This window comes from Salvelinus alpinus, chromosome 14 (assembly GCF_045679555.1).
Source record: "Salvelinus alpinus chromosome 14, SLU_Salpinus.1, whole genome shotgun sequence".
NCBI lineage: Eukaryota > Metazoa > Chordata > Actinopteri > Salmoniformes > Salmonidae > Salvelinus > Salvelinus alpinus.
The window spans coordinates 48,023,084-48,144,979 of NC_092099.1; the positions used below are offsets into that span (position 1 = coordinate 48,023,084).

At 46.1% G+C, this 121,896-nt stretch overlaps 1 protein-coding gene across 1 annotated transcript; it reads right to left on the bottom strand.

The window, feature by feature from the left end:
- Window positions 1–7,302: 7,302 nt before the first annotated feature.
- Window positions 7,303–120,860, bottom strand: LOC139539006 (aryl hydrocarbon receptor-like). The gene is made up of 11 exons (XM_071341654.1): window positions 120,174–120,860; window positions 118,405–118,592; window positions 98,175–98,275; window positions 30,426–30,515; window positions 27,848–27,974; window positions 25,845–25,975; window positions 25,368–25,570; window positions 25,068–25,177; window positions 18,055–18,196; window positions 14,152–16,246; window positions 7,303–11,693 (listed from the first exon to the last, which is right to left on the bottom strand). The coding sequence occupies exons 1-11, from the start codon at window positions 120,212–120,214 to the stop codon at window positions 11,619–11,621; spliced, it is 3,303 nt and encodes a 1,100-aa protein (XP_071197755.1). The 5' UTR covers window positions 120,215–120,860; the 3' UTR covers window positions 7,303–11,618.
- Window positions 120,861–121,896: the final 1,036 nt, after the last annotated feature.

A 121,896-nucleotide genomic window follows, 5' to 3' on the forward strand; every position in this document is an offset into this window, starting at 1 on the left:
TAGGAGTATTATGGAATGTTGTTTAGCCACTAACCTGGGGGTAGGAGTATTATGGAATGTTGCTTAGCCACTGACCTGGGGGTAAGAGTATTATGGAATGTTGTTTAGCCATTAACCTGGGGGAAAATAGTATTATGGAATGTTGCTTAGTCACTAACCTGGGGGAAGGAGTATTATGGAATGTTGCTTAGTCACTAACCTGGGGGAAGGAGTAATATGGAATGTTGTTTAGCCACTAACCTGGGGGTAGGAGTATTATGGAGTGTTGCTTAGCCACTAACCTGGGGGTAGATGTATTATGGAATGTTGTTTAGCCACTAACCTGGGGGAAGGAGTATTATGGAATGTTGTTTAGCCACTAACCTGGGGGTAGGAGTATTATGGAATGTTGCTTAGTCACTAACCTGGGAGTAGGAGTATTATGGAATGTTGCTTAGTCACTAACCTGGGGGTAGGTGTATTATGGAATGTTGTTTAGTCACTAACCTGGGGGTAGGAGTATTATTGAATGTTGTTTAGCCACTAACCTGGGGGTAGGAGTATTATGGAATGTTGTTTAGCCACTAACCTGGGGGTAGGAGTATTATGGAATGTTGCTTAGCCACTGACCTGGGGGTAAGAGTATTATGGAATGTTGTTTAGCCATTAACCTGGGGGAAAAGAGTATTATGGAATGTTGCTTAGTCACTAACCTGGGGGAAGGAGTATTATGGAATGTTGCTTAGTCACTAACCTGGGGGAAGGAGTAATATGGAAAGTTGTTTAGCCACTAACCTGGGGGTAGGTGTATTATGGAATGTTGCTTAGTCACTAACCTGGGGGAAGGAGTATTATGGAATGTTGCTTAGTCACTAACCTGGGGGAAGGAGTAATATGGAATGTTGTTTAGCCACTAACCTGGGGGTAGGTGTATTATGGAATGTTGTTTAGCCACTAACCTGGGGGTAGGAGTATTATGGAATGTTGCTTAGTCACTAACCTGGGGGAAGGAGTATTATGGAATGTTGCTTAGTCACTAACCTGGGGGAAGGAGTAATATGGAATGTTGTTTAGCCACTAACCTGGGGGTAGGTGTATTATGGAATGTTGCTTAGTCACTAACCTGGGGGTAGGTGTATTATGGAATGTTGTTTAGTCACTAACCTGGGGGTAGGAGTATTATGGAATGTTGTTTAGCCACTAACCTGGGGGTAGGAGTATTATGGAATGTTGTTTAGCCACTAACCTGGGGGTAGGAGTATTATGGAATGTTGCTTAGCCACTGACCTGGGGGTAAGAGTATTATGGAATGTTGTTTAGCCATTAACCTGGGGGAAAAGAGTATTATGGAATGTTGCTTAGTCACTAACCTGGGGGAAGGAGTATTATGGAATGTTGCTTAGTCACTAACCTGGGGGAAGGAGTAATATGGAATGTTGTTTAGCCACTAACCTGGGGGTAGGTGTATTATGGAATGTTGTTTAGCCACTAACCTGGGGGTAGGAGTATTATGGAATGCTGTTTAGCTACTAACCTGGGGGTAGAGGTATTATGGAATGTTGCTTAGCCACTAACCTGGGGGTAGGAGTATTATGGAATGTTGTTTAGTCACTAACCTGGGGGTAGGTGTATTATGGAATGTTGTTTAGTCACTAACCTGGGGGAAGGAGTATTATGGAATGTTGCTTAGTCACTAACCTGGGGGTAGGAGTATTATGGAGTGTTGCTTAGCCACTAACCTGGGGGTAGATGTATTATGGAATGTTGTTTAGCCACTAACCTGGGGGAAGGAGTATTATGGAATGTTGTTTAGCCACTAACCTGGGGGTAGGAGTATTATGGAATGTTGCTTAGCCACTAACCTGGGGGTAGGAGTATTATGGAGTGTTGCTTAGCCACTAACCTGGGGGTAGATGTATTATGGAATGTTGTTTAGCCACTAACCTGGGGGAAGGAGTATTATGGAATGTTGTTTAGCCACTAACCTGGGGGTAGGAGTATTATGGAATGTTGCTTAGTCACTAACCTGGGAGTAGGAGTATTATGGAATGTTGCTTAGTCACTAACCTGGGGGTAGGTGTATTATGGAATGTTGTTTAGTCACTAACCTGGGGGTAGGAGTATTATTGAATGTTGTTTAGCCACTAACCTGGGGGTAGGAGTATTATGGAATGTTGTTTAGCCACTAACCTGGGGGTAGGAGTATTATGGAATGTTGCTTAGCCACTGACCTGGGGGTAAGAGTATTATGGAATGTTGTTTAGCCATTAACCTGGGGGAAAAGAGTATTATGGAATGTTGCTTAGTCACTAACCTGGGGGAAGGAGTATTATGGAATGTTGCTTAGTCACTAACCTGGGGGAAGGAGTAATATGGAATGTTGTTTAGCCACTAACCTGGGGGTAGGTGTATTATGGAATGTTGCTTAGTCACTAACCTGGGGGAAGGAGTATTATGGAATGTTGCTTAGTCACTAACCTGGGGGAAGGAGTAATATGGAATGTTGTTTAGCCACTAACCTGGGGGTAGGTGTATTATGGAATGTTGTTTAGCCACTAACCTGGGGGTAGGAGTATTATGGAATGTTGCTTAGTCACTAACCTGGGGGAAGGAGTATTATGGAATGTTGCTTAGTCACTAACCTGGGGGAAGGAGTAATATGGAATGTTGTTTAGCCACTAACCTGGGGGTAGGTGTATTATGGAATGTTGCTTAGTCACTAACCTGGGGGTAGGTGTATTATGGAATGTTGTTTAGTCACTAACCTGGGGGTAGGAGTATTATGGAATGTTGTTTAGCCACTAACCTGGGGGTAGGAGTATTATGGAATGTTGTTTAGCCACTAACCTGGGGGTAGGAGTATTATGGAATGTTGCTTAGCCACTGACCTGGGGGTAAGAGTATTATGGAATGTTGTTTAGCCATTAACCTGGGGGAAAAGAGTATTATGGAATGTTGCTTAGTCACTAACCTGGGGGAAGGAGTATTATGGAATGTTGCTTAGTCACTAACCTGGGGGAAGGAGTAATATGGAATGTTGTTTAGCCACTAACCTGGGGGTAGGTGTATTATGGAATGTTGTTTAGCCACTAACCTGGGGGTAGGAGTATTATGGAATGTTGCTTAGTCACTAACCTGGGGGAAGGAGTATTATGGAATGTTGCTTAGTCACTAACCTGGGGGAAGGAGTAATATGGAATGTTGTTTAGCCACTAACCTGGGGGTAGGTGTATTATGGAATGTTATTTAGTCACTAACCTGGGGGTAGGTGTATTATGGAATGTTGTTTAGTCACTAACCTGGGGGTAGGAGTATTATGGAATGTTGCTTAGTCACTAATCTGGGGGTAGGTGTAATATGGAATGTTGTTTAGCCACTAACCTGGGGGAAGGAGTATTATGGAATGTTGTTTAGTCACTAACCTGGGGGTAGGAGTATTATGGAATGTTGCTTAGTCACTAACCTGGGGGAAGGAGTATTATGGAATGTTGCTTAGTCACTAACCTGGGGGAAGGAGTATTATGGAATGTTGCTTAGTCACTAACCTGGGGGTAGGTGTATTATGGAATGTTGTTTAGCCACTAACCTGGGGGAAGGAGTATTATGGAATGCTGTTTAGCTACTAACCTGGGGGTAGGAGTATTATGGAATGTTGCTTAGCCACTAACCTGGGGGTAGGAGTATTATGGAATGTTGTTTAGTCACTAACCTGGGGGTAGGTGTATTATGGAATGCTGTTTAGTCACTAACCTGGGGGTAGGAGTGTTATGGAATGTTGCTTAGCCACTAACCTCGGGGTAGGTGTATTATGGAATGTTGTTTAGCCACTAACCTGGGGGTAGGAGTATTATGGAATGTTGTTTAGTCACTAACCTGGGGGTAGGAGTATTATGGAATGTTGTTTAGTCACTAACCTCGGGGTAGGTGTATTATGGAATGTTGTTTAGCCACTAACCTGGGGGAAGGAGTATTATGGAATGTTGCTTAGTCACTAACCTGGGGGTAGGAGTTTTATGGAATGTTGTTTAGTCACTAACCTGGGGGTAGGAGTATTATGGAATGTTGTTTAGTCACTAACCTGGGGGGGGGTAGGAGTATTATGGAATGTTGTTTAGCCACTAACCTGGGGGTAGGAGTATTATGGAATGTTGTTTAGTCACTAACCTCGGGGTAGGTGTATTATGGAATGTTGTTTAGCCACTAACCTGGGGGAAGGAGTATTATGGAATGTTGCTTAGCCACTAACCTCGGGGTAGGTGTATTATGGAATGTTGTTTAGCCACTAACCTGGGGGAAGGAGTATTATGGAATGTTGTTTAGCCACTAACCTGGGGGTAGGAGTATTATGGAATGTTGCTTAGTCACTAACCTGGGGGTAGGAGTTTTATGGAATGTTGTTTAGTCACTAACCTGGGGGTAGGAGTATTATGGAATGTTGTTTAGTCACTAACCTGGGGGTAGGAGTATTATGGAATGTTGTTTAGTCACTAACCTGGGGGTAGGAGTATTATGGAATGTTGTTTAGTCACTAACCTGGGGGTAGGAGTATTATGGAATGTTGTTTAGTCACTAACCTGGGGGTAGGAGTATTATGGAATGTTGTTTAGTCACTAACCTGGGGGTAGGAGTATTATGGAATGTTGCTTAGTCACTAACCTGGGGGTAGGAGTATTATGGAATGTTGCTTAGCCACTAACCTGGGGGTAGGAGTATTATGGAATGTTGTTTAGCCATTAACCTGGGGGAAAAGTGTATTATGGAATGTTGCTTTGTCACTAACCTGGGGGAAGGAGTATTATGGAATGTTGCTTAGCCACTAACCTGGGGGTAGGAGTATTATGGAATGTTGTTTAGCCATTAACCTGGGGGAAAAGAGTATTATGGAATGTTGCTTTGTCACTAACCTGGGGGAAGGAGTATTATGGAATGTTGCTTAGTCACTAACCTGGGGGTAGGAGTATTATGGAATGTTGTTTAGTCACTAACCTGGGAGTAGGAGTATTATGGAATGTTGTTTAGCCACTAACCTGGGGGAAGGAGTATTATGGAATGTTGTTTATCCACTAACCTGGGGGTAGGAGTATTATGGAATGTTGTTTAGCCATTAACCTGGGGGAAAAGAGTATTATGGAATGTTCCTTTGTCACTAACCTGGGGGTAGGAGTATTATGGAATGTTGTTTAGTCACTAACCTGGGGGTAGGAGTATTATGGAATGTTGTTTATCCACTAACCTGGGGGTAGGAGTATTATGGAATGTTGTTTAGCCATTAACCTGGGGGAAAAGAGTATTATGGAATGTTGTTTAGTCACTAACCTGGGGGAAGGAGTATTATGGAATGTTGCTTAGTCACTAACCTGGGGGTAGGAGTATTATGGAATGTTGTTTAGTCACTAACCTGGGGGAAGGAGTATTATGAAATGTTGCTTAGTCACTAACCTGGGGGTAGGTGTATTATGGAATGTTGCTTAGTCACTAACCTGGGGGTAGGAGTATTATGGAATGTTGTTTAGTCACTAACCTGGGGGTAGGAGTATTATGGAATGTTGTTTAGTCACTAACCTGGGGGAAGGAGTATTATGGAATGTTGTTTAGCCACTAACCTGGGGGTAGGAGTATTATGGAATGTTGTTTAGCCATTAACCTGGGGGAAAAGAGTATTATGGAATGTTGCTTTGTCACTAACCTGGGGGAAGGAGTATTATGGAATGTTGCTTAGTCACTAACCTGGGGGTAGGAGTATTATGGAATGCTGTTTAGCTACTAACCTGGGGGTAGGAGTATTATGGAATGTTGCTTAGCCACTAACCTGGGGGTAGGAGTATTATGGAATGTTGTTTAGTCACTAACCTGGGGGTAGGAGTATTATGGAATGTTGTTTAGTTACTAACCTGGGGGTAGGAGTATTATGGAGATAGCCAGAAGCGTAACCATGGTGTATGGACCATCACAATATTGTGACTGCTCTTCCTCCCCCTTCTTGTCGCAGGAAGGCAATAAGATCATCAGGAACCCCAGCAACCCGATCCATGGCCTGTTCTCCCCGCCTCCATCACTCAGACGGGGGCAGTATAGGAGCATCATGGCAAAAACTGTCAGACCAATAGCTTCTTCCCCCAGACCATCAGGCTGCTGAATAGCCACCACTAGTCAGCAATCTGTTCCCCGTCTCCCTCCGGCTCCCCAAACTACCTGACGCTGCTCCCCATATGGACATTTTACTCCCGTCCCCCTCAGCGGACATTTACCCTGCTCCCACCCCCCAATGAACATTTATCATTGTTACAGTTGTAAATATGTATATATTATTGTATTATTGTCCCATTCACTTCTCTTGACCTGCACAGGTGGAGCTCGGAGCGTAAGAATTTCACTGTACCCTGCAATTACATCTGTGACTCTGTGCATGTGACTAATAAACTCTAAACTAAAAGTCCTTCCCACTCCACCCACATGGCCTTTGTTCCCCTCTGGCGGCCCGCTGATCACAACGCATCATGGTGAGTACTGTGGGCCGACACGAGGCTCCTCAGTCTGGGTCACTATTAAAGCTGAAACGACAACGACAAAAGAAGCCTCGTCAGCGAAACCAAATGTATCTTTTGTCTTTTGAAAAGCCCCGACCAAGCCAAGGGCTGTAGAGGCTACTGGGCACAGAAAGATGCAACAAACACACAACAGAAAGCAGCATGCTCAAATACTGCAGTCAGTTTTCCCTCTGTCGGTGACATCTAGTAAAAACTCTTATTTTACCAAAATAATTAAAGAGGACTAGAGCCGTCCTTCTCAAATAAGAAGGGGTTTACTCAGCCTTACCATGTCTGGTTTTAGGCGGGGATATGACGGGGGAAAAAGCAGCCCTGGCCAACTCTGAAATCCCAAATAGCAGTATGAGTATGGAGGGAAGAGGACAGTGAACAGGCCATGCCTTTAAAAGCCTGTCTGAATACTTCTAAAGTACTGCTGCAGTAGAGCAAGGGCCAAAGTTCAAACCATCATAAAGAGCTATTTTAGTCTGCCTCTTTCATGTGATTCATGCTTTTCATATTTGTCTCCATTGGACACAGTAGTTATCTTTCAGATGACTCACTGAATATTATAATAATACATGGGATTTATATAGCGCTTTTCATGGACCCAAAGACACCTACCATGCAAACTTGTATTCAAACTTTAAAATGTCAGACTTGATTTGGCCTAACAAAAAATGTATCAACCCCTACAAAAATCTGCATTAATTATAATCCACAATAATTAACATTTCCTGTTGCTGCAGGAATATTTTTCTGCTGTGAGTAACTGGTCAAATGAAGATCCTATATCTGTATGCCAAAAACCTTTATTAAAGACAAAACTCGCTTGAACACATTTGTCAAATAATATTAAAGTATCAATGTGATTTAAAAAATCCTTTATTTCAAAGGACCAAAATAATACATTTGAAACAAGTAGTCAAAGGCCATGGGTCAAAATGTATCTCATAACAACTACATCTGTTCCTGTTAGCATGTTAAAATAAATTCTAAGTAAGTACATTAAAGATTCAAAATAAAGTTCTCAGTATGTTAAATGAGTTGAGTTTCAGTAGTATGGCACCAATTTGGAATATCAGAAGAGTCCAACGTTTTTTTGTGACAGAGAGTACATGTACAGTGTATTCGGAAAGTTTTCAGACCCCATGACTTTTCCCACACTTTTCCCACATACTGTACAGCCTTATTCTAAAATGGATTAAAATGTTATTTTTCCTCATCAATCTACACACAATACCTCATAATGACACAGTAAAAACCTTTACAGTAATCACCTTTACACACAGTACCAGTCAAAAGTTTGGACGCACCTAATCATTCCAGGGTTTTTCTTTATGTTTACTATTTTCTACCTTGTAGAATAATAGTGAAGACATCAAAACTATGAAATAACACATATGGAATCATGTAGTAACCAAAAAAAGTATTGAACAAATCAAAATATATTTTATATTTGAGATTCTTCAAAGTAGCCACTCTTTGCCTGATGATAGATTTGCACACTCATCATCCATTTAAGAATGTGTTCTTGGGGACCTTCAATGCTGCATAAATGTGCCTCGACACAATCCTTTCTCTGAGCTCTACAGACAATTCCTTAGACCTCATGGCCTGGTTTTTGCTCTGACATGCCACAGTCAACTGTGGGACCTTATATATAGACAATTGAATTTACATCAGGTGGACTCCAATCAAGTTGTAGAAACATCTCAAGGATGACCAATGGAAACAGGATGTACCTGAGCTCAATTTCGAGTCTCATAGCAAAGGGTCTGAATACTTATGTAAATAAGGTTTGTTTTTTTTGCAAACATTTTCACTTTGTCATTATGGGGTATTATGTGTAGATTGATGAGGGGGAAAAATTATGTAATCCATTTTACAATAAGGCTGTAATTTAACAAAATGTGGAAGAAGTCAAGGGGTCTGAATACTTTCCGAATGCCCTGTACAATGCAAATGGAGTCAACACAAGAGTTTGATAAGCAGATAAGTGAAATGACGCAGGACTTATTTACAATTTTTTTTACAAAAAAGTATTTAGTCAGCCACCAATTGTGAAAGTTCTCCCACTTAAAAAGATGAGAGAGGCCTGTAATTTTCATCATAGGTACACTTCAAACAGACAGACAAAATGAGAAAAAAAAATCCAGAAAATCACATTGTAGGATTTTTTATGAATTTATTTGCAAATTATGGTGGAAAATAAATATTTGGTCACCTACAAACAAGCAAGATTTCTGGCTCTCACAGACCTGTAACTTCTTCTTTAAGAGGCTCCTCTGTCCTCCACTCGTTACCTGTATTAATGGCACCTGTTTGAACTTGTTATCAGTATAAAAGACACCTGTCCACAACCTCAAACAGTCACACTCCAAACTCCACTATGGCCAAGACCAAAGAGCTGTCAAAGGACACCAGAAACAAAATTGTAGACCTGCACCAGGCTGGGAAGACTGAATCTGCAATAGGTAAGCAGCTTGGTTTGAAGAAATCAACTGTGGGAGCAATTATTAGGAAATGGAAGACATACAAGACCACTGATAATCTCCCTCGATCTGGGGCTCCACGCAAGATCTCACCCCGTGGGGTCAAAATGATCACAAGAACGGTGAGCAAAAATCCCAGAACCACACGGGGGGACCTAGTGAATGACCTGCAGAGAGCTGGGACCAAAGTAACAAAGCCTACCATAGTAACACACTACGCCGCCAGGGACTCAAATCCTGCAGTGCCAGACGTGTCCCCCTGCTTAAGCCAGTACATGTCCAGGCCCGCCTGAAGTTTGCTAGAGAGCATATGGATGATCCAGAAGAAGATTGAGAGAATGTCAATTGGTCACATGAAACCAAAATAGAACTTTTTGGTAAAAACTCAACTCGTTGTGTTTGGAGGACAAAGAATGCTGAGTTGCATCCAAAGAACACCATACCTACTGTGAAGCATGGGGGTGGAAACATCATGCTTTGGGGCTGTTTTTCTGCAAAGGGACCATGACGACTGATCCGTGTAAAGGACAGAATGAATGGGGCCATGTATCGTGCGATTTTGAGTGAAAACTTCCTTCCATCAGCAAGGGCATTGAAGATGAAACGTGGCTGGGTCTTTCAGCATGACAATGATCCCAAACACACCGCCCGGGCAACGAAGGAGTGTCTTCGTAAGAAGCATTTCAAGGTCCTGGAGTGGCCTAGACAGTCTCCAGATCTCAACCCTATAGAAAATCTTTGGAGGGAGTTGAAAGTCCGTGTTGCCCAGCAACAGCCCTAAAACATCACTGCTCTAGAGGAGATCTGCATGGAGGAATGGGCCAAAATACCAGCAACAGTGTGTGAAAACCTTGTGAAGACTTACAGAAAACGTTTGACCTCTGTCATTGCCAACAAAGGGTATATAACAAAGTATTGAGATAAACTTTTGTTATTGACCAAATACTTATTTTCCACCATAATTTGCAAATAAATTCATAAAAAATCCTACAATGTGATTTTCTGGATTTTTTCCCCTCATTTTGTCTGTCATAGTTGAAGTGTACCTATGATGAACATTACAGGCCTCTCTCATCTTTTTAAGTGGGAGAACTTGCACAATTGGTGACTGACTAAATACTTGTTTGCCCCACTGTATATGTATTTCTCAAAACCATTGTTTACACTTTTTTTTTTTTTTTTTTAATCATATTGTTAATAGGCCACATCAATCATATTAAATATATCCAACATTTTCATAGTACAAAAATAATGGGGAAAGAAACAAGTTGATTCTGAAACCACTTGTATCACATTTCAACTTAAAACACAATAAATGACAATAATGGTAATAATAACAATAATAATGATGATAATTATTGTAACTACAAGGAAATCTCTTTTCAGCATCTCCATGATGAAATAATTATATTTAGCATTACTGCCTAATCATGTAGTATTTACATTCAACATGGTATCCTTCCAGAAGAGACCGTTATAAAACTTGTTTGGTTTTCAGATTTGTCAGTAAACTGTCATTAGATCAACATCATAAGACTGGAATAGTTGCTGGCAACGTTTCGAATCTGACAATATACAGTACTTCCCATCTCACCAAGATGGTATCTTGTAATGTATGTTAGAGGACTTGAATCACAAATGAATGAATACTGAATTCAAAGCAGCCTTCAGCTAGATGAGTCACAGTTGACCTTAGTATTGGACAAACACTCTCACAGAGGTACAAGATGTCAACGACAACAACAAGATAATAATTCAAGTGAACAAAAATATGACAATTGTACAGAAGTGTGAGGACATCAACCTGAAATATAATACCACAAAAATAGAACAAAAAAGACAACAATTGTTACAGATTTCCCAACCTCAAATATTAAAATGTAAAAGAAGGTCCATCTCTGTATCATTTTTTGGGGACCTAAATAATCCTAGTTTCCCTGACCGACTACCGTATCTGCATCACTGGGTGCTTGAAATAAAGTGCAGGATATTCCAAACCGGTTTTTCCTTCTTCAAAGCTTTACATGACTTAATCTAATATTCTGAAACAAGTCATTAATGTTACCCAATAGAGGAAACTCATGAGCACTGGACTTTGAAGGTTCCATTTGAAGGTTCCATTCCTGTGTGTCACAACAATGTGTCACAACAACTCATAAAGATGATGGTGCCATAAGCATGTATACATGCAGGGTTAGGTGGTGTCTCCATGACTACCAATGACTATGTTATACTTCCACCAGGACTAAAAATATATATTTTTTTACATAAAAAAACACAGAAACAATGCTTCTAAGACTCTTATTTTCTTCTGAGTTCTTTCAAAAACAGAATAAAACTCAACTTTATCGCTCCGACGTCATACTGTAAACAAAGGACTCAAATGATAATTATGTTATTATGAAACATCAAACCCAACCAAACAAAAGTACCAAAAATATTTAGGCCTAAGTGTTGCTTTTGTTTCCATGTTGTCAACTAGAGTAACAAGCTGGTCCAGTGGTAGGGTGGGTGGCTGGGAGCCTCCAGTCAGTTAGTGTCCCCTGGAGGTCCCCAGTCAGAGGTAAAAGCCTGAGGTCTGGGAGGCTGGAGAGTGTCAGGGCAGGGGAGCTGGCCGTTAGAGGGCACCACTCCTATTGGGCAGAACACAGCCTCCTGAGTAGGTCCCGTTTAGAATGCAGCCATTTTCCATCTGAGAAAAGAGGAAGAAGAAGACATGGAGACAATGAAGGGAACCTGTCTTTCAGCTTGTGAATGGTATGACGTTGATGTTTGACTACCAGCAGCAGATTGACACACGTGAAACACCAATGACTGTATTGTCAGCAATATTGGCAATTTAATAAAGAGCTGTTGAAAGATACATTCTCAATATCAAACATCATCAATCTAAAAAAAGATTTTAACTTAAGCTTCCCCATTTTGTGATTTGCAGTATTAATTATGGAAGTTATTTGTGAATGAATGGTGATTGTAATGATTTATCTAAACACATTGCGGCCCTGAGTAGCACCTCCTGTCCTGGTGTGAACTATGGAACCTTACTGTGTCTACAGAAACCCGTTGTCTTAAATCTGCAATTAAGTGCTTGTCAGTTCCCTTTAAATAGTGGCCATTAATTAAATGCTACAGTCTTAGAAAAAAATGGTTCCAAAAGGGTTCCTCAGCTGTCCCCATAGGACCACTCTTTTTGGTTCCAGGTAGAACCCTGTTGAGTTCCATGTAGAACCCTCTGTGGAAAGGGTTCAACATGGAACCCAAAAAGGTTATACCTGGAACCAAAAAGGTTCTACCTGGAACCAAAAAGGGTTCTACCTGGAACCAAAAAGGGTTCTACCTGGAACCAAAAAGGGTTCTACCTGGAACCAAAAATGGTTCTTCAAAGGGTTATCCATATGGGGGGACAGCCGAAGAACCCTTTAAAGGTTCTAGATAGCAACTTTTTTTCTAAAAGTGTACTGACCCTGAACAAGTGCCACAAAAGGGGTGCAAAAATAACAGTATACAAACTTTATTGTTGAATAATCATGAGGAGGGGAGGAATAATGATGCTACTGTTGACAGGAGGAGGAGTGAAAGTAGGAATCTGTCAAGGAACAGTTAGCACCAGATGTCAGTGTTGAAGTTAGAGGGCTTCTACTGTGTGTTGTGTCTTACTGTATGAGTGGCCATTTACGTAAACTCCATTATGTTCACTGAAGACACTGTCCAGCTTGCAAGGCCTCTGAGGCCCTCTGTTAGGGACCATTGTCCCAGCTTTGTTGTATCCGCCACTGTTCCTCAATCAATATGAAGATTTTGGGAAGAGGTGTACATATGTAGAATCTTAATTTGATCACCCTGTTGCAAGATAACAGGACATTTAAAATGTTTAGTGTATTTGAGGTTTAAAAGGACCTCTGATTGTCCCTTACACAAAATGTATCAACCCCTTCAAAAATGTCTATTAATTATAATCCACATAAGAATGTACAATTCCTGCTGTAGCAAACTGGCTCAAATTAAGATCCTACATGTATAAAAATTGATGAACCCGTGTGCAAATAATCTAGTTCTTAGGCAGTGCATATTCAACTAGCAGACCCAAACCCTAACCCTTACCTCAGCCCTAACCTTAACCCTACCATTAATCATAGCCTTACCTCAGCCCTAACCTTAACCCTACCATTAATCGTAGCCTAACCTTAACCCTACCATTAATCGTAGCCTAACCTTAACCCTAACCTTAACCCTACCATTAATCGTAGCCTAACCTTAACCCTACCATTAATCGTAAACCAGCCCTAACCTTAACCCTACCATTAATCGTAAACCAGCCCTAACCTTAACCCTACCATTAATCGTAGCCTAACCTTAACCCTAACCTTAACCCTACCATTAATCGTAGCCTAACCTTAACCCTACCATTAATCGTAGCCTTAACCCTAACCTTAACCCTACCATTAATCGTAGCCTAACCTTAACCCTTACCTTAACCTCCGCCCTAACCTAACCATAACTTAACCAATTTCTAATCCTATCCATAACGTCCACCCTAATGCCAGTGTCAGGAGCCCTCACCCAAAGGAATAGAATTAGAAGACTGAGTGTACATAACTTTAGGAACACCTTCCTAATATTGAGTTGCAGCCCCCTCTTTTGCCCTCAGAACAGCCTCAATTCCTCAGGGCATGGACTCTACAAGGTGTCGAAAGCGTTCCACAGGGATGCTGGCCCATTTTGACCTTAATGCTTTGCACAGTTGTGTTAAGTTGGCTGGACGTCCTTTGGGTGGTGGACCATTCTTGATACACACGGGAAACTGTTGAGCGTGAAAAACCCAGCAGCATTGCAGAACTTGACACAAATCAGTGTGCCTGGCACCTACTACCATACCCCCATTCAATGGCACTTAAATATTTTGTGTTGCTCATTCACCCTCTGAATGGCACACACACAATCCATGTCTTAATTGTCTCAAGGCTTAACATTCCTTATTTAACCTGTCTCCTCCCCTTCATCTACACTGATTGAAGTGGATTTAACAAGTGACATCAATAAGGGTTCATAGCTTTCACCTGGATTCACCTGTTCAGTCTGTCATGGAAAGAGCAGGTGTTCTTAATGTTTTGTATACTCAATGTATGAATATATAATCCCTGTGGTCTCACCTTACTGTGGTTGGGGTGGTGAGGGATGTCAGAGGTCACCATGCCATTGGCCTCCAGTGAAGAGTGTCCAATCACAAGGATCTGCTCTACTCTAGCAGAGGGAGGAGGGCACTGCACCTGAGCCAAGAGAGGGGGCAGCTTCTCCTGCTGCAGCTGCTGCTGCTTGTGGTTCATCCTCTGGTAGGACGAAACGGCAGCCCCGGTCCCGTAGTGCTGCCCGTTCCCCCCATATGTACATCCGTTGATGGTATAATCCATGCCGGGAACATCAGCCATAGTGTAATTCATACAAGCGTCTACGGTGGTGTGTGTGAGGAGAGGTACCTGGCCATTGTTAAGGCAGGGGTTGCTGTTCAGGGTGGTTTCCCCAGGGGGGTTGCTGTTCAGGGTGGTTTCCCCAGAAGGGTTATTGTTCAGGGTGGTTTCCCCAGGGGGGCTGCTGTTCAGGGTGGTTTCCCCAGGGTGGTTGCTGTTCAAGGTGGTTTCCCCAGGGGGGTTGCTGTTCAGTGTGGTTTCCCCAGGGGGGTTGCTGTTCAGTGTGGTTTCCCCAGAGGGGTTGCTGTTCAGGGTGGTTTCTCCAGGGGGGTTGCTGTTCAGGGTGGTTTCCCCAGGGGGGTTGCTGTTCAGGGTGGTTTCCCCAGGGGGGTTGCTGTTCAGTGTGGTTTCTCCAGGGTGGTTGCTGTTCAGGGTGGTTTCCCCAGAGGGGTTGCTGTTCAGGGTGGTTTCTCCAGGGTGCTTGCTGTTCAGGGTGGTTTCCCCAGAGGGGTTGCTGTTCAGGGTGGTTTCCCCAGGGGGGTTGCTGTTCAGGGTGGTTTCTCCAGGGGGGCAGTAGCTATAGTCCTGCCATTGCTGTTTGCCAGCTGGGCGATGCTTTGTGTGTGTGTTTGGAATGCCACATACTCCGTTGAGATTAGCGCCTGGATGTTTGGCATGGCTGTGAGGGAGCTGTCTCTGGACCCTGGCCTGCTGCTGCTGGAGGTAGTGTTGACATTGGTGGGCTTGCCGCCAGTGATGGTCGCCATCCGGCTCTGACGCCTTTCCATTTAACAAAGTCTGGGGGTTGTGACAGTCGTCAACCGGGACCCCTGTACTGGCTAGAATGTGCTGGGATGTCCATTGTCCGTTGTGTATTTGCTGACCCTGCCCCTGCAGTCCATTCACCACTGGATGGGGTAAGTGGTTGCTATGCTGGGCCCAGTCTTGGACCACCCTCCCTGGCCGCATGCTGAGGTGCTTCTGCATCTTCTGGGAGAGCTGAACTATGGGAGCCTTATGGGGAACGTACTGAGAGTACACATTGGTGGCAGAAGTGGGATTACTTTCAACAGGAGCCTTTGTTGTTTTTGGGGTGGTTTTTGGGGCATTTGTTCCTGGGATAGTGGAGGATACCCGGTCCCCGTCCTCTGCCCCGTCTGTCTTTGCCTCCAGGGAGTCGTGGATGTAGGACAGGATTTCATCATTGGTCAGCAGGTCATCCAGGGTGGGAACCTGCTCAGGGTCCATCTCCACCCGGATCATCCTCTCGTCCAGCAGCAGCAGCTCCAGGTCCTCAGCGCTCAGCCCCAGGCCCTCCAAAGCCCCAAACAGTTCCCCGTTGGAACAGTTCTCCCCATTGCCTCCATCCCCATCCCGGTCCACCCCACCCCCCAGAACCCCCGGGGACAGGGAGTCCAGAGTCGCCAGCATAGGGTCGAAGCTCCAAGCCGGCTCTGGAAGCCTCGGACCCGCCACTCCGTTGGACGACTCATTCCAGCCCTGGAGCAGGGCGGTGGGGTCGGAGTCAGAGAAGCCGACCCGGTCTCCGAACAGACTGCTGTGGAAGGACAGCTGGGGCTCCAAGGCCGGCTGGCAGACATATACAGACTCGTCCTGACTCATCAGCGCCCCCAAGAGGGAGCCCGGGTCCAGGCCATCCCTGGACACCCTGTCAATCCGTCCCTTCTTGGACTTGTCGCCGTTCTTCTCGGAGCCCTGGGTGCTGTGGTTGAAGCGTCCAATTGGATGGTTAGACTGATAGAGCAGGGCCTCTCCCGTGGCAAAGGTAAAGGGGAGGTGCATGGAACGTTTACGTAGGTGTTCGCCTCCTTCCTCCTCCCTAAAAGGATAGAAAACAAACAGCACCTGTGAGATCTCGGTCTCGAACCCACTACCCTGGCATTACAAGGACCATGTTCTACTAACTGAACTACAGAGGACCATGTTCTACTAACTGAACTATAGAGGACCATGTTCTACTAACTGAACTACAGAGGACCATGTTCTACTAACTGAACTATAGAGGACCATGTTCTACTAACTGAGCTACAGAGGACCATGTTCTACTAACTGAGCTACAGAGGACCATGTTCTACTAACTGAGCTACAGAGGACCATGTTCTACTAACTGAACTACAGAGGACCATGTTCTACTAACTGAGCTACAGAGGACCATGTTCTACTAACTGAACTACAGAGGACCATGTTCTACTAACTGAGCTACAGAGGACCATGTTCTACTAACTGAACTACAGAGGACCATGTTCTACTAACTGAACTACAGAGGACCATGTTCTACTAACTGAACTACAGAGGACCATATTCTACTAACTGAACTACAGAGGACCATGTTCTACTAACTGAACTACAGAGGACCATGTTCTACTAACTGAGCTACAGAGGACCATGTTCTACTAACTGAACTACAGAGGACCATGTTCTACTAACTGAACTACAGAGGACCATGTTCTACTAACGGAACTACAGAGGACCATGTTCTACTAACTGAACTACAGAGGACCATGTTCTACTAACTGAACTACAGAGGACCATGTTCTACTAACTGAGCTACAGAGGACCATGTTCTACTAACTGAGCTACAGAGGACCATGTTCTACTAACTGAACTACAGAGAACCATGTTCTACTAACTGAACTACAGAGGACCGTGTTCTACTAACTGAGCTACAGAGGACCATGTTCTACTAACTGAACTACAGAGAACCATGTTCTACTAACTGAACTACAGAGGACCGTGTTCTACTAACTGAGCTACAGAGGACCGTGTTCTACTAACTGAACTACAGAGGACCGTGTTCTACTAACTGAGCTACAGAGGACCATGTTCTACTAACTGAGCTACAGAGGACCATGTTCTACTAACTGAGCTACAGAGGACCATGTTCTACTAACTGAGCTACAGAGGACCATGTTCTACTAACTGAACTACAGAGGACCATGTTCTACTAACTGAACTACAGAGGACCATGTTCTACTAACTGAACTACAGAGGACCATGTTCTACTAACTGAACTACAGAGGACCATGTTCTACTAACTGAACTACAGAGGACCATGTTCTACTAACTGAGCTACAGAGGACCATGTTCTACTAACTGAGCTACAGAGGACCATGTTCTACTAACTGAACTACAGAGGACCATGTTCTACTAACTGAACTACAGAGGACCATGTTCTACTAACTGAGCTACAGAGGACCATGTTCTACTAACTGAGCTACAGAGGACCATGTTCTACTAACTGAGCTACAGAGGACCATGTTCTACTAACTGAACTACAGGGGACCATGTTCTACTAACTGAGCTACAGAGGACCATGTTCTACTAACTGAACTACAGAGGACCATGTTCTACTAACTGAGCTACAGAGGACCATGTTCTACGAACTGAGCTACAGAGGACCATGTTCTACTAACTGAACTACAGAGGACCATGTTCTACTAACTGAGCTACAGAGGACCACATAATCCTTTCCTCCATCTGTGTTGTCTGGTGTTCTATTCACATCAGAAGAACAGTGTCATAACTGTGGCCCTACGTCTATGAGGACTGAGTATTTTCTGGCCAGGTGAACTGACTAGGAAAACGACTGTTCCTAGACAGTGACAGGGCCCAGGGGAGTGCACGTACATCAGAGGCCTCTGTGTGGCGATGATGTAGTCTGGTTTGCCCTTCTTGTACACCAGCCTGGCGTTGGCCTGGACCCACTTCCAGAGGTTGTCCTTGGTGAGGAGCCTGAACACTGTCAAACCGCTCTCCCCTGTCTTCATCACTGGAACCACAGGACACAGTCGTTTAGGATGAGAGGGTACACATTCACATTCAATTCAAGCTACAGCACTCGTAGGCAGATGTGGCAACGGGTACAGTAGATTAGGAATCAGGTTCATGGTTCAACTCTGAAGATATCTAGCTATGTACCATTGCCTGTTATATTTACTCTGGACTCTGGCAAGGAGTATAAGGCAATGGTAGCTAGAAATCTCGAATCTCGAGCAAATTCCATTAGGCAGAGGGGGTAACTAGATGTACCCTGTAATATTAATTATGTGTTGGTAGCTACACTATATATACAAAAATATGTGGTCATCCCTTCTTCAAATTAGTGCATTTGGCTATTTCAGCCACACCTGTTGCTGACAGGTGTATAAAAACCGAGCACACAACCATGCAATCTCCATAGACAAACATTGGCAGTAGAATGGCCTTACTGAAGAGCTCAGTGACTTTCAACGTGGCACCGTCATAGGATGCCACCTTTCCAACAAGTCAGTTCGTCAAATATTCTGCCCTGCTAGAGCTACCCCGGTCAACTGTAAGTGCTGTTATTGTGAAGTGGAAATGTCTAGGAGCAACAACGGCTCAGCCGCGAAGCAGTAGGCCACACATCTGGCTAAAAGATTACCGTAGCTCTGTTGGAATCACTTTTATAGATACATTTGACACCTTCTGGAAACAGAAGACAGGAATGACGGAGTCCACCCAAATGGACTTATCAATGACCCAAGACCAGCTCAGTTAATTCCTACCATTGTGACAATGACTCGTCATAATGCTGCAGAAAATGTACATTATCCCAGGGGCGTTGGCAGACACAATGTAAGTAACTTAATTTATGTCCCCCTAATTGCCCTGAATACTTGTTTATCCTACAGCTATTGAAGGCATTAACCATGTGCCTATGAATCAGAGTTACACTGTTAGCACTGAGACGGTGTGCTGTAGTAGGAAGTCCCGTTTGCAGCTCACTGTGCACTATCAGCTCCAATATAAATAACATGAGCAAGTCTACTTCTGATAAGCTTCTCAGTAAAAAATTAAAAACAAATCAAGCAACCCAGAAAAGTGCTAAAAATAACCCATATTAACATATGCAGCCTAAGAAACAAGGTTCATGAAGTTAATAACTCATTTGTAACAGATGACATCCATATTCTGACTATCTCTGAAACTCACTTAGATAATACCTTTGATGATACAGTGGTAGCAATACATGGTTATAACATCTACAGAAATGCCAACGGAGGCAGTGTTGCAGTCTATATTCAGAACCACATTCCTGTAAAGCTTAGAGAGGATCTCATGTTAACTACTGTTGAAGTAATATGGCTACAAGTTCATCTGCCTCACCTAAAGCCCATTCTGGTGGGAAGCTGCTATACACCACCAAGTGCTAACAGTCAGTATCTGGATAATGTGTGAGAAATGCTTGATAATGTATGTGATATCAACAGAGAGTCATACAATAAGTTTTGTAGTGATTCTTATGTTGATGATGTAAATAATATTTGCTGCTCTGTGGTGTGTAATTAGGAGCAACCAGATCCTGCACTTGACACATTTATGAAATTGCTTATTCCAGTTACTAATAAGCACGCGCCCATTAAGAACATGACTGTAAAAAGGAATTGAAAAATGTTATGGTTGAGAGGGATGAGACAAAAGGTATGGCAAATAATAAATTGTCAAACGTACTGCAAATGAATAAATTATGTGACTAAACTAAATAAAAAGAAACTAAACTATGAAACAAAAATAAATTATATAAAGAATGATAGTTAAAAGCTTTGGAGCACCTTAAATAACATTTTGGGGAAAAAAGCCAACTCGGCTCCATCATTGATTGAATCAGGTGGCTCATTCATCACAAAACCCACTGATTTTGCCAACCACTTTAATTACTTTTTCATTGGCAAGATAACTTAGGCATGACATGCCAGCAACAAACGCTGACACTACACATCCAAGTATATCTGACCAAATTATGAAAGACAAGCATTGTACTTTTGAATTCTGTTAAGTGAGTGTGGACGAGGTGAATTTTTTGTTGTTGTCTATCAACAATGACAAGCCACCGGGGTCTGACAATCTAGATGGAAAATTACTGAGGATAATAGCAGACGATATTGCCACTCCTATTTGCCACATCTTCAATTTAAGCCTACTAGAGAGTGTGTGCCTTCAGGCCTGGAGGAAAGCTAAAGTCATTCCGCTACCAAAGAATAGTAAAGCCCCCTTTACTGGCTCAAATAGCCGACGTATCAGCCTTTTACCAACCCTTAGTAAAATTCTGGAAAACGTTGTGTTTGACCAGATACAATGCTATTTCACAGTAAACCAATTGACAACAGAATTTCAGCATGTTTTAGGGAAGGACATTCAACAAGCACAGCACTTACACAAATGGCTGATGATTGGCTGAGAGAAGTTGATGATAAAAAGATTGTGGGGGCTGTTTTGTTGGACTTCAGTGTAGCTTTTGTCACGTTCCTGACCGGTTTTCTGTTATTTTGTATGTGTTAGTCGGTCAGGGCGTGAGTTTGGGTGGGTAGTCTATGTTATGTGTTTCTATGTTGGTAAAGGGTGACCTGATATGGTTCTCAATTAGAGGCAGGTGGTTTTCATTTCCTCTGATTGAGAGCCATATTAAGGTAGGTGTTTTTACATTGATTGTTGTGGGTGGTTGTCTCCTGTGTCTGTGTTTGTCGCGCCACACGGGACTGTCTCGGTTTGTTTGTACGTTCGTTCTTTTGTGTAGTCATTTTCCTGTTCGTGAGTTCTTCGTTGTATGTAAGTTCGCATGTCCAGGTCTGTCTACGTCGTTTGTTATTTTGTTAGTTATTCAAGTATAGTTAGTTTTTGTCTTGTTCAATAAATTCATTATGTCCTATGACAACGCTGCGTTTTGGTTCAATCCATGCTCCTCCTCGTCCGAGGAGGAGGAAGATGAAGAAGATCGTTACAGCTTTTGACATTATTGATCATAATCTGCTACTGGAAAAACGTAGATGTGTTACTGCTTTACACCCTCTGCTACAATATGGATAAAGAGTTAGTGGCAAGAAAAAGTATGTGAACCCTTTGGAATTACCTGGATTTCTGCATAAATTGGTCATAAAATTTGATCTGATCTTCATCTAAGTCACAACAATAGACAAACACAGTCTGCTTAAACTAATAACACACAAACAATTATACGTTTTCATGTCTTTATTGAACACTCTGTGTAAACATTCACAGTGCAGGGTGGGAAAAGTATGTGAACCCTTGGATTTACTAACTGGTTGACTCTCCTTTAGCAGCAATAACCCTAACCAAACATTTCTGTAGTTGCATATCAGACTTTTACAACGGTCAGGAGGAATTTTGGACCATTCCTCTTTACAAAACTGTTTCAGTTCAGCAATATTCTTGGGATGTCTGGTGTGAACTGTTCGAGGTCATGCCACAGCATCCCAAATCAGGTTGAGGTCAGGACTCTGACTGGGCCACTCCAGAAGGCGTATTTTCTTCTGTTAAAGCCATTCTGTTGTTGATTTACTTCTGTGTTTTGGGTCATTGTCCTGTTGCATCACCCAACTTCTGTTGAGCTTCAATTGGCGGATAAATAGCCTTACATTCTCCTGCAAAATGTCTTGATAAACATGGGAATTCATTTTTCCGTCGATGAGAGCAAGCTGTCCAGGCCCTGAGGCAGCAAAGCAGCCCCAAACCATGATGCTCGCTCCACCATATTTTACAGTTGGGATGAGGTTTTGATGTTGGTGTGCTGTGTCTTTTTCCTCCACACATAGTGTTGTGTGTTCCTTCCAAACAACTCAACTTTAGTTCAATCTGTCCACAGAATATTTTACCAGTAGCGCTGTGGAACATCCAGGTGCTTTTTGCAAACTTCAGACGTGCAGCAATGTTTTTTTAGGACAGCAGTGGCTTCTTCCGTGGTGTCCTCCCATGAACACCATTCTTGTTTAGTGTTTTACGTATCGTAGACTCATCAACAGAGATGTTAGCATGTTAGCTGACTCCTGACTTCAATTAACTTTTGGAGAAGTCATTAGCCTAGGGGTTCACATACTTTTTCCAACCTACACTGTGAATGTTGAGTAAAGCCAGTGTGTCTATGTATGCAGATCACTCAACACGTCAGCGACTACAGCGACTGAAATGACTGCAACACTCAACACGTCAGCTACTACAGCGACTGAAATGACTGCAACACTCAACACGTCAGCTACTACAGCGACTGAAATGACTACAACACTCAACACGTCAGCTACTACAGCGACTGAAATGACTGCAACACTCAACACGTTAGCTACTACAGCGACTGAAATGACTGCAACACTCAACACGTCAGCTACTACAGTGACTGAAATGACTGCAACACTCAACACGTCAGCTACTACAGCGACTGAAATGACTGCAACACTCAACACGTCAGCTACTACAGTGACTGAAATGACTGCAACACTCAACACGTCAGCTACTACAGCGACTGAAATGACTGCAACACTCAACACGTCAGCTACTACAGTGACTGAAATGACTGCAACACTCAACACGTCAGCTACTACAGCGACTGAAATGACTGCAACACTCAACAAAGAGCTGCAGTTAGTTTCAGAATAGGTGACAACAAATAAATTAGTCCTAAATATATCCTAAGCTAAAAGCATTGTATTTGGGACAAATCATTCACTAAACCCTAAACCTCAACTACATCTCGTAACGAATAATGTGGAAATTGAGCAAGTTGAGGTGACTAAACTGCTTGGAGTAACCCTGGATTGTAAACTGTCATGGTCAAAACATGTTGATACAACAGTATTAAAAAAAATTAAAAATGTTAACCTTTATTTAACTAGGCAAGTCAGTTAAGAACATTCTTATTGACAATGATGGCCTACACCGGCCAAACTTAGACGATGCTGGGCCCATTGTGCGCCTCCCTATGGGCCTCCCAATCACGGCCGGTTGTGATACAGCCTGGATTCAAACCAGGGTGTTTGTAGTGACGCCTCCAGCACTGAGATGCAGTGCCGTAGTCCTCTGCACCATTAGGGAGCCCAAAAGTGGAGAGAAGCTAAGATGGGGAGAAGTCTGTCCATAATAAAGCACTGCTCTGCCTTCTTAACAACACTATCAACAAGGCAGGTCTTACAGGCCCTAGTTTTGTCACACCTGGACTACTGTTCATTCATGTGGTCAGGTGCCACAAAGAGGGACTTGGGAAAATTGCAGTTGGCTCAGAACAGGGCAGCACGGCTGGCCCTTAAAAGTACACGGAGAGCTAACATTAATGACATGCATGTCAATCTCTCATGGCTCAAAGTGGAAGAGAGATTGACTTCATCACTACTTGTTTTTGTAAGAAGTGGTGACAAGCTGAATGTACTGAGCTGTCTGTTTAAAATACAAGCACACAGCTCGGACACCCATGCATACCCCACAAGACATGCCACCAGAGGTCGCTTCACAGTCCCCAAGTCCAGAACAGACCATGGGAGGCGCACAGTACTACATACAGCCATGAATACATGGAACTCTCTTCCACATCAGGTAACTGATGCAAGCAGTAGAATCAGATCAAAAATAAATACAAAAAACAGGTAAAATACACCTTATGGAACAACGGAGACTGTGAAGAGACACACACAAAGGTACAGACACACACATTGTAATATTGTAGTATGATAGTATTATACATTTTGTATTGTAGATATGTAGTGGTGTAATAATTTTATATGATGTACTGTTTTATATGTAATGTAAGTGCTTTAATGTGTTTGGACCCCAGGAAGAGTAGCTGCTTTGGCAGCAGCTAATGGGGATCCTTAATCAATACAAATACACAAGCTAAGAAACGGGACAGCGGAGTGCCGAAGCACGTAAAAAATCATCTGTCATCTCGGTTGCAACACCAAACTGCCTCTGGAAGCAACGTCAGCACAAGAACTGTTCGTCGGGAGCTTCATGAAATGGGTTTCCATGGCCGAGCAGCCGCACACAAGACTAAGATCACCATGAGCAATGCTAAGAGTCAGCTAGAGTGGTGTAAAGCTCACTGCCATTGGACTCTGGAGCAGTGGAAACGCGTTCTCTGGAGTGATGAATCACGCTTCACCATCTGGCAGTCCGACGGAAGAATCTGGGTTTGGCGGATGTCAGGAGAACGCTACCTGGCCCAATGCATAGTGCCAACTGTAAAGTTTGGTGGAGGAGGAATAATGGTCTGAGGCTGTTTTCATGGTTCAGGCCCCTTAACTCTGTAGCATACAATGACATTCTAGACGATTCTGTGCTTCCAACTTTGTGGAAACAGTTTGGGGAAGGCCCTCTCCTGTTTCAGCATGATAACCCCACCGAACACCTTTGGGATGAATTGGAACGCCGACTGCGAGCCAGGCCTAAACGCCCAACAACGCCCGACCTCACAAACGCTCGTGATTGAATGGAAGCAAGTCCCTGTAGCAATGTTCCAACATCTAGTGGAAAGCCTGTGGAAGGCTGTTACAGCAGCAAAAGGGGGACCAACTCCATATTAATGCCCATGATTTTTGAATGAGATGTTCGACGAGCAGCTGTCCACATACTATTTGTTGTAGTGTATATAGATTATTGCTGCTGCTCTGCTCATGTAGTGTATCTGTGGCCTATCCTATCCTCTAGCAGCTCTGCGGCTTTGCTCAATCTGCGCCGTAATCCACTGGGATTACTTGGGAAAACTGTCCGAACTCTGTGACCACCATCTTTGACCTGGTCAGACCTGGCCTCACCAATGTTTTGAGGACAAACCAATTCAACCCAATCCAAATAAATACTCCCATGTTTTTGTATTTTTAGGTAATGGAGGTGAGGCTTACTTCGGACATGGTTCTCAGCGCAGTACAACATATCCGCCGCATGGATAAACTGATACCCAGAGCCTCGCACCCGAAGTTCAGCTTCAGTATACCCAAGCACAATTTTCCCCCTGCAAAAAGGGATGATGTCAATAAACAATTATTTCACATCATATAATAACCAGTACTACATAACAATAGCAGTATGACTGACAAACGGCAGTCTATTCAATACTATTGTAATAGTAGTCTATTTATTTGGATGATTGCAACTGTCACCACAACATTATCATAATAACGAGGAAGTCGAAGTGTGCGTACTTTGCGTCGCAGGCCATGGGGGTGAAGTCCAGCTTGTGTTTGGTTCTGAAGATCATGTTCTTGGTCCTGATCTCCAGGATGGAGGGGGGCTGGAGGGGCGTAGCGATGGCAAACAGGGCCAGCTGGGGCGGCGCCTTGACCCTGTTTTCCTGCCGCTGGTTCTGACCACGCAGGAACTTCAGCCTGCCCTGCAGACTCAGGGCCTGGCGGGGGGGACGGGGACGGGGACGGGGATGCAAACATTTTGTTTTAGACATGTATCTATTTGTCTTCGATTGTCCATGTGTTTGAATATCTGTCCAAATTCTATCCGACAACAATCTGATTTTCATCCATCAAAATTGTATTTCAACGTGTTAACACATCACCCTATGTCAATGTGTGAGCTTTCCTCTGAGTGAGCTTAAAATACTAATAGACAAACACTATTGGGAGGTTGTAGGCATTCGGTCGGGGTGAGGTGTCAATAACACCTACCAGGAAGCCAGAGGAGTTGTCCAGGAGGCAGCGGAAGCGACACACAAAGTTCCTCTCCAGGAAGGAGGAGTTCTCTGGTGGGAGCTGCTCAGGGTTATAGGTCACAGTGGTGCTACTCTCCGGCTCCACATCTATGGATCAGAAGATATGACATGTTCAGACCAGGCTTTACCATCAATATCATCTAACCACCTATTGCACTATATTTGGAAACGATCCTCAAGATTACAGTATACAGTTCAGTCACACTGTAGAACCAGAACAAAATGTGTGCAACTTCTCTAAGGTGGTCATACAAACGGGTAATCAGTGATCACCTGATTATGTAATCTCATGAAATAATTATTATTTTTATGATCGTACAGGAATTCATCAACACAAAAAGCTAACAAATGAATAACAACATTGTTGACTGTGTGTTGACATGAATGTTTGGGTTTGAAAGAAAAGCTGACGTGAGGTGTCTGGCTTGGGTGTCTGCTGAGAGATGTGTCATGACACTTTAAACAAAGCCTTATTCAATATCCCTCAGCAGTGTGTGTTCTGTTTTGACCCGACTGTGTGTCCTGTCCTCAATGGCCGTGGTCTCCTAGCTCTGTTGAAAATACACTTGTGTAATTAGCCCCAGAGGCTAATGTAGTCTTAGCACGACATGTGACGGCTTCCTCTCTAGCAGGGGAAGAACAAATGTGCAACACCACCCACTAGTGGAGAGGTAAGTCAGTGCAGAGGCCTGAGCCTCTTTCTTGAATGTTTATGAGCATTTATTAAGTATAGATGTTAATATAATGCATAATAATGAGTTATTATATACTTATGTAATGCATTACGCATACTTCATAAGGTATTATAACTGCATTTGTAATGCATTATGCAGAGGGTATTCGTAGGAAATGCTATCGAAAGTTCTGCATTCATTTCTATGATTGAATCTCTTTTAATGTTTTTTCATTGACGGAGGTGGTGTTTCAGGGTCTAACACGGAGGTGGTGTTTCAGGGTCTAACACAGAGGTGGTGTTTCAGGGTCTAACACAGAGGTGGTGTTTCAGGGTCTAACACAGAGGTGGTGTTTCAGGGTCTAACACAGAGGTGGTGTTTCAGGGTCTAACACAGAGTTGGTGTTTCAGGGTCTAACGAGGAGGGGTGTTTCAGGGTCTAACACAGAGGTGGTGTTTCAGGGTCTAACACAGAGGTGGTGTTTCAGGGTCTAACACAGAGGTGGTGTTTCAGGGTCTAACACAGAGGTGGTGTTTCAGGGTCTAACACAGAGGTGGTGTTTCAGGGTCTAACACAGAGGTGGTGTTTCAGGGTCTAACAAAGAGGTGGTGTTTCAGGGTCTAACAAAGAGGTGGTGTTTCAAGGTCTAACGAGGGGTGTTTCAGGGTCTAACACAGAGGTGGTGTTTCAGGGTCTAACACAGAGGTGGTGTTTCAGGGTCTAACACGGAGGTGGTGTTTCAGGGTCTAACACGGAGGTGGTGTTTCAGGGTCTAACACAGAGGTGGTGTTTCAGGGTCTAACACGGAGGTGGTGTTTCAGGGTCTAACACGGAGGTGGTGTTTCAGGGTCTAACACAGAGGTGGTGTTTCAGGGTCTAACACAGAGGTGGTGTTTCAGGGTCTAACACAGAGGTGGTGTTTCAGGGTCTAACACAGAGGTGGTGTTTCAGGGTCTAACACAGAGGTGGTGTTTCAGGGTCTAACACAGAGGTGGTGTTTCAGGGTCTAACACAGAGGTGGTGTTTCAGGGTCTAACACAGAGGTGGTGTTTCAGGGTCTAACACAGAGGTGGTGTTTCAGGGTCTAACACAGAGGTGGTGTTTCAGGGTCTAACACAGAGGTGGTGTTTCAGGGTCTAACACAGAGGTGGTGTTTCAAGGTCTAACGAGGGGTGTTTCAGTGTCTAACACGGAGGTGGTGTTTCAGGGTCTAACACGGAGGTGGTGTTTCAGGGTCTAACACAGAGGTGGTGTTTCAGGGTCTAACACAGAGGTAGGAAGTCACCTGAGGAGGACTCTCCCAGTGGGTCCACGATGGCAGGTGGGCTGAGGGCCCAGTGGAGGTTCCTCCTCAGCTCCTGCTGGTCCTCAGTGTGGACCAACTCATACACACTCTGATGCATAATATCAGTCTGAGTAAGGAAAGAGAGAGAGAAGAAGAGGGGGGGGAGAGAGAGGGGGAGGGGGGGGACAGAGGGTGTAGAGAGAGGGAGAGAAGGAGAGCGAGGGAGTACGAAGGGAAGGAGGGATTATATAGAGACAAACAAAATAAAGATGGAAATATCCATCACATGGAGGCAGTTAAAATAAAGATGGGAAGCATGCACAATACAGACACAAACAACGTCTAAATGATAGATCCTTATGTAAATGACATTATGGGAACTTCAGACACTATACTGCTACAGTGCTACACTGCTACAGACCCCTTCACTTTTTCCACATTTTGTTATGTTACAGCCTTATTCTGAAATGGATTTTAAAAATCCTCATCAATCTACACATAATACCCCATAATGACAAAGCGAAAACAGGTTTTTAGAAAACAGAAATAAAACAGAAATACCTTATTTAAGTATTCAGACCCTTTGTATGAGACTCAAAATTGAGCTCAGGTGCATCCTGTTTCCATTGATCATCCTTGAGATGTTTCTACAACTTGAATGGATTCCACCTGTGGAATCCACCGGTCTATATAAGGTCCCATAGTTGACAGTGCAGTCAGAGAAAAGGTATGAGGTTGAAGGAATTGTCCGTAGAGCTCCGAGACAGGATTGTGTCGAGGCACAGATCTGGGGAAGGGTACCAAAAAATGTCTGCAGCATTGAAAGTCCCCAAGAACACAGTGGCCTCCATCATGATTTAATTGGTTGAAGTCTGGAAACCACAAGACTCTTCCTAGAGCTGGCCGGCCAGCCAAACGAGGGAGAAGGGCCTTGGTCAGGGAGGTGACCAAGAACCTGATGGTCATTGACAGAGCTCCAGAGTTCCTCTGTGGAGATGGGAGAACCTTCCAGAAGGACAACCATCTCTGCAGCACTCCACCAATCAGGCCTTTATGGTAGAGTGGCGAGACGGAAGCCACTCCTCTGTAAAAGGCACATGACAGTCGCTTGGATTTTTCCAAAAGGCACCTAAAGGACTCTCAGACCATGAGAAACAAGATTCTCTTTGGCCTAAATGCCAAGCGTCACGTCTGGAGGAAACCTGGCACCATCCCTACGGTGAAGCATGGTGGTGGCAGCATCATGCTGTGGGGATGTTCGAGGGAAAGATGAACAGAGCAAAGTACAGAGAGATCCTTGATGAAAACCTGTTCCAAAGCGCTCAGGACCTCAAACTGGGGCGAAGGTTCGGAACAAATCTCTGAATGTCCTTGGGTGGCCCAGTCAGAGCCCGGACTTGAACCCGATCGAACATCTCTGGAGAGACCTGAAAATAGCGACGCCCCCCCATCCAACCCGACAGAGCTCGAGAGGATCTGCAAAGAAGAAGAATGGGGGAAACTCCCCAAATGCAGGTGTGCCAAGCTTGTAGTGTCATACCCAAGAAGACTCAAGGCTGTAATCGCTGCCAAAGGTGCTTCAACAAAGGACTGAGTAAAGGGTCTGAAAAACGTATGTAAATGATGATATTTTTATTTTTATAAATTCGCAAAAATTTCTAAAAACGAAACTAAATGTGGAAAAAGTCAAGTGGTCTGAATACTCCGAATGCACTGTTTACTGAAGGAGTGACGTTATAGGAACATCGCTATACTGAAGGGGTCTGTGATATCTCTCCAAGAGTGTGTTGAATTACCAGTGTCTCAGTGTGTGCTGAACTTCTCCAGAACCTGAATGTCATACAGTAGACTGCATAATGTGAGAAGTGCTTCAATCCTTTGTGCCTCTTCACCATCCCCCCATATTCCCATCCATCTCTGCAGGGTCTGTGATGCTGTGGTGCTGGTTAGGGCTGCTGCCCACTGCCCACTACCACGGCTGGTGGTCTCTTTCCACTAAAGGCCAAGCTATTAATAGACTGGTCTCACCCAGTCTCTCTCTGTGGACCTGCTGAGCAGAATCAGACTCCTCACCAAGCAGGTAGGGCCCAGACAACGGCCCCTGACAGTTCGCAGCAGACACCACACGCAACCCTCAAACCCAACCATAACTCCAATGAATATTATTTTCATTTAAATCAGGTTTATACAGATCAGTCTCATTGAGATCAAATCTAACCAATTATTTGATGCCATAGCATCTATAGGCAACCGTCTCTACATTGACCTCTACAGGGTATCATTCTATGCTTGTATTGCATGCAAATCATTTATAAAAACCTCAAGCAGAGATGACCATGTGTCGATGGAGGATTATGCTTTAATGTTTGCAAACATGCATGTGAATGCTGCACCAGGCTGACCCAGCAGTAGAATTAATGCTATTAGTCAGCCAAGATCCCAGAGACGATCCAGCTGCCTCACCAGATGCCTGCTTGTCTATTATGAATGAGCTGAGGCACAGAACACCATGGTCATGCTTTAGGAATAGAACCTTCACTGGGGTACGGAAAGGGAGGAGGGACAATCTGTACGGTACCTGGTGGAAGCCCAGGTAATCCTGGATGGTGTGAGAGGAGTAGAAAATGGTCCCATCATTCGTGACCACCAGGACGAAGCCGTTCAGAGCCTGTATGTCAAACATGCACAAGATAACAAAAGATTGTTATACAACACAATGCAACTCACTGATGACATCGAGTCAGGAAAAAGCAGCTTTTAGTTTGTATTCTATGATTGTGTTTTGCTTTTCGTGTATTGATGTGTATATTGATGTATACTGATGTGTACATTGATGCATATAGTGATGTATACTAATGTGTATATTGATGTGTACTGATGTGTATACAGGGCTCATCGGTAAAAGAGACCTTGGTCTCAGCATGACTCCCTATCAAAATAAAGGGGGGGAATACATTTCGGTTAGGCTTAGTCCTTCCATTAGGCTTAGTCCTTCCATTAGGCTTAGTCCTTCCATTAGGCTTAGTCCTACTACTGCATCTCACTGTAGTAGTCTGCATCTCACTGTAGTAGGACGCATCTCACTGTAGTAGGCTGTATCTCACTGTAGTAGGCTGTATCTCACTGTAGTAGGATGCATCTCACTGTAGTAGGCTGTATCTCACTGTAGGAGACTGCATCTCACTGTAGCAGACTGCATCTCACTGTAGTAGACTGTAGGCTGCATCTCACTGTAGTAGACTGTAGGATGCATCTCACTAGTAGGCTGTATCTCACTGTAGTAGACTGCATCTCACTGTAGTAGACTGTAGGCTGCATCTCACTGTAGTAGACTGTAGGATGCATCTCACTGTAGTAGGCTGTAGCTCAGTGTAGTAGGCTGCATCTCACTGTAGTAAGCTGTATCTCACTGTAGTAGACTGCATCTCACTGTAGTAGACTGTAGGCTGCATCTCACTGTAGGAGACTGCATCTCACTGTAGTAGGCTGCATCTCACTGTAGTAAGCTGTATCTCACTGTAGTAGACTGCATCTCACTGTAGTAGACTGTAGGCTGCATCTCACTGTAGGAGACTGCATCTCACTGTAGTAAGCTGTAGACTGCACCTCACTGTAGTAGACTGTAGGCTGCATCTCACTGTAGTAGACTGCATCTCACTGTAGTAGGCTGTAGACTGCACCTCACTGTAGTAGGCTGTAGGCTGCATCTCACTGTAGGAGACTGTATCTCACTGTAGTAGGCTGCATCTCACTGTAGTAAGCTGTATCTCACTGTAGTAGGATGCATCTCACTGTAGTAGGCTGTATCTCACTGTAGTAGGCTGCATCTCACTGTAGTAGGCTGCATCTCACTGTAGTAGGCTGCATCTCACTGTAGGAGACTGCATCTCACTGTAGTAAGCTGCATCTCACTGTAGTATGCTGCATCTCACTGTAGGAGACTGCATCTCACTATAGTAAGCTGCATCTCACTGTAGTAAGCTGTAGACTGCACCTCACTGTAGTAGACTGTAGGCTGCATCTCACTGTAGTAGACTGCATCTCACTGTAGTAGGCTGTAGACTGCATCTCACTGTAGGAGACTGCATCTCACTGTAGGAGACTGCATCTCACTGTAGTAAGCTGTAGACTGCACCTCACTGTAGTAGACTGTAGGCTGCATCTCACTGTAGTAGACTGCATCTCACTGTAGTAGGCTGTAGACTGCACCTCACTGTAGTAGGCTGTAGGCTGCATCTCACTGTAGGAGACTGTATCTCACTGTAGTAGGCTGCATCTCACTGTAGTAAGCTGTATCTCACTGTAGTAGGATGCATCTCACTGTAGTAGGCTGTATCTCACTGTAGTAGGCTGCATCTCACTGTAGTAGGCTGCATCTCACTGTAGTAGGCTGCATCTCACTGTAGGAGACTGCATCTCACTGTAGTAAGCTGCATCTCACTGTAGTATGCTGCATCTCACTGTAGGAGACTGCATCTCACTGTAGTAAGCTGCATCTCACTGTAGTAGACTGCATCTCACTGTAGTAGACTGTAGGCTGCATCTCAATGTAGGAGACTGTAGGCTGCATCTCACTGTAGTAGGCTGTAGACTGCATCTCACTGTAGTAGGCTGTATCTCACTGTAGTAGGCTGCATCTCACTGTAGTAGGCTGTAGGCTGCATCTCACTGTAGTAGGCTGTATCTCACTGTAGTAGGCTGTAGGCTGCATCTCAATGTAGGAGACTGTAGGCTGCATCTCACTGTAGTAGGCTGTAGACTGCATCTCACTGTAGTAGGCTGTATCTCACTGTAGTAGGCTGCATCTCACTGTAGTAGGCTGTAGACTGCATCTCACTATAGTAGGCTGTATCTCACTGTAGTAGACTGCATCTCACTGTAGTAGGCTGTAGGCTGCATCTCACTGTAGTAGGCTGTAGGCTGCATCTCACTTTAGTATGCTGTATCTCACTGTAGTAGGCTGTATCTCACTGTAGTAGGCTGCATCTCACTGTAGGAGACTGTAGGCTGCATCTCACTGTAGTAGGCTGTAGGCTGTAGGCTGCATCTCACTTTAGTATGCTGTATCTCACTGTAGTAGGCTGTATCTCACTGTAGTAGACTGTAGGCTGCATCTCACTGTAGGAGACTGTAGGCTGCATCTCACTGTAGGAGACTGTATCTCACTGTAGTAGATTGTAGGCTGCATCTCACTGTAGTAGGCTGTAGGCTGCATCTCACTGTAGGAGACTGTATCTCACTGTAGTAGATTGTAGGCTGCATCTCACTGTAGTAGGCTGTAGGCTGCATCTCACTGTAGGAGACTGTATCTCACTGTAGTAGGCTGTAGGCTGCATCTCACTGTAGTAGGCTGTAGGCTGCATCTCACTGTAGTAGACTGCATCTCACTGTAGTAGGCTGCATCTCACTGTAGTAGGCTGCATCTCACTGTAGTAGACTGTAGGCTGCATCTCACTGTAGTAGGATGCATCGCACTGTAGTAGGCTGCATCTCACTGTAGTAGGCTGTAGGCTGCATCTCACTGTAGTAGGCTGTATCTCACTGTAGTAGGCTGCATCTCACTGTAGTAGGCTGCATCTCACTGTAGGAGACTGTAGGCTGCATTTCACTGTAGTAGGCTGCATCTCACTGTAGTAGGCTGCATCTCACTGTAGTATGCTGCATCTCACTGTAGTAGGCTGCATCTCACTGTAGTATGCTGCATCTCACTGTAGTAGGCGGCATCTCACTGTAGTAGGCGGCATCTCACTGTAGTAGGCTGCATCTCACTGTAGTATGCTGCATCTCACTGTAGTAGGCTGTAGGCTGCATCTCACTGTAGGAGACTGTAGGCTGTATCTCACTGTAGTAGGCTGCATCTCACTGTAGTAAGCTGTATCTCACTGTAGTAGGATGCATCTCACTGTAGTAGGCTGTATCTCACTGTAGTAGGCTGCATCTCACTGTAGTAAGCTGTATCTCACTGTAGTAGGATGCATCTCACTGTAGTAGGCTGTATCTCACTGTAGTAGGCTGCATCTCACTGTAGTAGGCTGCATCTCACTGTAGTAGGCTGCATCTCACTGTAGGAGACTGCATCTCACTGTAGTAAGCTGCATCTCACTGTAGTATGCTGCATCTCACTGTAGGAGACTGCATCTCACTGTAGTAAGCTGCATCTCACTGTAGTAGACTGCATCTCACTGTAGTAGACTGTAGGCTGCATCTCAATGTAGGAGACTGTAGGCTGCATCTCACTGTAGTAGGCTGTAGACTGCATCTCACTGTAGTAGGCTGTATCTCACTGTAGTAGGCTGCATCTCACTGTAGTAGGCTGTAGGCTGCATCTCACTGTAGTAGGCTGTATCTCACTGTAGTAGGCTGTAGGCTGCATCTCAATGTAGGAGACTGTAGGCTGCATCTCACTGTAGTAGGCTGTAGACTGCATCTCACTGTAGTAGGCTGTATCTCACTGTAGTAGGCTGCATCTCACTGTAGTAGGCTGTAGACTGCATCTCACTATAGTAGGCTGTATCTTACTGTAGTAGACTGCATCTCACTGTAGTAGGCTGTAGCCTGCATCTCACTGTAGTAGGCTGTAGGCTGCATCTCACTTTAGTATGCTGTATCTCACTGTAGTAGGCTGTATCTCACTGTAGTAGGCTGCATCTCACTGTAGGAGACTGTAGGCTGCATCTCACTGTAGTAGGCTGTAGGCTGTAGGCTGCATCTCACTTTAGTATGCTGTATCTCACTGTAGTAGGCTGTATCTCACTGTAGTAGACTGTAGGCTGCATCTCACTGTAGTAGACTGTAGGCTGCATCTCACTGTAGTAGGCTGCATCTCACTGTAGAAGACTGTAGACTGTATCTCACTGTAGGAGACTGTAGGCTGCATCTCACTGTAGGAGACTGTATCTCACTGTAGTAGATTGTAGGCTGCATCTCACTGTAGTAGGCTGTAGGCTGCATCTCACTGTAGGAGACTGTATCTCACTGTAGTAGATTGTAGGCTGCATCTCACTGTAGTAGGCTGTAGGCTGCATCTCACTGTAGTAGGCTGTAGGCTGCATCTCACTGTAGTAGACTGCATCTCACTGTAGTAGGCTGCATCTCACTGTAGTAGGCTGCATCTCACTGTAGTAGACTGTAGGCTGCATCTCACTGTAGTAGGATGCATCGCACTGTAGTAGGCTGCATCTCACTGTAGTAGGCTGCATCTCACTGTAGTAGGCTGTATCTCACTGTAGTAGGCTGCATCTCACTGTAGTAGGCTGCATCTCACTGTAGGAGACTGTAGGCTGCATTTCACTGTAGTAGGCTGCATCTCACTGTAGTAGGCTGCATCTCACTGTAGTATGCTGCATCTCACTGTAGTAGGCTGCATCTCACTGTAGTATGCTGCATCTCACTGTAGTAGGCGGCATCTCACTGTAGTAGGCGGCATCTCACTGTAGTAGGCTGCATCTCACTGTAGTATGCTGCATCTCACTGTAGTAGGCTGTAGGCTGCATCTCACTGTAGGAGACTGTAGGCTGTATCTCACTGTAGTAGGCTGTAGGCTGCATCTCACTGTAGTAGGCTGTAGGCTGCATCTCACTGTAGTAGGCTGCATCTCACTGTAGTAGGCTGTAGGCTGCATCTCACTGTAGTAGGCTGCATCTCACTGTAGTAGACTGTATCTCACTGTAGTAGACTGTAGGCTGCATCTCACTGTAGTATGCTGCATCTCACTGTAGTAGGCTGCATCTCACTGTAGTAGGCTGTATCTCACTGTAGTAGGCTGCATCTCACTGTAGTAGACTGTATCTCACTGTAGTAGACTGTAGGCTGCATCTCACTGTAGTATGCTGCATCTCACTGTAGTAGGCTGAATCTCACTGTAGTAAGCTGTATCTCACTGTAGTAGACTGCATCTCACTGTAGTAGACTGTAGGCTGCATCTCACTGTAGGAGACTGCATCTCACTGTAGTAAGCTGTAGACTGCACCTCACTGTAGTAGACTGTAGGCTGCATCTCACTGTAGTAGACTGCATCTCACTGTAGTAGGCTGTAGACTGCACCTCACTGTAGTAGGCTGTAGGCTGCATCTCACTGTAGGAGACTGTATCTCACTGTAGTAGGCTGCATCTCACTGTAGTAAGCTGTATCTCACTGTAGTAGGATGCATCTCACTGTAGTAGGCTGTATCTCACTGTAGTAGGCTGCATCTCACTGTAGTAGGCTGCATCTCACTGTAGGAGACTGCATCTCACTGTAGTAAGCTGCATCTCACTGTAGTATGCTGCATCTCACTGTAGGAGACTGCATCTCACTATAGTAAGCTGCATCTCACTGTAGTAAGCTGTAGACTGCACCTCACTGTAGTAGACTGTAGGCTGCATCTCACTGTAGTAGACTGCATCTCACTGTAGTAGGCTGTAGACTGCATCTCACTGTAGGAGACTGCATCTCACTGTAGGAGACTGCATCTCACTGTAGTAAGCTGTAGACTGCACCTCACTGTAGTAGACTGTAGGCTGCATCTCACTGTAGTAGACTGCATCTCACTGTAGTAGGCTGTAGACTGCACCTCACTGTAGTAGGCTGTAGGCTGCATCTCACTGTAGGAGACTGTATCTCACTGTAGTAGGCGGCATCTCACTGTAGTAGGCTGCATCTCACTGTAGTATGCTGCATCTCACTGTAGTAGGCTGTAGGCTGCATCTCACTGTAGGAGACTGTAGGCTGTATCTCACTGTAGTAGGCTGCATCTCACTGTAGTAAGCTGTATCTCACTGTAGTAGGATGCATCTCACTGTAGTAGGCTGTATCTCACTGTAGTAGGCTGCATCTCACTGTAGTAAGCTGTATCTCACTGTAGTAGGATGCATCTCACTGTAGTAGGCTGTATCTCACTGTAGTAGGCTGCATCTCACTGTAGTAGGCTGCATCTCACTGTAGTAGGCTGCATCTCACTGTAGGAGACTGCATCTCACTGTAGTAAGCTGCATCTCACTGTAGTATGCTGCATCTCACTGTAGGAGACTGCATCTCACTGTAGTAAGCTGCATCTCACTGTAGTAGACTGCATCTCACTGTAGTAGACTGTAGGCTGCATCTCAATGTAGGAGACTGTAGGCTGCATCTCACTGTAGTAGGCTGTAGACTGCATCTCACTGTAGTAGGCTGTATCTCACTGTAGTAGGCTGCATCTCACTGTAGTAGGCTGTAGGCTGCATCTCACTGTAGTAGGCTGTATCTCACTGTAGTAGGCTGTAGGCTGCATCTCAATGTAGGAGACTGTAGGCTGCATCTCACTGTAGTAGGCTGTAGACTGCATCTCACTGTAGTAGGCTGTATCTCACTGTAGTAGGCTGCATCTCACTGTAGTAGGCTGTAGACTGCATCTCACTATAGTAGGCTGTATCTCACTGTAGTAGACTGCATCTCACTGTAGTAGGCTGTAGGCTGCATCTCACTGTAGTAGGCTGTAGGCTGCATCTCACTTTAGTATGCTGTATCTCACTGTAGTAGGCTGTATCTCACTGTAGTAGGCTGCATCTCACTGTAGGAGACTGTAGGCTGCATCTCACTGTAGTAGGCTGTAGGCTGTAGGCTGCATCTCACTGTAGTAGGCTGTATCTCACTGTAGTAGACTGTAGGCTGCATCTCACTGTAGTAGACTGTAGGCTGCATCTCACTGTAGTAGGCTGCATCTCACTGTAGAAGACTGTAGACTGTATCTCACTGTAGGAGACTGTAGGCTGCATCTCACTGTAGGAGACTGTATCTCACTGTAGTAGATTGTAGGCTGCATCTCACTGTAGTAGGCTGTAGGCTGCATCTCACTGTAGGAGACTGTATCTCACTGTAGTAGATTGTAGGCTGCATCTCACTGTAGTAGGCTGTAGGCTGCATCTCACTGTAGTAGGCTGTAGGCTGCATCTCACTGTAGTAGACTGCATCTCACTGTAGTAGGCTGCATCTCACTGTAGTAGGCTGCATCTCACTGTAGTAGACTGTAGGCTGCATCTCACTGTAGTAGGATGCATCGCACTGTAGTAGGCTGCATCTCACTGTAGTAGGCTGTAGGCTGCATCTCACTGTAGTAGGCTGTATCTCACTGTAGTAGGCTGCATCTCACTGTAGTAGGCTGCATCTCACTGTAGGAGACTGTAGGCTGCATTTCACTGTAGTAGGCTGCATCTCACTGTAGTAGGCTGCATCTCACTGTAGTATGCTGCATCTCACTGTAGTAGGCTGCATCTCACTGTAGTATGCTGCATCTCACTGTAGTAGGCGGCATCTCACTGTAGTAGGCGGCATCTCACTGTAGTAGGCTGCATCTCACTGTAGTATGCTGCATCTCACTGTAGTAGGCTGTAGGCTGCATCTCACTGTAGGAGACTGTAGGCTGTATCTCACTGTAGTAGGCTGTAGGCTGCATCTCACTGTAGTAGGCTGTAGGCTGCATCTCACTGTAGTAGGCTGCATCTCACTGTAGTAGGCTGTAGGCTGCATCTCACTGTAGTAGGCTGCATCTCACTGTAGTAGACTGTATCTCACTGTAGTAGACTGTAGGCTGCATCTCACTGTAGTATGCTGCATCTCACTGTAGTAGGCTGCATCTCACTGTAGTAGGCTGTATCTCACTGTAGTAGGCTGCATCTCACTGTAGTAGACTGTATCTCACTGTAGTAGACTGTAGGCTGCATCTCACTGTAGTATGCTGCATCTCACTGTAGTAGGCTGAATCTCACTGTAGTAAGCTGTATCTCACTGTAGTAGACTGCATCTCACTGTAGTAGACTGTAGGCTGCATCTCACTGTAGGAGACTGCATCTCACTGTAGTAAGCTGTAGACTGCACCTCACTGTAGTAGACTGTAGGCTGCATCTCACTGTAGTAGACTGCATCTCACTGTAGTAGGCTGTAGACTGCATCTCACTGTAGGAGACTGCATCTCACTGTAGGAGACTGCATCTCACTGTAGTAAGCTGTAGACTGCACCTCACTGTAGTAGACTGTAGGCTGCATCTCACTGTAGTAGACTGCATCTCACTGTAGTAGGCTGTAGACTGCACCTCACTGTAGTAGGCTGTAGGCTGCATCTCACTGTAGGAGACTGTATCTCACTGTAGTAGGCTGCATCTCACTGTAGTAAGCTGTATCTCACTGTAGTAGGATGCATCTCACTGTAGTAGGCTGTATCTCACTGTAGTAGGCTGCATCTCACTGTAGCATCTCTAGGCTGCATCTCACTGTAGTAGGCTGCATCTCACTGTAGGAGACTGCATCTCACTGTAGTAAGCTGCATCTCACTGTAGTATGCTGCATCTCACTGTAGGAGACTGCATCTCACTATAGTAAGCTGCATCTCACTGTAGTAAGCTGTAGACTGCACCTCACTGTAGTAGACTGTAGGCTGCATCTCACTGTAGTAGACTGCATCTCACTGTAGTAGGCTGTAGACTGCATCTCACTGTAGGAGACTGCATCTCACTGTAGGAGACTGCATCTCACTGTAGTAAGCTGTAGACTGCACCTCACTGTAGTAGACTGTAGGCTGCATCTCACTGTAGTAGACTGCATCTCACTGTAGTAGGCTGTAGACTGCACCTCACTGTAGTAGGCTGTAGGCTGCATCTCACTGTAGGAGACTGTATCTCACTGTAGTAGGCTGCATCTCACTGTAGTAAGCTGTATCTCACTGTAGTAGGATGCATCTCACTGTAGTAGGCTGTATCTCACTGTAGTAGGCTGCATCTCACTGTAGTAGGCTGTATCTCACTGTAGTAGGCTGCATCTCACTGTAGGAGACTGCATCTCACTGTAGTAAGCTGCATCTCACTGTAGTATGCTGCATCTCACTGTAGGAGACTGCATCTCACTGTAGTAAGCTGCATCTCACTGTAGTAGACTGCATCTCACTGTAGTAGACTGTAGGCTGCATCTCAATGTAGGAGACTGTAGGCTGCATCTCACTGTAGTAGGCTGTAGACTGCATCTCACTGTAGTAGGCTGTATCTCACTGTAGTAGGCTGCATCTCACTGTAGTAGGCTGTAGGCTGCATCTCACTGTAGTAGGCTGTATCTCACTGTAGTAGGCTGTAGGCTGCATCTCAATGTAGGAGACTGTAGGCTGCATCTCACTGTAGTAGGCTGTAGACTGCATCTCACTGTAGTAGGCTGTATCTCACTGTAGTAGGCTGCATCTCACTGTAGTAGGCTGTAGACTGCATCTCACTATAGTAGGCTGTATCTCACTGTAGTAGACTGCATCTCACTGTAGTAGGCTGTAGGCTGCATCTCACTGTAGTAGGCTGTAGGCTGCATCTCACTTTAGTATGCTGTATCTCACTGTAGTAGGCTGTATCTCACTGTAGTAGGCTGCATCTCACTGTAGGAGACTGTAGGCTGCATCTCACTGTAGTAGGCTGTAGGCTGTAGGCTGCATCTCACTTTAGTATGCTGTATCTCACTGTAGTAGGCTGTATCTCACTGTAGTAGACTGTAGGCTGCATCTCACTGTAGTAGACTGTAGGCTGCATCTCACTGTAGTAGGCTGCATCTCACTGTAGAAGACTGTAGACTGTATCTCACTGTAGGAGACTGTAGGCTGCATCTCACTGTAGGAGACTGTATCTCACTGTAGTAGATTGTAGGCTGCATCTCACTGTAGTAGGCTGTAGGCTGCATCTCACTGTAGGAGACTGTATCTCACTGTAGTAGATTGTAGGCTGCATCTCACTGTAGTAGGCTGTAGGCTGCATCTCACTGTAGGAGACTGTATCTCACTGTAGTAGGCTGTAGGCTGCATCTCACTGTAGTAGGCTGTAGGCTGCATCTCACTGTAGTAGACTGCATCTCACTGTAGTAGGCTGCATCTCACTGTAGTAGGCTGCATCTCACTGTAGTAGACTGTAGGCTGCATCTCACTGTAGTAGGATGCATCGCACTGTAGTAGGCTGCATCTCACTGTAGTAGGCTGTAGGCTGCATCTCACTGTAGTAGGCTGTATCTCACTGTAGTAGGCTGCATCTCACTGTAGTAGGCTGCATCTCACTGTAGGAGACTGTAGGCTGCATTTCACTGTAGTAGGCTGCATCTCACTGTAGTAGGCTGCATCTCACTGTAGTATGCTGCATCTCACTGTAGTAGGCTGCATCTCACTGTAGTATGCTGCATCTCACTGTAGTAGGCGGCATCTCACTGTAGTAGGCGGCATCTCACTGTAGTAGGCTGCATCTCACTGTAGTATGCTGCATCTCACTGTAGGAGACTGTAGGCTGTATCTCACTGTAGTAGGCTGCATCTCACTGTAGTAAGCTGTATCTCACTGTAGTAGGATGCATCTCACTGTAGTAGGCTGTATCTCACTGTAGTAGGCTGCATCTCACTGTAGTAAGCTGTATCTCACTGTAGTAGGATGCATCTCACTGTAGTAGGCTGTATCTCACTGTAGTAGGCTGCATCTCACTGTAGTAGGCTGCATCTCACTGTAGTAGGCTGCATCTCACTGTAGGAGACTGCATCTCACTGTAGTAAGCTGCATCTCACTGTAGTATGCTGCATCTCACTGTAGGAGACTGCATCTCACTGTAGTAAGCTGCATCTCACTGTAGTAGACTGCATCTCACTGTAGTAGACTGTAGGCTGCATCTCAATGTAGGAGACTGTAGGCTGCATCTCACTGTAGTAGGCTGTAGACTGCATCTCACTGTAGTAGGCTGTATCTCACTGTAGTAGGCTGCATCTCACTGTAGTAGGCTGTAGGCTGCATCTCACTGTAGTAGGCTGTATCTCACTGTAGTAGGCTGTAGGCTGCATCTCAATGTAGGAGACTGTAGGCTGCATCTCACTGTAGTAGGCTGTAGACTGCATCTCACTGTAGTAGGCTGTATCTCACTGTAGTAGGCTGCATCTCACTGTAGTAGGCTGTAGACTGCATCTCACTATAGTAGGCTGTATCTCACTGTAGTAGACTGCATCTCACTGTAGTAGGCTGTAGGCTGCATCTCACTGTAGTAGGCTGTAGGCTGCATCTCACTTTAGTATGCTGTATCTCACTGTAGTAGGCTGTATCTCACTGTAGTAGGCTGCATCTCACTGTAGGAGACTGTAGGCTGCATCTCACTGTAGTAGGCTGTAGGCTGTAGGCTGCATCTCACTTTAGTATGCTGTATCTCACTGTAGTAGGCTGTATCTCACTGTAGTAGACTGTAGGCTGCATCTCACTGTAGTAGACTGTAGGCTGCATCTCACTGTAGTAGGCTGCATCTCACTGTAGAAGACTGTAGACTGTATCTCACTGTAGGAGACTGTAGGCTGCATCTCACTGTAGGAGACTGTATCTCACTGTAGTAGATTGTAGGCTGCATCTCACTGTAGTAGGCTGTAGGCTGCATCTCACTGTAGGAGACTGTATCTCACTGTAGTAGATTGTAGGCTGCATCTCACTGTAGTAGGCTGTAGGCTGCATCTCACTGTAGTAGGCTGTAGGCTGCATCTCACTGTAGTAGACTGCATCTCACTGTAGTAGGCTGCATCTCACTGTAGTAGGCTGCATCTCACTGTAGTAGACTGTAGGCTGCATCGCACTGTAGTAGGCTGCATCTCACTGTAGTAGACTGTAGGCTGCATCTCAATGTAGGAGACTGTAGGCTGCATCTCACTGTAGTAGGCTGTAGACTGCATCTCACTGTAGTAGGCTGTATCTCACTGTAGTAGGCTGCATCTCACTGTAGTAGGCTGTAGGCTGCATCTCACTGTAGTAGGCTGTATCTCACTGTAGTAGGCTGTAGGCTGCATCTCAATGTAGGAGACTGTAGGCTGCATCTCACTGTAGTAGGCTGTAGACTGCATCTCACTGTAGTAGGCTGTATCTCACTGTAGTAGGCTGCATCTCACTGTAGTAGGCTGTAGACTGCATCTCACTATAGTAGGCTGTATCTCACTGTAGTAGACTGCATCTCACTGTAGTAGGCTGTAGGCTGCATCTCACTGTAGTAGGCTGTAGGCTGCATCTCACTTTAGTATGCTGTATCTCACTGTAGTAGGCTGTATCTCACTGTAGTAGGCTGCATCTCACTGTAGGAGACTGTAGGCTGCATCTCACTGTAGTAGGCTGTAGGCTGTAGGCTGCATCTCACTTTAGTATGCTGTATCTCACTGTAGTAGGCTGTATCTCACTGTAGTAGACTGTAGGCTGCATCTCACTGTAGTAGACTGTAGGCTGCATCTCACTGTAGTAGGCTGCATCTCACTGTAGAAGACTGTAGACTGTATCTCACTGTAGGAGACTGTAGGCTGCATCTCACTGTAGGAGACTGTATCTCACTGTAGTAGATTGTAGGCTGCATCTCACTGTAGTAGGCTGTAGGCTGCATCTCACTGTAGGAGACTGTATCTCACTGTAGTAGATTGTAGGCTGCATCTCACTGTAGTAGGCTGTAGGCTGCATCTCACTGTAGGAGACTGTATCTCACTGTAGTAGGCTGTAGGCTGCATCTCACTGTAGTAGGCTGTAGGCTGCATCTCACTGTAGTAGACTGCATCTCACTGTAGTAGGCTGCATCTCACTGTAGTAGGCTGCATCTCACTGTAGTAGACTGTAGGCTGCATCTCACTGTAGTAGGATGCATCGCACTGTAGTAGGCTGCATCTCACTGTAGTAGGCTGTAGGCTGCATCTCACTGTAGTAGGCTGTATCTCACTGTAGTAGGCTGCATCTCACTGTAGTAGGCTGCATCTCACTGTAGGAGACTGTAGGCTGCATTTCACTGTAGTAGGCTGCATCTCACTGTAGTAGGCTGCATCTCACTGTAGTATGCTGCATCTCACTGTAGTAGGCTGCATCTCACTGTAGTATGCTGCATCTCACTGTAGTAGGCGGCATCTCACTGTAGTAGGCGGCATCTCACTGTAGTAGGCTGCATCTCACTGTAGTATGCTGCATCTCACTGTAGTAGGCTGTAGGCTGCATCTCACTGTAGGAGACTGTAGGCTGTATCTCACTGTAGTAGGCTGCATCTCACTGTAGTAAGCTGTATCTCACTGTAGTAGGATGCATCTCACTGTAGTAGGCTGTATCTCACTGTAGTAGGCTGCATCTCACTGTAGTAAGCTGTATCTCACTGTAGTAGGATGCATCTCACTGTAGTAGGCTGTATCTCACTGTAGTAGGCTGCATCTCACTGTAGTAGGCTGCATCTCACTGTAGTAGGCTGCATCTCACTGTAGGAGACTGCATCTCACTGTAGTAAGCTGCATCTCACTGTAGTATGCTGCATCTCACTGTAGGAGACTGCATCTCACTGTAGTAAGCTGCATCTCACTGTAGTAGACTGCATCTCACTGTAGTAGACTGTAGGCTGCATCTCAATGTAGGAGACTGTAGGCTGCATCTCACTGTAGTAGGCTGTAGACTGCATCTCACTGTAGTAGGCTGTATCTCACTGTAGTAGGCTGCATCTCACTGTAGTAGGCTGTAGGCTGCATCTCACTGTAGTAGGCTGTATCTCACTGTAGTAGGCTGTAGGCTGCATCTCAATGTAGGAGACTGTAGGCTGCATCTCACTGTAGTAGGCTGTAGACTGCATCTCACTGTAGTAGGCTGTATCTCACTGTAGTAGGCTGCATCTCACTGTAGTAGGCTGTAGACTGCATCTCACTATAGTAGGCTGTATCTCACTGTAGTAGACTGCATCTCACTGTAGTAGGCTGTAGGCTGCATCTCACTGTAGTAGGCTGTAGGCTGCATCTCACTTTAGTATGCTGTATCTCACTGTAGTAGGCTGTATCTCACTGTAGTAGGCTGCATCTCACTGTAGGAGACTGTAGGCTGCATCTCACTGTAGTAGGCTGTAGGCTGTAGGCTGCATCTCACTTTAGTATGCTGTATCTCACTGTAGTAGGCTGTATCTCACTGTAGTAGACTGTAGGCTGCATCTCACTGTAGTAGACTGTAGGCTGCATCTCACTGTAGTAGGCTGCATCTCACTGTAGAAGACTGTAGACTGTATCTCACTGTAGGAGACTGTAGGCTGCATCTCACTGTAGGAGACTGTATCTCACTGTAGTAGATTGTAGGCTGCATCTCACTGTAGTAGGCTGTAGGCTGCATCTCACTGTAGGAGACTGTATCTCACTGTAGTAGATTGTAGGCTGCATCTCACTGTAGTAGGCTGTAGGCTGCATCTCACTGTAGTAGGCTGTAGGCTGCATCTCACTGTAGTAGACTGCATCTCACTGTAGTAGGCTGCATCTCACTGTAGTAGGCTGCATCTCACTGTAGTAGACTGTAGGCTGCATCGCACTGTAGTAGGCTGCATCTCACTGTAGTAGGCTGTAGGCTGCATCTCACTGTAGTAGGCTGTATCTCACTGTAGTAGGCTGCATCTCACTGTAGTAGGCTGCATCTCACTGTAGTATGCTGCATCTCACTGTAGTAGGCTGCATCTCACTGTAGTATGCTGCATCTCACTGTAGTAGGCGGCATCTCACTGTAGTAGGCGGCATCTCACTGTAGTAGGCTGCATCTCACTGTAGTATGCTGCATCTCACTGTAGTAGGCTGTAGGCTGCATCTCACTGTAGGAGACTGTAGGCTGTATCTCACTGTAGTAGGCTGTAGGCTGCATCTCACTGTAGTAGGCTGTAGGCTGCATCTCACTGTAGTAGGCTGCATCTCACTGTAGTAGGCTGTAGGCTGCATCTCACTGTAGTAGGCTGCATCTCACTGTAGTAGACTGTATCTCACTGTAGTAGACTGTAGGCTGCATCTCACTGTAGTATGCTGCATCTCACTGTAGTAGGCTGCATCTCACTGTAGTAGGCTGTATCTCACTGTAGTAGGCTGCATCTCACTGTAGTAGACTGTATCTCACTGTAGTAGACTGTAGGCTGCATCTCACTGTAGTATGCTGCATCTCACTGTAGTAGGCTGAATCTCACTGTAGTAAGCTGTATCTCACTGTAGTAGACTGCATCTCACTGTAGTAGACTGTAGGCTGCATCTCACTGTAGGAGACTGCATCTCACTGTAGTAAGCTGTAGACTGCACCTCACTGTAGTAGACTGTAGGCTGCATCTCACTGTAGTAGACTGCATCTCACTGTAGTAGGCTGTAGACTGCACCTCACTGTAGTAGGCTGTAGGCTGCATCTCACTGTAGGAGACTGTATCTCACTGTAGTAGGCTGCATCTCACTGTAGTAAGCTGTATCTCACTGTAGTAGGATGCATCTCACTGTAGTAGGCTGTATCTCACTGTAGTAGGCTGCATCTCACTGTAGTAGGCTGCATCTCACTGTAGTAGGCTGCATCTCACTGTAGGAGACTGCATCTCACTGTAGTAAGCTGCATCTCACTGTAGTATGCTGCATCTCACTGTAGGAGACTCCATCTCACTATAGTAAGCTGCATCTCACTGTAGTAAGCTGTAGACTGCACCTCACTGTAGTAGACTGTAGGCTGCATCTCACTGTAGTAGACTGCATCTCACTGTAGTAGGCTGTAGACTGCATCTCACTGTAGGAGACTGCATCTCACTGTAGGAGACTGCATCTCACTGTAGTAAGCTGTAGACTGCACCTCACTGTAGTAGACTGTAGGCTGCATCTCACTGTAGTAGACTGCATCTCACTGTAGTAGGCTGTAGACTGCACCTCACTGTAGTAGGCTGTAGGCTGCATCTCACTGTAGGAGACTGTATCTCACTGTAGTAGGCTGCATCTCACTGTAGTAAGCTGTATCTCACTGTAGTAGGATGCATCTCACTGTAGTAGGCTGTATCTCACTGTAGTAGGCTGCATCTCACTGTAGTAGGCTGCATCTCACTGTAGTAGGCTGCATCTCACTGTAGGAGACTGCATCTCACTGTAGTAAGCTGCATCTCACTGTAGTATGCTGCATCTCACTGTAGGAGACTGCATCTCACTGTAGTAAGCTGCATCTCACTGTAGTAGACTGCATCTCACTGTAGTAGACTGTAGGCTGCATCTCAATGTAGGAGACTGTAGGCTGCATCTCACTGTAGTAGGCTGTAGACTGCATCTCACTGTAGTAGGCTGTATCTCACTGTAGTAGGCTGCATCTCACTGTAGTAGGCTGTAGGCTGCATCTCACTGTAGTAGGCTGTATCTCACTGTAGTAGGCTGTAGGCTGCATCTCAATGTAGGAGACTGTAGGCTGCATCTCACTGTAGTAGGCTGTAGACTGCATCTCACTGTAGTAGGCTGTATCTCACTGTAGTAGGCTGCATCTCACTGTAGTAGGCTGTAGACTGCATCTCACTATAGTAGGCTGTATCTCACTGTAGTAGACTGCATCTCACTGTAGTAGGCTGTAGGCTGCATCTCACTGTAGTAGGCTGTAGGCTGCATCTCACTTTAGTATGCTGTATCTCACTGTAGTAGGCTGTATCTCACTGTAGTAGGCTGCATCTCACTGTAGGAGACTGTAGGCTGCATCTCACTGTAGTAGGCTGTAGGCTGTAGGCTGCATCTCACTTTAGTATGCTGTATCTCACTGTAGTAGGCTGTATCTCACTGTAGTAGACTGTAGGCTGCATCTCACTGTAGTAGACTGTAGGCTGCATCTCACTGTAGTAGGCTGCATCTCACTGTAGAAGACTGTAGACTGTATCTCACTGTAGGAGACTGTAGGCTGCATCTCACTGTAGGAGACTGTATCTCACTGTAGTAGATTGTAGGCTGCATCTCACTGTAGTAGGCTGTAGGCTGCATCTCACTGTAGGAGACTGTATCTCACTGTAGTAGATTGTAGGCTGCATCTCACTGTAGTAGGCTGTAGGCTGCATCTCACCGTAGTAGGCTGTAGGCTGCATCTCACTGTAGTAGACTGCATCTCACTGTAGTAGGCTGCATCTCACTGTAGTAGGCTGCATCTCACTGTAGTAGACTGTAGGCTGCATCTCACTGTAGTAGGATGCATCGCACTGTAGTAGGCTGCATCTCACTGTAGTAGGCTGTAGGCTGCATCTCACTGTAGTAGGCTGTATCTCACTGTAGTAGGCTGCATCTCACTGTAGTAGGCTGCATCTCACTGTAGGAGACTGTAGGCTGCATTTCACTGTAGTAGGCTGCATCTCACTGTAGTAGGCTGCATCTCACTGTAGTATGCTGCGTCTCACTGTAGTAGGCTGCATCTCACTGTAGTATGCTGCATCTCACTGTAGTAGGCGGCATCTCACTGTAGTAGGCGGCATCTCACTGTAGTAGGCTGCATCTCACTGTAGTATGCTGCATCTCACTGTAGTAGGCTGTAGGCTGCATCTCACTGTAGGAGACTGTAGGCTGTATCTCACTGTAGTAGGCTGTAGGCTGCATCTCACTGTAGTAGGCTGTAGGCTGCATCTCACTGTAGTAGGCTGCATCTCACTGTAGTAGGCTGTAGGCTGCATCTCACTGTAGTAGGCTGCATCTCACTGTAGTAGACTGTATCTCACTGTAGTAGACTGTAGGCTGCATCTCACTGTAGTATGCTGCATCTCACTGTAGTAGGCTGCATCTCACTGTAGTAGGCTGTATCTCACTGTAGTAGGCTGCATCTCACTGTAGTAGACTGTATCTCACTGTAGTAGACTGTAGGCTGCATCTCACTGTAGTATGCTGCATCTCACTGTAGTAGGCTGAATCTCACTGTAGTAAGCTGTATCTCACTGTAGTAGACTGCATCTCACTGTAGTAGACTGTAGGCTGCATCTCACTGTAGGAGACTGCATCTCACTGTAGTAAGCTGTAGACTGCACCTCACTGTAGTAGACTGTAGGCTGCTTCTCACTGTAGTAGACTGCATATCACTGTAGTAGGCTGTAGACTGCACCTCACTGTAGTAGGCTGTAGGCTGCATCTCACTGTAGGAGACTGTATCTCACTGTAGTAGGCTGCATCTCACTGTAGTAAGCTGTATCTCACTGTAGTAGGATGCATCTCACTGTAGTAGGCTGTATCTCACTGTAGTAGGCTGCATCTCACTGTAGTAGGCTGCATCTCACTGTAGGAGACTGCATCTCACTGTAGTAAGCTGCATCTCACTGTAGTAAGCTGCATCTCACTGTAGTATGCTGCATCTCACTGTAGGAGACTGCATCTCACTATAGTAAGCTGCATCTCACTGTAGTAAGCTGTAGACTGCACCTCACTGTAGTAGACTGTAGGCTGCATCTCACTGTAGTAGACTGCATCTCACTGTAGTAGGCTGTAGACTGCATCTCACTGTAGGAGACTGCATCTCACTGTAGGAGACTGCATCTCACTGTAGTAAGCTGTAGACTGCACCTCACTGTAGTAGACTGTAGGCTGCATCTCACTGTAGTAGACTGCATCTCACTGTAGTAGGCTGTAGACTGCACCTCACTGTAGTAGGCTGTAGGCTGCATCTCACTGTAGGAGACTGTATCTCACTGTAGTAGGCGGCATCTCACTGTAGTAGGCTGCATCTCACTGTAGTATGCTGCATCTCACTGTAGTAGGCTGTAGGCTGCATCTCACTGTAGGAGACTGTAGGCTGTATCTCACTGTAGTAGGCTGCATCTCACTGTAGTAAGCTGTATCTCACTGTAGTAGGATGCATCTCACTGTAGTAGGCTGTATCTCACTGTAGTAGGCTGCATCTCACTGTAGTAAGCTGTATCTCACTGTAGTAGGATGCATCTCACTGTAGTAGGCTGTATCTCACTGTAGTAGGCTGCATCTCACTGTAGTAGGCTGCATCTCACTGTAGTAGGCTGCATCTCACTGTAGGAGACTGCATCTCACTGTAGTAAGCTGCATCTCACTGTAGTATGCTGCATCTCACTGTAGGAGACTGCATCTCACTGTAGTAAGCTGCATCTCACTGTAGTAGACTGCATCTCACTGTAGTAGACTGTAGGCTGCATCTCAATGTAGGAGACTGTAGGCTGCATCTCACTGTAGTAGGCTGTAGACTGCATCTCACTGTAGTAGGCTGTATCTCACTGTAGTAGGCTGCATCTCACTGTAGTAGGCTGTAGGCTGCATCTCACTGTAGTAGGCTGTATCTCACTGTAGTAGGCTGTAGGCTGCATCTCAATGTAGGAGACTGTAGGCTGCATCTCACTGTAGTAGGCTGTAGACTGCATCTCACTGTAGTAGGCTGTATCTCACTGTAGTAGGCTGCATCTCACTGTAGTAGGCTGTAGACTGCATCTCACTATAGTAGGCTGTATCTCACTGTAGTAGACTGCATCTCACTGTAGTAGGCTGTAGGCTGCATCTCACTGTAGTAGGCTGTAGGCTGCATCTCACTTTAGTATGCTGTATCTCACTGTAGTAGGCTGTATCTCACTGTAGTAGGCTGCATCTCACTGTAGGAGACTGTAGGCTGCATCTCACTGTAGTAGGCTGTAGGCTGTAGGCTGCATCTCACTTTAGTATGCTGTATCTCACTGTAGTAGGCTGTATCTCACTGTAGTAGACTGTAGGCTGCATCTCACTGTAGTAGACTGTAGGCTGCATCTCACTGTAGTAGGCTGCATCTCACTGTAGAAGACTGTAGACTGTATCTCACTGTAGGAGACTGTAGGCTGCATCTCACTGTAGGAGACTGTATCTCACTGTAGTAGATTGTAGGCTGCATCTCACTGTAGTAGGCTGTAGGCTGCATCTCACTGTAGGAGACTGTATCTCACTGTAGTAGATTGTAGGCTGCATCTCACTGTAGTAGGCTGTAGGCTGCATCTCACTGTAGTAGGCTGTAGGCTGCATCTCACTGTAGTAGACTGCATCTCACTGTAGTAGGCTGCATCTCACTGTAGTAGGCTGCATCTCACTGTAGTAGACTGTAGGCTGCATCTCACTGTAGTAGGATGCATCGCACTGTAGTAGGCTGCATCTCACTGTAGTAGGCTGTAGGCTGCATCTCACTGTAGTAGGCTGTATCTCACTGTAGTAGGCTGCATCTCACTGTAGTAGGCTGCATCTCACTGTAGGAGACTGTAGGCTGCATTTCACTGTAGTAGGCTGCATCTCACTGTAGTAGGCTGCATCTCACTGTAGTATGCTGCATCTCACTGTAGTAGGCTGCATCTCACTGTAGTAGGCGGCATCTCACTGTAGTAGGCGGCATCTCACTGTAGTAGGCTGCATCTCACTGTAGTATGCTGCATCTCACTGTAGTAGGCTGTAGGCTGCATCTCACTGTAGGAGACTGTAGGCTGTATCTCACTGTAGTAGGCTGTAGGCTGCATCTCACTGTAGTAGGCTGTAGGCTGCATCTCACTGTAGTAGGCTGCATCTCACTGTAGTAGGCTGTAGGCTGCATCTCACTGTAGTAGGCTGCATCTCACTGTAGTAGACTGTATCTCACTGTAGTAGACTGTAGGCTGCATCTCACTGTAGTATGCTGCATCTCACTGTAGTAGGCTGCATCTCACTGTAGTAGGCTGTATCTCACTGTAGTAGGCTGCATCTCACTGTAGTAGACTGTATCTCACTGTAGTAGACTGTAGGCTGCATCTCACTGTAGTATGCTGCATCTCACTGTAGTAGGCTGAATCTCACTGTAGTAAGCTGTATCTCACTGTAGTAGACTGCATCTCACTGTAGTAGACTGTAGGCTGCATCTCACTGTAGGAGACTGCATCTCACTGTAGTAAGCTGTAGACTGCACCTCACTGTAGTAGACTGTAGGCTGCATCTCACTGTAGTAGACTGCATCTCACTGTAGTAGGCTGTAGACTGCACCTCACTGTAGTAGGCTGTAGGCTGCATCTCACTGTAGGAGACTGTATCTCACTGTAGTAGGCTGCATCTCACTGTAGTAAGCTGTATCTCACTGTAGTAGGATGCATCTCACTGTAGTAGGCTGTATCTCACTGTAGTAGGCTGCATCTCACTGTAGTAGGCTGCATCTCACTGTAGTAGGCTGCATCTCACTGTAGGAGACTGCATCTCACTGTAGTAAGCTGCATCTCACTGTAGTATGCTGCATCTCACTGTAGGAGACTGCATCTCACTATAGTAAGCTGCATCTCACTGTAGTAAGCTGTAGACTGCACCTCACTGTAGTAGACTGTAGGCTGCATCTCACTGTAGTAGACTGCATCTCACTGTAGTAGGCTGTAGACTGCATCTCACTGTAGGAGACTGCATCTCACTGTAGGAGACTGCATCTCACTGTAGTAAGCTGTAGACTGCACCTCACTGTAGTAGACTGTAGGCTGCATCTCACTGTAGTAGACTGCATCTCACTGTAGTAGGCTGTAGACTGCACCTCACTGTAGTAGGCTGTAGGCTGCATCTCACTGTAGGAGACTGTATCTCACTGTAGTAGGCTGCATCTCACTGTAGTAAGCTGTATCTCACTGTAGTAGGCTGTATCTCACTGTAGTAGGCTGCATCTCACTGTAGTAGGCTGCATCTCACTGTAGTAGGCTGCATCTCACTGTAGGAGACTGCATCTCACTGTAGTAAGCTGCATCTCACTGTAGTATGCTGCATCTCACTGTAGGAGACTGCATCTCACTGTAGTAAGCTGCATCTCACTGTAGTAGACTGCATCTCACTGTAGTAGACTGTAGGCTGCATCTCAATGTAGGAGACTGTAGGCTGCATCTCACTGTAGTAGGCTGTAGACTGCATCTCACTGTAGTAGGCTGTATCTCACTGTAGTAGGCTGCATCTCACTGTAGTAGGCTGTAGGCTGCATCTCACTGTAGTAGGCTGTATCTCACTGTAGTAGGCTGTAGGCTGCATCTCAATGTAGGAGACTGTAGGCTGCATCTCACTGTAGTAGGCTGTAGACTGCATCTCACTGTAGTAGGCTGTATCTCACTGTAGTAGGCTGCATCTCACTGTAGTAGGCTGTAGACTGCATCTCACTATAGTAGGCTGTATCTCACTGTAGTAGACTGCATCTCACTGTAGTAGGCTGTAGGCTGCATCTCACTGTAGTAGGCTGTAGGCTGCATCTCACTTTAGTATGCTGTATCTCACTGTAGTAGGCTGTATCTCACTGTAGTAGGCTGCATCTCACTGTAGGAGACTGTAGGCTGCATCTCACTGTAGTAGGCTGTAGGCTGTAGGCTGCATCTCACTTTAGTATGCTGTATCTCACTGTAGTAGGCTGTATCTCACTGTAGTAGACTGTAGGCTGCATCTCACTGTAGTAGACTGTAGGCTGCATCTCACTGTAGTAGGCTGCATCTCACTGTAGAAGACTGTAGACTGTATCTCACTGTAGGAGACTGTAGGCTGCATCTCACTGTAGGAGACTGTATCTCACTGTAGTAGATTGTAGGCTGCATCTCACTGTAGTAGGCTGTAGGCTGCATCTCACTGTAGGAGACTGTATCTCACTGTAGTAGATTGTAGGCTGCATCTCACTGTAGTAGGCTGTAGGCTGCATCTCACTGTAGGAGACTGTATCTCACTGTAGTAGGCTGTAGGCTGCATCTCACTGTAGTAGGCTGTAGGCTGCATCTCACTGTAGTAGACTGCATCTCACTGTAGTAGGCTGCATCTCACTGTAGTAGGCTGCATCTCACTGTAGTAGACTGTAGGCTGCATCTCACTGTAGTAGGATGCATCGCACTGTAGTAGGCTGCATCTCACTGTAGTAGGCTGTAGGCTGCATCTCACTGTAGTAGGCTGTATCTCACTGTAGTAGGCTGCATCTCACTGTAGTAGGCTGCATCTCACTGTAGGAGACTGTAGGCTGCATTTCACTGTAGTAGGCTGCATCTCACTGTAGTAGGCTGCATCTCACTGTAGTATGCTGCATCTCACTGTAGTAGGCTGCATCTCACTGTAGTATGCTGCATCTCACTGTAGTAGGCGGCATCTCACTGTAGTAGGCTGCATCTCACTGTAGTATGCTGCATCTCACTGTAGTAGGCTGTAGGCTGCATCTCACTGTAGGAGACTGTAGGCTGTATCTCACTGTAGTAGGCTGCATCTCACTGTAGTAAGCTGTATCTCACTGTAGTAGGATGCATCTCACTGTAGTAGGCTGTATCTCACTGTAGTAGGCTGCATCTCACTGTAGTAAGCTGTATCTCACTGTAGTAGGATGCATCTCACTGTAGTAGGCTGTATCTCACTGTAGTAGGCTGCATCTCACTGTAGTAGGCTGCATCTCACTGTAGTAGGCTGCATCTCACTGTAGGAGACTGCATCTCACTGTAGTAAGCTGCATCTCACTGTAGTATGCTGCATCTCACTGTAGGAGACTGCATCTCACTGTAGTAAGCTGCATCTCACTGTAGTAGACTGCATCTCACTGTAGTAGACTGTAGGCTGCATCTCAATGTAGGAGACTGTAGGCTGCATCTCACTGTAGTAGGCTGTAGACTGCATCTCACTGTAGTAGGCTGTATCTCACTGTAGTAGGCTGCATCTCACTGTAGTAGGCTGTAGACTGCATCTCACTGTAGTAGGCTGTATCTCACTGTAGTAGGCTGCATCTCACTGTAGTAGGCTGTAGGCTGCATCTCACTGTAGTAGGCTGTATCTCACTGTAGTAGGCTGTAGGCTGCATCTCAATGTAGGAGACTGTAGGCTGCATCTCACTGTAGTAGGCTGTAGACTGCATCTCACTGTAGTAGGCTGTATCTCACTGTAGTAGGCTGCATCTCACTGTAGTAGGCTGTAGACTGCATCTCACTATAGTAGGCTGTATCTCACTGTAGTAGACTGCATCTCACTGTAGTAGGCTGTAGGCTGCATCTCACTGTAGTAGGCTGTAGGCTGCATCTCACTTTAGTATGCTGTATCTCACTGTAGTAGGCTGTATCTAACTGTAGTAGGCTGCATCTCACTGTAGGAGACTGTAGGCTGCATCTCACTGTAGTAGGCTGTAGGCTGTAGGCTGCATCTCACTTTAGTATGCTGTATCTCACTGTAGTAGGCTGTATCTCACTGTAGTAGACTGTAGGCTGCATCTCACTGTAGTAGACTGTAGGCTGCATCTCACTGTAGTAGGCTGCATCTCACTGTAGAAGACTGTAGACTGTATCTCACTGTAGGAGACTGTAGGCTGCATCTCACTGTAGGAGACTGTATCTCACTGTAGTAGATTGTAGGCTGCATCTCACTGTAGTAGGCTGTAGGCTGCATCTCACTGTAGGAGACTGTATCTCACTGTAGTAGATTGTAGGCTGCATCTCACTGTAGTAGGCTGTAGGCTGCATCTCACTGTAGTAGGCTGTAGGCTGCATCTCACTGTAGTAGGCTGCATCTCACTGTAGTAGGCTGTAGGCTGCATCTCACTGTAGTAGGCTGCATCTCACTGTAGTAGACTGTATCTCACTGTAGTAGACTGTAGGCTGCATCTCACTGTAGTATGCTGCATCTCACTGTAGTAGGCTGCATCTCACTGTAGTAGGCTGTATCTCACTGTAGTAGGCTGCATCTCACTGTAGTAGACTGTATCTCACTGTAGTAGACTGTAGGCTGCATCTCACTGTAGTATGCTGCATCTCACTGTAGTAGGCTGAATCTCACTGTAGTAAGCTGTATCTCACTGTAGTAGACTGCATCTCACTGTAGTAGACTGTAGGCTGCATCTCACTGTAGGAGACTGCATCTCACTGTAGTAAGCTGTAGACTGCACCTCACTGTAGTAGACTGTAGGCTGCATCTCACTGTAGTAGACTGCATCTCACTGTAGTAGGCTGTAGACTGCACCTCACTGTAGTAGGCTGTAGGCTGCATCTCACTGTAGGAGACTGTATCTCACTGTAGTAGGCTGCATCTCACTGTAGTAAGCTGTATCTCACTGTAGTAGGATGCATCTCACTGTAGTAGGCTGTATCTCACTGTAGTAGGCTGCATCTCACTGTAGTAGGCTGCATCTCACTGTAGGAGACTGCATCTCACTGTAGTAAGCTGCATCTCACTGTAGTATGCTGCATCTCACTGTAGGAGACTGCATCTCACTATAGTAAGCTGCATCTCACTGTAGTAAGCTGTAGACTGCACCTCACTGTAGTAGACTGTAGGCTGCATCTCACTGTAGTAGACTGCATCTCACTGTAGTAGGCTGTAGACTGCATCTCACTGTAGGAGACTGCATCTCACTGTAGGAGACTGCATCTCACTGTAGTAAGCTGTAGACTGCACCTCACTGTAGTAGACTGTAGGCTGCATCTCACTGTAGTAGACTGCATCTCACTGTAGTAGGCTGTAGACTGCACCTCACTGTAGTAGGCTGTAGGCTGCATCTCACTGTAGGAGACTGTATCTCACTGTAGTAGGCGGCATCTCACTGTAGTAGGCTGCATCTCACTGTAGTATGCTGCATCTCACTGTAGTAGGCTGTAGGCTGCATCTCACTGTAGGAGACTGTAGGCTGTATCTCACTGTAGTAGGCTGCATCTCACTGTAGTAAGCTGTATCTCACTGTAGTAGGATGCATCTCACTGTAGTAGGCTGTATCTCACTGTAGTAGGCTGCATCTCACTGTAGTAAGCTGTATCTCACTGTAGTAGGATGCATCTCACTGTAGTAGGCTGTATCTCACTGTAGTAGGCTGCATCTCACTGTAGTAGGCTGCATCTCACTGTAGTAGGCTGCATCTCACTGTAGGAGACTGCATCTCACTGTAGTAAGCTGCATCTCACTGTAGTATGCTGCATCTCACTGTAGGAGACTGCATCTCACTGTAGTAAGCTGCATCTCACTGTAGTAGACTGCATCTCACTGTAGTAGACTGTAGGCTGCATCTCAATGTAGGAGACTGTAGGCTGCATCTCACTGTAGTAGGCTGTAGACTGCATCTCACTGTAGTAGGCTGTATCTCACTGTAGTAGGCTGCATCTCACTGTAGTAGGCTGTAGGCTGCATCTCACTGTAGTAGGCTGTATCTCACTGTAGTAGGCTGTAGGCTGCATCTCAATGTAGGAGACTGTAGGCTGCATCTCACTGTAGTAGGCTGTAGACTGCATCTCACTGTAGTAGGCTGTATCTCACTGTAGTAGGCTGCATCTCACTGTAGTAGGCTGTAGACTGCATCTCACTATAGTAGGCTGTATCTCACTGTAGTAGACTGCATCTCACTGTAGTAGGCTGTAGGCTGCATCTCACTGTAGTAGGCTGTAGGCTGCATCTCACTTTAGTATGCTGTATCTCACTGTAGTAGGCTGTATCTCACTGTAGTAGACTGTAGGCTGCATCTCACTGTAGTAGACTGTAGGCTGCATCTCACTGTAGTAGGCTGCATCTCACTGTAGAAGACTGTAGACTGTATCTCACTGTAGGAGACTGTAGGCTGCATCTCACTGTAGGAGACTGTATCTCACTGTAGTAGATTGTAGGCTGCATCTCACTGTAGTAGGCTGTAGGCTGCATCTCACTGTAGGAGACTGTATCTCACTGTAGTAGATTGTAGGCTGCATCTCACTGTAGTAGGCTGTAGGCTGCATCTCACTGTAGTAGGCTGTAGGCTGCATCTCACTGTAGTAGACTGCATCTCACTGTAGTAGGCTGCATCTCACTGTAGTAGGCTGCATCTCACTGTAGTAGACTGTAGGCTGCATCTCACTGTAGTAGGATGCATCGCACTGTAGTAGGCTGCATCTCACTGTAGTAGGCTGTAGGCTGCATCTCACTGTAGTAGGCTGTATCTCACTGTAGTAGGCTGCATCTCACTGTAGTAGGCTGCATCTCACTGTAGGAGACTGTAGGCTGCATTTCACTGTAGTAGGCTGCATCTCACTGTAGTAGGCTGCATCTCACTGTAGGAGACTGCATCTCACTGTAGTAAGCTGCATCTCACTGTAGTATGCTGCATCTCACTGTAGGAGACTGCATCTCACTGTAGTAAGCTGCATCTCACTGTAGTAGACTGCATCTCACTGTAGTAGACTGTAGGCTGCATCTCAATGTAGGAGACTGTAGGCTGCATCTCACTGTAGTAGGCTGTAGACTGCATCTCACTGTAGTAGGCTGTATCTCACTGTAGTAGGCTGCATCTCACTGTAGTAGGCTGTAGGCTGCATCTCACTGTAGTAGGCTGTATCTCACTGTAGTAGGCTGTAGGCTGCATCTCAATGTAGGAGACTGTAGGCTGCATCTCACTGTAGTAGGCTGTAGACTGCATCTCACTGTAGTAGGCTGTATCTCACTGTAGTAGGCTGCATCTCACTGTAGTAGGCTGTAGACTGCATCTCACTATAGTAGGCTGTATCTCACTGTAGTAGACTGCATCTCACTGTAGTAGGCTGTAGGCTGCATCTCACTGTAGTAGGCTGTAGGCTGCATCTCACTTTAGTATGCTGTATCTCACTGTAGTAGGCTGTATCTCACTGTAGTAGGCTGCATCTCACTGTAGGAGACTGTAGGCTGCATCTCACTGTAGTAGGCTGTAGGCTGTAGGCTGCATCTCACTTTAGTATGCTGTATCTCACTGTAGTAGGCTGTATCTCACTGTAGTAGACTGTAGGCTGCATCTCACTGTAGTAGACTGTAGGCTGCATCTCACTGTAGTAGGCTGCATCTCACTGTAGAAGACTGTAGACTGTATCTCACTGTAGGAGACTGTAGGCTGCATCTCACTGTAGGAGACTGTATCTCACTGTAGTAGATTGTAGGCTGCATCTCACTGTAGTAGGCTGTAGGCTGCATCTCACTGTAGGAGACTGTATCTCACTGTAGTAGATTGTAGGCTGCATCTCACTGTAGTAGGCTGTAGGCTGCATCTCACTGTAGTAGGCTGTAGGCTGCATCTCACTGTAGTAGACTGCATCTCACTGTAGTAGGCTGCATCTCACTGTAGTAGGCTGCATCTCACTGTAGTAGACTGTAGGCTGCATCTCACTGTAGTAGGATGCATCGCACTGTAGTAGGCTGCATCTCACTGTAGTAGGCTGTAGGCTGCATCTCACTGTAGTAGGCTGTATCTCACTGTAGTAGGCTGCATCTCACTGTAGTAGGCTGCATCTCACTGTAGGAGACTGTAGGCTGCATTTCACTGTAGTAGGCTGCATCTCACTGTAGTAGGCTGCATCTCACTGTAGTATGCTGCATCTCACTGTAGTAGGCTGCATCTCACTGTAGTATGCTGCATCTCACTGTAGTAGGCGGCATCTCACTGTAGTAGGCGGCATCTCACTGTAGTAGGCTGCATCTCACTGTAGTATGCTGCATCTCACTGTAGTAGGCTGTAGGCTGCATCTCACTGTAGGAGACTGTAGGCTGTATCTCACTGTAGTAGGCTGTAGGCTGCATCTCACTGTAGTAGGCTGTAGGCTGCATCTCACTGTAGTAGGCTGCATCTCACTGTAGTAGGCTGTAGGCTGCATCTCACTGTAGTAGGCTGCATCTCACTGTAGTAGACTGTATCTCACTGTAGTAGACTGTAGGCTGCATCTCACTGTAGTATGCTGCATCTCACTGTAGTAGGCTGCATCTCACTGTAGTAGGCTGTATCTCACTGTAGTAGGCTGCATCTCACTGTAGTAGACTGTATCTCACTGTAGTAGACTGTAGGCTGCATCTCACTGTAGTATGCTGCATCTCACTGTAGTAGGCTGAATCTCACTGTAGTAAGCTGTATCTCACTGTAGTAGACTGCATCTCACTGTAGTAGACTGTAGGCTGCATCTCACTGTAGGAGACTGCATCTCACTGTAGTAAGCTGTAGACTGCACCTCACTGTAGTAGACTGTAGGCTGCATCTCACTGTAGTAGACTGCATCTCACTGTAGTAGGCTGTAGACTGCACCTCACTGTAGTAGGCTGTAGGCTGCATCTCACTGTAGGAGACTGTATCTCACTGTAGTAGGCTGCATCTCACTGTAGTAAGCTGTATCTCACTGTAGTAGGATGCATCTCACTGTAGTAGGCTGTATCTCACTGTAGTAGGCTGCATCTCACTGTAGTAGGCTGCATCTCACTGTAGTAGGCTGCATCTCACTGTAGGAGACTGCATCTCACTGTAGTAAGCTGCATCTCACTGTAGTATGCTGCATCTCACTGTAGAAGACTGCATCTCACTATAGTAAGCTGCATCTCACTGTAGTAAGCTGTAGACTGCACCTCACTGTAGTAGACTGTAGGCTGCATCTCACTGTAGTAGACTGCATCTCACTGTAGTAGGCTGTAGACTGCATCTCACTGTAGGAGACTGCATCTCACTGTAGGAGACTGCATCTCACTGTAGTAAGCTGTAGACTGCACCTCACTGTAGTAGACTGTAGGCTGCATCTCACTGTAGTAGACTGCATCTCACTGTAGTAGGCTGTAGACTGCACCTCACTGTAGTAGGCTGTAGGCTGCATCTCACTGTAGGAGACTGTATCTCACTGTAGTAGGCTGCATCTCACTGTAGTAAGCTGTATCTCACTGTAGTAGGATACATCTCACTGTAGTAGGCTGTATCTCACTGTAGTAGGCTGCATCTCACTGTAGTAGGCTGCATCTCACTGTAGTAGGCTGCATCTCACTGTAGGAGACTGCATCTCACTGTAGTAAGCTGCATCTCACTGTAGTATGCTGCATCTCACTGTAGGAGACTGCATCTCACTGTAGTAAGCTGCATCTCACTGTAGTAGACTGCATCTCACTGTAGTAGACTGTAGGCTGCATCTCAATGTAGGAGACTGTAGGCTGCATCTCACTGTAGTAGGCTGTAGACTGCATCTCACTGTAGTAGGCTGTATCTCACTGTAGTAGGCTGCATCTCACTGTATTAGGCTGTAGGCTGCATCTCACTGTAGTAGGCTGTATCTCACTGTAGTAGGCTGTAGGCTGCATCTCAATGTAGGAGACTGTAGGCTGCATCTCACTGTAGTAGGCTGTAGACTGCATCTCACTGTAGTAGGCTGTATCTCACTGTAGTAGGCTGCATCTCACTGTAGTAGGCTGTAGACTGCATCTCACTATAGTAGGCTGTATCTCACTGTAGTAGACTGCATCTCACTGTAGTAGGCTGTAGGCTGCATCTCACTGTAGTAGGCTGTAGGCTGCATCTCACTTTAGTATGCTGTATCTCACTGTAGTAGGCTGTATCTCACTGTAGTAGGCTGCATCTCACTGTAGGAGACTGTAGGCTGCATCTCACTGTAGTAGGCTGTAGGCTGCATCTCACTTTAGTATGCTGTATCTCACTGTAGTAGGCTGTATCTCACTGTAGTAGACTGTAGGCTGCATCTCACTGTAGTAGACTGTAGGCTGCATCTCACTGTAGTAGGCTGCATCTCACTGTAGAAGACTGTAGACTGTATCTCACTGTAGGAGACTGTAGGCTGCATCTCACTGTAGGAGACTGTATCTCACTGTAGTAGATTGTAGGCTGCATCTCACTGTAGTAGGCTGTAGGCTGCATCTCACTGTAGGAGACTGTATCTCACTGTAGTAGATTGTAGGCTGCATCTCACTGTAGTAGGCTGTAGGCTGCATCTCACTGTAGGAGACTGTATCTCACTGTAGTAGGCTGTAGGCTGCATCTCACTGTAGTAGGCTGTAGGCTGCATCTCACTGTAGTAGACTGCATCTCACTGTAGTAGGCTGCATCTCACTGTAGTAGGCTGCATCTCACTGTAGTAGACTGTAGGCTGCATCTCACTGTAGTAGGATGCATCGCACTGTAGTAGGCTGCATCTCACTGTAGTAGGCTGTAGGCTGCATCTCACTGTAGTAGGCTGTATCTCACTGTAGTAGGCTGCATCTCACTGTAGTAGGCTGCATCTCACTGTAGGAGACTGTAGGCTGCATTTCACTGTAGTAGGCTGCATCTCACTGTAGTAGGCTGCATCTCACTGTAGTATGCTGCATCTCACTGTAGTAGGCTGCATCTCACTGTAGTATGCTGCATCTCACTGTAGTAGGCGGCATCTCACTGTAGTAGGCGGCATCTCACTGTAGTAGGCTGCATCTCACTGTAGTATGCTGCATCTCACTGTAGTAGGCTGTAGGCTGCATCTCACTGTAGGAGACTGTAGGCTGTATCTCACTGTAGTAGGCTGCATCTCACTGTAGTAAGCTGTATCTCACTGTAGTAGGATGCATCTCACTGTAGTAGGCTGTATCTCACTGTAGTAGGCTGCATCTCACTGTAGTAAGCTGTATCTCACTGTAGTAGGATGCATCTCACTGTAGTAGGCTGTATCTCACTGTAGTAGGCTGCATCTCACTGTAGTAGGCTGCATCTCACTGTAGTAGGCTGCATCTCACTGTAGGAGACTGCATCTCACTGTAGTAAGCTGCATCTCACTGTAGTATGCTGCATCTCACTGTAGGAGACTGCATCTCACTGTAGTAAGCTGCATCTCACTGTAGTAGACTGCATCTCACTGTAGTAGACTGTAGGCTGCATCTCAATGTAGGAGACTGTAGGCTGCATCTCACTGTAGTAGGCTGTAGACTGCATCTCACTGTAGTAGGCTGTATCTCACTGTAGTAGGCTGCATCTCACTGTAGTAGGCTGTAGGCTGCATCTCACTGTAGTAGGCTGTATCTCACTGTAGTAGGCTGTAGGCTGCATCTCAATGTAGGAGACTGTAGGCTGCATCTCACTGTAGTAGGCTGTAGACTGCATCTCACTGTAGTAGGCTGTATCTCACTGTAGTAGGCTGCATCTCACTGTAGTAGGCTGTAGACTGCATCTCACTATAGTAGGCTGTATCTCACTGTAGTAGACTGCATCTCACTGTAGTAGGCTGTAGGCTGCATCTCACTGTAGTAGGCTGTAGGCTGCATCTCACTTTAGTATGCTGTATCTCACTGTAGTAGGCTGTATCTCACTGTAGTAGGCTGCATCTCACTGTAGGAGACTGTAGGCTGCATCTCACTGTAGTAGGCTGTAGGCTGTAGGCTGCATCTCACTTTAGTATGCTGTATCTCACTGTAGTAGGCTGTATCTCACTGTAGTAAGCTGTAGACTGCACCTCACTGTAGTAGACTGTAGGCTGCATCTCACTGTAGTAGACTGCATCTCACTGTAGTAGGCTGTAGACTGCACCTCACTGTAGTAGGCTGTAGGCTGCATCTCACTGTAGGAGACTGTATCTCACTGTAGTAGGCTGCATCTCACTGTAGTAAGCTGTATCTCACTGTAGTAGGCTGTATCTCACTGTAGTAGGCTGCATCTCACTGTAGTAGGCTGCATCTCACTGTAGTAGGCTGCATCTCACTGTAGGAGACTGCATCTCACTGTAGTAAGCTGCATCTCACTGTAGTATGCTGCATCTCACTGTAGGAGACTGCATCTCACTGTAGTAAGCTGCATCTCACTGTAGTAGACTGCATCTCACTGTAGTAGACTGTAGGCTGCATCTCAATGTAGGAGACTGTAGGCTGCATCTCACTGTAGTAGGCTGTAGACTGCATCTCACTGTAGTAGGCTGTATCTCACTGTAGTAGGCTGCATCTCACTGTAGTAGGCTGTAGGCTGCATCTCACTGTAGTAGGCTGTATCTCACTGTAGTAGGCTGTAGGCTGCATCTCAATGTAGGAGACTGTAGGCTGCATCTCACTGTAGTAGGCTGTAGACTGCATCTCACTGTAGTAGGCTGTATCTCACTGTAGTAGGCTGCATCTCACTGTAGTAGGCTGTAGACTGCATCTCACTATAGTAGGCTGTATCTCACTGTAGTAGACTGCATCTCACTGTAGTAGGCTGTAGGCTGCATCTCACTGTAGTAGGCTGTAGGCTGCATCTCACTTTAGTATGCTGTATCTCACTGTAGTAGGCTGTATCTCACTGTAGTAGGCTGCATCTCACTGTAGGAGACTGTAGGCTGCATCTCACTGTAGTAGGCTGTAGGCTGTAGGCTGCATCTCACTTTAGTATGCTGTATCTCACTGTAGTAGGCTGTATCTCACTGTAGTAGACTGTAGGCTGCATCTCACTGTAGTAGACTGTAGGCTGCATCTCACTGTAGTAGGCTGCATCTCACTGTAGAAGACTGTAGACTGTATCTCACTGTAGGAGACTGTAGGCTGCATCTCACTGTAGGAGACTGTATCTCACTGTAGTAGATTGTAGGCTGCATCTCACTGTAGTAGGCTGTAGGCTGCATCTCACTGTAGGAGACTGTATCTCACTGTAGTAGATTGTAGGCTGCATCTCACTGTAGTAGGCTGTAGGCTGCATCTCACTGTAGGAGACTGTATCTCACTGTAGTAGGCTGTAGGCTGCATCTCACTGTAGTAGGCTGTAGGCTGCATCTCACTGTAGTAGACTGCATCTCACTGTAGTAGGCTGCATCTCACTGTAGTAGGCTGCATCTCACTGTAGTAGACTGTAGGCTGCATCTCACTGTAGTAGGATGCATCGCACTGTAGTAGGCTGCATCTCACTGTAGTAGGCTGTAGGCTGCATCTCACTGTAGTAGGCTGTATCTCACTGTAGTAGGCTGCATCTCACTGTAGTAGGCTGCATCTCACTGTAGGAGACTGTAGGCTGCATTTCACTGTAGTAGGCTGCATCTCACTGTAGTAGGCTGCATCTCACTGTAGTATGCTGCATCTCACTGTAGTAGGCTGCATCTCACTGTAGTATGCTGCATCTCACTGTAGTAGGCGGCATCTCACTGTAGTAGGCTGCATCTCACTGTAGTATGCTGCATCTCACTGTAGTAGGCTGTAGGCTGCATCTCACTGTAGGAGACTGTAGGCTGTATCTCACTGTAGTAGGCTGCATCTCACTGTAGTAAGCTGTATCTCACTGTAGTAGGATGCATCTCACTGTAGTAGGCTGTATCTCACTGTAGTAGGCTGCATCTCACTGTAGTAAGCTGTATCTCACTGTAGTAGGATGCATCTCACTGTAGTAGGCTGTATCTCACTGTAGTAGGCTGCATCTCACTGTAGTAGGCTGCATCTCACTGTAGTAGGCTGCATCTCACTGTAGGAGACTGCATCTCACTGTAGTAAGCTGCATCTCACTGTAGTATGCTGCATCTCACTGTAGGAGACTGCATCTCACTGTAGTAAGCTGCATCTCACTGTAGTAGACTGCATCTCACTGTAGTAGACTGTAGGCTGCATCTCAATGTAGGAGACTGTAGGCTGCATCTCACTGTAGTAGGCTGTAGACTGCATCTCACTGTAGTAGGCTGTATCTCACTGTAGTAGGCTGCATCTCACTGTAGTAGGCTGTAGACTGCATCTCACTGTAGTAGGCTGTATCTCACTGTAGTAGGCTGCATCTCACTGTAGTAGGCTGTAGGCTGCATCTCACTGTAGTAGGCTGTATCTCACTGTAGTAGGCTGTAGGCTGCATCTCAATGTAGGAGACTGTAGGCTGCATCTCACTGTAGTAGGCTGTAGACTGCATCTCACTGTAGTAGGCTGTATCTCACTGTAGTAGGCTGCATCTCACTGTAGTAGGCTGTAGACTGCATCTCACTATAGTAGGCTGTATCTCACTGTAGTAGACTGCATCTCACTGTAGTAGGCTGTAGGCTGCATCTCACTGTAGTAGGCTGTAGGCTGCATCTCACTTTAGTATGCTGTATCTCACTGTAGTAGGCTGTATCTAACTGTAGTAGGCTGCATCTCACTGTAGGAGACTGTAGGCTGCATCTCACTGTAGTAGGCTGTAGGCTGTAGGCTGCATCTCACTTTAGTATGCTGTATCTCACTGTAGTAGGCTGTATCTCACTGTAGTAGACTGTAGGCTGCATCTCACTGTAGTAGACTGTAGGCTGCATCTCACTGTAGTAGGCTGCATCTCACTGTAGAAGACTGTAGACTGTATCTCACTGTAGGAGACTGTAGGCTGCATCTCACTGTAGGAGACTGTATCTCACTGTAGTAGATTGTAGGCTGCATCTCACTGTAGTAGGCTGTAGGCTGCATCTCACTGTAGGAGACTGTATCTCACTGTAGTAGATTGTAGGCTGCATCTCACTGTAGTAGGCTGTAGGCTGCATCTCACTGTAGTAGGCTGTAGGCTGCATCTCACTGTAGTAGGCTGCATCTCACTGTAGTAGGCTGTAGGCTGCATCTCACTGTAGTAGGCTGCATCTCACTGTAGTAGACTGTATCTCACTGTAGTAGACTGTAGGCTGCATCTCACTGTAGTATGCTGCATCTCACTGTAGTAGGCTGCATCTCACTGTAGTAGGCTGTATCTCACTGTAGTAGGCTGCATCTCACTGTAGTAGACTGTATCTCACTGTAGTAGACTGTAGGCTGCATCTCACTGTAGTATGCTGCATCTCACTGTAGTAGGCTGAATCTCACTGTAGTAAGCTGTATCTCACTGTAGTAGACTGCATCTCACTGTAGTAGACTGTAGGCTGCATCTCACTGTAGGAGACTGCATCTCACTGTAGTAAGCTGTAGACTGCACCTCACTGTAGTAGACTGTAGGCTGCATCTCACTGTAGTAGACTGCATCTCACTGTAGTAGGCTGTAGACTGCACCTCACTGTAGTAGGCTGTAGGCTGCATCTCACTGTAGGAGACTGTATCTCACTGTAGTAGGCTGCATCTCACTGTAGTAAGCTGTATCTCACTGTAGTAGGATGCATCTCACTGTAGTAGGCTGTATCTCACTGTAGTAGGCTGCATCTCACTGTAGTAGGCTGCATCTCACTGTAGGAGACTGCATCTCACTGTAGTAAGCTGCATCTCACTGTAGTATGCTGCATCTCACTGTAGGAGACTGCATCTCACTATAGTAAGCTGCATCTCACTGTAGTAAGCTGTAGACTGCACCTCACTGTAGTAGACTGTAGGCTGCATCTCACTGTAGTAGACTGCATCTCACTGTAGTAGGCTGTAGACTGCATCTCACTGTAGGAGACTGCATCTCACTGTAGGAGACTGCATCTCACTGTAGTAAGCTGTAGACTGCACCTCACTGTAGTAGACTGTAGGCTGCATCTCACTGTAGTAGACTGCATCTCACTGTAGTAGGCTGTAGACTGCACCTCACTGTAGTAGGCTGTAGGCTGCATCTCACTGTAGGAGACTGTATCTCACTGTAGTAGGCGGCATCTCACTGTAGTAGGCTGCATCTCACTGTAGTATGCTGCATCTCACTGTAGTAGGCTGTAGGCTGCATCTCACTGTAGGAGACTGTAGGCTGTATCTCACTGTAGTAGGCTGCATCTCACTGTAGTAAGCTGTATCTCACTGTAGTAGGATGCATCTCACTGTAGTAGGCTGTATCTCACTGTAGTAGGCTGCATCTCACTGTAGTAAGCTGTATCTCACTGTAGTAGGATGCATCTCACTGTAGTAGGCTGTATCTCACTGTAGTAGGCTGCATCTCACTGTAGTAGGCTGCATCTCACTGTAGTAGGCTGCATCTCACTGTAGGAGACTGCATCTCACTGTAGTAAGCTGCATCTCACTGTAGTATGCTGCATCTCACTGTAGGAGACTGCATCTCACTGTAGTAAGCTGCATCTCACTGTAGTAGACTGCATCTCACTGTAGTAGACTGTAGGCTGCATCTCAATGTAGGAGACTGTAGGCTGCATCTCACTGTAGTAGGCTGTAGACTGCATCTCACTGTAGTAGGCTGTATCTCACTGTAGTAGGCTGCATCTCACTGTAGTAGGCTGTAGGCTGCATCTCACTGTAGTAGGCTGTATCTCACTGTAGTAGGCTGTAGGCTGCATCTCAATGTAGGAGACTGTAGGCTGCATCTCACTGTAGTAGGCTGTAGACTGCATCTCACTGTAGTAGGCTGTATCTCACTGTAGTAGGCTGCATCTCACTGTAGTAGGCTGTAGACTGCATCTCACTATAGTAGGCTGTATCTCACTGTAGTAGACTGCATCTCACTGTAGTAGGCTGTAGGCTGCATCTCACTGTAGTAGGCTGTAGGCTGCATCTCACTTTAGTATGCTGTATCTCACTGTAGTAGGCTGTATCTCACTGTAGTAGGCTGCATCTCACTGTAGGAGACTGTAGGCTGCATCTCACTGTAGTAGGCTGTAGGCTGTAGGCTGCATCTCACTTTAGTATGCTGTATCTCACTGTAGTAGGCTGTATCTCACTGTAGTAGACTGTAGGCTGCATCTCACTGTAGTAGACTGTAGGCTGCATCTCACTGTAGTAGGCTGCATCTCACTGTAGAAGACTGTAGACTGTATCTCACTGTAGGAGACTGTAGGCTGCATCTCACTGTAGGAGACTGTATCTCACTGTAGTAGATTGTAGGCTGCATCTCACTGTAGTAGGCTGTAGGCTGCATCTCACTGTAGGAGACTGTATCTCACTGTAGTAGATTGTAGGCTGCATCTCACTGTAGTAGGCTGTAGGCTGCATCTCACTGTAGTAGGCTGTAGGCTGCATCTCACTGTAGTAGACTGCATCTCACTGTAGTAGGCTGCATCTCACTGTAGTAGGCTGCATCTCACTGTAGTAGACTGTAGGCTGCATCTCACTGTAGTAGGATGCATCGCACTGTAGTAGGCTGCATCTCACTGTAGTAGGCTGTAGGCTGCATCTCACTGTAGTAGGCTGTATCTCACTGTAGTAGGCTGCATCTCACTGTAGTAGGCTGCATCTCACTGTAGGAGACTGTAGGCTGCATTTCACTGTAGTAGGCTGCATCTCACTGTAGTAGGCTGCATCTCACTGTAGGAGACTGCATCTCACTGTAGTAAGCTGCATCTCACTGTAGTATGCTGCATCTCACTGTAGGAGACTGCATCTCACTGTAGTAAGCTGCATCTCACTGTAGTAGACTGCATCTCACTGTAGTAGACTGTAGGCTGCATCTCAATGTAGGAGACTGTAGGCTGCATCTCACTGTAGTAGGCTGTAGACTGCATCTCACTGTAGTAGGCTGTATCTCACTGTAGTAGGCTGCATCTCACTGTAGTAGGCTGTAGGCTGCATCTCACTGTAGTAGGCTGTATCTCACTGTAGTAGGCTGTAGGCTGCATCTCAATGTAGGAGACTGTAGGCTGCATCTCACTGTAGTAGGCTGTAGACTGCATCTCACTGTAGTAGGCTGTATCTCACTGTAGTAGGCTGCATCTCACTGTAGTAGGCTGTAGACTGCATCTCACTATAGTAGGCTGTATCTCACTGTAGTAGACTGCATCTCACTGTAGTAGGCTGTAGGCTGCATCTCACTGTAGTAGGCTGTAGGCTGCATCTCACTTTAGTATGCTGTATCTCACTGTAGTAGGCTGTATCTCACTGTAGTAGGCTGCATCTCACTGTAGGAGACTGTAGGCTGCATCTCACTGTAGTAGGCTGTAGGCTGTAGGCTGCATCTCACTTTAGTATGCTGTATCTCACTGTAGTAGGCTGTATCTCACTGTAGTAGACTGTAGGCTGCATCTCACTGTAGTAGACTGTAGGCTGCATCTCACTGTAGTAGGCTGCATCTCACTGTAGAAGACTGTAGACTGTATCTCACTGTAGGAGACTGTAGGCTGCATCTCACTGTAGGAGACTGTATCTCACTGTAGTAGATTGTAGGCTGCATCTCACTGTAGTAGGCTGTAGGCTGCATCTCACTGTAGGAGACTGTATCTCACTGTAGTAGATTGTAGGCTGCATCTCACTGTAGTAGGCTGTAGGCTGCATCTCACTGTAGTAGGCTGTAGGCTGCATCTCACTGTAGTAGACTGCATCTCACTGTAGTAGGCTGCATCTCACTGTAGTAGGCTGCATCTCACTGTAGTAGACTGTAGGCTGCATCTCACTGTAGTAGGATGCATCGCACTGTAGTAGGCTGCATCTCACTGTAGTAGGCTGTAGGCTGCATCTCACTGTAGTAGGCTGTATCTCACTGTAGTAGGCTGCATCTCACTGTAGTAGGCTGCATCTCACTGTAGGAGACTGTAGGCTGCATTTCACTGTAGTAGGCTGCATCTCACTGTAGTAGGCTGCATCTCACTGTAGTATGCTGCATCTCACTGTAGTAGGCTGCATCTCACTGTAGTATGCTGCATCTCACTGTAGTAGGCGGCATCTCACTGTAGTAGGCGGCATCTCACTGTAGTAGGCTGCATCTCACTGTAGTATGCTGCATCTCACTGTAGTAGGCTGTAGGCTGCATCTCACTGTAGGAGACTGTAGGCTGTATCTCACTGTAGTAGGCTGTAGGCTGCATCTCACTGTAGTAGGCTGTAGGCTGCATCTCACTGTAGTAGGCTGCATCTCACTGTAGTAGGCTGTAGGCTGCATCTCACTGTAGTAGGCTGCATCTCACTGTAGTAGACTGTATCTCACTGTAGTAGACTGTAGGCTGCATCTCACTGTAGTATGCTGCATCTCACTGTAGTAGGCTGCATCTCACTGTAGTAGGCTGTATCTCACTGTAGTAGGCTGCATCTCACTGTAGTAGACTGTATCTCACTGTAGTAGACTGTAGGCTGCATCTCACTGTAGTATGCTGCATCTCACTGTAGTAGGCTGAATCTCACTGTAGTAAGCTGTATCTCACTGTAGTAGACTGCATCTCACTGTAGTAGACTGTAGGCTGCATCTCACTGTAGGAGACTGCATCTCACTGTAGTAAGCTGTAGACTGCACCTCACTGTAGTAGACTGTAGGCTGCATCTCACTGTAGTAGACTGCATCTCACTGTAGTAGGCTGTAGACTGCACCTCACTGTAGTAGGCTGTAGGCTGCATCTCACTGTAGGAGACTGTATCTCACTGTAGTAGGCTGCATCTCACTGTAGTAAGCTGTATCTCACTGTAGTAGGATGCATCTCACTGTAGTAGGCTGTATCTCACTGTAGTAGGCTGCATCTCACTGTAGTAGGCTGCATCTCACTGTAGTAGGCTGCATCTCACTGTAGGAGACTGCATCTCACTGTAGTAAGCTGCATCTCACTGTAGTATGCTGCATCTCACTGTAGAAGACTGCATCTCACTATAGTAAGCTGCATCTCACTGTAGTAAGCTGTAGACTGCACCTCACTGTAGTAGACTGTAGGCTGCATCTCACTGTAGTAGACTGCATCTCACTGTAGTAGGCTGTAGACTGCATCTCACTGTAGGAGACTGCATCTCACTGTAGGAGACTGCATCTCACTGTAGTAAGCTGTAGACTGCACCTCACTGTAGTAGACTGTAGGCTGCATCTCACTGTAGTAGACTGCATCTCACTGTAGTAGGCTGTAGACTGCACCTCACTGTAGTAGGCTGTAGGCTGCATCTCACTGTAGGAGACTGTATCTCACTGTAGTAGGCTGCATCTCACTGTAGTAAGCTGTATCTCACTGTAGTAGGATGCATCTCACTGTAGTAGGCTGTATCTCACTGTAGTAGGCTGCATCTCACTGTAGTAGGCTGCATCTCACTGTAGTAGGCTGCATCTCACTGTAGGAGACTGCATCTCACTGTAGTAAGCTGCATCTCACTGTAGTATGCTGCATCTCACTGTAGGAGACTGCATCTCACTGTAGTAAGCTGCATCTCACTGTAGTAGACTGCATCTCACTGTAGTAGACTGTAGGCTGCATCTCAATGTAGGAGACTGTAGGCTGCATCTCACTGTAGTAGGCTGTAGACTGCATCTCACTGTAGTAGGCTGTATCTCACTGTAGTAGGCTGCATCTCACTGTATTAGGCTGTAGGCTGCATCTCACTGTAGTAGGCTGTATCTCACTGTAGTAGGCTGTAGGCTGCATCTCAATGTAGGAGACTGTAGGCTGCATCTCACTGTAGTAGGCTGTAGACTGCATCTCACTGTAGTAGGCTGTATCTCACTGTAGTAGGCTGCATCTCACTGTAGTAGGCTGTAGACTGCATCTCACTATAGTAGGCTGTATCTCACTGTAGTAGGCTGCATCTCACTGTAGAAGACTGTAGACTGTATCTCACTGTAGGAGACTGTAGGCTGCATCTCACTGTAGGAGACTGTATCTCACTGTAGTAGATTGTAGGCTGCATCTCACTGTAGTAGGCTGTAGGCTGCATCTCACTGTAGGAGACTGTATCTCACTGTAGTAGATTGTAGGCTGCATCTCACTGTAGTAGGCTGTAGGCTGCATCTCACTGTAGTAGGCTGTAGGCTGCATCTCACTGTAGTAGACTGCATCTCACTGTAGTAGGCTGCATCTCACTGTAGTAGGCTGCATCTCACTGTAGTAGACTGTAGGCTGCATCTCACTGTAGTAGGATGCATCGCACTGTAGTAGGCTGCATCTCACTGTAGTAGGCTGTAGGCTGCATCTCACTGTAGTAGGCTGTATCTCACTGTAGTAGGCTGCATCTCACTGTAGTAGGCTGCATCTCACTGTAGGAGACTGTAGGCTGCATTTCACTGTAGTAGGCTGCATCTCACTGTAGTAGGCTGCATCTCACTGTAGTATGCTGCATCTCACTGTAGTAGGCTGCATCTCACTGTAGTATGCTGCATCTCACTGTAGTAGGCGGCATCTCACTGTAGTAGGCGGCATCTCACTGTAGTAGGCTGCATCTCACTGTAGTATGCTGCATCTCACTGTAGTAGGCTGTAGGCTGCATCTCACTGTAGGAGACTGTAGGCTGTATCTCACTGTAGTAGGCTGTAGGCTGCATCTCACTGTAGTAGGCTGTAGGCTGCATCTCACTGTAGTAGGCTGCATCTCACTGTAGTAGGCTGTAGGCTGCATCTCACTGTAGTAGGCTGCATCTCACTGTAGTAGACTGTATCTCACTGTAGTAGACTGTAGGCTGCATCTCACTGTAGTATGCTGCATCTCACTGTAGTAGGCTGCATCTCACTGTAGTAGGCTGTATCTCACTGTAGTAGGCTGCATCTCACTGTAGTAGACTGTATCTCACTGTAGTAGACTGTAGGCTGCATCTCACTGTAGTATGCTGCATCTCACTGTAGTAGGCTGAATCTCACTGTAGTAAGCTGTATCTCACTGTAGTAGACTGCATCTCACTGTAGTAGACTGTAGGCTGCATCTCACTGTAGGAGACTGCATCTCACTGTAGTAAGCTGTAGACTGCACCTCACTGTAGTAGACTGTAGGCTGCATCTCACTGTAGTAGACTGCATCTCACTGTAGTAGGCTGTAGACTGCACCTCACTGTAGTAGGCTGTAGGCTGCATCTCACTGTAGGAGACTGTATCTCACTGTAGTAGGCTGCATCTCACTGTAGTAAGCTGTATCTCACTGTAGTAGGATGCATCTCACTGTAGTAGGCTGTATCTCACTGTAGTAGGCTGCATCTCACTGTAGTAGGCTGCATCTCACTGTAGTAGGCTGCATCTCACTGTAGGAGACTGCATCTCACTGTAGTAAGCTGCATCTCACTGTAGTATGCTGCATCTCACTGTAGAAGACTGCATCTCACTATAGTAAGCTGCATCTCACTGTAGTAAGCTGTAGACTGCACCTCACTGTAGTAGACTGTAGGCTGCATCTCACTGTAGTAGACTGCATCTCACTGTAGTAGGCTGTAGACTGCATCTCACTGTAGGAGACTGCATCTCACTGTAGGAGACTGCATCTCACTGTAGTAAGCTGTAGACTGCACCTCACTGTAGTAGACTGTAGGCTGCATCTCACTGTAGTAGACTGCATCTCACTGTAGTAGGCTGTAGACTGCACCTCACTGTAGTAGGCTGTAGGCTGCATCTCACTGTAGGAGACTGTATCTCACTGTAGTAGGCTGCATCTCACTGTAGTAAGCTGTATCTCACTGTAGTAGGATGCATCTCACTGTAGTAGGCTGTATCTCACTGTAGTAGGCTGCATCTCACTGTAGTAGGCTGCATCTCACTGTAGTAGGCTGCATCTCACTGTAGGAGACTGCATCTCACTGTAGTAAGCTGCATCTCACTGTAGTATGCTGCATCTCACTGTAGGAGACTGCATCTCACTGTAGTAAGGTGCATCTCACTGTAGTAGACTGCATCTCACTGTAGTAGACTGTAGGCTGCATCTCAATGTAGGAGACTGTAGGCTGCATCTCACTGTAGTAGGCTGTAGACTGCATCTCACTGTAGTAGGCTGTATCTCACTGTAGTAGGCTGCATCTCACTGTATTAGGCTGTAGGCTGCATCTCACTGTAGTAGGCTGTATCTCACTGTAGTAGGCTGTAGGCTGCATCTCAATGTAGGAGACTGTAGGCTGCATCTCACTGTAGTAGGCTGTAGACTGCATCTCACTGTAGTAGGCTGTATCTCACTGTAGTAGGCTGCATCTCACTGTAGTAGGCTGTAGACTGCATCTCACTATAGTAGGCTGTATCTCACTGTAGTAGACTGCATCTCACTGTAGTAGGCTGTAGGCTGCATCTCACTGTAGTAGGCTGTAGGCTGCATCTCACTTTAGTATGCTGTATCTCACTGTAGTAGGCTGTATCTCACTGTAGTAGGCTGCATCTCACTGTAGGAGACTGTAGGCTGCATCTCACTGTAGTAGGCTGTAGGCTGTAGGCTGCATCTCACTTTAGTATGCTGTATCTCACTGTAGTAGGCTGTATCTCACTGTAGTAGACTGTAGGCTGCATCTCACTGTAGTAGACTGTAGGCTGCATCTCACTGTAGTAGGCTGCATCTCACTGTAGAAGACTGTAGACTGTATCTCACTGTAGGAGACTGTAGGCTGCATCTCACTGTAGGAGACTGTATCTCACTGTAGTAGATTGTAGGCTGCATCTCACTGTAGTAGGCTGTAGGCTGCATCTCACTGTAGGAGACTGTATCTCACTGTAGTAGATTGTAGGCTGCATCTCACTGTAGTAGGCTGTAGGCTGCATCTCACTGTAGGAGACTGTATCTCACTGTAGTAGGCTGTAGGCTGCATCTCACTGTAGTAGGCTGTAGGCTGCATCTCACTGTAGTAGACTGCATCTCACTGTAGTAGGCTGCATCTCACTGTAGTAGGCTGCATCTCACTGTAGTAGACTGTAGGCTGCATCTCACTGTAGTAGGATGCATCGCACTGTAGTAGGCTGCATCTCACTGTAGTAGGCTGTAGGCTGCATCTCACTGTAGTAGGCTGTATCTCACTGTAGTAGGCTGCATCTCACTGTAGTAGGCTGCATCTCACTGTAGGAGACTGTAGGCTGCATTTCACTGTAGTAGGCTGCATCTCACTGTAGTAGGCTGCATCTCACTGTAGTATGCTGCATCTCACTGTAGTAGGCTGCATCTCACTGTAGTATGCTGCATCTCACTGTAGTAGGCGGCATCTCACTGTAGTAGGCGGCATCTCACTGTAGTAGGCTGCATCTCACTGTAGTATGCTGCATCTCACTGTAGTAGGCTGTAGGCTGCATCTCACTGTAGGAGACTGTAGGCTGTATCTCACTGTAGTAGGCTGCATCTCACTGTAGTAAGCTGTATCTCACTGTAGTAGGATGCATCTCACTGTAGTAGGCTGTATCTCACTGTAGTAGGCTGCATCTCACTGTAGTAAGCTGTATCTCACTGTAGTAGGATGCATCTCACTGTAGTAGGCTGTATCTCACTGTAGTAGGCTGCATCTCACTGTAGTAGGCTGCATCTCACTGTAGTAGGCTGCATCTCACTGTAGGAGACTGCATCTCACTGTAGTAAGCTGCATCTCACTGTAGTATGCTGCATCTCACTGTAGGAGACTGCATCTCACTGTAGTAAGCTGCATCTCACTGTAGTAGACTGCATCTCACTGTAGTAGACTGTAGGCTGCATCTCAATGTAGGAGACTGTAGGCTGCATCTCACTGTAGTAGGCTGTAGACTGCATCTCACTGTAGTAGGCTGTATCTCACTGTAGTAGGCTGCATCTCACTGTAGTAGGCTGTAGGCTGCATCTCACTGTAGTAGGCTGTATCTCACTGTAGTAGGCTGTAGGCTGCATCTCAATGTAGGAGACTGTAGGCTGCATCTCACTGTAGTAGGCTGTAGACTGCATCTCACTGTAGTAGGCTGTATCTCACTGTAGTAGGCTGCATCTCACTGTAGTAGGCTGTAGACTGCATCTCACTATAGTAGGCTGTATCTCACTGTAGTAGACTGCATCTCACTGTAGTAGGCTGTAGGCTGCATCTCACTGTAGTAGGCTGTAGGCTGCATCTCACTTTAGTATGCTGTATCTCACTGTAGTAGGCTGTATCTCACTGTAGTAGGCTGCATCTCACTGTAGGAGACTGTAGGCTGCATCTCACTGTAGTAGGCTGTAGGCTGTAGGCTGCATCTCACTTTAGTATGCTGTATCTCACTGTAGTAGGCTGTATCTCACTGTAGTAGACTGTAGGCTGCATCTCACTGTAGTAGACTGTAGGCTGCATCTCACTTTAGTATGCTGTATCTCACTGTAGTAGGCTGTATCTCACTGTAGTAGGCTGCATCTCACTGTAGGAGACTGTAGGCTGCATCTCACTGTAGTAGGCTGTAGGCTGTAGGCTGCATCTCACTTTAGTATGCTGTATCTCACTGTAGTAGGCTGTATCTCACTGTAGTAGACTGTAGGCTGCATCTCACTGTAGTAGACTGTAGGCTGCATCTCACTGTAGTAGGCTGCATCTCACTGTAGAAGACTGTAGACTGTATCTCACTGTAGGAGACTGTAGGCTGCATCTCACTGTAGGAGACTGTATCTCACTGTAGTAGATTGTAGGCTGCATCTCACTGTAGTAGGCTGTAGGCTGCATCTCACTGTAGGAGACTGTATCTCACTGTAGTAGATTGTAGGCTGCATCTCACTGTAGTAGGCTGTAGGCTGCATCTCACTGTAGTAGGCTGTAGGCTGCATCTCACTGTAGTAGACTGCATCTCACTGTAGTAGGCTGCATCTCACTGTAGTAGGCTGCATCTCACTGTAGTAGACTGTAGGCTGCATCGCACTGTAGTAGGCTGCATCTCACTGTAGTAGGCTGTAGGCTGCATCTCACTGTAGTAGGCTGTATCTCACTGTAGTAGGCTGCATCTCACTGTAGTAGGCTGCATCTCACTGTAGTATGCTGCATCTCACTGTAGTAGGCTGCATCTCACTGTAGTATGCTGCATCTCACTGTAGTAGGCGGCATCTCACTGTAGTAGGCGGCATCTCACTGTAGTAGGCTGCATCTCACTGTAGTATGCTGCATCTCACTGTAGTAGGCTGTAGGCTGCATCTCACTGTAGGAGACTGTAGGCTGTATCTCACTGTAGTAGGCTGTAGGCTGCATCTCACTGTAGTAGGCTGTAGGCTGCATCTCACTGTAGTAGGCTGCATCTCACTGTAGTAGGCTGTAGGCTGCATCTCACTGTAGTAGGCTGCATCTCACTGTAGTAGACTGTATCTCACTGTAGTAGACTGTAGGCTGCATCTCACTGTAGTATGCTGCATCTCACTGTAGTAGGCTGCATCTCACTGTAGTAGGCTGTATCTCACTGTAGTAGGCTGCATCTCACTGTAGTAGACTGTATCTCACTGTAGTAGACTGTAGGCTGCATCTCACTGTAGTATGCTGCATCTCACTGTAGTAGGCTGAATCTCACTGTAGTAAGCTGTATCTCACTGTAGTAGACTGCATCTCACTGTAGTAGACTGTAGGCTGCATCTCACTGTAGGAGACTGCATCTCACTGTAGTAAGCTGTAGACTGCACCTCACTGTAGTAGACTGTAGGCTGCATCTCACTGTAGTAGACTGCATCTCACTGTAGTAGGCTGTAGACTGCACCTCACTGTAGTAGGCTGTAGGCTGCATCTCACTGTAGGAGACTGTATCTCACTGTAGTAGGCTGCATCTCACTGTAGTAAGCTGTATCTCACTGTAGTAGGATGCATCTCACTGTAGTAGGCTGTATCTCACTGTAGTAGGCTGCATCTCACTGTAGTAGGCTGCATCTCACTGTAGTAGGCTGCATCTCACTGTAGGAGACTGCATCTCACTGTAGTAAGCTGCATCTCACTGTAGTATGCTGCATCTCACTGTAGGAGACTGCATCTCACTATAGTAAGCTGCATCTCACTGTAGTAAGCTGTAGACTGCACCTCACTGTAGTAGACTGTAGGCTGCATCTCACTGTAGTAGACTGCATCTCACTGTAGTAGGCTGTAGACTGCATCTCACTGTAGGAGACTGCATCTCACTGTAGGAGACTGCATCTCACTGTAGTAAGCTGTAGACTGCACCTCACTGTAGTAGACTGTAGGCTGCATCTCACTGTAGTAGACTGCATCTCACTGTAGTAGGCTGTAGACTGCACCTCACTGTAGTAGGCTGTAGGCTGCATCTCACTGTAGGAGACTGTATCTCACTGTAGTAGGCTGCATCTCACTGTAGTAAGCTGTATCTCACTGTAGTAGGATGCATCTCACTGTAGTAGGCTGTATCTCACTGTAGTAGGCTGCATCTCACTGTAGTAGGCTGCATCTCACTGTAGTAGGCTGCATCTCACTGTAGGAGACTGCATCTCACTGTAGTAAGCTGCATCTCACTGTAGTATGCTGCATCTCACTGTAGGAGACTGCATCTCACTGTAGTAAGCTGCATCTCACTGTAGTAGACTGCATCTCACTGTAGTAGACTGTAGACTGCATCTCACTGTAGTAGGCTGTATCTCACTGTAGTAGGCTGCATCTCACTGTAGTAGGCTGTAGACTGCATCTCACTGTAGTAGGCTGTATCTCACTGTAGTAGGCTGCATCTCACTGTAGTAGGCTGTAGGCTGCATCTCACTGTAGTAGGCTGTATCTCACTGTAGTAGGCTGTAGGCTGCATCTCAATGTAGGAGACTGTAGGCTGCATCTCACTGTAGTAGGCTGTAGACTGCATCTCACTGTAGTAGGCTGTATCTCACTGTAGTAGGCTGCATCTCACTGTAGTAGGCTGTAGACTGCATCTCACTATAGTAGGCTGTATCTCACTGTAGTAGACTGCATCTCACTGTAGTAGGCTGTAGGCTGCATCTCACTGTAGTAGGCTGTAGGCTGCATCTCACTTTAGTATGCTGTATCTCACTGTAGTAGGCTGTATCTCACTGTAGTAGGCTGCATCTCACTGTAGGAGACTGTAGGCTGCATCTCACTGTAGTAGGCTGTAGGCTGTAGGCTGCATCTCACTTTAGTATGCTGTATCTCACTGTAGTAGGCTGTATCTCACTGTAGTAGACTGTAGGCTGCATCTCACTGTAGTAGACTGTAGGCTGCATCTCACTGTAGTAGGCTGCATCTCACTGTAGAAGACTGTAGACTGTATCTCACTGTAGGAGACTGTAGGCTGCATCTCACTGTAGGAGACTGTATCTCACTGTAGTAGATTGTAGGCTGCATCTCACTGTAGTAGGCTGGAGGCTGCATCTCACTGTAGGAGACTGTATCTCACTGTAGTAGATTGTAGGCTGCATCTCACTGTAGTAGGCTGTAGGCTGCATCTCACTGTAGGAGACTGTATCTCACTGTAGTAGGCTGTAGGCTGCATCTCACTGTAGTAGGCTGTAGGCTGCATCTCACTGTAGTAGACTGCATCTCACTGTAGTAGGCTGCATCTCACTGTAGTAGGCTGCATCTCACTGTAGTAGACTGTAGGCTGCATCTCACTGTAGTAGGATGCATCGCACTGTAGTAGGCTGCATCTCACTGTAGTAGACTGCATCTCACTGTAGTAGGCTGCATCTCACTGTAGTAGGCTGCATCTCACTGTAGTAGACTGTAGGCTGCATCTCACTGTAGTAGGATGCATCGCACTGTAGTAGGCTGCATCTCACTGTAGTAGGCTGTAGGCTGCATCTCACTGTAGTAGGCTGTATCTCACTGTAGTAGGCTGCATCTCACTGTAGTAGGCTGCATCTCACTGTAGGAGACTGTAGGCTGCATTTCACTGTAGTAGGCTGCATCTCACTGTAGTAGGCTGCATCTCACTGTAGTATGCTGCATCTCACTGTAGTAGGCTGCATCTCACTGTAGTATGCTGCATCTCACTGTAGTAGGCGGCATCTCACTGTAGTAGGCGGCATCTCACTGTAGTAGGCTGCATCTCACTGTAGTATGCTGCATCTCACTGTAGTAGGCTGTAGGCTGCATCTCACTGTAGGAGACTGTAGGCTGTATCTCACTGTAGTAGGCTGCATCTCACTGTAGTAAGCTGTATCTCACTGTAGTAGGATGCATCTCACTGTAGTAGGCTGTATCTCACTGTAGTAGGCTGCATCTCACTGTAGTAAGCTGTATCTCACTGTAGTAGGATGCATCTCACTGTAGTAGGCTGTATCTCACTGTAGTAGGCTGCATCTCACTGTAGTAGGCTGCATCTCACTGTAGGAGACTGCATCTCACTGTAGTAAGCTGCATCTCACTGTAGTATGCTGCATCTCACTGTAGGAGACTGCATCTCACTGTAGTAAGCTGCATCTCACTGTAGTAGACTGCATCTCACTGTAGTAGACTGTAGGCTGCATCTCAATGTAGGAGACTGTAGGCTGCATCTCACTGTAGTAGGCTGTAGACTGCATCTCACTGTAGTAGGCTGTATCTCACTGTAGTAGGCTGCATCTCACTGTAGTAGGCTGTAGGCTGCATCTCACTGTAGTAGGCTGTATCTCACTGTAGTAGGCTGTAGGCTGCATCTCAATGTAGGAGACTGTAGGCTGCATCTCACTGTAGTAGGCTGTAGACTGCATCTCACTGTAGTAGGCTGTATCTCACTGTAGTAGGCTGCATCTCACTGTAGTAGGCTGTAGACTGCATCTCACTATAGTAGGCTGTATCTCACTGTAGTAGACTGCATCTCACTGTAGTAGGCTGTAGGCTGCATCTCACTGTAGTAGGCTGTAGGCTGCATCTCACTTTAGTATGCTGTATCTCACTGTAGTAGGCTGTATCTCACTGTAGTAGGCTGCATCTCACTGTAGGAGACTGTAGGCTGCATCTCACTGTAGTAGGCTGTAGGCTGTAGGCTGCATCTCACTTTAGTATGCTGTATCTCACTGTAGTAGGCTGTATCTCACTGTAGTAGACTGTAGGCTGCATCTCACTGTAGTAGACTGTAGGCTGCATCTCACTGTAGTAGGCTGCATCTCACTGTAGAAGACTGTAGACTGTATCTCACTGTAGGAGACTGTAGGCTGCATCTCACTGTAGGAGACTGTATCTCACTGTAGTAGATTGTAGGCTGCATCTCACTGTAGTAGGCTGTAGGCTGCATCTCACTGTAGGAGACTGTATCTCACTGTAGTAGATTGTAGGCTGCATCTCACTGTAGTAGGCTGTAGGCTGCATCTCACTGTAGTAGGCTGTAGGCTGCATCTCACTGTAGTAGACTGCATCTCACTGTAGTAGGCTGCATCTCACTGTAGTAGGCTGCATCTCACTGTAGTAGACTGTAGGCTGCATCTCACTGTCGTAGGATGCATCGCACTGTAGTAGGCTGCATCTCACTGTAGTAGGCTGTAGGCTGCATCTCACTGTAGTAGGCTGTATCTCACTGTAGTAGGCTGCATCTCACTGTAGTAGGCTGCATCTCACTGTAGGAGACTGTAGGCTGCATTTCACTGTAGTAGGCTGCATCTCACTGTAGTAGGCTGCATCTCACTGTAGTATGCTGCATCTCACTGTAGTAGGCTGCATCTCACTGTAGTATGCTGCATCTCACTGTAGTAGGCGGCATCTCACTGTAGTAGGCTGCATCTCACTGTAGTATGCTGCATCTCACTGTAGTAGGCTGTAGGCTGCATCTCACTGTAGTAGGCTGTAGGCTGCATCTCACTGTAGTAGGCTGCATCTCACTGTAGTAGGCTGTAGGCTGCATCTCACTGTAGTAGGCTGCATCTCACTGTAGTAGACTGTATCTCACTGTAGTAGACTGTAGGCTGCATCTCACTGTAGTATGCTGCATCTCACTGTAGTAGGCTGCATCTCACTGTAGTAGGCTGTATCTCACTGTAGTAGGCTGCATCTCACTGTAGTAGACTGTATCTCACTGTAGTAGACTGTAGGCTGTATCTCACTGTAGTATGCTGCATCTCACTGTAGTAGGCTGAATCTCACTGTAGTAAGCTGTATCTCACTGTAGTAGACTGCATCTCACTGTAGTAGACTGTAGGCTGCATCTCACTGTAGGAGACTGCATCTCACTGTAGTAAGCTGTAGACTGCACCTCACTGTAGTAGACTGTAGGCTGCATCTCACTGTAGTAGACTGCATCTCACTGTAGTAGGCTGTAGACTGCACCTCACTGTAGTAGGCTGTAGGCTGCATCTCACTGTAGGAGACTGTATCTCACTGTAGTAGGCTGCATCTCACTGTAGTAAGCTGTATCTCACTGTAGTAGGATGCATCTCACTGTAGTAGGCTGTATCTCACTGTAGTAGGCTGCATCTCACTGTAGTAGGCTGCATCTCACTGTAGGAGACTGCATCTCACTGTAGTAAGCTGCATCTCACTGTAGTATGCTGCATCTCACTGTAGGAGACTGCATCTCACTATAGTAAGCTGCATCTCACTGTAGTAAGCTGTAGACTGCACCTCACTGTAGTAGACTGTAGGCTGCATCTCACTGTAGTAGACTGCATCTCACTGTAGTAGGCTGTAGACTGCATCTCACTGTAGGAGACTGCATCTCACTGTAGGAGACTGTAGACTGCACCTCACTGTAGTAGACTGTAGGCTGCATCTCACTGTAGTAGACTGCATCTCACTGTAGTAGGCTGTAGACTGCACCTCACTGTAGTAGGCTGTAGGCTGCATCTCACTGTAGGAGACTGTATCTCACTGTAGTAGGCGGCATCTCACTGTAGTAGGCTGCATCTCACTGTAGTATGCTGCATCTCACTGTAGTAGGCTGTAGGCTGCATCTCACTGTAGGAGACTGTAGGCTGTATCTCACTGTAGTAGGCTGCATCTCACTGTAGTAAGCTGTATCTCACTGTAGTAGGATGCATCTCACTGTAGTAGGCTGTATCTCACTGTAGTAGGCTGCATCTCACTGTAGTAAGCTGTATCTCACTGTAGTAGGATGCATCTCACTGTAGTAGGCTGTATCTCACTGTAGTAGGCTGCATCTCACTGTAGTAGGCTGCATCTCACTGTAGTAGGCTGCATCTCACTGTAGGAGACTGCATCTCACTGTAGTAAGCTGCATCTCACTGTAGTATGCTGCATCTCACTGTAGGAGACTGCATCTCACTGTAGTAAGCTGCATCTCACTGTAGTAGACTGCATCTCACTGTAGTAGACTGTAGGCTGCATCTCAATGTAGGAGACTGTAGGCTGCATCTCACTGTAGTAGGCTGTAGACTGCATCTCACTGTAGTAGGCTGTATCTCACTGTAGTAGGCTGCATCTCACTGTAGTAGGCTGTAGGCTGCATCTCACTGTAGTAGGCTGTATCTCACTGTAGTAGGCTGTAGGCTGCATCTCAATGTAGGAGACTGTAGGCTGCATCTCACTGTAGTAGGCTGTAGACTGCATCTCACTGTAGTAGGCTGTATCTCACTGTAGTAGGCTGTAGGCTGCATCTCACTGTAGTAGGCTGTAGGCTGCATCTCACTGTAGTAGACTGCATCTCACTGTAGTAGGCTGCATCTCACTGTAGTAGGCTGCATCTCACTGTAGTAGACTGTAGGCTGCATCTCACTGTAGTAGGATGCATCGCACTGTAGTAGGCTGCATCTCACTGTAGTAGGCTGTAGGCTGCATCTCACTGTAGTAGGCTGTATCTCACTGTAGTAGGCTGCATCTCACTGTAGTAGGCTGCATCTCACTGTAGGAGACTGTAGGCTGCATTTCACTGTAGTAGGCTGCATCTCACTGTAGTAGGCTGCATCTCACTGTAGTATGCTGCATCTCACTGTAGTAGGCTGCATCTCACTGTAGTAGGCGGCATCTCACTGTAGTAGGCGGCATCTCACTGTAGTAGGCTGCATCTCACTGTAGTATGCTGCATCTCACTGTAGTAGGCTGTAGGCTGCATCTCACTGTAGGAGACTGTAGGCTGTATCTCACTGTAGTAGGCTGTAGGCTGCATCTCACTGTAGTAGGCTGTAGGCTGCATCTCACTGTAGTAGGCTGCATCTCACTGTAGTAGGCTGTAGGCTGCATCTCACTGTAGTAGGCTGCATCTCACTGTAGTAGACTGTATCTCACTGTAGTAGACTGTAGGCTGCATCTCACTGTAGTATGCTGCATCTCACTGTAGTAGGCTGCATCTCACTGTAGTAGGCTGTATCTCACTGTAGTAGGCTGCATCTCACTGTAGTAGACTGTATCTCACTGTAGTAGACTGTAGGCTGCATCTCACTGTAGTATGCTGCATCTCACTGTAGTAGGCTGAATCTCACTGTAGTAAGCTGTATCTCACTGTAGTAGACTGCATCTCACTGTAGTAGACTGTAGGCTGCATCTCACTGTAGGAGACTGCATCTCACTGTAGTAAGCTGTAGACTGCACCTCACTGTAGTAGACTGTAGGCTGCATCTCACTGTAGTAGACTGCATCTCACTGTAGTAGGCTGTAGACTGCACCTCACTGTAGTAGGCTGTAGGCTGCATCTCACTGTAGGAGACTGTATCTCACTGTAGTAGGCTGCATCTCACTGTAGTAAGCTGTATCTCACTGTAGTAGGATGCATCTCACTGTAGTAGGCTGTATCTCACTGTAGTAGGCTGCATCTCACTGTAGTAGGCTGCATCTCACTGTAGTAGGCTGCATCTCACTGTAGGAGACTGCATCTCACTGTAGTAAGCTGCATCTCACTGTAGTATGCTGCATCTCACTGTAGGAGACTGCATCTCACTATAGTAAGCTGCATCTCACTGTAGTAAGCTGTAGACTGCACCTCACTGTAGTAGACTGTAGGCTGCATCTCACTGTAGTAGACTGCATCTCACTGTAGTAGGCTGTAGACTGCATCTCACTGTAGGAGACTGCATCTCACTGTAGGAGACTGCATCTCACTGTAGTAAGCTGTAGACTGCACCTCACTGTAGTAGACTGTAGGCTGCATCTCACTGTAGTAGACTGCATCTCACTGTAGTAGGCTGTAGACTGCACCTCACTGTAGTAGGCTGTAGGCTGCATCTCACTGTAGGAGACTGTATCTCACTGTAGTAGGCTGCATCTCACTGTAGTAAGCTGTATCTCACTGTAGTAGGATGCATCTCACTGTAGTAGGCTGTATCTCACTGTAGTAGGCTGCATCTCACTGTAGTAGGCTGCATCTCACTGTAGTAGGCTGCATCTCACTGTAGGAGACTGCATCTCACTGTAGTAAGCTGCATCTCACTGTAGTATGCTGCATCTCACTGTAGGAGACTGCATCTCACTGTAGTAAGCTGCATCTCACTGTAGTAGACTGCATCTCACTGTAGTAGACTGTAGGCTGCATCTCAATGTAGGAGACTGTAGGCTGCATCTCACTGTAGTAGGCTGTAGACTGCATCTCACTGTAGTAGGCTGTATCTCACTGTAGTAGGCTGCATCTCACTGTAGTAGGCTGTAGGCTGCATCTCACTGTAGTAGGCTGTATCTCACTGTAGTAGGCTGTAGGCTGCATCTCAATGTAGGAGACTGTAGGCTGCATCTCACTGTAGTAGGCTGTAGACTGCATCTCACTGTAGTAGGCTGTATCTCACTGTAGTAGGCTGCATCTCACTGTAGTAGGCTGTAGACTGCATCTCACTATAGTAGGCTGTATCTCACTGTAGTAGACTGCATCTCACTGTAGTAGGCTGTAGGCTGCATCTCACTGTAGTAGGCTGTAGGCTGCATCTCACTTTAGTATGCTGTATCTCACTGTAGTAGGCTGTATCTCACTGTAGTAGGCTGCATCTCACTGTAGGAGACTGTAGGCTGCATCTCACTGTAGTAGGCTGTAGGCTGTAGGCTGCATCTCACTTTAGTATGCTGTATCTCACTGTAGTAGGCTGTATCTCACTGTAGTAGACTGTAGGCTGCATCTCACTGTAGTAGACTGTAGGCTGCATCTCACTGTAGTAGGCTGCATCTCACTGTAGAAGACTGTAGACTGTATCTCACTGTAGGAGACTGTAGGCTGCATCTCACTGTAGGAGACTGTATCTCACTGTAGTAGATTGTAGGCTGCATCTCACTGTAGTAGGCTGTAGGCTGCATCTCACTGTAGGAGACTGTATCTCACTGTAGTAGATTGTAGGCTGCATCTCACTGTAGTAGGCTGTAGGCTGCATCTCACTGTAGGAGACTGTATCTCACTGTAGTAGGCTGTAGGCTGCATCTCACTGTAGTAGGCTGTAGGCTGCATCTCACTGTAGTAGACTGCATCTCACTGTAGTAGGCTGCATCTCACTGTAGTAGGCTGCATCTCACTGTAGTAGACTGTAGGCTGCATCTCACTGTAGTAGGATGCATCGCACTGTAGTAGGCTGCATCTCACTGTAGTAGGCTGTAGGCTGCATCTCACTGTAGTAGGCTGTATCTCACTGTAGTAGGCTGCATCTCACTGTAGTAGGCTGCATCTCACTGTAGGAGACTGTAGGCTGCATTTCACTGTAGTAGGCTGCATCTCACTGTAGTAGGCTGCATCTCACTGTAGTATGCTGCATCTCACTGTAGTAGGCTGCATCTCACTGTAGTATGCTGCATCTCACTGTAGTAGGCGGCATCTCACTGTAGTAGGCTGCATCTCACTGTAGTATGCTGCATCTCACTGTAGTAGGCTGTAGGCTGCATCTCACTGTAGGAGACTGTAGGCTGTATCTCACTGTAGTAGGCTGCATCTCACTGTAGTAAGCTGTATCTCACTGTAGTAGGATGCATCTCACTGCAGTAGGCTGTATCTCACTGTAGTAGGCTGCATCTCACTGTAGTAAGCTGTATCTCACTGTAGTAGGATGCATCTCACTGTAGTAGGCTGTATCTCACTGTAGTAGGCTGCATCTCACTGTAGTAGGCTGCATCTCACTGTAGTAGGCTGCATCTCACTGTAGGAGACTGCATCTCACTGTAGTAAGCTGCATCTCACTGTAGTATGCTGCATCTCACTGTAGGAGACTGCATCTCACTGTAGTAAGCTGCATCTCACTGTAGTAGACTGCATCTCACTGTAGTAGACTGTAGGCTGCATCTCAATGTAGGAGACTGTAGGCTGCATCTCACTGTAGTAGGCTGTAGACGGCATCTCACTGTAGTAGGCTGTATCTCACTGTAGTAGGCTGCATCTCACTGTAGTAGGCTGTAGGCTGCATCTCACTGTAGTAGGCTGTATCTCACTGTAGTAGGCTGTAGGCTGCATCTCAATGTAGGAGACTGTAGGCTGCATCTCACTGTAGTAGGCTGTACACTGCATCTCACTGTAGTAGGCTGTATCTCACTGTAGTAGGCTGCATCTCACTGTAGTAGGCTGTAGACTGCATCTCACTATAGTAGACTGTATCTCACTGTAGTAGACTGCATCTCACTGTAGTAGGCTGTAGGCTGCATCTCACTGTAGTAGGCTGTAGGCTGCATCTCACTTTAGTATGCTGTATCTCACTGTAGTAGGCTGTATCTCACTGTAGTAGGCTGCATCTCACTGTAGGAGACTGTAGGCTGCATCTCACTGTAGTAGGCTGTAGGCTGTAGGCTGCATCTCACTTTAGTATGCTGTATCTCACTGTAGTAGGCTGTATCTCACTGTAGTAGACTGTAGGCTGCATCTCACTGTAGTAGACTGTAGGCTGCATCTCACTGTAGTAGGCTGCATCTCACTGTAGAAGACTGTAGACTGTATCTCACTGTAGGAGACTGTAGGCTGCATCTCACTGTAGGAGACTGTATCTCACTGTAGTAGATTGTAGGCTGCATCTCACTGTAGTAGGCTGTAGGCTGCATCTCACTGTAGGAGACTGTATCTCACTGTAGTAGATTGTAGGCTGCATCTCACTGTAGTAGGCTGTAGGCTGCATCTCACTGTAGTAGACTGCATCTCACTGTAGTAGGCTGCATCTCACTGTAGTAGGCTGCATCTCACTGTAGTAGACTGTAGGCTGCATCTCACTGTAGTAGGATGCATCGCACTGTAGTAGGCTGCATCTCACTGTAGTAGGCTGTAGGCTGCATCTCACTGTAGTAGGCTGTATCTCACTGTAGTAGGCTGCATCTCACTGTAGTAGGTTGCATCTCACTGTAGTATGCTGCATCTCACTGTAGTAGGCTGCATCTCACTGTAGTAGGCTGCATCTCACTGTAGTATGCTGCATCTCACTGTAGTAGGCTGCATCTCACTGTAGTATGCTGCATCTCACTGTAGTAGGCGGCATCTCACTGTAGTAGGCTGCATCTCACTGTAGTATGCTGCATCTCACTGTAGTAGGCTGTAGGCTGCATCTCACTGTAGGAGACTGTAGGCTGTATCTCACTGTAGTAGGCTGCATCTCACTGTAGTAAGCTGTATCTCACTGTAGTAGGATGCATCTCACTGTAGTAGGCTGTATCTCACTGTAGTAGGCTGCATCTCACTGTAGTAAGCTGTATCTCACTGTAGTAGGATGCATCTCACTGTAGTAGGCTGTATCTCACTGTAGTAGGCTGCATCTCACTGTAGTAGGCTGCATCTCACTGTAGTAGGCTGCATCTCACTGTAGGAGACTGCATCTCACTGTAGTAAGCTGCATCTCACTGTAGTATGCTGCATCTCACTGTAGGAGACTGCATCTCACTGTAGTAAGCTGCATCTCACTGTAGTAGACTGCATCTCACTGTAGTAGACTGTAGGCTGCATCTCAATGTAGGAGACTGTAGGCTGCATCTCACTGTAGTAGGCTGTAGACGGCATCTCACTGTAGTAGGCTGTATCTCACTGTAGTAGGCTGCATCTCACTGTAGTAGGCTGTAGGCTGCATCTCACTGTAGTAGGCTGTATCTCACTGTAGTAGGCTGTAGGCTGCATCTCAATGTAGGAGACTGTAGGCTGCATCTCACTGTAGTAGGCTGTACACTGCATCTCACTGTAGTAGGCTGTATCTCACTGTAGTAGGCTGCATCTCACTGTAGTAGGCTGTAGACTGCATCTCACTATAGTAGACTGTATCTCACTGTAGTAGACTGCATCTCACTGTAGTAGGCTGTAGGCTGCATCTCACTGTAGTAGGCTGTAGGCTGCATCTCACTTTAGTATGCTGTATCTCACTGTAGTAGGCTGTATCTCACTGTAGTAGGCTGCATCTCACTGTAGGAGACTGTAGGCTGCATCTCACTGTAGTAGGCTGTAGGCTGTAGGCTGCATCTCACTTTAGTATGCTGTATCTCACTGTAGTAGGCTGTATCTCACTGTAGTAGACTGTAGGCTGCATCTCACTGTAGTAGACTGTAGGCTGCATCTCACTGTAGTAGGCTGCATCTCACTGTAGAAGACTGTAGACTGTATCTCACTGTAGGAGACTGTAGGCTGCATCTCACTGTAGGAGACTGTATCTCACTGTAGTAGATTGTAGGCTGCATCTCACTGTAGTAGGCTGTAGGCTGCATCTCACTGTAGGAGACTGTATCTCACTGTAGTAGATTGTAGGCTGCATCTCACTGTAGTAGGCTGTAGGCTGCATCTCACTGTAGTAGGCTGTAGGCTGCATCTCACTGTAGTAGACTGCATCTCACTGTAGTAGGCTGCATCTCACTGTAGTAGGCTGCATCTCACTGTAGTAGACTGTAGGCTGCATCTCACTGTAGTAGGATGCATCGCACTGTAGTAGGCTGCATCTCACTGTAGTAGGCTGTAGGCTGCATCTCACTGTAGTAGGCTGTATCTCACTGTAGTAGGCTGCATCTCACTGTAGTAGGTTGCATCTCACTGTAGTATGCTGCATCTCACTGTAGTAGGCTGCATCTCACTGTAGTATGCTGCATCTCACTGTAGTAGGCGGCATCTCACTGTAGTAGGCGGCATCTCACTGTAGTAGGCTGCATCTCACTGTAGTATGCTGCATCTCACTGTAGTAGGCTGTAGGCTGCATCTCACTGTAGGAGACTGTAGGCTGTATCTCACTGTAGTAGGCTGTAGGCTGCATCTCACTGTAGTAGGCTGTAGGCTGCATCTCACTGTAGTAGGCTGCATCTCACTGTAGTAGGCTGTAGGCTGCATCTCACTGTAGTAGGCTGCATCTCACTGTAGTAGACTGTATCTCACTGTAGTAGACTGTAGGCTGCATCTCACTGTAGTATGCTGCATCTCACTGTAGTAGGCTGTATCTCACTGTAGTAGGCTGCATCTCACTGTAGTAGACTGTATCTCACTGTAGTAGACTGTAGGCTGCATCTCACTGTAGTATGCTGCATCTCACTGTAGTAGGCTGAATCTCACTGTAGTAAGCTGTATCTCACTGTAGTAGACTGCATCTCACTGTAGTAGACTGTAGGCTGCATCTCACTTTAGGAGACTGCATCTCACTGTAGTAAGCTGTAGACTGCACCTCACTGTAGTAGACTGTAGGCTGCATCTCACTGTAGTAGACTGCATCTCACTGTAGTAGGCTGTAGACTGCACCTCACTGTAGTAGGCTGTAGGCTGCATCTCACTGTAGGAGACTGTATCTCACTGTAGTAGGCTGCATCTCACTGTAGTAAGCTGTATCTCACTGTAGTAGGATGCATCTCACTGTAGTAGGCTGTATCTCACTGTAGTAGGCTGCATCTCACTGTAGTAGGCTGCATCTCACTGTAGTAGGATGCATCTCACTGTAGGAGACTGCATCTCACTGTAGTAAGCTGCATCTCACTGTAGTATGCTGCATCTCACTGTAGGAGACTGCATCTCACTATAGTAAGCTGCATCTCACTGTAGTAAGCTGTAGACTGCACCTCACTGTAGTAGACTGTAGGCTGCATCTCACTGTAGTAGACTGCATCTCACTGTAGTAGGCTGTAGACTGCATCTCACTGTAGGAGACTGCATCTCACTGTAGGAGACTGCATCTCACTGTAGTAAGCTGTAGACTGCACCTCACTGTAGTAGACTGTAGGCTGCATCTCACTGTAGTAGACTGCATCTCACTGTAGTAGGCTGTAGACTGCACCTCACTGTAGTAGGCTGTAGGCTGCATCTCACTGTAGGAGACTGTATCTCACTGTAGTAGGCTGCATCTCACTGTAGTAAGCTGTATCTCACTGTAGTAGGATGCATCTCACTGTAGTAGGCTGTATCTCACTGTAGTAGGCTGCATCTCACTGTAGTAGGCTGCATCTCACTGTAGTAGGCTGCATCTCACTGTAGGAGACTGCATCTCACTGTAGTAAGCTGCATCTCACTGTAGTATGCTGCATCTCACTGTAGGAGACTGCATCTCACTGTAGTAAGCTGCATCTCACTGTAGTAGACTGCATCTCACTGTAGTAGACTGTAGGCTGCATCTCAATGTAGGAGACTGTAGGCTGCATCTCACTGTAGTAGGCTGTAGACTGCATCTCACTGTAGTAGGCTGTATCTCACTGTAGTAGGCTGCATCTCACTGTAGTAGGCTGTAGGCTGCATCTCACTGTAGTAGGCTGTATCTCACTGTAGTAGGCTGTAGGCTGCATCTCAATGTAGGAGACTGTAGGCTGCATCTCACTGTAGTAGGCTGTAGACTGCATCTCACTGTAGTAGGCTGTATCTCACTGTAGTAGGCTGCATCTCACTGTAGTAGGCTGTAGACTGCATCTCACTATAGTAGGCTGTATCTCACTGTAGTAGACTGCATCTCACTGTAGTAGGCTGTAGGCTGCATCTCACTGTAGTAGGCTGTAGGCTGCATCTCACTTTAGTATGCTGTATCTCACTGTAGTAGGCTGTATCTCACTGTAGTAGGCTGCATCTCACTGTAGGAGACTGTAGGCTGCATCTCACTGTAGTAGGCTGTAGGCTGTAGGCTGCATCTCACTTTAGTATGCTGTATCTCACTGTAGTAGGCTGTATCTCACTGTAGTAGACTGTAGGCTGCATCTCACTGTAGTAGACTGTAGGCTGCACCTCACTGTAGTAGGCTGCATCTCACTGTAGAAGACTGTAGACTGTATCTCACTGTAGGAGACTGTAGGCTGCATCTCACTGTAGGAGACTGTATCTCACTGTAGTAGATTGTAGGCTGCATCTCACTGTAGTAGGCTGTAGGCTGCATCTCACTGTAGGAGACTGTATCTCACTGTAGTAGATTGTAGGCTGCATCTCACTGTAGTAGGCTGTAGGCTGCATCTCACTGTAGGAGACTGTATCTCACTGTAGTAGGCTGTAGGCTGCATCTCACTGTAGTAGGCTGTAGGCTGCATCTCACTGTAGTAGACTGCATCTCACTGTAGTAGGCTGCATCTCACTGTAGTAGGCTGCATCTCACTGTAGTAGACTGTAGGCTGCATCTCACTGTAGTAGGATGCATCGCACTGTAGTAGGCTGCATCTCACTGTAGTAGGCTGTAGGCTGCATCTCACTGTAGTAGGCTGTATCTCACTGTAGTAGGCTGCATCTCACTGTAGTAGGCTGCATCTCACTGTAGGAGACTGTAGGCTGCATTTCACTGTAGTAGGCTGCATCTCACTGTAGTAGGCTGCATCTCACTGTAGTATGCTGCATCTCACTGTAGTAGGCTGCATCTCACTGTAGTATGCTGCATCTCACTGTAGTAGGCGGCATCTCACTGTAGTAGGCGGCATCTCACTGTAGTAGGCTGCATCTCACTGTAGTATGCTGCATCTCACTGTAGTAGGCTGTAGGCTGCATCTCACTGTAGGAGACTGTAGGCTGTATCTCACTGTAGTAGGCTGCATCTCACTGTAGTAAGCTGTATCTCACTGTAGTAGGATGCATCTCACTGTAGTAGGCTGTATCTCACTGTAGTAGGCTGCATCTCACTGTAGTAAGCTGTATCTCACTGTAGTAGGATGCATCTCACTGTAGTAGGCTGTATCTCACTGTAGTAGGCTGCATCTCACTGTAGTAGGCTGCATCTCACTGTAGTAGGCTGCATCTCACTGTAGGAGACTGCATCTCACTGTAGTAAGCTGCATCTCACTGTAGTATGCTGCATCTCACTGTAGGAGACTGCATCTCACTGTAGTAAGCTGCATCTCACTGTAGTAGACTGCATCTCACTGTAGTAGACTGTAGGCTGCATCTCAATGTAGGAGACTGTAGGCTGCATCTCACTGTAGTAGGCTGTAGACTGCATCTCACTGTAGTAGGCTGTATCTCACTGTAGTAGGCTGCATCTCACTGTAGTAGGCTGTAGGCTGCATCTCACTGTAGTAGGCTGTATCTCACTGTAGTAGGCTGTAGGCTGCATCTCAATGTAGGAGACTGTAGGCTGCATCTCACTGTAGTAGGCTGTAGACTGCATCTCACTGTAGTAGGCTGCATCTCACTGTAGTAGGCTGTAGACTGCATCTCACTATAGTAGGCTGTATCTCACTGTAGTAGACTGCATCTCACTGTAGTAGGCTGTAGGCTGCATCTCACTGTAGTAGGCTGTAGGCTGCATCTCACTTTAGTATGCTGTATCTCACTGTAGTAGGCTGTATCTCACTGTAGTAGGCTGCATCTCACTGTAGGAGACTGTAGGCTGCATCTCACTGTAGTAGGCTGTAGGCTGCATCTCACTTTAGTATGCTGTATCTCACTGTAGTAGGCTGTATCTCACTGTAGTAGACTGTAGGCTGCATCTCACTGTAGTAGACTGTAGGCTGCATCTCACTGTAGTAGGCTGCATCTCACTGTAGAAGACTGTAGACTGTATCTCACTGTAGGAGACTGTAGGCTGCATCTCACTGTAGGAGACTGTATCTCACTGTAGTAGATTGTAGGCTGCATCTCACTGTAGTAGGCTGTAGGCTGCATCTCACTGTAGGAGACTGTATCTCACTGTAGTAGATTGTAGGCTGCATCTCACTGTAGTAGGCTGTAGGCTGCATCTCACTGTAGTAGACTGCATCTCACTGTAGTAGGCTGCATCTCACTGTAGTAGGCTGCATCTCACTGTAGTAGACTGTAGGCTGCATCTCACTGTAGTAGGATGCATCGCACTGTAGTAGGCTGCATCTCACTGTAGTAGGCTGTAGGCTGCATCTCACTGTAGTAGGCTGTATCTCACTGTAGTAGGCTGCATCTCACTGTAGTAGACTGCATCTCACTGTAGGAGACTGTAGGCTGCATTTCACTGTAGTAGGCTGCATCTCACTGTAGTAGGCTGCATCTCACTGTAGTATGCTGCATCTCACTGTAGTAGGCTGCATCTCACTGTAGTATGCTGCATCTCACTGTAGTAGGCGGCATCTCACTGTAGTAGGCGGCATCTCACTGTAGTAGGCTGCATCTCACTGTAGTATGCTGCATCTCACTGTAGTAGGCTGTAGGCTGCATCTCACTGTAGGAGACTGTAGGCTGTATCTCACTGTAGTAGGCTGTAGGCTGCATCTCACTGTAGTAGGCTGTAGGCTGCATCTCACTGTAGTAGGCTGCATCTCACTGTAGTAGGCTGCATCTCACTGTAGTAGGCTGCATCTCACTGTAGTAGACTGTAGGCTGCATCTCACTGTAGTAGGATGCATCGCACTGTAGTAGGCTGCATCTCACTGTAGTAGGCTGTAGGCTGCATCTCACTGTAGTAGGCTGTATCTCACTGTAGTAGGCTGCATCTCACTGTAGTAGACTGCATCTCACTGTAGGAGACTGTAGGCTGCATTTCACTGTAGTAGGCTGCATCTCACTGTAGTAGGCTGCATCTCACTGTAGTATGCTGCATCTCACTGTAGTAGGCTGCATCTCACTGTAGTATGCTGCATCTCACTGTAGTAGGCGGCATCTCACTGTAGTAGGCGGCATCTCACTGTAGTAGGCTGCATCTCACTGTAGTATGCTGCATCTCACTGTAGTAGGCTGTAGGCTGCATCTCACTGTAGGAGACTGTAGGCTGTATCTCACTGTAGTAGGCTGTAGGCTGCATCTCACTGTAGTAGGCTGTAGGCTGCATCTCACTGTAGTAGGCTGCATCTCACTGTAGTAGGCTGTAGGCTGCATCTCACTGTAGTAGGCTGCATCTCACTGTAGTAGACTGTATCTCACTGTAGTAGACTGTAGGCTGCATCTCACTGTAGTATGCTGCATCTCACTGTAGTAGGCTGCATCTCACTGTAGTAGGCTGTATCTCACTGTAGTAGGCTGCATCTCACTGTAGTAGACTGTATCTCACTGTAGTAGACTGTAGGCTGCATCTCACTGTAGTATGCTGCATCTCACTGTAGTAGGCTGAATCTCACTGTAGTAGGCTGTATCTCACTGTAGTAGACTGTATCTCACTGTAGTAGGCTGTAGGCTGCATCTCACTGTAGTATGCTGCATCTCACTGTAGTAGGCTGTATCTCACTGTAGTAGGCTGTAGGCTGCATCTCACTGTAGTAGGCTGTATCTCACTGTAGTAGGCTGTAGGCTGCATCTCACTGTAGTATGCTGCATCTCACTGTAGTAGGCTGCATCTCACTGTAGTAGGCTGCATCTCACTGTAGTAAGCTGTAGGCTGTTCTGGTTATCTGGATCTCCTTTCACCCTTTGTTTACTGTTAATGTAACTAGCCTAAATATAGATTGTGTCATGCCTTAATCTGATATTTTATTTACTAGGCCTACTACTTAGTACCGCTGGTTTATTCTGTTCTCATTCATTCGTTTGCATCACAGTTGTGTCGGTATTCTAAGCCAAACTGCTACTCAGTATGTTTGTTTCAATGCAAGAATAACTAGGCTATTACTTTTTGCATTTAGTTTGCATTATTTTGGTAAGACAGCTGTGTGTGTACAGCTATATTTACATAGGCGCTTTGTAATATGTGAATTACCCTTTCTATCCTATAGCCTATTTTCATCACCAAAACGGCATTGCTTTAGTGTGTAGGGCGCAGTCCATTGTGCTGCTACAGATTTCGCTCTAACCTGTCACTTAAAAAGCACTTAACCAACGGTCTCAGAGTCTGGGCATTTGAACTTTATGTTTATTGTGAAATAAGCAGTTTTCAATATAATTCCAATGCAAGAACCGATTTCAACTGCCCCCTTAGTCCCTTTATCCTGGTGTCTTGTCTGGTTCTTCCTTAGTCTTTTCATATCTCCGGGTTCTGTTCCAACATGCATCTCAAACAGACTTAGATATGTTTTATATTTACTGAACTTTGCTTAATGAGACATTGTTTTTTGACTACTTAAGCAACATGTGACGGTAGTGGTTGTGAGGTGTCCTACAGTGAGATGGGTGGACTCTGCCCCCCGGAGTGGAGGGGGAGCTGTCAGTGTACTACATGCAAGACGGGTTTGTTCTGAACCGGAGAGAACTAATGTCAGGAATAAAAGATAGACGGATTAGTCAGTCATTTGTTTTATCCCAAACAGGAACAGCTGGTCCCATGTTTCCACCCCACTAAACACACTCCCACTCCCTTGTACACAGGAACATTTTGTAAACAAATGCACAAACAGGCATACAACCATATCTACCTTACTCAAACAAAACAGACATTAGCTTGTTCATCCATCACCTGATTTGTTAACACACACAAAACCCCGGGCCTCACGCACACACACACACACACACACACACACACACACACACACACACACACACACACACACACACACACACACACACACACACACACACACACACACACACACACACACACACACACACACACTGCAATGGGTGCATCCACAGGAAGTACCCTCAGTCTTCCCAGGGGCTGAACCATGACTAAGGCATGGTGATGTCATGTTGCTCTTTAACTAATAATCAATGATTCACCCCAATTATCTGCAGCACATCCTCTCTGTGTGTAAGCAGTCCAGTGAAACATAAACATTATCATGTCAGCTTGGATGGTTTGTACACCATCTTGCAAGTAAATAGCCAACTTCCAGGGTCTAATGTACCAGACGTTCAGCAACTACAAATTAGTGAAGTGAAATAAATGTAACAAGCCCCTAGCGGCAGACCCCATATGAACACAGTTGAACTCATGCAATCAGAGAACCACAATGTGTGCAAACTAGATTATAGACTTCCTGGTTGAACAGAAAAGAAACCACACCCCCAATAGCTTTGCATTTTTTGCATGCTGGTACAGTACCAAAACTTACAGGATCTGTCTGCATTCTGCAGAACTACTTTCCCACACGGTGCAGGGTGTCAGACTACTTTCCCACACGGTGGAGGGTGTCAGGCTACTTTCCCACACGGTGGAGGGTGTCAGGCTACTTTCCCACACGGTGGAGGGTGTCAGGCTACTTTCCCACACGGTGGAGGGTGTCAGGCTACTTTCCCACACGGTGGAGGGTGTCAGGCTACTTTCCCACACGGTGGAGGGTGTCAGGCTACTTTCCCACACGGTGGAGGGTGTCAGGCTACTTTCCCACACGGTGGAAGGTGTCAGGCTACTTTCCCACACGGTGGAGGGTGTCAGGCTACTTGCCCACACGGTGGAGGGTGTCAGGCTACTTTCCCACACGGTGGAGGGTGTCAGGCTACTTTCCCAGACGGTGGAGGGTGTCAGGCTACTTTCCCACACGGTGGAAGGTGTCAGGCTACTTTCCCACACGGTGGAGGGTGTCAGGCTACTTTCCCACACGGTGGAGGGTGTCAGGCTACTTTCCCAGACGGTGGAGGGTGTCAGGCTACTTTCCCACACGGTGGAGGGTGTCAGGCTACTTTCCCAGACGGTGGAGGGTGTCAGGCTACTTTCCCACACGGTGGAGGGTGTCAGGCTACTTTCCCACACGGTGGAAGGTGTCAGGCTACTTTCCCACACGGTGGAGGGTGTCATAAGGGTGTATAAGAGGTAGTCTGAGTCTATTTTCAACCATGACAGTAAGAGGTGAAAACTCTATTTTACCCCTCCTCTCCTGATGTAAATAATGGATGACCTCACAGCTCCTCTACAATTCACTACTAAGTGTCTGATGTTGAACCACAAAGAAGAAGAGAGAAATCTTCAATTACCGCTCCCCTTCTCCGCTTCTTCCCCTAACCCTGCCTTTTCGTCCTGCCTCCCTGTCTTTTAAAATGTCCCGTGGCTGTTATCTCAATCTGAATAAAAGATGTCCTCCTCCCCAGAATGAGCTTTCATGCTTCATTACTAACACATTGGAGAGATGTAGGTTTATCATAATAATGAAACTTCGCTCATAGGGCAGGGATGTCTGGCAGACTGTTTCCTCTGTTCTGCTCTGGAATTCCACTGTGCTGCACATACAGGGGAACTGGACTGGAAAATCAATGACACTGGCTTATCCAAAAGAGATCTGGCAGCCAACTAGATCACTCTCCACTCAATCACACATACAGAGAAACAAAATGAAAATAGCTCCCTAGAAATTGTGATAGAATTGATAGAAACTAAATGAAATGAGAATGAATTCCAGTATGACAAAATGATGGGAGTATTACGGTGTATTATGGGAATTGATAACCGGAGATACAAACAAGCTGTTACATTTTTGGATTTAAGACAAAGTGAGGCCAGTGAGCTATGGGGTATATCCAACACTTCATCACTGGATATTAAGCCTTGTAATTAATTACCAAAAGCAAAGACAAGTTGTTTTTGTCTTTATATTTTAGACGATTCCACATGCCTTTAGCACTGACCTGCAGCAAGAGTTCTCCTTCAGGCAGCCAACTGTCCTCCAATCCTGTGGCTTTGCTGTTGTCAGCGCTACCATCATTGCAAGTACAGTTCTTCAGGGCAACTGCAAACAGAGAGACACAGAGAGAGAGACAGAGAAGAGGAAAGAAGAGGGAGGGAGAGAGGCAAGAGTGAGGAAGAGATAGAGAGAGGAGAGGAAGGAGGGGAGGGATAGAGAGACAGAGGCTTTAGTCTTGTAATAATGTTTACAAAGCACTACTGTGAATGTCAGAAAGCTTTATGTTTTAGTGCACTGTATGCAGGACAGGCTTGCAGTTCATTCAAGTTTCATCAAATAGCATGTTAAAAATGACGATCCACATCCAGGCCTTTTATCTTTGCCCAACCTGGTTACATCATAATGGCTTGGGAAGCAACACGTCAGCACGTTCATGGTCTATAATTAGAATGTGAGGTCATCGTGCTCAGCGTTCTAAACAGACTCTGTTCTGCGAGATGGGACCTCCTACAACAGGATGCATGGCGCTTATCGCCTATTCTTCACAGTGTGATGTTTCACCCATACGTTTGTGGTCTTTCACCTCAAGACCCATTTCAGTTGAATGCATTCAGTTGCATGACTAGGTATCCCCCTTGATGTGGTGTCACAAACATATTAAATCACTGATCTGTAGCTGTTCTAAAAGTAGTCTTTCACTAGCAGCACACAGCAAACGTCTTTGGAACATTCTAATCGTCCAACAGTGGGGAGTGAAATGAAATGCAAATTGAAACATCTTTGACACGCAATGATATTCGACAAACACACTGACACCTCATTTATTGTGAATACTGTAGCAGAATTCAGAGAAAACACACACACGAGAGAGAGAGAGAGCAAGAGACAGCGAGCGAGAGACAGCGAGAGAAAAAGACACAGAGAGAGACTGAGACAGAGAGACAGAAAACAGCATCGCAGGAGAAGCAACACACAGAGAGAGAGACAGATTCCCATTAACGCTGCATCAGAGTGAAATGAGGTGACAACTCCTTTGCACTTCACTGCTCGCCAAGCTAATCCCTCTCTCCCTTCTTCCCTCTCCCGTGCTCCTCCTTCCCACTTCCCCTCACCCACACTCTCTCTCTCTCTCTCTCTCTCTCGGTTCATCTATCCTCATTGGCTCCAGCAGCTTAGTGGTTCCAGAACCGATCTGGAGGGGCAGAACAAGCATTAAGCGCAATACGATCCATTGCAATAGCTCGTCAAACACTTGTCTCAACTCCACGGTCACATTAAACTAAAGAACCATGCAGAGAGCTTATGCAGAGAGCTGAGACACTGAGTACATTGAAGACTGCTGGGTGTGTGGTTGCGGCTACAGTAAGGTAAAACTAAAAGTCAGAACCTCTGAGCACCGTAGCACCTTAAGGTGTAAAAACTTGACATACCCAGATGCTGCCCACTAATTTAGAAGCGAACCACCTTATTTCTCCCCTTCGCTATCTTGTCATCGAACATGTCACCCTCTCCAGGACAGGGGGTGACCGTGACAATTTATTGTTAAAACAAGAGACCGCATGGATGTTAAATTTCAAGACCTTCGCTCCCTATGGTCTGAATGTTGAGTTTGATCTGAAACCCTTCCTGTTATCTATTTTAAATCACTGTGTATACTAGACTATTTATGATGAAATTGTAGGCCATCTGTGATCATTGTATATTCATTTGTGCTTTTTTTCTCTCTATATTATCTGTATATTGACCAATGATATCAGGCCATAGTCGGCCATGATTATGAACACCTATCAAAACCTATACTGGTGACCTGCAGGGCCATGAAACCCTGATGAAGACAGCTTGCTGTCGAAACGTTGGAAAATACAGAATTGCATCGGAGCAATTATTGTGCAGCGTTTCTTTTTCATTTAAAGTGCAGCTACAGTTGAACAGGTCAGGACAGTTACAGTTGAACAGGTCAGGACAGTTACAGTTGAACAGGTCAGGACAGTTATAGTTGAACAGGTCAGGACAGTTATAGTTGAACAGGTCAGGACAGTTACAGTTGAACAGGTCAGGACAGTTATAGTTGAACAGGTCAGGACAGTTATAGTGGAACAGGTCAGGACAGTTACAGTTGAACAGGTCAGGACAGTTACAGTTGAACAGGTCAGGACAGTTACAGTTGAACAGGTCAGGACAGCTACAGTTGAACAGGTCAGGACAGTTACAGTTGAACAGGTCAGGACAGCTACAGTTGAACAGGTCAGGACAGTTACAGTTGAACAGGTCAGGACAGCTACAGTTGAACAGGTCAGGACAGCTACAGTTGAACAGGTCAGGACAGTTACAGTTGAACAGGTCAGGACAGCTACAGTTGAACAGGTCAGGACAGCTATAGTTGAACAGGTCAGGACAGCTACAGTTGAACAGGTCAGGACAGCTACAGTTGAACAGGTCAGGACAGCTACAGTTGAACAGGTCAGGACAGCTACAGTTGAACAGGTCAGGACAGCTACAGTTGAACAGGTCAGGACAGCTATAGTTGAACAGGTCAGGACAGCTACAGTTGAACAGGTCAGGACAGCTACAGTTGAACAGGTCAGGACAGCTACAGTTGAACAGGTCAGGACAGTTATAGTTGAACAGGTCAGGACAGTTATAGTTGAACAGGTCAGGATAGCTACAGTTGAACAGGTCAGGACAGCTACAGTTGAACAGGTCAGGACAGCTACAGTTGAACAGGTCAGGACAGTTATAGTTGAACAGGTCAGGACAGTTATAGTTGAACAGGTCAGGACAGCTACAGTTGAACAGGTCAGGACAGTTATAGTTGAACAGGTCAGGACAGTTATAGTTGAACAGGTCAGGATAGCTACAGTTGAACAGGTCAGGACAGCTACAGTTGAACAGGTCAGGACAGCTACAGTTGAACAGGTCAGGAAAGCTACAGTTGAACAGGTCAGGACAGCTACAGTTGAACAGGTCAGGACAGCTACAGTTGAACAGGTCAGGACAGCTACAGTTGAACAGGTCAGGACAGCTACAGTTGAACAGGTCAGGACAGTTACAGTTGAACAGGTCAGGACAGTTACAGTTGAACAGGTCAGGACAGTTACAGTTGAACAGGTCAGGACAGCTATAGTTGAACAGGTCAGGACAGCTACAGTTGAACAGGTCAGGACAGTTACAGTTGAACAGGTCAGGACAGCTACAGTTGAACAGGTCAGGACAGTTACAGTTGAACAGGTCAGGACAGTTACAGTTGAACAGGTCAGGACAGTTACAGTTGAACAGGTCAGGACAGCTATAGTTGAACAGGTCAGGACAGCTACAGTTGAACAGGTCAGGACAGTTATAGTTGAACAGGTCAGGACAGCTACAGTTGAACAGGTCAGGACAGTTACAGTTGAACAGGTCAGGACAGTTACAGTTGAACAGGTCAGGACAGTTACAGTTGAACAGGTCAGGACAGCTATAGTTGAACAGGTCAGGACAGCTACAGTTGAACAGGTCAGGACAGTTATAGTTGAACAGGTCAGGACAGCTACAGTTGAACAGGTCAGGACAGCTACAGTTGAACAGGTCAGGACAGCTACAGTTGAACAGGTCAGGACAGTTACAGTTGAACAGGTCAGGACAGCTATAGTTGAACAGGTCAGGACAGCTACAGTTGAACAGGTCAGGACAGTTACAGTTGAACAGGTCAGGACAGCTATAGTTGAACAGGTCAGGACAGTTACAGTTGAACAGGTCAGGACAGCTACAGTTGAACAGGTCAGGGCAGCTACAGTTGAACAGGTCAGGACAGCTACAGTTGAACAGGTCAGGACAGCTACAGTTGAACAGGTCAGGACAGCTACAGTTGAACAGGTCAGGACAGTTACAGTTGAACAGGTCAGGACAGCTACAGTTGAACAGGTCAGGACAGCTACAGTTGAACAGGTCAGGGCAGCTACAGTTGAACAGGTCAGGACAGTTACAGTTGAACAGGTCAGGACAGCTACAGTTGAACAGGTCAGGACAGTTACAGTTGAACAGGTCAGGACAGTTACAGTTGAACAGGTCAGGACAGTTACAGTTGAACAGGTCAGGACAGCTACAGTTGAACAGGTCAGGGCAGCTACAGTTGAACAGGTCAGGACAGCTACAGTTGAACAGGTCAGGACAGCTACAGTTGAACAGGTCAGGACAGTTACAGTTGAACAGGTCAGGACAGCTACAGTTGAACAGGTCAGGACAGCTACAGTTGAACAGGTCAGGACAGCTACAGTTGAACAGGTCAGGACAGTTACAGTTGAACAGGTCAGGACAGTTATAGTTGAACAGGTCAGGACAGCTACAGTTGAACAGGTCAGGACAGCTACAGTTGAACAGGTCAGGACAGTTATAGTTGAACAGGTCAGGACAGCTACAGTTGAACAGGTCAGGACAGCTACAGTTGAACAGGTCAGGACAGTTATAGTTGAACAGGTCAGGACAGTTATAGTTGAACAGGTCAGGACAGTTATAGTTGAACAGGTCAGGACAGTTATAGTTGAACAGGTCAGGACAGCTACAGTTGAACAGGTCAGGACAGTTATAGTTGAACAGGTCAGGACAGCTACAGTTGAACAGGTCAGGACAGCTACAGTTGAACAGGTCAGGACAGTTATAGTTGAACAGGTCAGGACAGCTACAGTTGAACAGGTCAGGACAGCTACAGTTGAACAGGTCAGGATAGCTACAGTTGAACAGGTCAGGACAGCTACAGTTGAACAGGTCAGGACAGTTATAGTTGAACAGGTCAGGACAGCTACAGTTGAACAGGTCAGGACAGCTACAGTTGAACAGGTCAGGACAGCTACAGTTGAACAGGTCAGGACAGCTACAGTTGAACAGGTCAGGACAGTTATAGTTGAACAGGTCAGGACAGTTATAGTTGAACAGGTCAGGACAGCTATAGTTGAACAGGTCAGGACAGCTACAGTTGAACAGGTCAGGACAGCTACAGTTGAACAGGTCAGGACAGTTATAGTTGAACAGGTCAGTACAGCTACAGTTGAACAGGTCAGGACAGCTACAGTTGAACAGGTCAGGAAAGCTACAGTTGAACAGGTCAGGACAGTTATAGTTGAACAGGTCAGGACAGCTACAGTTGAACAGGTCAGGAAAGCTACAGTTGAACAGGTCAGGACAGTTATAGTTGAACAGGTCAGGACAGCTACAGTTGAACAGGTCAGGACAGCTACAGTTGAACAGGTCAGGACAGCTACAGTTGAACAGGTCAGGAAAGCTACAGTTGAACAGGTCAGGACAGTTATAGTTGAACAGGTCAGGACAGCTACAGTTGAACAGGTCAGGAAAGCTACAGTTGAACAGGTCAGGACAGTTATAGTTGAACAGGTCAGGACAGCTACAGTTGAACAGGTCAGGACAGCTACAGTTGAACAGGTCAGGAAAGCTACAGTTGAACAGGTCAGGACAGTTACAGTTGAACAGGTCAGGACAGCTACAGTTGAACAGGTCAGGACAGCTACAGTTGAACAGGTCAGGACAGCTACAGATGAACAGGTCAGGACAGCTATAGTTGAACAGGTCAGGACAGCTACAGTTGAACAGGTCAGGACAGCTATAGTTGAACAGGTCAGGACAGTTACAGTTGAACAGGTCAGGACAGCTACAGTTGAACAGGTCAGGACAGCTACAGTTGAACAGGTCAGGAAAGCTACAGTTGAACAGGTCAGGACAGCTACAGTTGAACAGGTCAGGACAGTTACAGTTGAACAGGTCAGGACAGCTACAGTTGAACAGGTCAGGACAGCTACAGTTGAACAGGTCAGGACAGCTACAGTTGAACAGGTCAGGACAGTTATAGTTGAACAGGTCAGGACAGCTATAGTTGAACAGGTCAGGACAGTTACAGTTGAACAGGTCAGGACAGCTACAGTTGAACAGGTCAGGACAGCTACAGTTGAACAGGTCAGGACAGCTACAGTTGAACAGGTCAGGACAGTTATAGTTGAACAGGTCAGGACAGCTACAGTTGAACAGGTCAGGACAGCTACAGTTGAACAGGTCAGGACAGCTACAGTTGAACAGGTCAGGACAGCTACAGTTGAACAGGTCAGGACAGCTACAGTTGAACAGGTCAGGACAGTTATAGTTGAACAGGTCAGGACAGCTACAGTTGAACAGGTCAGGACAGCTACAGTTGAACAGGTCAGGACAGTTATAGTTGAACAGGTCAGGACAGTTACAGTTGAACAGGTCAGGACAGCTACAGTTGAACAGGTCAGGACAGCTACAGTTGAACAGGTCAGGACAGCTACAGTTGAACAGGTCAGGACAGCTACAGTTGAACAGGTCAGGACAGCTACAGTTGAACAGGTCAGGACAGTTATAGTTGAACAGGTCAGGACAGCTACAGTTGAACAGGTCAGGACAGCTACAGTTGAACAGGTCAGGACAGTTACAGTTGAACAGGTCAGGACAGCTACAGTTGAACAGGTCAGGACAGCTACAGTTGAACAGGTCAGGACAGCTACAGTTGAACAGGTCAGGACAGTTACAGTTGAACAGGTCAGGACAGCTACAGTTGAACAGGTCAGGACAGCTACAGTTGAACAGGTCAGGACAGTTACAGTTGAACAGGTCAGGACAGCTACAGTTGAACAGGTCAGGACAGCTACAGTTGAACAGGTCAGGACAGCTACAGTTGAACAGGTCAGGACAGTTACAGTTGAACAGGTCAGGACAGTTACAGTTGAACAGGTCAGGACAGCTACAGTTGAACAGGTCAGGACAGTTACAGTTGAACAGGTCAGGACAGCTACAGTTGAACAGGTCAGGACAGCTACAGTTGAACAGGTCAGGACAGTTACAGTTGAACAGGTCAGGACAGTTATAGTTGAACAGGTCAGGACAGCTATAGTTGAACAGGTCAGGACAGCTACAGTTGAACAGGTCAGGACAGTTACAGTTGAACAGGTCAGGACAGCTACAGTTGAACAGGTCAGGACAGCTATAGTTGAACAGGTCAGGACAGCTATAGTTGAACAGGTCAGGACAGTTACAGTTGAACAGGTCAGGACAGCTACAGTTGAACAGGTCAGGACAGCTACAGTTGAACAGGTCAGGACAGCTATAGTTGAACAGGTCAGGACAGCTACAGTTGAACAGGTCAGGACAGTTACAGTTGAACAGGTCAGGACAGCTACAGTTGAACAGGTCAGGACAGCTACAGTTGAACAGGTCAGGACAGCTATAGTTGAACAGGTCAGGACAGCTACAGTTGAACAGGTCAGGACAGCTACAGTTGAACAGGTCAGGACAGCTACAGTTGAACAGGTCAGGACAGCTACAGTTGAACAGGTCAGGACAGTTACAGTTGAACAGGTCAGGACAGCTACAGTTGAACAGGTCAGGACAGTTACAGTTGAACAGGTCAGGACAGCTACAGTTGAACAGGTCAGGACAGCTATAGTTGAACAGGTCAGGACAGTTACAGTTGAACAGGTCAGGACAGCTACAGTTGAACAGGTCAGGACAGCTACAGTTGAACAGGTCAGGACAGCTATAGTTGAACAGGTCAGGACAGCTACAGTTGAACAGGTCAGGACAGCTACAGTTGAACAGGTCAGGACAGCTACAGTTGAACAGGTCAGGACAGCTACAGTTGAACAGGTCAGGACAGCTACAGTTGAACAGGTCAGGACAGCTACAGTTGAACAGGTCAGGACAGCTATAGTTGAACAGGTCAGGACAGCTACAGTTGAACAGGTCAGGACAGCTACAGTTGAACAGGTCAGGACAGTTATAGTTGAACAGGTCAGGACAGCTACAGTTGAACAGGTCAGGACAGCTACAGTTGAACAGGTCAGGACAGCTACAGTTGAACAGGTCAGGACAGTTACAGTTGAACAGGTCAGGACAGTTATAGTTGAACAGGTCAGGACAGCTACAGTTGAACAGGTCAGGACAGTTATAGTTGAACAGGTCAGGACAGCTACAGTTGAACAGGTCAGGACAGCTACAGTTGAACAGGTCAGGACAGCTACAGTTGAACAGGTCAGGACAGCTACAGTTGAACAGGTCAGGACAGTTACAGTTGAACAGGTCAGGACAGTTACAGTTGAACAGGTCAGGACAGTTACAGTTGAACAGGTTAGGTCAAAGAAGGGGACTTAGCAGTTGGCCTGAATTCTGGTCTGACAACCTCATGAGGTTTACTGTTAAGCTATAACACTATACTCACTAGTCTTATATACAATGGTCCATGCCATGTTCTACACATTTCTACAGAAGAGACACAGAACTGTATTACTTCCAAGCAAAAACCATGACGTTTCGAACCCAACGAACAGAGAAGAAACGGGAGAATGAAAGAAAAGTCTGGAATACTGATGATGTCATGGGAATATGACCTTTATGACGACCCGTACTGTGACCCGCAACAACCTCTGACCGCTAAGGCGATGTCTTGACATGACTGGGTAAATGGGGTCGGGTCAGGTCTTTTGTTGTCTGAGGGGTCAGCAGAGAGAAGACTAGGAGAGGATTGGACGCTATGCTAAGGCCAGACACCTGATGGGGCTTGTCCCCATCACACGGAGCTTGGGTGGAGGGCGTTGAGTGGACACCCTGACCTAATTCCCATACCAATCTCTCTATCAGGGGTTTGACATATCATATCAGACATATCACCGGGACTGTGAGTATCTGTGAGTTTAAAATATGTCAGCTACAGTATATCTCGTCTCAGCAGTTCTGGCCAATGCCCACGCCCTAGATTTTGTTGCGTTACTGTACCAACTCAAACGAGCATCCATTGACCCTAAAGTCAAATAGTCTAAGTCCACCGTCACATCAACGCTACAAACTTGCTTGCAGAAAGTAGAAAGCATCTCCTTCCATAATACGTAACCATACATTGATATTCAGACCTTGAGCAATAGTAGCCTTTCATGGTCTGTTGACATCCATTGCGTAATGGAGCGGCTCGGTATGTGGCCAGTGGTAACACCCCAAGCAGACTGGCTGGCGATATTTTGCCAGCCAGTCTGCTTGGGTAAGCTTTGTTGTTATTGATCCCATTGTAGTAGGTCACTGCGCTTTCTGGTACTGGTCCGTCACGTGGTCCATCCAACGCATCCATGAGGAAAAAAGGTACGCCTCCTAAACGGATTAGTGAAGCCCTACTGGTGTTGCCTGGGCTTTGTTGTCACTGATGAACTCAGAAATGATAGATCAACTCAAAAGATTGACATTAGATTGACAATAGATTGACATTTGTATAGCGCTCCTGCAATACCTGAGGGCATGAATTTAGCTGCAGCTGAATTTAACAGCTCGGCTTTGCCAAATACACTTAACTGAGCATAATGGAGAAATAATGTATTTAGACATAAATGAAATGTTCCATTTATTGATAAGACAAGGAAACAAGCAATAAAAACATCAAAATACATGCTTCATATTTCACAGGCTACCCCGTCCTACCACTACCCCGTCCTACCACTGCCTCGTCCTACCACTACCCCGTCCTACCACTGCCCCGTCCTACCACTGCCTCGTCCTACCACTACCTCGTCCTACCACTACCCCGTCCTACCACTGCCTCGTCCTACCACTACCCCGTCCTACCACTACCCCGTCCTACCACTGCCTCGTCCTACCACTACCTCGTCCTACCACTACCTCGTCCTACCACTACCCCGTCCTACCACTGCCTCGTCCTACCACTGCCTCGTCCTACCACTACCTCGTCCTACCACTACCCCGTCCTACCACTACCCCGTCCTACCACTACCCCGTCCTACCACTACCCCGTCCTACCACTACCCCGTCCTACCACTGCCTCGTCCTACCACTGCCTCGTCCTACCACTGCCCCGTCCTACCACTGCCTCGTCCTACCACTACCCCGTCCTACCACTACCCCGTCCTACCACTACCCCGTCCTACCACTGCCCCGTCCTACCACTACCCCGTCCTACCACTGCCCCGTCCTACCACTACCCCGTCCTACCACTGCCCCGTCCTACCACTGCCTCGTCCTACCACTGCCTCGTCCTACCACTGCCTCGTCCTACCACTACCCCGTCCTACCACTACCCCGTCCTACCACTACCCCGTCCTACCACTACCCCGTCCTACCACTACCCCGTCCTACCACTACCCCGTCCTACCACTACCCCGTCCTACCACTGCCCCGTCCTACCACTGCCTCGTCCTACCACTACCCCGTCCTACCACTACCCCGTCCTACCACTACCCCGTCCTACCACTGCCTCGTCCTACCACTGCCTCGTCCTACCACTACCCCGTCCTACCACTACCTCGTCCTACCACTACCCCGTCCTACCACTACCCCGTCCTACCACTACCCCGTCCTACCACTGCCTCGTCCTACCACTACCCCGTCCTACCACTGCCTCGTCCTACCACTACCTCGTCCTACCACTACCCCGTCCTACCACTGCCTCGTCCTACCACTACCTCGTCCTACCACTACCCCGTCCTACCACTGCCTCGTCCTACCACTGCCTCGTCCTACCACTACCTCGTCCTACCACTACCCCGTCCTACCACTGCCTCGTCCTACCACTACCTCGTCCTACCACTACCCCGTCCTACCACTGCCTCGTCCTACCACTGCCTCGTCCTACCACTGCCTCGTCCTACCACTGCCTCGTCCTACCACTACCCATTCTTACTACTACCCAGTCCTACCACTACCCATTCTTACCACTACCCAGTCCTACCACTACCCAGTCCTACCACTGCCTCGTCCTACCACTGTTTCCACCCAAAACCATTGTAGGATCTCCAGACGAATGTCTGTGCTTTCTTTGTGAGGGACACATTAGTTCCACTACTACTTGATATTTTTCTAATATTTCCTTTCCTTATGAATAAATGGAACATTTCACTTGTCAAAATACGTTATTTCAAGCTTTAATCAGAATATGAATTATTGATTGGCTGTCAGACTTATGGCTCTACCAATGTGCTTCGGAGGCACTTGCGATAACGATGCAGCACTTAGAACAACACTACCACTGAATATAAATGCTCCTTTGGAACGGTAAACCGCTGCTGAGCCAAACTGCACAACCCTGCAGCCTTATAAAACTGTCTCTGGGGAAGTTCTCCTTTTTAAAGCCTATAGGCTACAGCAATACTAAACAGAACCGGCCTCCTATCGCCACCCTCTCCTCATGTGTGAGGTTGAGGCAGGCTGAGAATTTGATTAAGCAAACCTGACAAATAAGCAGTGACCCTGAAAATCTGACAGCTTGTGAAAGGGCAATGGACTCTAACTTGTGTGGTAGGAGAAGGGGGTGGGGAGGTTGAAGTAGTGGTGAGAGCAGCGAGGTAGAAATATGGTTCTATACTGCTGAGGTACCTGGGACTGAGAAACGAGCTCCAACTATGGGCATCAAACACCCCCTCCCCCACCCCCTCTCTGGACTGATGACCCAGAAGCCATATTGGGAGCGATCCAAGCCATCCGCATGGAGGCATCACATTGCTTACTGACACTTTTCTGTGGAGAACAGCTCATGACCTGATCCAGCTATGTTGTTTGGGATTTGTCCGACAGAGAGGCAGGCTTGCTTGCAGCAAAACCGTAGGAACCCATTTCAAAACACCAACAATATTTTGCAACTGTTTGACGATTTTTAATTAGCTATTTACAAGTGGATTATAGGGAAGTTTCAAGTTGTATTAGTCATATATACGGGATATGCATGATATACAGTACCAGTCAAAAGTTTGTTTTTCTTCTTTATTTTACTATTTTCTAAATTGTAGAATAATAGTGAAGACATCAAAACTATGAAATAACACATATGGAATCAGGTAGTAAGCAAAAAAGTGTTAAATCAAAATATATTTGATATTTTAGATTCTTCAAAAAAACACCCTTTGCCTTGATGACAGCTTTGCACACTCTTGGCATTCTCTCAACCAGCTTCATGAGGTAGTCACCTGGAATGCATTGAAATTATCAGGTGTGCCTTTTAAAAGTTAATTTGTGGGAAAGAAAATGTATTCTTAATGAGCCAGTTTGAGCCAATCTTCACTATTATTCTACAATGTAGAAAATAGTAAAAATTAAGAAAAACCCTTGAATGAGTAGGTGTGTCCAAACTTTTGACTGATACTGTATATACTAGGCGGCGTCAGAGGAAGGCCCAAAATATTGTCAAAGGCTCACCCAAGTCATAGACTGTTTTCTCTGGAACCACACGGCAAGCAGTACCGGCGCGCCAAGTCTAGGACCAAAAGGCTCCTTAACAGCTTCTACCCCCAAGCCATAAGACTGCTGAACAACGAATCAAATGACTATTTGCATTAACCCCCCCCCCCCCCCCCCCTGTTTTTACACTGCTGCTACTCACTGTTTATTATCTATGCATAGTCACTTTACCCCTACCTACATGTACAAATTAGTCTACTACACCTGTTGTATTCTGCGCATGTGACAAATAACATTTGATTTGATTTTAAATCAAACACATTTCAGTGCAGATGTAGCCTATGACATGAAGCAAAAGCACTGAACTAATCCATATTGAACCCATTTCAAGTGTTTACATACAGCAGCATAGAATTCTCCTAACTACTCTTTTTAATGAGTATGCATAAATCATGGCTATCCCATTGGAGGATATGGCTATGATCTGGATCTATGTCCTGATCCATGGAGAGTCGCATAACGTCCTCCTAGTTCTACATGTCCATTTGTATTGCTGCCTGTGTCTATTTCTATACTAAAGCCACTCTAAGCTTGTCGTTGGTCCACCTGGACAATGGTCCAATAGTCCACCTGGACATGTATATTCTATCCTCTCAGCCATCCATTTCTGGTTTTCTCATGGCTTACCTATCTAGGGAAGGGGAATACCTAGTCAGTTGTACAACTGAATGCATTCAAGTGAAATGTGTCTTCTGCATTTATCCCAACCCCTCTGAATCAGAGAGGGGGGGGGCTACCATAATCGACATCCACGTCTTCGGCGCCCGGGGAACTGCCTTGCTCAGGAGCAGAACGACATATTTTTACCTTGTCAGCTAGGGGATTCGATCCAGCAACCTTTTGGTTACTGGCCCAACGCTCTAACCACTAGGCTACCCACCGCCCCTATCTACATACTGAATGTAAACTCCTGTATTTGGCTCCAAAAAGAGGGAGAACCGAACACATGACTTTATTTTTCAAGCATTATTTTCCGGTGTTATCCACTAAGCAACAGACCAGGATTCAAACCTATCCTACTCAATAGTACTTGACATCTCTTTCCTTCACACTACTACGTTGAACCAAAGGTGAATAGTTTTATTTATAGAACTGAGAGGATATTAAAGTGTAAGGCCTTTGACATCAATCATAACCTTTCGCTGTGGTGAACACAGGAATGACCTCAATAAGAAAAGAAAACTGAATCGTTAAAAGTTGAGATAATGAAACAAGATTTTAAAACTAGTGATTGAGAAGCGACGCATGGAGCAGAAGTAACTTGCTAATCCAGTATTAGTCTGAACAAGCTGGCGAACAACCCTCCAAAGCAAACAGAACCCTTTCAGAATTCACAGGGATTATTCATTCTAATCTCAAATCTATATTTCCAGCAACTATAGGCCAAAGGTCAGAGTGCAACCATACCCCCAATCACAACAACCATACATATCCCTATGACATTGTAATTGGATTGCATCTGTTATCCTGAACCTGCATACCCATCTCTTTAAGCAGATTTTGATAAGAAACAGCTAATTGTTGAGATGTGTAAATTGCACATTCCATTTTAGATTTATGAGTGTTGGTCATGATGTCAAATGACAACACTGCACATAAGGCTCTCCAGAGGGTGGTGTGGTCTGCCCAACGCATTACCGGGAGCAAACTACCCGCCCTCCAGGACACCTACAGCACCCGATGTCACAGGAAGGCCAAAAAGATCATCAAGGACATCAACCACCCGAGCCACTGCCTGTTCACACTGCTACCATCCAGAAGGCGAGGTCAGTACAGGTGCATCAAAGCTGGGACCGAGAGACTGAAAAACAGCTTCTATCTCAAGGCCATCAGACTGTTAAACTGCCATCACTAGCACATTAGAGGCTGCTGCCTATAGGCATAGACTAGGAATCACTGGCCACTTTAAGGAAAGGAACACTAGTCACTTAATAATGTTTACGTATCTGGCATTACTCATCTCATATGTATATACGGTATCTTAGTCCGTTCCGCTCTGACATCGCTCGCCCCATATGTATATAGTCCTAATTCATTCCTACTTAGATTTGTGTGTATTGGGTATATGTTGCGTAATTTGTTAGATATTACTTGTTAGATATTACGGCACTGTCGAAGCTAGAATCACAAGCATAACATCTGCTAATCACGTGTATGTGACCAATACGATTTGATTTTACTTAGCTTCACAGCAAAAAGCACATGATTCCATTTACAAAGGGACTGGGTCATTAGCTAGCTATGGACCAGGAAGTTGCGCAACAGAGAGCAACCGGTAGGAAGAAAAGGAAGAGGGCTGATGCTTCCTGGTTGGTTGCTGGTAAAGACAGCTCTTCCAGGAATCCCAGGAGCGCTCTTAGTTATTGGCGTTTTCCACCTCACAGGAGAAACGTGTGGTGATAAAGGTGACACCTTTCACCCTTCCGTCTTTACAACAGAAGAACTCACAATGGAAGGGCCATTCCTCGCTCCCAGGGGTCCCCTAAACCTCTTTGTAAAAATGGAAGAAAAAAAAACGGAATGACGGAATGAAAAACTATGGTGGAAGCAAATTTAGGGCATTGTGTTGTTTAATAGTGTCATACAAAATGTGGAGGGCGGTTTCTAATGCTGGGGGTTGATACACGGGGGGTTGTGTAATGTCAACGGGAGTTAATCAGCCTTCGATATAGTTCAGCCTTCTTATTGTACCATCTAAATGAAGGGCGTACACATTTACATTGCACAAAATATTATTTGTGCATTGGATTTGTGTCCTCATCTATGTTTAGAATCTGACTGCCTGCGAGCCAGAGGGAAACACAACTGGAGCTTGGCTTGTCTGTGGTTGTTAGTGTGGGGACCTCCATCACAAAGGGAGTGGCCCATTAACAGAGGAAACACTGGCAACATTAGAGACCAGAGCCAGAGCTCAGAGGGCTTCTTTCAGAACAGCTATATACACACTTCTAATCGCTGCATTCTGACAGCAGCAGTGGAAAGCCATAAGGTGTGTTTTTATGTTACTGTGTGTCACAATGATTCCCTCCCCTAGTCCATGTATAAGGAGTTTTGGGAGGGGAACTGCAGTTGGCATGCAGACTCATGTGGACACACACAAGTGGAAAAAGTATACAATTGTAACTTTTTTGTAAAAGTAATTTCAATTTTAATAGAAAATGACTCAAGTAAAAGTGAAAGTCACCCAGTAAAATAATACTTGAATAAAAGTCTAAAAGTATTTGGTTTTAAATATAGTTAAGTATCAAAAGTAGAAATAATTTCAAATTCCTTACATTAAGCAAACCAGACGGCACCATTTTCTTGTTTTATTAATTTATGGATAGCCAAGAGTACATTCCAACATCATTTACAAACGAAACATGTGTGTTCAGTGAGTCCGCCAGATCAGAGACAGTAGGGATGACCAGGGATGTTCTATTGATAAATGCATGAATGGACCATTTTCCTGTCCTGCTAAGCATTAAAATGTATGAGTACTTTTGGGTGACAGAGTAAAACGTACATTATTTTCCTTAGGAATGTTTTGAAGTAAAGATACCCCCAAAAACTTCTTAAGTAGTATTTTGAAGTATTTTTATTTAAGTACTTTACACCACCCCACACACACACACACACACACACAGGGGAAAAAGATTGCACAATAGCTGCCTAATAAGCACATCATTGATTCTCCAGGGTGAATTATCCATGACAATAAAACACAGATGAAGTTTCCAGCTCGAATAGAGATTTGACCACGCTGGGAAAAAAGTTACAAAGCCACCAGCAAAACTATTACAGTAAAGCGTTTACGCTGCAGTAAATATCTAGCACAAGACAATGCCATCAACAGAAGTGCATGACACATTATACAGACACACATTCTGTGGACACTTTGACAGTGAAACAAAATCCTGATTACCGAACATACTGACTACACTGGTCACGGACCATGCGCGTGTTGATTTTGTCTATCCCCACCAGACGCGATCATCACACGCAGGTTAAAATATCAAAACCAACTGTGAAACAACTATACTAAATTTGGGAGCAGGTCGAAACACACATTTAGCTGGCTTGCTGTTGCTAGCTAGTTTGTCCTGGGAGATGAACATTGGGTTCTTCTTTAACGTGGCATGCATATGGTCCTTGTTTTTTTTAGCTGGTTCTTTGTAGAATGTTGACCCAGAGTCATACAAAATATTGTGTTTATCTACTCCGACGATTAATCCACAGATAAAAAGAGAAACCTAGTTAGTTATCTTTAATTATTCTCTCCTCTCCAAGTATCCACGTGGGTCTGTATCTTCCTGATATCCAACAGAGGACTTGCAGAGCGGCTCAAACAGAACCTAGTTATATTTTAGCGCCTGGCTACGCAGACGCTCGTTGACGCAGACGAGTGAGTGGCTGAAATAACTTAATAACATTTATTTTGCAACGTTCCCGCACGCAACATTTGCCCGCATGAGGTCACCATGGTGTGTCACATGGACCCAGGGTCACAGAGCTCACACATGTTGCATCCCAAACGGCACCCTATTCCCTGCATAGTGCACTACAAGGCCCATAGGGCTCTGGTCAAAAATAGTGCACTACAAGGCCCATAGGGCTCTGGTCAAAAGTAGTGCACTACATAGGGAATAGGGTGCCTTGTTGGACACAGAACAGCCTACCCACTGGACACACACACGGTTGAATCAACGTTGTTTCCACATCATTTCAATGAAATGACGTTGAACCAACGTGGAAAAGACATTGAATTGATGTCTGTACCCAGTGGGTAGCTGCCTCCCATCAGAGACCAGGATGTTATAGCCTCCCATCATTCCCTGTGATGAGATCCTGGTGGTTGTATAGTGCTCATTCCGGGTTACTGATAATCCTGAGAGTGAATTGTTGTACATGTAACCGGCTAAGTACAGGGGGCATGGTGCAGGATAGAATCTCCTCCTTAAGCACCCAGGACATTTGGACCAGAACATTGAGTGATGTCCTTGTCTGAGGCATTAGCATGGAACAAAACAAATGCTGCCTAATGTGGCTTTGCCTATCAGGGAGAAATGCATATGTATACTGTACAATTATCTGGTATTTACTGTGCTTTAGGTTTTAGGCAGTCCTGCTCTCATTCCTTCAGGTTGGCAGAGGAGGGATGCCAGTAGGCCTGAAGACGAGGAGGAGAGGAGGCAGCTGGGATGGATAATATTGTCAGACGGATTAAACATGCTCTGATAGGCTTTGTTCAACTTGTACAAGACATTTAATTCCACACAGAGCAACAACACTGGGTATTCATCTGAGGTATTCTTAAAAAATACAGAACATAATGTCCCTACCAGAGCACAATGCTAGTTCACTCTGATTGTTAAACCAACACTACACAGTATTCGGTAGGCAAACTCAGCTAATTAACAGCAAGTGGTTGTGTAATGATGGTGGTGGCTGCATGGCCTACTAGCCACCATAGAGACAGAGACCTGGACGCTTAGGCAGAGCTGAGCCACCTCTTCATAAATCACCCATCCAACACTGTACCAGGGCCTAATCCCAGCGCACTGAGCAGCAGCTCTGTTTACATACAACAAATGATGATGGGAGACACAGAGACGGAGGCCATGGGCCCGCCCTCAGGCAGTCAGACATGCAGGCAGGCATACATGATGGGCTGATAGGGGTGTTGATAAAGCTGCAGGTTAAGGCTCACTGTCTCATCATGTACTTCCTGAATGTGAGGCCTGTTAATTACTCACTGTTTGTGCAGTCAGGGAAGGAACGAGGCTAATGCAGTAACACAACAAGGACACGAGGGCTTGGCAGCACACTTTGACGTGTGACGCTGCAATACAATATCAACAATATATTTTGACAGGCTGAAGAGATTTGTTAGAACCATAACACAACAATCAGTTATATTCATAGTGCCAATCATGAGATTTCATAATCAAGCAAAGTCACACAATTTCAGAGACAAATCAACACCTTGACGACCCAAGAAATGACTACATTTATCAAGGTTAACATTTTAAAACAAAATGTATATACACTGCTCAAAAAAATAAAGGGAACACTTAAACAACACAATGTAACTCCAAGTCAATCACACTTCTGTGAAATCAAACTGTCCACTTAGGAAGCAACACTGATTGACAATAAATTTCACATGCTGTTGTGCAAATGGAATAGACAAAAGGTGGAAATTATAGGCAATTAGCAAGACACCCCCAATAAAGGAGTGATTCTGCAGGTGGTGACCACAGACCACTTCTCAGTTCCTATGCCTCCTGGCTGATGTTTTGGTCACTTTTGAATGCTGGCGATGCTCTCACTCTAGTGGTAGCATGAGACGGAGTCTACAACCCACACAAGTGGCTCAGGTAGTACAGCTCAGCCAGGATGGCACATCAATGCGAGATGTGGCAAGAAGGTTTGCTGTGTCTGTCAGCGTAGTGTCCAGAGCATGGAGGCGCTACCAGGAGACAGGCCAGTACATCAGGAGACGTGGAGGAGGCTGTAGGAGGGCAACAACCCAGCAGCAGGACCGCTACCTCCGCCTTTGTGCAAGGAGGAGCACTACCAGAGCCCTGCAAAACGACCTCCAGCAGGCCACAAATGTCCTTTGTGCCACAAATCCTTTATTTTTTTGAGCAGTGTATATATATATATATAATAATATGGCTTTTTCAAATGATTAAAGCTACAGATTATTTAGTCCCATAGAACTAAAGGGTGGATTCTCCCCCCACCCATTTCCAGCATTTCCATTCCTCTCCACAAAGTATTTGTACATAGGCCCTCTCTCTTCACACCAAAAAAGCCATACATTTGCAATATCTCTCCACAACACACTGGTATCACGGGCCCCGTATCCGGTACGGCACAGCCCAAACAGCCATTTCAAGAAGCCACAGTCTTAAACAAACACAGCCCTCCCTCCATTTCATAAATTCTTTAAACTCGGGGGTTTCTCTTAATTATTAATGCTTCGAGAGTATCCGACGCCCGCATTGCAGCATTCTCTTTTAAAGAGCACTGCCTAAAGTAACGTCTTTTCCCCACAACATAGGAGAGAAAAAATACAAATCCGTCCTCTTTGTATGCAATTATTTTGTTCCCAAACACACTCTCCTCCGTTTTTAACGGAGCCCTTGCTTTCTCTTCCATCCTTAACTACAAATAAAAACAGTCACAGCCTCTATGAAATATTGAGGCCTCTTCTTCTCCAGGATGAAATAATGGGCTGGCTGAGTGAGGCTGGCTGGCTGGCTGGCTGAGTGACGCTGGCTGGCTGGCTGAGTGAGGCCGGCTGGTTGAGTGAGGCTGGCTGGTTGAGTGAGGCTGGCAGGTTAGCTGGTTGAGTGAGGCTGGCTGGCTGGTTGGCTGAGTGAGGCTGGCTGGTTGAGTGAGGCTGGCTGGTTGAGTGAGGCTGGCTGGTTGAGTGAGGCTGGCAGGTTAGCTGGTTGAGTGAGGCTGGCTGGCTGGTTGGCTGAGTGAGGCTGGCTTTCACAGCTGATTATATGTACATTGAAGGTGTCAGGAAACACAGGCCATGAAAGACCCAGGTTCTCTACTGTTTTGATATCTTCATAAGAGTTCTAGGGAAGGAAGCTTGGTTTAAAAAGTCCCAGTAGCTCTTCACAGTGCTTCCCATGACTATGCATAGCAACTACCGTACTGCTCTGTTCCATCTACTAACTGTACAGAGAAGACAGCAAGTCAGCACAGGGACGCTAGAAGGGGCTCAAGCTAACTGCTCTGATAGCTCCCTGCTCTGATGCTCTTTAAGTAGAGCATATTTTTAGGATAGGCTTTAGCTACATACTGTAGTGGCCGTGTGCTATGCTAACACACCCTTGTGCAGTACACAGTGAGGGATCAGTGGACCTCTGTTTACAAAACAAGGACCTTATGTCTACACAGGAAGCACAACATTTCAGGAAGCACTCTATTGAGGACCTCAAACTAAGGGCACTATTCAAGCAATAGTTCCAGAGCAATAATAGGGTTCTTTGTGGACCACTTCTTACCAGTGAAGAAGTTCTTGGCCCGGAGGTAGCTGACACTAAGGCGGAGGATGGAGAGTTTGTCCAGGCTGGTGGTGACCTCCTCAGGGAAGGGGAGGAGGCTGGCCAGCCTGTCCAGCTCTCCATTCAGACGGTCCCGGTGGCGCTTCGAGGGGTTCGACTTGGCCCCTTCTGATTGTGGCGGTTTTACGCTGCAAGGAGAGAAGAAATCATTATTTTTAACTTGACATTTTTACAGAAAACTCAAGGGTCTTTGGTTGATTATAGGTCTCATGAATTATTAGCATTATTAATAGTATTAGCACTATCAATATCATTACAAATTATACTTTCGTAGTAATATAGGTAAATTAATCATTAAAATACTTCAACAAGTAGAGTAACATTGAAATTATTAAAACAGCACAAAAATAAATGCTAAATTTAAAACATGATTTGCCTCATGTGAATAACACCATGTTTAAAAAATAAAATAAAAATCTATTTGTTTTGAGTCATAATAATAGAGCTCCTTCAACAATACACTCATGAGTTAACAAATCATGCCAATAAATGCCCCAGAGCGCTGAAAGCACTTCTGGCATTATGTCATAAACATACACATTCTCCACTGACAACATACAAACATTGTTGGTTCAACAAAGATGTATTTATGTAAACACATGTTAGACTTATACATGTTAGGTACATTTTTACTAGTGAATTAGTCAATTATAAAATAGGCTTTTCAAAATAATAATACACAGGCTATAAATTAAAATGTAATAATACTATAATTATTACATAATAATACTTCAAAGCCATTTGTTGTGAACATTTGAATGGTTTTACATCCGTCCAGTGTCCTTTCAGCAGGTGCAAGGTGATTGCTCTCAAATATCGTAAAGTGTTGGCCTTATGCACTTATGCCCCATCACAAACATCGGACATAGTCCCAGCCATTTGTTTAACTCAAACATTTCTGTTACACAGTCAATAAAAGGGCGTGTTGACTAACCTAAAATGGCGCAGCATATTTGCGGCTGTGGTAGAATTGAATCATTAACAAATTGGATGTATAAACATTATTTCAAAATGCAAATGTTTATGTTGGTTTAAATTTAACAAAAATAATGCAACGAGGTTAACAGTAAATTCTGGCTTCACGTGATAACGAAATAACAAACGCAGCAACTATTTTTGACGACAAGTGCAACTTTGGAGCGAGCGCACGCAACTTTTACCTTACTGCGAAATCATTCAAAAAAAAATACAATCACACAATAGTTGCACTATTGATTTAAGGTAGCCTATATATATATATTATTTCACAAAGTAATAGTCTTATAGTCAAATAAACGGTTTTACAATGCGAGTGCCTGGTCGAGGCCTTTCTGACACTGTCAAACAGGGCGCGAAGGAACTGGTTCATCCAGAGATGGGTAACTTCAGTCCTCCGGGGCCGGAGTGGTGTCACACTTTTTTAGCAAACACTGCTGATTAAACTAATTGCATACTAAACTGCATATCATGATTAGTTGTTTTTTGAAAGTCAGATGTATTAGCCTGGCTGGGGAAGTGTGATACCAATCAGGCGCCCGACGACTGGATTTGCCCCACCTGAATATGTGTCTTATCGTGTGTCATCGACATTGTCAATTTAATTCCGGTGAAATATACTATTTAAATCTGCACAAATATAAGATGAGTGATTGAGCGCTAAAAGGGACGAGCTGGTATGGATGCAGGGCTTTGAAAAGACCTTTCAATTCATATAAATAAACTGTACTTACGCTCTCTGGACTGGTTTTCTCCTTTTACGTCCAGCATACATGATATGGCTGTATTGCAAGTCCGATGAATCTCCCCAAAAATATTGGCGAAGGCTTACAGTTCCCTTCGAGCTACTTAGGCTACAGTCGACAAGAAGTGTCGTTAAACTAATCCATCAGATGAAACACGTAAACACATTAGCGAGAGGACAACGACAAAAACAACAAATAGTCGCACTTTTAGTTGATATTTTATCCTTCAACTGTGCGCAGATCCAGAGATGGGTTAAGAAATATAATTTATATAAATGAATGGCCTTGTTGCGTACTCAGAATTAACTCCGTTGAAATGCATACAATTTGCAATACTGTTTACAGTCCATCGAGATGCTAAATTAGACTGCAAAACAATGCTTCAACCCAATATAAAACCCAAGTAATTAATCTCATCGTCTTGCGGAATGGTGATCTAGATGTGTAGTGCCGGTGCGCTTTGCAAACCGCAATCCCCTTCCATGGTAGCTTGCACCTTTCCAATTCTTTCCCAGGCTATTTTTTCATATTTTACCCTGACATTCATGTGAAAAACGTTAGGACAATAATTGTATTTACTGCATTAGTCCTATGCTTAACGTCCTCTATTCCCAATTATCTCGCCAAATTCGGTCACGCGCATCGTCCTGCTTGGGTCCAGATTTGGGCGGGCACGCGCACTAGAGGTCAACGGGGAACCGAAAATCTCCTGGAAACACATGGGAGCGCGGCAATGTTTGCGCGTTCCCGAGCGGCCCGTTTCATCCAATCAGAGTGGAAATGAGAACGGTTTCTGGTCGAGCCTAGTGTCCTCTGCTATATGTGGGTCAGAGGTTAGAATTTTAAATAATGAAACCATGTTGTTCTAAATTAATGGTTTAGCATATGTAACACAACACTACTTCTAGGTTTCAGAGCAAGTGACGTAACTGATTGAAACGCTATTAGCGCGTACCCGCTAACTAGCTAGCCATTTCACATCCGTTACACATACCCTGGTGTTGAAATGACTTTTTAATAGTTTTTTCGGCCATACACGTTTGTGCTCTATAGCCTACATTTGATTAGGAGGGCTAGCCAGACCCCTCTTTAACGTTGCAGCTACTCTCTGTTTATTATCTACGCATAGTCACTTTAACTCTACCTACTTGTACATATTGCTATTGTTATTTTACTGCTGCTGTTTAATTATTTGTTACTTCAATTTTTTTTTCTTCTATTTTTTTACTCAACACTTTTTTTTCTTAACTTCTTAAAGCGTTGTTGGTTAAGGGGATTGTAAGTAAGCGTTTCACTGTAAGGTCTACTACACCCGTTGTATTCCGCGCATGTGACATACATTTTGAATAGGGTACGGAAATTGATACAGACCTGCTGATACATGACAAAACCTAAACACAGGCCTACCTCTTTGCATATATATATATATATATATATATATATATATAATTTCCAACGCTGCAATCATGGGACACACACAGTATGGATAAATGATCAGTAGTCAACGGGATATAAATAGCACTCCCACAGCAATTTTCCATAAATCTGCTGTATAATATACTAACAAAGAAAACTATAAAAATGTCTATCAAGTCATTGTGATCGTGTAGTCGATTTAACAATTTCTAATAATTCCTAATTTACTATAATAAAAATGAAATAGTTTCCACGTGTAATCTCATATTTACAAAATCTAAATAAACTATCATCC

Bases quoted from the DNA above. Each gene is read 5' to 3' on its own strand.
- LOC139539006 (XM_071341654.1), bottom strand. From the start codon at position 120,214: ATGTATGCTGGACGTAAAAGGAGAAAACCAGTCCAGAGAGC. The intron at 118,593-120,173 runs GTAAGTACAGTT...CTCTCCTTGCAG, and splicing joins AGAAAACCAGTCCAGAGAGC to CGTAAAACCGCCACAATCAG. The intron at 25,178-25,367 runs GTACGCACACTT...CCCTTTTTGCAG, and splicing joins CCCATGGCCTGCGACGCAAA to GGGGAAAATTGTGCTTGGGT.